The sequence below is a fragment of the Ptychodera flava genome, chromosome 16 (assembly GCF_041260155.1).
Source record: "Ptychodera flava strain L36383 chromosome 16, AS_Pfla_20210202, whole genome shotgun sequence".
In the NCBI taxonomy this organism is placed as follows: domain Eukaryota; kingdom Metazoa; phylum Hemichordata; class Enteropneusta; family Ptychoderidae; genus Ptychodera; species Ptychodera flava.
In genome coordinates this window covers 27,114,759-27,228,391 of record NC_091943.1, presented here as the reverse complement: position 1 = coordinate 27,228,391, position 113,633 = coordinate 27,114,759, and the positions used below count along the sequence as shown (strand labels likewise).

Genomic DNA, 113,633 nt, shown 5'->3' with positions numbered 1-113,633 from the left:
TTGTTTACATTCCGCAATCGTCCGTGTATCTCCGAATTTTCCCTCGTTTTTGCAGTTTTTTAACCGTCGGAATATTTTCTGTGCGAGGAGGTGCTCCATGATTCGGTAAAGTATGTATGTTAACTACTGAAATGTTGTTGTTTGAAAACTGTGAACGGCCAAATTCACGAGGACAGCGTCCAGCTTGTGTAAATGCATGTCTACCTTACCGCTTCTGACTCCATCAACCGATGGAGAGTCCCGATTTATCGCGAAGTTTCTCCTGACAGCGAAAGTCAGTGTTACAAATGTATTTTTAGTACTTTGCGGATGTAAACATGTATAGCTTATCCAAACTTTGGTGTTTCTTTAGGCTAAAACAGTACCAAAATGTTAGAGGTCGTGTATTTGAGCTCCGATGGAGTAGTCATTTTTGTGTTCCCTGATTTTCGTCAAATGTTGCGTGACAGATGAAATAAAGGTCAGATTTTCGTTTCGCAGGACTGGGGAAGTGTAAACCTGTCTAACTTATAAATGTTTGTTGTTATCGGAGATTTGATGGTAGGGAATGTAAACTTATATTGTCGATATCTAGCAAGAGTTTTCTGTAGCGTCTATGGCTAAATGTACACTGTTTTTATCGTCTGGTTTTTTCCCGTTGGCTTCGGCTTGAATCCAAAATGTGATCTCCATCGTTACCAGAACATTCACCATGACTAGCATAAAAAAACCCCTCAAATTCTCTGTGTCATTACTCGGAACATGCCATGCAAGAGCAAAGTGTACATATTCAGAACGTCAGTTTGATCGTTAATGAGATTCAGTGTTAAGTACGAAGTATTGTTGTCGGGGACCGCTTGGCAAATAAACTTTAATGTATTCCAAGATAGATCGCACAAAGAAACCTCAGCAGTTGCCTGTCCCGTTTTTTCTCAAGAGTCTATGGTTTGCCATGTCTGTGTACAAATAAATTATTTTGCACCTTCCATGATTGTGACAATAATGACTGGGCCTCTGTATGTATACCATCACAAGCTTGTATAGAGGAGAACCGTTTCAGTTTTGTTTATGGTTTGCTGTCCCATCTGTGTATATGAGTAGGGTTCCAATGCCTTATACTTTGCTGTCAACTAGGCCTGGCGAAAGAATGGTCCACCTGCAGCATCATCGATAAATCACTGATTTTGCAAGCCTGGCCAACATTTTGGTCAAAATACCATTGTGAATAACACGTACGTCTCATAAAGTTATTCTGATGCATATATAAAGGGGGAGAAAGACCATTTGAATCAGCCATGTAATACTTAAGCAATGAAGCACACCCAGCGATAGTATATCACAAGATTTTGACTAGTTCACGACATATATGCACGAGCATAGCGAGTGCATATATGAAGTGGACTGGCCAAAATCGAGTGGTATACCGTCGCTGGGTGTGATTTATTGCTACTATATCATAACAGTATATTGAAATTCTGGCGTGTAACATCGAAAGACGGATTTTTGCTCAAGCTAAGAGCTCGCATGTAATTACCAGCTGTGGTATATCGCCAATATACCACGGTTCGTTTCGCGTCTCGACCAATCAGATCGCTGTATTTGCACCATCAATATACTGGTATGATATAATTTTAAATAGTGCACCTATTATCATGAGTTTCGCCACTCCAGCTCTACCCTTTCTTTCCGTCGTTCCCTCAAGACTTATCTCTTTAAACAGTAGTTTACCTTTTTTCGTTTACCTTGTCTCCAGTCCCGGTGGTTCATTCATTTCCCCTGTTATATTTTATTTTGTTACTATTGCGCCTAGAGCTCTGTTTAGAGATTAGGCGCATTACAAATTTACTTTATTATTATTAGTGGTTGGCTAACTAATAGCTGAACATCAACAACACTACTTCACTGGCCATGACAAAATGTATCTGTACGTGACTCCAGTCCAAATCTCTTTAATTTGTTTCTTCCAGATCTGGGAACAATTGAAGGACTTGCCTTTGACTGGGTTGGCAAGCAGTTGTATGTGACAACTGCCAAACCAGGGCAGGTGTTGGTGGCAATCTTAGATGGTACTCGTAAAGTTCTCATCAACTCTGATATAGATGAACCAAGAGCTATTGTGTTAGATCCCAAGCATGGGTAAGGAATTGGTCATTTAATTATAAAGATTCCTGTCAATCATTGATTTATTCTATTCTTTCATTTACTTGTTCATTGGTTATTCATTTCATTGATTTATTACTCTCATTGATTCATTCATTCATATACAACACTCATTGATGTCTCCATTCATTCATTCATTCATTCATTTATTCCTTTCATTCATACATTGATGTAATTCAATTAGTTATTTATTTATTCATTCATTTATTGATTCTTTTCATTTTTTGAAGAGGATCAACAGCAAGCAAATTTGATGTGAAGGCACTAAGTATATCATAAAACAATAACAAAGCAAAACAGACACAAAAGGAAAGATTTTATGGAAAGCCAATGGCATAAAAAATGGAAAATTACAAACCTGTAAAAGATTAACTAAAAATCTACACTTTGATAGGATAAGTAAAATCATACTGCAGTCACTTGATTTTTTCATGAATGGTGATTTATTGTAGATACATGTATTGGACTGACTGGGGCTTAATACCAAAGATTGAAAAAGCTGGAATGGATGGGAGCAGAAGAGAGATCTTAATCAGGAAGGAAATTCATTGGCCCAATGGACTCACAATTGATTATTCAACCAGTAGACTCTTTTGGATTGATGGCAACATACAGGTTGGATGTGTCAATAGTTTTTGTCTTGCAGTGTTTCAGCTGAAAGCACTGTCATAGTACACACATTTCCCTGTTTGATAAAAAAGTTTATTTCAAAGTTTTCTATAATATCTTGGCCATTTGCTACAATAATATTTTTCTGGCTTAATACTATTCTTTGCAAAGTTTCAAAGTTTTTGATAATATTTTAGCAGTTTTCAATAGTATTTTTCTGGTTGGCTATATTGCCCTTTTTTGTATTTTTTTGCTTTTATCAAGATTTGTCACCTGAAAACAATGGAGAAGTGTTTTTTCATGCAGATTTTCAGATCACATATTGAACTTTCCTATTTTTATTTGGGAGTATAGATTAAAGCATTGACATATGTTCATAAAGGTGTATGTCTGTGGAAGCAGTTCATCTCTATATTTTAAAATTACTCTGTTCATTTTAACATGATTTTAACAAAGTCTCAGTTTTTTTATGGTGGGAAGTGGATATACAATTTACTATTCCTTACTGAACACGCATCGGCTCAGTGCTTTTAATTCTTCTTCCATCAAACCTAATTCTATACATCGCCCTCTATTGACAATTTTTCATTCTTTTAACTTAATCTGTATGCTGACAGGTGATTGACTCATGTGACCTGTCTGGCAATGACCGCCGGAGAGTGAGAGACGCTGAAATGGGTCATCCGTTTGCTGTGACTGTCTTTGAAGATTCCCTGTACTGGACTGATTTGCAATCCCACAGCATTCACTCTGCTAATAAATTCACTGGTATGAATGATGAGACACTGGTAACATCCTGGTTGCCAACTGATGTGAAGGTCTTCCATCCAATGAGACAACCTCCCATGGAAGGTATATATAGTATGTGCCTCGGGGACAGATATTCAGGCATACAATTTTTTTTATACTGTTCTGGACTACCCCTTGTAGGAGTTCATTTTAGAGCCCTTTTCGGTGTGCTTTTTGAAATCAGGTTGATGCAATATCATGTAAGTGTGTGATAGCAATAGTTTCAGTTTGTAAATCTTTATGGAAATTTGATGAAAAGATTAAACTGCTTCATTTGTAAATCTGTGCTCTGCACACAACTTGATAGATAAAACAAAATGAACTTCATCATGGACAAGCAGGTACTACAGAAGCAAGCAGTTTTAGGTTTGAATGTACTGTTTCCCAAATTCTATGTAAATTTTAAAAAACATACATAGCAAGGTTTGTAGGCATTACAAAGAAACTGGTTTTGTTTTTCTTCAGATGTATGTTACAAAGGTGGAGCAGCTATGTGCAGTCATTTCTGTCTTCTATCACCATTGGTCAGCAGAGGTCATGTGTGCTCCTGCCCAGACGATCAGTACTTGAATTCAGATGGTGCAACTTGCACAGGTGAATTTGGATGGATTTTGAATGTTGTTTCTCGTCCAGGATGATTTTTGTGGCGTCAATGCGGCTATAGTGTCAAGTGTGTATGTCAGGCTGTGGCAGTGATGGTAATGAATCACACTCTTCAAATGGAAAGTGATTTTCTCATTGTTAGGGCTTGCATTACGGGAAAGCTCCATTAACTTAGGAATACCCGACTTCCCTAGAGGATCAATATCACAGACCTGCCTTTCCTACAATGGCACTACAATGGCACCAGCTGGATTAGATAAACATAACAATGGAACATTCACACCTTGGGGATTAAAAGTCTTCTGTTTGTCACCCGAGTTGGTCAGGCAAGGACTCTGGTTTCAGGTACCATGCAAGTTAATGCAGCCTTACGGACTCAAAGTACGACCCTCTTCATCAAATCGAATAATGTAAATTTACAATTGTGAACAGCAGTGAAATATAAATCAGTGTATATGTATACTCTTTTTAATGGTAATGTGTTGGTAAAGTTTCCATGTGGTAACACCATGAGTAATCTGTAGGGCTCATAAAAGATTTTATTCTATGAGCACATGTTCTATTTGTCTGTGGTTACCCTGTTTATACTTAAAAGCCCATCAAATTCCAATACCTATTAAAATACCCTAGAAGCAGTATTTAGAACATTCTGTTGTATTTTGATATTGAACCATACTAAATTGCAATCTGTAAATCCAAAAGGTACAACAATTAAATGGTGAATTAAATGGTTCAGGAAAAATACTCATTTCTGGTAACTTAATTTGCCCAATCCTTTCCAAACCAAGCCCAAACTTTGTTTTTGCAAAATCCTGTAAAATTTTCTGAAGGTCAGCATTGCGTTGAAGACCTGAAAAATTAAACTGAAACTCTCAATATACTGGCTTATGTCTAAAATCTATGTCATAAGAAACAGTATATACATTTTTCTCACACTGTTTTGACAATGTTTTTCTTTTTACATGAATGTCCATCAGGTTTGTCTGTCATATATGCAAATCGTTCATCGTTTTACACATTGGAAATGTCAACGGGTCAGCGACAAGAATTAGAAGTTGACATTGGCCTCTCCAAAATAATGTCCCTGGATATTGACTGGCAAAGAGGATTGTTGTACTGGATTGACCTTGGAACAGGTAATGGATAAAAAAAATACTTTATTACAGTCCAACAAGTGTAAGATTGCTATGAGCATCCAATTTGACATCCTATGAAACAGCCATATTCGATCATTTTGCATACTACCTTGTCTATCTTGTTACTGTAAAATCTACTTTTATCCTTTGAGTGCTGTAATTTTCTCCCGCCAAAGTTTTAGTGCAAAATTTTACCAATTTTTATGAATTTTTTCTGTAAGTTTTTGATAATTTTGGACCAAATGGACATCACATTTCATTTGCTACAGTTTTGTCTCAAAATTTTGGTAAAAATCTGAGTAAAATTGCCTGGGGATTATGTTTTTTAAAAGGGACAAAAATAGACTTTGGCACTCAAAGCGTTAAAACAATATTTTTCCAACTCTTACCTGATAAGTTTCCTTCAAAAAAAATAAAAATGTTTTGTGTTGTTCATCATGCAGTTGACCTTGATTCACCAAATATTCCATCAGGATAATTTAAATTCGTGTTTACATAGAAACATGCAGTAGATTTTACAGTTTCATGGACACTTTGATGGACGTTAAAGTCATTCATACTAATCACAGAAGTGCATGTCAAGCTCAAGGTCAGTGTTTGTGTGTGTGTACCAATTAACTGTCGCCTTATTCTGTATGAAAAGTAGCTGCACGTTTTGAGCTACCAGTGAGTCAATATTCACCAGCCTCAGAAGTTTTGTCATTCATACTTTTTCCACCAGGTCACCTGGAGTGCAGTGCCCTCAATGGCACACACCTACGCACCTTGGTGCAGGGTGAGTTGACTTCGGCAGAAACTGTGAGAGTTGACCAGAGCACGGGTCTCATCTACTGGACAGATCTTGGCAGAAGGGTCATTGAAGTTATCAGTGGTGATGGCAGTGTTAGGAGAACATTGGTCAAAGATGAAGTAGAAATGCCCAGAGGATTGGCTTTGTTTCCTGAAGAAGGGTAAATAATCTTAAAAAAGAATTTCAGAATCCTACTTTTAACCCTTTCACCACCATGGTTTGTCCCAAATCCATTGTTTTCTATGGTAAAGTTGGACCTCTACACAGGGAACTGGGGGTGAAAGGGTTAAGGTAGAATGCATCTCGGGGACAGACAATCGGACTCAAATTTCTACAATTCTTTTCTGATCTACCACTTGTGGGGGCTCATTTTAAAGCTCTTGGACAAAGAAAAACTTTCACCATCTTAGTTTTTTGAAGCTCCAAAATTTAACCCTTTCACCCCCAGTTCCCTGTATACAGGTCCAAGATCACCATTGATAACAATGGTTTGGGTGGAACCATGGTGGTGAAAGGGTTAATTAATCCCATAGAGTTAACACTGGGATGGCGGCCATTTTGAAATTGCAAAATGTTGGGCAATTTGTTTCGCTAGTTCTGAACTTTGCACGGTGACCCCCAATTTTTTATTGTTGATTTGGCAAGAGAATGGTTGAAAGTTTCGTTTAAGAAAGTTGGAGCAAAAGTTTAAGTCTTTTACTTTCGAGGTGCATAACAGACTGTTATCATTTGCATAGTTGCCAGTTACAGGCTCTCCTGCATTCCTGGCAAGTCCTTGAAATTCTTTGAATTTTAAAACCTCCTGGAAAGTCTTGGAAAAGTACTTAAAAATGAAATTGAGTCGTGGAAAGTCTTTGAAAATTGATAATCCATCCATAGTTTCAAAAAAGATGGCGAGACAATCAGTAGTAATATCGTAAAAGTTATTACTGAAATTGTATAAAAAGTGATGTGTTGTAAAAATGAGCTCTTGAAATGGTATTTTGGACCTCAAAATGTTCTTAAAAATTGCTAGAAGTCCTGGAAAATCCTTGAACTTTAAGTAACAATTATCCATTTTTATAATCCTTACATGACCTAACTGGCTGGTAATTATGTTTGTATAGAATCCAACAGTGTGATATTCAGTAAATTTTGTACTGAATTGCACAGTTGTAACCTACAGAGATTGTGTATTTTTTAGGGAAAAGGTAGCATTTGTCTTCAAGTAAAATGTTGAATTTTGAATTCTGCATAACACCAGAAGTATCAGGATGTAAGGTCCTGTAGCGACAGGTGTATGAAACAAATTGCAAAATACTGACAGAATGTTGTAGCCCTTGGATTTGAATTCAAGTAAAATAGTTTGTAAAGGAACAGATTGGGTGGAGGGGGGGGGGGTATATTTCACAAAGAATCATACTTATGCAGAATAACAATTGATAAAGTACCTTAAAATTACAACTGGCTTACAAAACTGAAAACATGACTGCCGAGAAAGAAGAACAAATTCCACATAACGGAACTTGAACATTTCTAAATACACTCAAACTAATATTGCCTGCATCACAGATTGATGTTCTGGACTGACTGGGGTACGAAATCTAAGATAGAGAGGGCTGCAATGGATGGCTCTGAAAGAACGGTCATTTTAGACTCTGACCTTGGCTGGCCAAATCACATCGCACTTGACAAGAAGACGAGACGTCTGGTTTGGACCGATGCAAAGCTACATACTTTAGAAATGGCAGGCATTGATGGGAGCCAAAGGTATAAACTTGGTGATATGTCATCCAAGCATGGAAAATCATGTACACATACTAAAAACAAAATAGGTTTTACAATATTTTGTCATTCTTTGTATTACTATGAATGGAATTTCCTATGATAACAGAGCATTGTGAGGTTATTTGGCCTGGTTGTTTTGTCCCAAATTTCATTCATGGATTGACCTGATGGGATTCATTTGTCTCTTCTAATGAAATACAGAATGCATTTTGTTGACTCAATTTAACACCTAGCTCTTTTAAAAGTCGAAAGTTGTCTGACAGTACAGGACAAAGCTCTGCAATGTAACATTTGCTGTCCTTGGATAGATCATACACATCAAACACAAATCAGTGCGGTGCGTTGTCCATCAACACCCCTGTCTATGTTTCAGATCTGGAGTAAAACTAGCTAAGTAATGATTGAATTGAGTATTTCACAAATGAAGGAAAAGGAGGCATCACTGTACATGTACATCACCCCGACTTTTTTCTTCATCAGGGAAGTTCATTTCCAAGTGGCCGGTAGTTTGATATAACTTTGGATGAAGGAAAAATAATTCAAACAAGGTAGAAAGCGAAATTTTCTTTTAGATTGAATATTCCTCCGTCTCTTAAGTGGTATGTATTTCTATGGTTTGTCTGAGGAGCCTGGTAGAAGGAGGAATATGCTGGTATAGTCTGTCAGAATCAACTGAAAGAAACTTTTACTTGTAGTGAGATATTTGTCAACTTTCCTTGGCAGGTACACATTGACTGAAAGTCTGACCAATCCGTTTGGAGTCGCAGTCTATGAGAACACTGTCATCTGGACGGACAGCGCCCTCAGTCAACTCTACAGTCTGAAAGAATCGGAGTTCTTTGGCAACCAGGAGAACATGGTTAAAGTTGATGTGAATGGGGCGTATGATGTCAGGGTATTTATGGAGCCAGTTGTGAAAGGTAGTGCTTCTGACAGATAAATTGCCAAAGCTTTGCTGGTCTTCTCAGCTGCAAATTCCTATTTTATTGTGTTCAGGTCCAGCCACCCTGTCAAATTTGGGCTGAACCGAAATATTGAAATTTTAAGAGGTAGAGTGTAAATATTTGTTAGCAAGCGTGAGGAGTTGAATGTAAAACATAAATGTAATAATCTCAAGTTTGCAGTAACAGCATGAAAACTCCATACAGCAGTCTTCTCTTGACACCCCGCAATTACCTCTAAACGGGTCAACACTCCTTAACAATAACCATAGGTTTGGGCCAAACCATTGTGTAAAAGGGTTGATAGTTGAAAACATCCAACTTTGATTGTTCCACATGAAGACTTACACAGTTTCTAGCATTTCAGAATACATCATAATGTCAATGTTGCATATTTTCACAATTTCTTTCCAGTGTCATAATTGTTGTCGATGTGTTGATTGAAGAATACATGGGACATTAATTTTATGATCTTGTCAGTGATACTTTTAAATAGTAGAATATTAATTTTCATGTCAACCATTTTGTCCCTCACAGAGACTAGTGCCTGCAGCAGAGAAGATGACTTCAGTAAGTCCTGCCATGGTGGCATGTGCCTTCCAACAACAAGTGGACCAGTTTGCGGATGTCCAACAGGGTTTCACTACAAGGAAAACAGGTGTACAGGTGAGAAGTGTGCCAATGTACAGTTGAGAATAATAATTCTTATATCAACAAAACCCAACCGCTGAATGCACAAAGGGTCTATGCTTCACTGCTCAAAACACTACTTGTTATTAAGGTAGAATGCACCTCGGGGACAGATATTCGAACTCTCAAACTTTTACAATTCTTTTCTGATCTACCACTTGTAGGGGTTCATTTAACCCTTTCACCCCAGTTCCCCGTATACAGGTCCAACTTTACCATAGAAAACAATGGATTTGGGACAAACATAGTGGTGAAAGGGTTAAAGCTCTTGGTGCAAGAAACTTTCCACCGGCTTAATTTTCGAAAATCAAAAATTTTATTTTTCTTTTAGAGTTAACAGTGATGGTGGCCATTTTGAATTTTAAATATTGGTAAATATTTGGTTATTTGTTTCTCTAGGACCAAATTTGCACAGTGTGACCCCCAATTTTTATTCTTGATTTAGTAAGAGAAGGGCTGAAAGGAAAGTTTGAGCAAAAGTTTAAGTCTTTCACTTTCGATGTGCATACTACCTGAAGGCTTTTTTGACCAAATTCCTCGTCAGTGCTGTTTTCAATCTTCCCAACAGTAGTGTTCACAAATATGTTACACATATAGCATATTGTTGTTGTATTACACAGAGGAGAAGACGTGCATGGATGGTGAATTCCACTGCAGAAATGGTCAGTGCATTCCCAAAGACTGGAAATGTGATGCCATGGAGGACTGCCATGATGGCTCCGATGAAGAAATGTGCCGTAAGTTCCAACTACTCCAGCTGACAAACACATCAATCAGAGATTAGTCATGGTGAACAGTGGCAATAATCACAGTCACCCCCCAATTATAGCTTGTCACAAATCATTAAGTATACCCTAGGTATCAAGCATGAAAGTTATTGTGAAAAATGATGCATCATGATTAGTGTTCAAGTTCTTGTATCTGTGCATTAGTCAGCCTATGTAATAATGATATTGATGTATATAAAAAAATCCAGTGATTAAAGGTGTGTTCTTCAGTAAAATTCTTTCAATTTGGGATGTGATCAGCAATTTTAGATCCAGTGTTCAGAAATTTTCTTTGAGAAATGTGTGAGATGAAATTAGTCCCATCATATTTTTTTAACAGGCAGTAGCTGTGCTTCGAATGCTTTCCACTGCAAGACTGGCAAATGCATTCCTGAAAACTGGGTTTGTGATCAGGATGATGACTGTGGTGATGGCTCTGATGAAGAAACATGTAAGTGTTGTAATTATGCCAAGAAAAATGACTTTGCATAAGCACAGGATGGTACTTTAAAACTCACATTGTTCCTTGGGCTTTTATTGGCAAAGCTGTAGAGGGGTGAGTGAAATTTTCTGTTTAAATTGATTGTGAACTGGAAAAACTTCCCATTTATTCATTGTTATTAATGACTTGGTGTCAAGATTTTACAAACAGTCCACAATAATAGAAGTATTATATCATATATAAGCAGTGTTGATGGAACTTATTCTGAGCATTTCCTAATGTTTGCAGAAGAAAACAAACTTCTCCTTCAGCACTAAAATCAGAAGTATATATTTTGCAGCAGTTTCATAAAAGTTTCCAAATTGGCTAGAGTAGAAGCTGTGATTCCGAGGAAGAGTTTAATTATTCTTCCTGGTCTTGGTGTCAACTAATTGAATAACTGTTGAATAATACCAGTGCTGTATACCTTGCCTGTATCATACTCTGTCTTCAGGTAATATTACTTGCTCTCCACGAGAATTCCAGTGTGATGGTGGGCCTTGCATTTCTGTAAGATGGAAATGTGATGGTGATCCAGATTGCCACGATGGATCTGATGAAGTAGATTGTGGTAAGCTGTGGTAACTTTCATCCTGCCAGACCCGTCACTTCCCCATCTGCCAAGTCGGTAAAAAAAGGTGGTGTTGACCTTAACCCTTTTCCTGCCAAGTTCACGTTTATTTCTCCCTCAGGTCAAGTTTTTTGAAAACCAGTGAAGCACAGTATACGTCCCATTGGGTGCATTATTACAAAAATTTGAACATTTGAAGGCCTCTGAAATCACAGATACTGGAAATACGATTTGTATGGACTTAGAGCTGTTGGAACAGACCAAGCCAAATGGGTGGAAATATGTATGGTTTTGGCTCAATACCGCTTTTCATTGAGTTGGTTATGGGGAAGTGATACTGTCTGGCAGGAAAAGGGTCAAACTTTTATGTCTACAAAGTTTCAGCTACTTGGCAGCAGGTTTATTAGTCAATAAATTCATGTCTGCATGGGCCTGCAAATGTTCAGGTCTTTGTTAAAATACAGCATATATAGGACATGTCATGCTTCATTAATTTTACCCAACTTGACCCGATGATGACCTGTGAACTCTGTAGAATAAGGGTTAACATTCAAGATGCTTTTTTGTTTTTTTTGAAGAAGGAATATTTCCATGATCCCATCTACATATGTATCCCATAAGATCTATCGAGTGAACTGCTGTCTCATTATTGAGAAAAAAAAAGCTTTTCCCTTCAGATGCATGTGCACATTATAAGACAGGTTACTGAAATTTCAATATGATGAGTTCTCTTTTTAACCCTTTCACCACCATGATTTGTCCCAAATCCATTGTTTTCTATGGTAAAGTTGGACCTGTATACAGGGAACTGGGGGTGAAAGGGTTAAGGTAGAATGCATCTCGGGGACAGATATTTTGACTTCTTAACTTTAAAAATAATCTATTTGCCTGCCACTTGTGGCCCGCTCATTTCGGAGCTCTTGTTGTAAATAAAGTTTTCACTAGCTTAGTTTTGTAAAAATTGTGAATTTTATTTCCCCATACAGAGATAACACAGGCATAGCGGCCATTTTGAATTTCAAATATTGGGTCATTTGTTTCTCTACCACCAAAATTTGTGCTGAGACCTCAAATTTTATTCTTGATTTTGAAAGAGAATTGGTTGAAAGTTTGCTTGAGGAAAGTTTGAGCAAAAGTTTAGGTCTTTCATTTTCGAGGTGCGTTAGGGACCGTCTCAGATTGTCGCAGAAGTTCAAAAAGCGAAATTTATTCGTTTAGGGGGGAGGGGGTTTGACCTCCATTCAATTAGTGAACTTCACTTTCGCACTTTTATTTTGTGATCACAAGTTTTCGTGTGTTTATTTTAAATTAAAGAAAAACTGCACACTCGTGCCAACAAATTTGTAACTGTTTCCATCTCGTTTGTGCCCCAAACACAATTTACCGATAGGAACATTGTATCCTAAACATTTCATTCATCAAATTATACAAAGACAAAAAGTATCATTTTTTTAAAAATGTGCTATTTATAAGCGTCTGCTCTAACCACTAGATGTCTTTATTCTCACTTGTTATGCACCTGGTCATAGTCGTTTTAATATGATTGAACATGCCTGGGCCCCCTTGTCAAAGTTTTTCGCATATTTACCGCCCCTACCAAGTACAAATTGCGTGTTCACAAAGACAAAGAACAGCACAAGAGATGCAAAAAGGGAAAGTAAAATAAAATGAAACTTTTATGCGGTAAAATGCCCTGTTAGTACTCAAATCTGATCGTTTACTTTAATTGTAATGTGGCAAGGGGAATACGTCTTTAGTAGCTATAGCAAAATGCAACATTGTACTCTCAGGCAGACATGAACATTTCGCACTTTTGAAGTTTCGTTAAGGGGAGGGGGTTTTGATCTAAACGAAGAAATTTTGTTTCTTGAACTTCTGCGACAATCTGAGACGGTCCCTTACCTACCCTTAAATAAGTTTGATGATATCTTGACACTGCCAGGAGGTGAGAGTGGCTGTGTGAATGCCCACTGGTTTCAATGTACCAATGGCAAATGCATCATGAACACCTGGGTGTGTGATCATGAACCTGACTGTGATGATGGAGAGGACGAAGCAAACTGTGGTAAGCAACACTTGAACTTGACATTTGACATCCTACTTCAGGGCTCCTAGTACAGAAGGGACAAGTTTTGGGGTCAGGAAGTATGGTGTGGGTCAAAGGTCGCCAGGAAGCCAAATTGACACAATATCTTTGACAGAAGCAAGTTCACTATATGTCTTGGAAATTTGAATTTTTGCACCGACTGGGTTACCGAAAAGAAAGTTACAGAAATTCATTAATTTACTCAAAAGACTTCTGAACTGTAATTTTTTTCTTTTTTCTTTTGCTTTTTATCTGCCAGAGAAGAAATTTCTTGCAAATCTAACAAGTATTTTGTGATATAAAATGAATGATTCATTCACAAGATGCTCAAGATTAAAAGTTGCCTCTTTTTGTGTGAAGCTGTGATGGCAGAAAATTTTGTCAAGCACCTGACATTGCTAATAAAAAATTAACGCGACATTTCTACAACTGCCAAATTTAGATGAATTCTCATCAGACAAGATGAATTCTCCTACATGAATGTAATAGCTGTGTGCATTCTGTACTCCAAATCACAACTTCAATCATTCTTGCCCTTTCCCTGTCGTACAGGAGTGCAAACTTGATGAGACAGAATCACTTTTTAATTGATCAAGCTCTGTTGGACCCCAAGATTTAGGAGAGCTCTCCGGATGGTTAGTTGGTTAAAAGAGTCATGTAGGGTGACATAATGGTATCTATAACTGTTGAGGCAACTACAGAGACTACCATGTCTTATTGTGCATGCAAGATACCGGTTGGTCAATCAGAAAATGTTTTTCAATTTCACTATTTTAATTGTTCTTTTCAGAAACTGACAACTGCTCACCAGAACAGTTCACATGTGGGAATGGCATGTGTATTCCCATGACGTGGCAGTGCGACAGAGACAATGACTGTGGAGATCATACTGATGAATTTGGATGTGGTAAGTCAATGTCATTACCACTTAGCTGACAGTAATGTTGTACTTAAGCAATGATAGTCGCAGAGTCTGTAAAGCCAATTTATTGTCAGTTCAAAATATAATGTAACTCCATTGAAATGACTGCCTACTCTTTTTTGCTTCACAAATTAACCTAAAATTAAGAAAATTAAGTTAGAATGCACCTCGGGGACAGATAGTCGGACTCTCAAATTTCTACAATTCTTTTCTGATATACCACTTGTGGGGGCTCATTTTAAAGCTCGTGGAGAAAGAAAAACTGTCACCCTTTTAGTTTTTTGAAAATCCAAAATTTCAATTTTCCTCCACAGAGTTGACACAGGAATGGCAGCCATTTTGAATTTCAGAAATCACAAATGTTGGGCAATTTGTTTCGCTAGTTCCAAACTTTGCACGGTGACCCCAAAATTTATTGTTGCTTTGGTAAGAGAATTGTTGAAAGAGTCATTCAGGAAAGTCTGTCCAAAAATCTTTCACTTTCGAGGCACATACTACCTTTAAGATGGCTGTCACTTTACATATGCGTTGAAAAATTTTAGGTTTACTTGTTTGATTATGAAGTAATAGCCTGGAAATAAACAGTATTTCTTGATTGGACTTTACTACTGTCCGTTCATTTCGACACAGACCTTTTTCCTGTAATTAGCCAAACCCGCCAAATCTAATGAGCCAAACCCACCAAAGCTAGGCACCTTTACCACAGCTAGACTGAATTCCTTTTACCAAGATAAACTTTATGGCAACTGTGCATGCGGCCTCCACATTCACGAAGTATCTGCAGTTGAATGGAATGAAAAACTGTATTGCTTTCAAGATGAAGTAACTCACTGATAACAAAGTGAATACACTATACATGTATGGCTTACTATATAGCTGTGTAATTTACTTTTAAAGTGTCTGATTTCTGGGAACCTGTGCTGTAATGATGTTGTTTGCTTAACCTGTAAATGTGGAAGTATCTTTTATGAAAAAAAACAACAACAAAAATTCAATACTCATGTCGACAACCATTGGTAACTGTACCACGAAAGTCATTGAAACATTAGCAGTGCTGTGGTACTAATTTAGGAACACATAATGAATTTAGCAAACCCAACACTGGGGTAAAGTGACAGTGAGACCATCCACTTGATTCCCAGCGTTCAAGGTTCAAATTTCTTCTCCCCTCAGATTTGCCGCCAGAAGTGCCCATCTGTGAAGATCCTCAGTTTCTGTGTAACTCCTCTGGAGTGTGTGTACCAAAGGAATGGATGTGTGACGGTGAATCAGACTGCCCTCTGGCAGAAGATGAACCAGAGACTTGTGGTAAGCAGCAATTTGGATATACCAATTTAGTCTCTGCATCACTGACATTGGAGATTTTCATAAACCCTTTCATAACCAAAATATTGGTATAATATTGGTAAAATATTGGAAAGACAGACTTTATAATGCACAAATGGGGATAGTAGCCTTAGACTTAAAGGTATACAGTCACCTGTAATCTAAATATGCCCATATATGGTCAAAGGGGTGTTCCTTCAAATCCTTGGTATTCAAAATACCCACGTTAGGGCGTTGTTTTTAAAAAGCGGCCATCCGCTAAAAATTTGTAATTAGTTCCAGAGACCAGCTCTGGAACTGTTAGTTTTTGCTCACTTTCCTTCTTTCTTTCTTTCTTTCTTTCTTTCTTTCTTTCTCTATTTCCGGTATTACTACCATAGAACATGCTACACACAAATTTTACCTTAATTACCCAGAATGCATTGCGACACGCTTATGACGTCATCGCTCAGCTCGGACGGGTTTTACGGGCATTTCTTGTTTGTTTATTTATTTATTTTTCATTTGGCATTGCTCAACTATCATATTGCGTTCAGTTATTAATAATTCTAGCTTTCTTTCGCTTTGTTTTTTGTTGCTTTTTGATTTTCTTTTTCTCTAAATACTCGCCGTACGTGGCGCTATACTGTTTCGCCCGAATGCTAATGAATATCAATGGCGGCGGTACGATCGCTTCGCTCGCACAGAGAGAGAAAAGTAGGGTTTCCGCACGTTTACAAGCGCGGCTGGGCACATCGTGTACCTAGGCGAGGTGGGTGTGCTCGAAAACGATGATCAATGCAAAATTTGGACTCAAAATCGGCTGTTTTGGCGGAGAAACTGCCCGCCGTATTTCCGAGGAGCCATCAGCGGTTTTTCCTATATCAGTCTGCGGGGCTGAGGTGGGAGGCCGTTTAACGCCGGTAACACACAGCCCTGCCATGCAGAGCTAGGCATTCATAGTGAACGTACTGTCTGTCACGCACCGGCATGCGTTGGCTGCACGTAAAAGCAACTCAACTTTCCAAGATCAAACGGTCAATATCTTGTGAAAACAGCGACATAGCAATGAAAATTGTTTTAGTCTGTGCTTTTAATCAAATGAAAATGCATGTGGCTCAATTTCAACGGCCTAGGTCCGATGTTTCCTCTCATCTGATCATCGTCGTAATTGCACGCCTCTTTACGGCAACAACTCAGCGCTACCCGTCAAGCGATTGATTTTTGCGTAGGTCAGCGGAGCGAAAATTATTGCAGCTCTGTCTCGCGAGAATGTCGTCTGATAAACAATTCCGTGCGTTGTCGCCCCCGTATGTATCTGTTGCGTTTTTACCGTACATGTAGGCATTTGTAATCTGTGTACTGTAATTCCCCGGACTGCCTTGCTTTTAGTTGTACATGTATTATGGTGTTTACTGCTATGAGCCCTGAATAGTAAAATCCAAAGCACTCTTTCATTTCTGCACCTATCTTTGTCACACATTCTCTTGTTTCTTCCGCTGCTCTGGTCTCTGGAACTTCGCTTTTGCTTGCAAATGCTTTGTAATTGGTTAGATTTTCTCTTTCCATGGTAACTGCCAAAATTGGAACAGGTGACAGTATACCTTTAATTATTTCTCTCTTATTTATGACGTATATGTATGTCATATTTTGATGTATACCCATTTTCAGGTTATATTTCCGTGGTAGAAATTGTACCTTAATATGTACCACAATGTGCTCACCATGGTCACTACCAGTAATCTCTATTAGACAGATTATATTGGAGTATAATTTTTTAGTGTAATGTTATATTAGATATTTTTTTAATTCTAAAAAAAAATTTCCGTCTTTGTCTCATTTTTGTCAGAAAAGCGGTGTCATCCATAATGGAGGGGTGGATTGGCACAGGGGATTGTATAATTGTTAAGACCCAACAGAATATTTTTGACTGGAATGTCCAAGCTCCTTGATGTCAAGTACCTGGCAGATCCAGTTAAAATTGGCACAGAGTGTGGTATATATAGTTTAGTATAATCTGTGTTTTGTAGCGGTCTCAAAACACATATTATGTTGATTAAGAAATTGAATTTCAACGATTTTTAATGAAAAAGGAATGTCCTTTTTCCCCGGTGACTGAGATTGTTTTTTTTATTTGATTTGTAGAGCCGGTCAATTGCACAGGCATGTTTCTGTGCCCAGGCAGTCACTGCATTCCACTCGACTGGGTATGTGATAGTATCAGGGACTGCCCCGATGGTGATGACGAACATGGCTGTGGTGAGTCTGTTTCTAAATCGCTATCCATTGCCTTAATCTGCTGAAACAATGATTCATCAGTGACTCATCTGAAACTTTTTCTCGATGAAATCGAACATTTCAGTTGTATCATTTATAAGTTTTTTTAGTTTACCTTCACAAAGAGTCAGAAAACACTATATGATTGTTAAAATGTGTGAAGCACCTGATAAGCTGACAGGGTGCGCGTTGCCTTGGAGTTGGTTATTGATGACGTTACGTAAGCTGTAGCGTCCATTTCAAGCTAGGTCAAGAAGGGCTAGTGGTGCTTGCATATCTTTGAACACACAAGACCTATATGTGGACCAAAGAAAATATTTTGACGACAGCGAACTCCTTTTGTTCAGTTAGTAAATGACCTGACTCCATATTGAAACTATGGGAAGAAACAAAACATTCTGAGTGTAAAGGTCATTAGGGGAAGGCTGCATTAACTTGCATGGTACCTGAAACCCGAGTCCTTGCCTGACCAACTCGGGTGACAAACACATAACTTTTAATCCCCAAGGTGTGATTGTCCCATTGTTATGTTTATCTAATCCAGCTGGTGCCATCGTAGTGCCATTGTAGGAAAGGCAGGTCTGTGAAATTGATCCTCATAGGGAAGTACCGGTAGGGTATTCCTAAGTTAATGGAGCCTTCCCGTAATGTGAACAAGCAAGGCAGTGTCCAGCTCTGATATAAAGTTACAATTGTGCAATGTTGTTTTCTTTTTTTTTTTGAATTTTTTCAATGTAAAGTAGAGCCCGCTGAGTGTAACGGCTTCCAGTGTATTGATGGCAGTGATTGCATAGATATGTCAATGCTCTGTGATGGCAACTACGACTGTGTGGACAGATCTGATGAAGCCAATCTCTGTGGTTTGTAATGCTACACTTACTAATTTGCATATCCCGAAATGAAAACTCCAGTACTTCGGAATTACAAGAAACTTTCTTATTGATAGAAATAATTCCTAGAATAAAGTTGCAGCTGAAACTGCCTTTTTTGATTGTGTTGTATTTGATTCAGCAATTAATATGCACATGAGCAATTGCATGGTACAATTTGACATCCATCTGGTCTTCTGGACAGCATGGTCTATTTTGTTGTGCTCTACGCACCATTAATTTTGTTGTTGTCAATACCATTGAAATTTTTCTTAACTATATTTGATAGTTGATAGCTCAGTATTCACATGGCCCGAGAAATAAAGCCAATATTGAATGGCCATGCAATGCAAGCCAAGATTTCAAAACAATCTTTTCAGAGTACAGATTTGTATTTCATTTCCTTGAAACGTTCAGAGAATACTCAACTCTATAGTACAGACATCAAAATTAGTGAAATATACTGCCAGTATATAGAAATGTTTTAAACTTGTGTCAAAAGAAGCAGGAGTGATTTTTTTGAAGCTTTCGCAAGTCTTGTCATGAAGAGTAACTCCATGTACATGTATTTTCACTGCAATGGCTCCCGACAGATTTTGATTTGTGTGAAGAGAAGGACTGCGGTGAAAACTGTCAGATGACTCCGTCTGGAGCAATTTGTCTGTGTCAGCATGGTCACAGACTAATGCCAGATAACAGAACTTGTGAAGGTGAGTGCAATTTTCAGTCTGTGTACATGCAAGTACACAGAGTGGTTCAGATTGCTGGTAATTTGATGAAGACGTCCGTTTACAAAGTGTTCAAGTGTCCTTTTGGAAGAATGCACCCCCGGGGTGATTGAGGGAATGTGAGAAAATTGAGTGTGTTAACACTTTTCATAAATTTTTGACAAAAGTTCTGACAAACATTCCATGTTTAGCAAGTTGTCTGTGTCTTGTGTTTGTGTTATAGTCTGTTATGTATCAGCCTATCTATGCATTGCCTGTATACTGGATACACATACATAGGGTAATACATACATTTGTTGTTGTTTATATACTTCTAGATCTGATTCTTATTTACTGAGTAGTTTATACCCATTCACGCCCATGGTTTGGCTCAAACTTATTGTTCTACCTGGTGATTTGGTCAAGTTCACAGGGAATAGGGGTGAACAGATATCAGTTGCAAGTTTCTTTTGTTGTTTGATTTCAGATATCAACGAATGCTTAGAGGTTGTCGGTTTGTGCAGTCAGCGCTGTGATAACACAAAGGAATCCTACAAGTGTTCCTGTGTGGATGGCTACTCACTAGAACCTGATGGTCGCAGGTGCAAAGCTGAAGGTTGGTTGATCTGTCTACCTTGTGAAAATGGTTTTCATTGGAGAGAAATCAGAATTTAATGTCATGAAATAGCCATGTGAAGACAAATTTACCACAAATATTACCTTTTACTTAGTGTCTGGATTTCCATGACAATATGACAACCTGAAGAAAGACATTTTTATTCTTGACTTTGAGGGCGCTATTTCCCATTTCTGACCGGAAAAGGTACATATTTTCAAAAAAAATTCACATTTATATATCGTGAAGTAACTAAAACTGCACAGCAACTTTGGAGAAAGAGAATATCATTCTTGACTTTGAGGGCGCTATTGAGAATTGCAAATACCCGTAGTTCTATGAATGAAGCGCAGTCAGGGAAGCCCTGTTATCATAACAAAATACAGCTACAGTGTACATGTAGTCATAACAAATTTTGATGTTTATGTTTCACCTTAGCACATGAGAATCTTTTGTCATATTATTGTTTACAATAATATAGCTTACAAGAAACCAATCCTATTTGTTCCAGATGGAGAACCACTATTAATAGTTGCAACACGCAGTGACATCCGTGCGGCAAATTTTCACCACAATGAGTACTACCCAATACAAAGTCACCTGGAAAATGTTGTTGCTCTGAGTTTTTACGCAAACTCTGAACAAATATTCTGGACTGATGTGAACGAGGAAGTCATCAGGTCATGTCAGGTGGATGGTAGCAATGTGGAAACTGTCATTTCAGTCGGTAAGTAGGTCTGTCATCCCCATGTACCTTTGTACAGGCCCTACTTTGCATTAGGAAATGAGAGGGCCATGCTAAACTTGATAATAAAAGGATTAGGATGAAACAAATGGTACATTTCAGTGTCACAACTGTAAAATATTGAACTATCATATAAATTGTTTCTAAATTATTAAAGACATTTTGATGTGAGCAGGACTATACCTACATGAAGAGTCATTCATTTAAAGGGAGATTAGCTGTAACTGTTGACTAATTTTTCACTACTCTGTTTCAATGTATCAACCACAGAATTTTACAATAATCCGATCATCATGACCAATGCCTGGTGTTCTGCTTGCCAACACAGCCTGTACATGTGAAATGACCATTTTTATTGCTAATAAATGTATTCTAGTCCGGACCTGAATACAAAATTTAAACAATGACAATCCAGATTATACTCATATAGGGTATATTTATGAGCCAAATATTAGGAATTTCTCCATAGTTCAGGGATTCAAACCAGAAACTGCAGATGATAAACAGAAACAAACAAAATGAAAAAAATGACCAAAGTTACAGCTAATGGATCTTTAAAAAGTTCACTGGACTTTCACACAGATAAATTGCAGTCAGAAGCCTAGGGTTCAAGGTCATCACATCCATACATGTACAAGAGAGAGTGAACTTCTGTTCTATGAAAGGAATGCATGCACTTTAATCCTCAAGGAAAATGGTTACAGCCCATGGATAATATTTTTGCAAAGTTTTTAAAAACATGAGAAAAACTGCATGTTTTACATGGTCAACTATGGACATTTCACAATTTTGTATCCACTCCAAAGTACTGGGAATATCCTATGATTCATTATGATTTGTACAGTCGGAGATTCCTTGGGGAAATCTACCATGTGTCCCATGTGTAGACAAATTGATCAACCAGTTGTAAAATTTCTGTCAACATGCTTTTCAGTGCACCATTCTTCTCGATTCCAATTTTAAATGACTTGGAAGATTATTCTTGCCTGAGAGAGAGGATAATTATTTCCAACTTTGATACCTCCTAATCAGGATTTATAACATATCTGGGCAAAAATTCCTCGACCTTGTTAAGGATGGCTTTCATGTACATCAATTACATTTGATACACAGGTTTTACTCAGATGACAGTATTTGCTTCTCAGCATTCAACTTGAACCTGTGTGACTCTTTCAACTGCTGGAATTCCAAAATTTGTGATTGTACCTATAGCTCACAGACAGTGCAATCGAATACGTCTGTGATGTTCAGATGGAACTAAAATGACAATAAACTTTGCCATTGTCAGGCAGCAAGTTGTTGAATTTCAACAGTTGGGAGTTTGAAGCTTATTAGGTTCAAGTGGAACGCTCAATGCAGGCACACTGGACTATGGGTAAAATTAGTCTCCGTAAAGCAAATATTTTCTGTTTTTATGAAAGGACTTGACACACCTGATGGCTTGGCAGTGGACTGGATCAATGAGAAGCTATACTGGACAGATGCTGTTTTTAAGCACATTGCTGTCGGCACAATGGACGGCGACATGATGGCTGTAATCATAGATGCAGACACCGATGAACTGAGATCGATTGTCCTTGATCCTCATAAAGGGCAAGTCTACATTTCATAGTATTCCTTTTCAAACTTTAGCTAGTACTGCCTTAACTGTGGCTTTTGCCAGTGGACAGCATTCTTAAGATTTCAAATTTTCTCTGGTTGTGTTCGGAACCCTGTGACCTTTTACTGCTAATGAAAGTTTAGAGAATCTTCTGTTATGGTATTCAAAATCTTTGATAGAAACTAGATATGTATTTGCATTCGATGTCCATCAACTCATTCCTTTCTCAAACCCCTTTCTCAAAATAAGCTTTTTCTATACATCAGACACTTTCACGTACAAAACACCTACTGACGTCATTTTTCAAAGCCAATAAAAACTCCTTGTTGTTAAAACTCAACTGTACTCTTGACTGTAATGAGATCTATTATATATTCTCCAAATCATTTCAGAGACAACATATGATGTATGTCCCTTGGTCACAAATAGTAAAGGCCTAATATATGTGATTCGTATGTTACATTATGTTTATGCTCTCAGTTTGCAATTATTGCTGTTTTTTATATGTTCTCTACTCAAAATGATTTTCATCTGTTACTACAGAAGCGCATGGACCTCAGAAATTTTTTACTTTTGTTCCCCAGTCTTGATACTAGGCTTCCCTGTAGTACATCGATGAAATCCTTGTAGACAACAAAAATTTTACAGGTTTCTCCGCCATGTACCAGTATTCCCAAAGCAACAATACCAAAGTTTGGAAAAAAAGTCATTTTTTGAGAGCAGACGGTTGTATTGTGACATTGTTTGCTCTCTTGAAATACTTACGGTAGTATGCACCTCCAAAATGAAAGTCTTGAACTTTTGCTCAAACTTTCCTAAATGAAACTTTCAACCATTCTCTTACCAAATCAAAAATAAAAATCGTGGGTCACCGTGCAAAATTTTGGTACTGGAGAAACAAATTTCCTTATATTTATCAATATTTGAAATTCAAAATGGCTGCAATCGTGGTGTTAATTCCTACGGGGAAAAGTAAAATTTTTGATTTTTAGAGTGGTAGATCAGAAAAGAATTGTAAAAAATTGAGAGTCTGAATATCTGTCCCTGAGTCACATTTCACCAGAAACAAAACATAACAATAAAACCAAATGAACAGGAAAGAAGATTCATTGACCCCCCTCAAGAAAGCAGACAATTGTAGCTTGCAATCACGTAAACCACAGGCGACCCAATAAGTATTACTGAGTTTTTCACTGTCTTTTCTCTATCATTTTCTCTTCTTTCTTCATGCTCTGAATGATCGGAATAAATAAAATAAATGGTTTGTATAACCTAACCTAACCTCTGTGACTCTTTATTTATTTTACACTCCATTACAAGGACGTATATCTCTCATACACACATGCTGTAATTAATTAGTCAACACAACTAATTATGCTAATCCGTGGACTTATCAGGGATTTTACGGGTTGGTCAACATCGCGAAAGATAGGAATGGTTACTAAAATGTCATTAACATCACTATCTTTCCGATGTTGACCAACCTCTGATAAGTCCACGGATTAGCATAATTAGTTGTGTTGACTAATCAATTACAGCATGTGTGCATGAGAGATATACGTCCTTGTAATGGAGTGTAAAATGAATAAAGAGTCAAGAGGCTATAGGTTAGGCTATATAGTCATTTATTTTATTTACTACCATCAGTCAGAGCATGAAGAAAAGGAGAGGGACAGACAGTGACAGAGAAAACTGAGAAAAACTCAATAATAAGATTATCAATATGTATGGGCCGCCTATGCATAAACTTGTGACGAGTGTTTTATCACAATTTAATTCATGGACTGTTTTTCACTATGTAGCTACATGTATTGGAGTGACTGGGGCCAGAGACCAAGGATAGAGAAGGCTGGCATGGATGGAACCAGCCGCCATGTGCTCGTTGAGGATAACATCGGTTGGCCCAATGGTCTCACCCTGGACAGCACTACAAACATGCTGTATTGGGCTGACGCCAAGTTGGATAAAATTTTTATGATGGATGCGGATGGAGAAAACATCCAGGCAAGGAACTATTTTCAACTTTGATTTGTAACAGAAAGGTTGAACGGCCAGGAATGATCGGATCAGTAAATTTTTTTTAAATATTTGTTGCCATCCTCTGTCTGCTTTAATTCAGATGTTGTGAAAAATACGAGTGTTGTCTCATTTAAAGTATATGGATATTGCAAACATGTTCTGGTTGTCAAAATTCACCCCTTCATACCAAAAAGTGACCACTAGCCCCATTCCAGATAATATATACACACTTTAAGGTAGAATGTGCCTTTGAGACAGATCTTCAGACTCTCAAACTTTTACACCTTTTTGGTCCACCTCTCATGAGGGCTCATTCTGAAACTCATGAAGTAAATAAAGTTTCTGCCAGCTTATTTTTTTGAAGAGCAAAATTTTTTATTTTTCCTCATAGAGTTAATACAGTGATGGCAGCCATTTTGAATTTCAAGTGTCCTGTAAATATATGATGATTTGTTTCTCTTGTACCAAATTTTGCCAGGGGGACCCAGATTTTTATTCTTGATTTCAAAAAGGAATGATGTAAAGTTTCCGTACAGAAAGTTGTAGCAAAAGTGTAAGTCTTTCACTTTGAAGCGCATTCTACCTTAGATATTGTCGGTTTCATTGTTTCTTTTGTTTAACAGACTTTCACGTCCGGATTATTCTGTTAACCCAATGTCCACACTGGTTTTCATGACTGGAATCTTAGAAATAGAAATCATACATTGTAAAAATTAGCATTTGGGACGAAATCTCTTTCCTGAACTCTTATTAGTCCCCACGGACACCGTCCGGGGGGACTTATAGGTTTGGTCATGTCCGTGCGTGTGTGCGTGCGTGCGTCCGTGTGTGCGTGCGTGCGTGCGTGCGTGCGTCCGTCCGTCCGTCCGTTCACGCAGATATCTCAGAGATGCCTGAAGCGAATTCATTCACACTTGGTACAAGGATTACTTCATATGTCATACAGATGCACGTTGATTTGTTTTGTGATACGATCCAATATGGCTGCCAGGCGGCCATTTTGTTACGATTTTTTCATGTACAGAGCCATAATTCAGGCATGTTTCAACTGATTTTATTCAAAGTTGGTACAAGGACATTGACCAATGTCATAGATATGCACGTCAATTTTTTTTGTGATACGATCCAATATGGCCGCCGTGCGGCCATTTTGTTACGATTTTTTCATGTACAGAGCCATAACTCAGGCATATCTCAACCGATTTTATTCAAAGTTGGTACAAGGACATTGACCTATGTCATACATATGCAGTCAATTTTGTTGTGATACGATCCAATATTGCTGCCAGGCGGCCATTTTATTACGATTTTTTCATATACAGAGCCATTACTCAGGCATGTTTCTACAGATTTTATTCAAAGTTGGTACAAGGACATTGACCAATGTCATAGCTATGCACATCAATTTGTTTTGTGATACGATCCAATATGGCCGCCGTGCGGCCATTTTGTTACGATTTTTTCATGTACAGAGCCATAACTCAGGCATATCTCAACCAATTTTATTCAAACTTGGTACAAGGACATCGACCTATGTCATACACATGCACATTGACTTGTTATGTGATACAATCCAATATGGCCGCCGTGTGGCCATTTTATTACGTTTTATCATGTCCAGAACCATAACTCAGACATTTATCAAGCAAGTTTATTCAAAGTTCGTACAAGGAGATTGACCAATGTCATACATATGCATGTTAATTTGTTTTGTGATACGATCCAATATGGCTGCTGTGCGGCCATTTTGTTATGATTTTTTCATGTACAAAGCCATAACTCAGGCATATTTCAACCGATTTTAATCAAAGTTGGTACAAGGACATATGTCATACATATGCACATTGATTTGTTTTGTGATTCGATCCAATATGGCCACCATGTGGCCATTTTATTACAATTTTTTCATGTCCTGAACTACAACTCAGACATGTATCAAGCGAATTTATTCAAAAGTATTTTTATCACAGACCTAATGAAGAGGACTCTATCCTCTCTGAGGACCTGTAATCAAAGCACCCATTAACAAGTGGGGACTGTGTCATCAACGATGACTTGTTTATAAAAAAAATAATGTTTTCTTTCTATGATATGAATCAGCTCCTTTGGAAGTCAACTGCCTTTGAATTTACTTGTGTTGTCGTAATTTTTTCCAGGAAATAGTCACGGACAGGATCTTCCACCCATTTGGTCTTGCCGTATTTGAGGATACTTTGTACTGGACAGACTGGGATCTGCAGTCAGTGGAAAAGGCGGAGAAATTCACTGGCAAGAACCACAGCTCATTGTTCACTGAGATGGAGGCACCTATGGGTGTCATAGTGTACCACCCTGCACTCCAACCGCCAGGTGGGCACAGTCTGTTACAAACATAGGCAGTGGTATTCCCATTTCCCCGCCCCTTCAACCAAGTCTGGTTTGTGGTGTGTAAGGAAGCAAATTACAGCAAAGTTAGAAAAAAAAATGTTCAGGTACCTCGGTGTAAGGTCAGCTGAATCCTATACCTTGCTGAGTCACGTATCACTTCCATGAGAGCAGTTATCCCGAAAAGAAATAAATTTGGTACCACAGGAATTACCGCAATTGACCATGTAGATACAAATTTTTTATTCACTTCATGAGATTCAAAATGAGCCTCCTCGAGTGATAGATCAAAGAAGTATTGTAAAAGTTTGTTAGTCTGAGTTTCTGTCCCTGAAGTGAATTCTTTCTTGACCTGTAGCACTTTGTTATAATGAAATTTCAACATGATATATATCAAAGGTTACAAGGGGTTCTTGGGTCAAAGGGTTAAGTCATAGGTACATAGAATGTGAGCAAATCTAATTTATTAAAGTCCAGGCCTTAACAATTTTTGCAATTCCACTTATCAAGTAGATCTGTCTATACAGATTGCTTTATGTGATATAAAAAGTCATGTAGGTTTGGCAAAATAGTTAATGTGATATGAAAGGCATGTAGGTCTGGCAAAATAGTTAACAGGGTTACCTGACTTGCACAGACACTTGTCCTCGGACAACCAAGCACTGAATGGATTATTGACTACTACCAGCATGGGTATGACTTTTTCCTGTCTGCTATCTCTTCCAGGTGTGAATCCCTGCCATGGAAGTCGGTGCAGTCATCTTTGCCTGCTTGCTCCCAATGATGGCCACACGTGTGTCTGTGCTGAAGGCTATGATGAACTATTGTCAGATGGCGTATCCTGTGAAAGTAGGTGTTAATCTCTCATTTCCGTTTTTTTTGTTTACTTTCTTGCAGCATACATGTAGAATATCGGCACATCCACCTTGTATAATAAGTGTTTAGGTGCCTTTCAAATAAATAAGTAAATAAACAAATAAAAAAAAAATATATATATATACATATTTAGATAAATTTAATAAATAATAATTTCTAAATTGAATACAAAACAAACAAAATAAACAAACAAACTTTTAAATAGATAAATCAGTAAATAATTAAAAACAAATCCTGTGTGGTCTTCTTGAATTGTAATATTGCATAATGTGATCCCAGGATTCCAGATTATAGACATGACCAGCTTTCATAACAACTGCCTTGTGAATTATTCTGCTCAACTGAACTGTTAATCCCCACAAACATCGACCATATATAAAGCTTTATCAATCACTCAAATAAATTTCTTTTCCTCTCTCAGGAAGTCTTACAGATTCATTGGCGTTGCTGTTCACAACCAGGAAAGAAATCAAGAGACTGTACGTTGATGGCAGTAGCAGCCATGACACTGTGCCTCACACCGTCCTTGGTAACCTGTACAATGTGATCGCCATTGATTATCACCCATCGACAGAAACGGTATACTACAGTGATGTGTCCAGGGACACAATCAGCAAAGCCAACATCAACAAGAATCAAAGGTAATATTAAGTTTAGCCTTTTTTTTTTATTTTGGGGAAAGGGTCTAAAATGAACTGAAACAACTCCAATTATAGTCAATTATGTGACTTGATTGGCTTGTGCACTTGTGGTTTACCTGAAGACAGGTGTTTCAAATCCTTACTATGTTTGCATATTGACCATTTTAGGCTGCCAATTCTATGTGTATCATAGACTGTCTTGGGGTGCAATGTTCATGTCATAATAAATCTAGTACTGTCCATAGGCTTAACACAGTTAGAGTGAACCTTGAATTTCTTTGGTGCTTAATCGTACATGATTTAATTAATTGATTAATTGTCCTAATCATTCAGTCTTAACACTGTTCTCTTCCTCATTGGAGATCTTTATTCAGTCTATGAAAGTCGTGTATGTATTGTGAGTATTACCTATGGTAGCTGCCAGCTCTTGTCAACGTAACAACATCATAATTTGAATCCATCTCACTAGAACTCTATTTGCCTGAGAGAAAAATGCATGAGACTGAGAAGGTTAAAGTTTGTCTTGATAGTGTAGTGAGCACCTTATATTAAAGAATTAAAAACTCTTAAAGTAAAGCAGGTATCTTTTTCATAAATTTTAATATCCTAAAATTTTTTTTCAGTGAAATTGTGATTCAGGACGGACTGGACACTGTTGATGACATTGCCATAGATCCGATTGCTGGAAACCTCTACTGGACTGACTCCGGCACTGTCAAGATAGAAGTGGCCACACTTGATGGATTTTCCAGGATGACACTGATTGAAGATGAGCTTGAAAAGCCAAGAGCCATTGCTCTCTATCCCTCCAAGGGGTACGGAGGGTTTTCCTTCCTCAATCAGTGATTCCTCAGCTGTTATTACCAGCAGTTGGTTTAGTTGTGAGCAAATGAAAGTGTGCTCAAGATTTCTGTTGTTAAGGTAGAATGCGCCTCGAGGACAGAAATTCAGACTCTCAAACTTTTGTAATATTCTTTTGAAGTTCCACTTGTGAAGGCTTATTTTGATGCTTGTGGAGTAAATAAAGTTTATAGTAGCTTAGTTTTGCAAAAATCAGGAACTTTATTTTCCTGTTTAGAGATAAAACAGGGATGAGGGCCATTTTGAATGTCAAATAATTGTAGATATTAGGTTATTTGTTTCTCTAGTACCAAAATTGGCACGGTGACACCTGATCTTTATTCATGATTGTGAAAGAGAATGGTTGAAAACTTTTCTTGAGAAAAGTTTTAGCAAATTTGAAGTTAAGTCTTTCATTTTGAGGTACAACTAGATTATACTGGTATATCAAAGCTAGAGTATATATGTTAGTATAAATTGTGATGTTTTCCTGGGTTGATGTGTCAGAGGGAATACAGGAAAAGTGAGTGCTAAATCAGAAACTCTTTGCTGAGCTTCGTAGCCTGAACAAAATCATTAGCATGTCGCATAAAACTGGAAAAGATGAGATGAAATTATTTTTAAAATTTGAATAATCTCACTGACTTCATTTAAACGCATTATTTCATTACAGTCATTCAAAGAAAAATGTTGATCTACGAATATTTCTTACAATTGTTGTCCATTGTCTTCTGCCACAGGCTTCTATTTTTCACTGACTGGGGAAGCAAACCAAAAATTGAGAAGGTTTGGATGGATGGAAGTCACAGACACATATTGGTTGACTCGGATATTGGTTCACCTAATGGTCTTTGTGTGGATTATACAGAAAACAGACTGTACTGGGCTGATGCTTTCACAGATTCTATTGGTGAGGCATGAATATTCATTAGCAAACATGAATATGTATGCAATTTATGTATTTAGGTCATTAATATTCACAGTGCTTTCATGAAAAATAGGCAACATTGATTCATGCATTGCACTACAAAGGAGTAGAAGGAAATCTTGATTGATCGGCTACGATGTTGTAAAAAGTTTTTGAACTGTAACTTCTGATGTATATTTTCAGGTCTTTTGTTCTTTTCGTGTAATACAATTTGGTCTGCTCTAAAAATTACATCAAAATCCCTACTGTTTAACTGGTCAGCATAGCCTGTATGTGTTCCAATATGATTGTTGGCAACTTAATTTTAGTCTGAACGTCAATTTATTTATCAACAATGACATGGCACAATTTACTGTATAAGCAAGGTTGTACAATTTACTGTATTAGCAAGGTTGTACTTGCTATGTCAAGATATGTATACTTAAGGGCAAAGAATTTAAAAAGTAGTTTTAGAGAACAAAAATAATACAAATTTGAATTGGATACTACAGCAATGGGCTCTTTAATTGTCACTTACGTTAAAGGCCCAATAGCTGTATCTTTTAGCATTATTTTTGTGATTTTACTTCCAAACTAAAACAAGTTCGTGGGAATTTACTCATTGAGGGGTGTTTATGCAAGTATAATAAACTGTCGACAGTCTGCATGTGCAATTTTGAGCAAGATGAATAATAAATGTTTGCCCAAACGTAAAATTGGGCCCTCATGGAAATAAAGCAAAAACACTGTACGTTGTGCATAAATGCATTGGAATCTTCACAGTAACATCAAGTAGTCAAATATAATGTATAGTGCTGAATGTTTTCCACTGGGACATCCTATGCTTTGTTTTCTACCAGTTTTTAAAAATGACGGGAAATCAAAATAACAAAATATCAAAAAAATTTAAATTTAATTGTCCAATTTTTCAATATATCCTTTAAATTTGTAGAATTTAAAACCAGGGAAAATAGAACGCGTCACAGCTACAGGGCCTTTAATATGGTTTGCAATGAGGGAGTTTTTCTGTCATGTTCTAGAAACTGTTAACCTGGATGGTGAAGACCGTCAACTGATTGTGTCTGGTCTCCAACACCCTTTTTCACTTGTCGTTGTCAGAAACAAACTCTACTGGTCTGACTGGAGCACTGGTAAGATGATGCAGAATTTGATTATTGTCAAATACAATAATATTCAGAGATTCTTTTCTAAAGGCAGCCATCTTGCCCATCTCCACAGATATAGAGTGCATGATTCCCTAGAACAGGCACATTCTCTATTGATCTTGAATCATTATCAATCTATATTTGCATACCTAACTGCAAGTATTGGCAAGCCTTTGCATTAATGTATCATTACACTTGAAGCATTAGATTGTTTGGAATAGAGTTTGTGCCTTCAACGTAATTTTTTCCTATTTTGATTAACTTTTTAAAGTTAGGGGATACTATGTGCAGAAATATGATGCAAGATCAAAAACAAATTGTGTCAGCTGATGCTTATACACTGCATGTGTTGAGCTCAAAAAGTTCATTTTCAGTAGTGCATTACATAAGTTTTCAACCATCTTCTGAAAGTGTGCTTGATTTGTGAATCAAATGGCCGTATACTGGGGATTGGCAACTGAATGCCATTATATGAATATTCAACATATGTAATAAGTTACTATTAATAGATTATATAAATACACTTCATTAGTATACTTTAAACAAAAGACATTTGTTATTGTTTGCTATTTAAACAAAAGATGTTTGTTACATGTGTGTTGCCATGTATTGAGAACACAATAACGTGAATTCTGGAAAATGCTATTCTGAAAGTCTCGAAACTGATTTTCTTAGGGAACATCCACAAGGCTGACAAAACAACTGGCGAAAACGAGCAAACCGTGTTGGATTCTTTCATGAATGATGTATTGGACATATGTGTGATTGATCCAATGGCATTTCAAATCGCTCAATCAGGTGAGACGGTGGCTTTAAGCTATAAGTTTTTAACCCCAAATTCTGTATCGAAAGGTCAAATATCACTGTTGATATTAAACAATAGTTGTTGCCAAACCTCATGCTTGTAAAAATTTGGAGTATCATTGCTGTGTTATTGTTGCATCCATTTAGGGACCATGAATAATCATCAGATGAGCACTACAAACCAAACTTATTGCGTTTGACCTCAAACCCCCTACCCTCTCCCCCTCCCCTGAGCAAAATTTAGAAGTGCAAAAACCCATTTATGAATTCATGATTGGAATTCACAAACCAGTTTTAATCACCCATGGCTCTTTATTCATTGAAAATGGATTTGATGAAACCTGCAATCAGATACTTTTTTGATGAGTCCATCACCTGCCCACTTCTGACAAGAGAAATTAACCCTCATGTACACAGCAATTTGACAGTAGCACAAAATGTATTTACCCTGAGGAGTTTTTGCGAAAGCACTACATGTATTTCATGGCTAATAAAGAAATATTAATATGCTCAGTTTTTATATCAGCTGATTTTAAAACTATGCAGTGGTCAAAAGATCTCAACAAATTCTCGACTGCACCCTTTAGAATTCATGATTATAGTCAAGTTCCTTCCAACCCCCCCCCATGCTCCATATACCCTAAAATGTTTTGCTGCATACAAAATATTTATTGAACTGTTTATATCTCACTATAAGCTGAAAGGGGGGCTTAAAGTGTTCAATATCATTACAGGTCAGAATGGCTGTGAGGATTCAAATGGTGGGTGCAGTCATTTCTGTCTAGCCAATCCAAATGGGTACACATGTGCCTGTCCCAATGACATGGCACTATCAAAGGAAGACCACGCCACATGCAAAGGTAAGGCTGTGTAATGCACTGTTTACTTTATCGTCGTGCCATCAAAACTTGAATTAAATCTGAATGTATTTTCCAGATTTGGAAGCCACAGAGACTCAATTCAAGGGATGCACAAAATAGATACAGTGTACTGTGACTTTTTGTCAAGCAATTTAAAAATTTAGAGAGTGAACATTTTAAAGTTTGCGTAAATTCATTTGGTTTTGTTTCCAGCATTGTCTTCCTGTGCCTCTGACATGTTCCACTGTGACAATGGCCAGTGTCTGTCAATGTACTGGGTCTGTGATGGACAGAACGACTGTGGAGATAACTCTGATGAAACTGACTGTGGTATGTAAGACTTAGACACTAGAATGCATCGCAGGAACCGATATGCGGGCTGTCAAATTTTTCCAATATATTTTGGTCTGCTATTTGTTGGGGCTCACTTTGAAGCTCTTTGTGTAAGAAAAATTTTCACCTTTTTGAAATAGTTTATTTAAAATCAAAAATTCTGTTTTCCCCATACAGTTAAACACAGGGGTGGTGGCCATTTGAATTTTAAATATAGGTAAATGTTGGATGATTTGTTTCTCTAGTGCCAAAATTGGTAAGGAATCCCTGATATTTATTCTTCATTTGGTAAGAGTATGGTGGAAAGTTTCATTTGGGAAAGCTTGAGCAAATTTTTTAAAGTTTGAATCTTTCACTTTTGAGGCGCAGACTACCTTAAAAGACTACAAATAGGTACCGAGGGGATTTAGTGGTTTTTTTAGCAAAGAGCACCATGGCTAAATTTTTAACATTGTGTTCCTTGAAACCTACAAGAAGTATACTGTTCAAAAACCAAATAAACATGCATAAAAAAATAAAGAAAGAAAGCAAAAATGCCACAGAAATAGAAATAAGTGCAGTGTTTTCCTAACAGTATATTCTATTGCAGGTGGACATACATGTCTGGCGCGAGATTTCATCTGTGATAATGGTAGATGCATACACACATCCTGGGTGTGTGATGGTGGCCAGGACTGTGGTGATGGCTCTGATGAAACAGACTGTGGTGAGCATAATGACATAATATTGTAATTTTTAGCTCACATTTGATATATGTATATATAACTAAAGAGCTTATATGGTAGGTCAGCGGCGTCTGTTTGTATGTATGTATGTTAGTATGTGCAGATGTATGTTGTCTACATCAAAAACTCCTAAACCGCAGCACCTACATTCTCAGTATTTGGTGTACTGGTGCACTGAAGGGTGGAGATGTGAATTTGTTCAAATGAACATGTGGGTGTCAAAAATATGCAAATGAGATAAAGGTGAAAATCCTGCAATTGCTAAAACTCTGTAACCACAGGCCAGATTTGTATAGAACTTGGTATGCAGGTTCTCTATGGTGACTTTTGTTAAATTTTCTTCAAATTGTGGTTAAATTTTGATAGTTGTATTTTTGGTGCAATTTTACCTGTTTTTGGTAAAAAAATCTTTTTCTCTGAAAGCGCTTGTCCCATTGCCTTGAAATTTGGTATGCACTATCCTAGGGTTGGCCTCTGTCAGATTTGTTCAAATTGGGTGAAATTTTCACATTTATATTTTTTGGGGTAATTTTTGCATTTTTTTGTCAAAAAATCATTTTCTTCCAAAGCATTTGTTGGATTGCTTTTAAACTTGATACTCATAATCCTAGGGTTGTTTTCTGTTGGATGTGTGAAAATTGTGGTGAAATTTTTTGTATTTGTGTTTTGGGGGCAATTTTTTGCATTTGTGGTCAAAAAATCATCTTCTCTGAATTAACTATTCTGATTGCATTGAAACTTGGTATGCATGTACCTAGAGGCATACTTAAATGAATGTCTTCAAATTGTGGTGAAATTTTCATACTTGTATTTTTGGGTAATTTTCCCCATTTTGGTCAGAAAAACATTTTCTCTGAAATCGCTTGTCCTATTTCTTTTAAAGTTGGTATGTGTGTTCAAAGGGGTAAACTTAGTTAAGCATACTCACTCTAGCCTGCAACATCAAAACAAATGTAAGCCCCCAGTGTCATTGACATTATTTTTTAAAAATATTTTGGCACAAGGCGACCTTGGGTCATTTGAGTGAACCAACTAGATTGTATTTTAGTTTTTGCAAAAATATCACATTGTTATCTTTCAAGGAAGTACTACATCAAAAGAGTAGTCAGAGTGACCAAACTGGCATAAATTATTCAATCCCCTGTATTTATAGTACTTAATTGTAGATTTTCACTTTGTGCTGCAAGTAAAGGTGCTTATATCTCAAAAAGTAAACAATGCTAAATGCATTTTTTAATCACACATGGAGAAAATGGAAACTTGCAGGCATTAAGCACCCGTAACATCAAAAATCTTGATCATCCTTGGCCAATAGGCAACTATTTTGAGATACTGCCCAGTTAGTAAAAATGTTTATTTCCTCCACAGAGGCCAGAACTTGTACACCAGGTGATTTCCTATGCGATGCATACAAGTGCATTACCACTACCTGGGTGTGTGATGGCTCAGAAGACTGTATTGATGGCTCTGATGAAGACAAAACATACTGCCGTGAGTATGGTCATACTTTACTCCCCAGTATTATGAACAATGTTAACTTTAAGGTAGAATGTGCCTTGGGGACAGATTTTCAGACTCTCAAACTTTTACAATATTCTTTTGGCTTACCACTTGTGGGGGCTCATTTTGAAGCTTATGGAGTAAATAAAGTTTGCACTGGCCTTATTTTGTGAAAAGCGGGTAATTTTTTTACTCACAGAGATAACACAGGAATGACAGCCATTTTGAATTTCCAAATATGGTAAATCGGGTAATTTGGGTCTCTAGAACTGAAATTTGCACGATAACATACCGTAGCTGAGTTGTTTTGACATTGCAGTCTAAACCACTCAGTTAAATCCCCACCCTTAAAACAGAGCGGTTCAATAAATAGGTTGTTACCATTTTCTGACTGCAAACCCACCACACGCCTTAAAGTTCATAAAGCATTCACACACTCATACTCACTATCATATACATCGGATACTGTCATTTACTCTTGGTTTTAGAAAACACAGACTGTGACGAAGCCACTCATCTCAGATGTTCATCAGGACGATGTATTCCATTGTTATGGAAGTGCGATTTTGAGCCGGACTGCACGGATGGCGGAGATGAAGTAAATTGCGGTAGGCTTTTCATTTATATTGTAATGGTGGTCATCAAAATGTACCTCTATTTAAATTAACTCATTTTGGCTGAAATCCCTAGCCTGCACAAATCTGAATCTAAAAATATCATCAGGATATACAAAGTTGAAAGCAACCGTGTTAAATGTGGAAAAATAACATATACAGTGCGATATGTTATAGTTGGGATATTGGAATATGTAGCTGCGGAACATGTATTTTGCAGTATTTTATTGTCAGCAAACATCTAATGCTAGATTTCCAAAATAAATGATTTCATTTATGCAAAGCACCTCGAGAAGATATTCAGACTCACACTTTTATCATACTTTCTGGTCTATCACTTAAGGGGCTAATTTTGAAGCTCATTGAATAACTGAACAGTTCACTGACATTATTTAGTTAAAATTAAATGTTTAATTTTTTGCCATGGGGTTATTACATTTATTGAGGCCTTTTTGAATTTGAAATATTGTTAAATTTAAGGTACTTTGTTTCCATAGTAGCAAAATATGCAGAGTGACCCCTGATTTTTATTTTTGATTTTGAAAGATGATGGTTGAAAGTTTCATTGAAGAAGATTTGAGCAAAAGTTAACTTTTGAAATGCATATGCTACCTCAATCAACATTGTTCAAATATGCAAATCACATGGTATGGCTCATTATCAACGGAGTATTTGTTAACCTATGCTTGCGAAGCTTGAATCTACAAGTCCCATGAAACGTTCAAATGTTACTATATATTGCTAGTATCAAATTGTGATAATTTTTAACTGCTTTTTTGAACTAGATAATCAGACCTGTCCAGATGGTTATTTCCATTGTGCCAATGGTGAATGCATAACAGGGTTTTGGCAGTGTGATTATGATGACGACTGCGGTGACAGAAGTGATGAAAGTGGATGTGGTAAGATAATGAATTGCTGCACTTTGCAATGTAGTGCATTGGTCTCAGTTTCTAAATAAGTTTCTCATTTTTGCCAATATTAGCTTTAAGTTTTTTAAATTAACCAATCCTTGTAGTAAGACTATCCCTCCAAAGTGTTTTAAAATCATGTTGCTGTATATTTGACTTAGCTTTGACATTTCATAAAAAAACCCATTTTTATATGTATATATATTCAAAATACCAAGTATAGCATTTTGTTCCACAGAAGAAATCTAGTACATGTTATGTGCATCAATAGTCATTTCTCTTTAAGTTATCAGGACATGTTCAGAACAATTGTAGTTGTGGCAGTACTAAATTCTGTCAATCATGAATTTTTCATTTGTGCTTGTGCTTTGTAATTGTGCTTGGGGAAGAAGCCTTCATCTCAAACCTTTCTGCTGTATACCATCTCTTACACCTATTAGTCCGGGGTCACTTGTCATGATTTTGGCTTCCGTGTGCATTTCGTGAAGACTCTTGTCAACATATATCATTTTGTTCCTTAATATCTGGAGAGTCCAAAAAACATTGTTGGCATTTTTTCTTTCCACTTTGTCAAGGTCAAATTCAAGGTCATTCGTTACTCCACAAATTCCATTGATTAAGCATTGTAGTGCGTACAAAATGGCTATACTCATTGACCAAATTACTTTATAATACCTTCAGTGGTGGAAGGGAACTTCACAGCTCATAAAAGATTTTAAAAACCTTATTGTTTTTGTTTTTTACCATTTTATATGGATTTATATGCAATTACAAGGATTTGCTTGTATTGCAGTTGTACATCTTTTTCCATGCACTGTGTTAAATAATGACACAGATCGGTTTTTGACATGCACTGTGCTTGACAACTACATCATAAATTTCCCTGCATCTCAACGTAAGCCATCCGCAGTATTACCAACTCTGGTAGGTTGTAAATTCCAGACCTCTGTGCAAAATTTCACTAGTGTAGACAGGATTGCTGTGCAGCTAGCAGTGTGTACTCTCTGCTTGTAGTGAGAGTAAGTCATCCCTTTTCCTCGCATTTCTCTCCAAGTCATATAAAACGATTTGTATTTTTTCCTAACAATAGCAGGGATTAGAGACTTGTTGCTAATCATAGGCTACATGCAGAAGCAATTTATCAAAACTAAGCCTCTGCGCTGAGAAATATAGGCTATTACCTGTGGCTTTTGAAAATCAACTCCAGTACGCACAATGTTGTACTAACCAAGACACCCATTGTTAAAATATTGATACTGAGTACGAAAAATGATTCATTAACAATGGGTTGAACCTTTATTGTGAGACACTGGAAGTCCGTAGATTATTTAGGGTTAAAAACGACGAGATTAGTCATATACGGTGTTAGTAGTTTCTCAGAAACCGTTATCCAAAGGCTATTTACTCGATATTTTATTGTCACGGAATCTTGACATTTAGTGGTTGCATTTCACATATACATTATATTTCACATAACTGACATTGCATGCAAATAACTTCGTCAAAACTTTCAGTAAAAGAGCATTTCATTCCTCCGAAAAGAGGACGTTATGCCTGATATATAAGGAAGCAAGTGGTGAGCTTGTGTCAATGTTAAAGACTCAAGGATGATGATTCGTCTTTCCTTCGAGATTGTGGTGCTTGCTATGCAAATACTTGCCACAAAGGTCTACTCCAGTGAGCAAAATTGGGCTATGAAAAAGTGTTAGAGCAAGGTGATAGCTCTGTATTGATAGGTTTAGCTAGTGGACGACCCTAGGCCCTGTACATCAACTTTACTCTCATCGACCATGTAAAGTGCTGGTTCATCTGAACCTAAAGTTGCTTTCAATAGATCATCAGCTAGTACATAAGACAAAAGCATATGTTTAATAAGACAAAAGCATATGTTTTTTCTGTCAACAATATATTTCCTTGGGTCCTCTCCATGAGGATTCTTCATTCAATGCTGGGGAAAAACTACAGAGAGCAGTAAACCAAGGAAAATCAGACTTGTTAAAAGTCAGACTCAGTGGTGCAAAAGATCCAAAGGATGCTAGAGCCATTTACATTAAATATCACAAAAGATGTTGGACCAAAAACATTGAAAATGTATTGCGAAATTTAAACACAAATGCAGACCCATTGTGTGAGACTGGATCTGCAAATGTCGGTAATGATAAACAACACCATGCTTGCTGCAGATATCAATGTTTCCTTGTTGGAAAATTCTTTAGCTGAAGGTTCAGTTTTAAACCTGGGTGAAGTACATGACTCATATTTGGCAATACGTAAGGAACATGGAATTGTGAACCCATCAATTGGAAATAGGAAATTAAAGAAATTATATCTGATCACATAAAAGATTGGAATCTGCACGACCCAGTGAACCAGAATTGGCTTTGCTAAATGCTACTAAAGATGCAGCAATACAGGGAGTTGCTGAGGAAAGTACAGAGGAAAATGTAAGAGTACTGTTCAAAGCTGCCAAAATTTTGAGAAAAGCAATATCATTTTCAAGAAGTACACCAAGCAAAGGCAGTCTTGGAAAATGATATCATTGCCTAACCCGACTTGCCACCTCCAGCAAACTAACAATGGAAGCTGGAGGAAAACACATTCATACCCATAGTAAGCATGCTTCCTCCTTTCCCTGAAGCTGTTGTGCATTTGATCAGATATTCTTGTAAACAAAATATATACAAAACAAATATCTGCTCTTGCAAGACGAATGCAATGACATCACATGTACGGAAATGTGTCACTGTGAGGCTGATGAAAATTATTGTCCGAACTGTTCACCTCCTATAAGTGACACTTTTGTTGATGATTTTGATAATGATTAACAACTTAAGCATGAAAATCTTCTGTTTTTTGAAAGTCACTAATGCAGAGTTATCAAATTTTGAAGTTGCTGTGTGATCGTATTACTTTTATGACAAAACTTTATTCAGATTAGAGATTATGACATTAAAAGTCATTGACCTTTGACAGGAAATGTTAGACATCTGACTTCCTGAGAATGTTGTATAAGTGATCGTATTACTTTTAAAACAAAACTTATTCAGATTAGAGATTATGACATTAAAAGTCATTGACCTTTGACAGGAAATGTTAGACATCTGACTTCCTGAGAATGTTGTATAAGTTTTATGAATCTGAAATTGTATACAAGATAATCATTTTGATGTTTTAAGGTTTAAGGTATGGAAGGCATTTCTACGAAAATTAGAAGGAATTTCATATTGACCTTCAATTGACCTTTGGTAAAGTAGTTCTATATATTTTTAATACAATAACCTTTTTTTTTCAAAAAACCTCAATGTTAATGATTGTAAGGAATAATTCACATCAAATGCATGTTTCCAAAGGTAATATGATTGCAAACTGGCCATAAAATCTTTTATTGGCTAAGAAAAAACGATTTTTGTCGATTTTAAGGAAATGACCTTGAAATGACCTTCAGAGTTGTCAGAAAAATGCCAAAAATTTTTTTTGAAAAACTTGGCCATTAAGTAAATCGATGAGCTAGGTTGGCAAAAATCTTCACTCAAAACACACATTATGACAATTGAAGCCCGGACTATATATAGGAGTTATCAAAAATCATTGAGTTTACGATCACCATAATGGTGATCGATTTTTTAAACATTCATTATTCAAAAGATAAAGATCCTGTTTTCAAAGGATACAAGCTGAAATGCAGTGTCTGTGTAAATGCAAGGTCATGTAACTGACTTTTTTAAATTTTGAACTCTCCTTTTAAACTTTAATAATTAGGGTTTCGAGACCATGGGTCCGAAACCCTCTAGTAATCGTTCTGTTTTTTATTATTATTATTATTATTATCATTATTCTTTTTCTTCTTCTTCCATCCTCTAAATACGACTGCCACGCAAACACCGTTGCACCTAGAGACTTAAAATTTGGCACATAGATTAAACTCCTCATAAGTAATTTTGTGATCACATGACCATAACAATGAGTTACGTGACCTGGCGGCCATATTGAAAACAAACTTTCAAATAGACTTTATTTGCATAAAAAAATATCAATCAAAATTCTGTCCAAAATTTTTGTAGACCATAGGCCTGGGCTCCTTCATGCCAAATTTCAAGGTCATAGGCCTGGCCGATTTTGAGAAAAAGATTTTTAAAGTATTATTTTTCACATTTTCAGTGACCTTTGACCTCCCCTACAGATTTACAAATGCCCATTACAGGCTAGCCAATAGAGCTAGGAGTCTGGTTCTTTTTCGACATAGACCATCATTAGTTCTTAATGTTCACCGAAATATTTTGGGTCAAGTCATGTGACCTTGACCTCATTCATTATGCACATATCTAATTCTAGGCTAACCAATAGGGCTAGAGAGCCGAATTTTGGTACACAGGAAGTAGTATTGGATAGAAATCTATTGTCAATATGTCACATGACCAGACCTTATTAATTATGCGCATATCTTATTCTAGGCTAACCAATAGGGCCAGAGAGCCGAATTTTGTACACAGGGAGTACTATAGGATAGAAATCTATTGTCAATATGTCATGTGACCAGACCTCATTAATTATGCACATATCTAATTCTAGGCTAACCAATTGGGCTAGAGAGCCGAATTTTGGTACACAGGGTGTACTATGGGGTAGAAATCTATTGTCAATATGTCACATGACAAGACCTCATTAATTATGCACATATCTAATTCTAGGCTAACCAATAGGGCTAGAGAGCCGAATTTTGGTGAATAGGGAGTACTGTGAGATTGAAATCTATTGTCAATATGTTACGTTACCAGACCTCATTAATTATGCACATATCTAATTCTAGGCTAACCAATAGGGCTAGAGAGCCAAATTTTGGTACACAGGGAGTACTATGGGATAGAAATCTATTGTCAATATGTCACATGACAAGACCTCATTAATTATGCGCATATCTTATTCTAGGCTAACTAACAGGTCCAGAGAGCACAATTTTGGTACACAGGGTGTACTATGGGATAGAAATCTATTGTCAATATGTCAAATGACGATACCTAATTAATTATTTGCATATCTAATTCTGAGCAAGCCAATATAGGTAGAGGTCTGATTTTGGTCTACAGGGATAACTATAGGAAGAAATTTTTATGACAAAATGTCATGTGACCTCGATGACCTTTGACCTTATATATACATATTTGTCCATAACTCAGTAACCACAGTTGCTACATCTTTCAAATTTGGTATGATGGGAGACCTTATTACGGCACATCCTTAACCTCATTATTATGCACATATCTAATTCTTGGCAAGCCAAAGAGCTAGAGATCTGATTTTTGGTAGATAGGGAAAACTATGGGAGCAAAGTTTTTGGACAAAATGTCACGTGACATGGATGACCTTTGACCTAAATTTCACAAATATGTGATCTATTTCTCTTATTGCCCCTGTGCACTGAGATGTCTCGAAACCCGGTTATTGCTGCTTTGCAGCTATATTTGCAGTTGATTTTTTTCTTTATTTAAGTTAATTAATCACACTTAAGTTATGAGTATTTTTGCACAATTCTGTGTTACATTCAACTCAAACTGTTTCGGTCAAAATATAGTGGAAATCAAAAAAATACATTTTCTATAAAATCATCAAAGGAACGTCATGTGCAGTGTCAGTGAAAGGGTAAGATATAAGACTATCTGAATCAATGACCTCTTTTTTCCAATAGAATACGAGAATACATGTAATGGTAAGGAGTTTCGTTGTGAAAATGGAGAGTGCTTACTGACTGAATGGCATTGTGACAATGAAAAAGACTGTTTTGATGGGTCGGATGAACTAGACTGTGGTATGTATAGTTTGCCAAAATACTGCACAGCTAGAAAAACTAGTCTTCCTTAGATATTGTTCTGTTCATGCAAAGGTGTTAAGGATTGAGTATCTGATTAAAAGTGGAATTCTCAAAATTTGTAAATGTTCAGTGAAAATAATGCAAGTGCATCCATTGACCGTTTTCACCCCTGATGCTTTGTAAACTGGTCCACACTCACCATTGATAACAATGAGTTTTTTGGCCAAATCATAGTGATGGAAGGGTTAGGCCACATTGACTTGGAGTGCACACGTAACAAGATGCACAACTGACAAGAATAACAGGAGTTAGGGACAAAATAGGGCAGCTGTATTTACTACACTAAGATAGGGAAAACTGTTCTGCTTCACTAAGCCAATTCTCCTGAAACTACAATGTGTGAATAAAAGCAGCTTCGATGTACACAACAAACATGATGTTGTGTTAGTGTGTGCCACGAATAAGCATATGAAAGGCATATTCAGGCAAATATCATAAGGTTTGCAGACTTAAGTTAGTATGCGCCTCGAAAGTGTAAACCTTTGATCAAACTTTGCTTAAAGAATATTTCAACCATTCTCTTTCAAAATCAAGAATAAAATTGGGGTCACTGTGCAAATTTTGGTACTAGAGAAATTACCCAAGATTTACCAATGTTTGAAATAATCAAAATGGCTGCTGTCCCTGTGTAAACTCTACGGAGAGCTTTAAAACAAATGGTAGATCAAAAAAGGATTGTAAAAGTTTGAGAGTCTGAATATCTGTCCCCAAGGCGCATTTTACCTTAAGATGATCTAAAGCAAAACACAACCACTCATAGATAAAGATTGTGTATATAATGGTCTTAAAACAGAACACAGGATAGCCTTCAAAGACAGTCTACTTGCTGAAAGCTCTGTTAGACTTAGAAAACTTGGAACTTTATTTCCAATGGATTAATCTGAAGTAGCAGCTGATTGGTGAAAGCAATATACCCTATGATTGGTTGGAACAATGCCACCCACTCTGTGCACTTTGTCTTGAGGTAAGACGCACCTCGAGGACAGATAGGTGGACTATCAATTTTCTACAGTTCTCTTCTGATCTACCACTTTGTGGGGGGGGGGGGGCTCATTTTAAAGCTCTTGGAGAAAGAAACACTTTCACCGGCTTAGTTTAGGAAAATTCAAAATTTAATTTTCCCCCCATAGAGTTAACACAGGAATGGCGGCCATTTTGAATTTTAAATATCACATAATGTTGGGTAATTTGTTCCAAACTTTGCATGGCGACCCGTAACTTTTATTGTTGATTTGGTAAGAGAATGGTTGAAAGTTTCATTCAGGAAAGTCTGAGTAAATGTTTGAGTCTTTCACTTTTGAGGCGCAATTAAACTACCTTAAACATAGCGTGTGCATGTACAGAGATACTCCTTTGTAATGTAACATCATCATTCAAGTGTGTGCATTGTCTCACAACAATCCTAATTTTGCTTTGACTGTGGAGCAGGGCCCCCTACATGCTCATCTAAAGAGTTCACGTGCCGTGAGAGTTTGGTCTGCCTTCCAAGAAGATGGCGGTGTGATGGTGACAAGGATTGTTCAGATGGATCGGATGAAGAACACTGCCCTGCAGGTAGAGTACTTTCCATACACTGGCACAGTTATTAATAATAAAGAATTGTGTTGAAGTGCTGAATGTGAGAAAATGTCAATGCGTTGTGAACATTTATCTGCCAGTTACTTTAAGTGTGCATTTTACTCTTAACCTTTAATTATCATCCCTTTTTCACTTCAGTGGTCAAACCATACCAAGGATAATGATATTATAAACTCAAGTGTGGTATGCATTGTTGAACAGGGGTGAATTTTGTTCATTTAGACTTCAAATCCCAGGACCTGGTGGTAAATTTGCTGCAGCCCAGTCTGATGGTTGTTTGTTTTCTCTAGCACTGACTGCAGTCATAAGTATTTCAGACTAAGTAAAGAACAGAATCACAAATCAAGTCAAACCTTAAAAGTGTTTTTTTTTAGCCTTAGACTTTTAGCCTGATGAATTTGCAAAAAAGACTACAGTTTGCAGCCATTTTTTGTGCTAATTCCTTTTTTCCAATAACTGTAAAACATGAACTCTGATATTTTGTGCACAGTGAGTACAACTGTCACTATTGTCACTGAAAAAGATGGACTGAAAGAAATGTGCGGAGACAGCGAGTATCACTGTGACATTGGATCTTGTGTGACACTTGATGTGGTCTGTAACGGCTACGATGATTGTCCAGATAGCTCAGACGAAGGCGGACACTGTGGTCAGTATAAACAGACATCTATCTTGCTTCATCTATGAATATATTTTTAGGTACTTGTTATTGGTTTTACAGTGTAATTCAAGGAAGCATTAATGCTATGGTATATACCAACATTTCCACAGCTGAATAAATCAAGGTTTAAGCTGCTTTGGTTCAACAGAATAAGAAGTAATGCAATATGGTACTGCCATGAAAGATGGTGTACACAGTTCTATCATGATCTCTATCTATGTATGCTGTATCTATAAGCAGTGGCTATATTGTTACAGTATGACACTTGAAAATTCAATTTTAATTTGGTCCATGAAGATACACTCTTGAATCTATACAAGTGAGTATTCTGAGCAAGAAACAGGGTGATAACATCGTGATGTGGATGGTGATTTCTGTGTTTCTGGGGGAACATTTTTTCATTTTTCACTGTACATTCTAATTTCAGACTCATCCTGCCTCTATTCCAATGGAGACTGTGTTCACAAGTGTATCCCAACTCCACGAGGAGCTGCCTGTTTTTGTGATGAGGGCTATGCGTTGGCATCAGATGGCAAGACTTGTGATGGTATGTTTTAACTAAATTTGCCCTTCTAGTGTAACATTTCAAGTTTATTTGTAGGCTGTGGAGGTAAATGTGCCAAGGGGATTTTTATGACTTTAAAATTTTTACAGCACGGTACTACTTTACTGCTGGTGTAGACTCATTTTCATGTAGAGAAGTTTTCATTTTCTCGCTGTTGTGAAAGTCAAAAATTTAATTTTTCTCCATAGAGTTAACACAGGGAACAGCTGCAAATTTGGATTTTTAGATATCGATAAATTTTGGAAAATCTTTATATCTTATCCAAATCTACATAGTGATCCCTACTTTTTTGATTACGAAAGCAAATTGATTAAGTTCCTTTAGAAATGTTTCAGTAACATTTTAAATATATGAATTTGAGATACTAGTATTTTCACTGCTTCGATAAAGTTTGTGTGCGATGTTTGATAGCGAGTATGTAAGTGCGAGTGCTTCATGAACTCTACAGCAGTGTTGAGTTGTGGCAGTCAGAAAACTGTAACAACTTAGCTCCATTATTGAACCCTGTTTTTTGAGAGTGGGGATTTGGCCAAGTGGTTCTGTCTGTTGCTTTTCTGCCAGGTGACTGGCTGCCGTACGTTGTGAGTTCGAACCCGATTGAAAACACCATATTTCACTTACCTCATACTATGATATATTTTTATGCTCATTGTGTGGGAACACTAAATTATTTCTGTCTTTCATCGCCATCCGACCTTTTGGACAGAATAGCATGTGGCAGAACAGGAAATATTCTGAATATTACAGAGTAGATAAATACACTATCAAGGGACACATTGATTTAAAATGAGATTTTTTCAGAGTCAGTATATTCTATAAATTGCAGATTGTATCAATGTTAATTGTTAAACTCTGGTATTGATGTTGAATTTCATACAGTGCTATGGATAAGCTGAACAATCCCCCAACTTATGTATTTCAGATGTCAATGAGTGTGCAGTCTTTCCACCGTTATGTAGCCAGGTCTGTGAGAATACAAAGGGGAGTTACAGATGCCATTGCTTTGCCGGCTACGCACTTGATGTTGACCATCACAGATGTAAAGTTGCAGGTCTGTATATGAATGCATTTTGGCTGGTTGTATCTCAAGGTGTCCAGGCGTGCAATTAATAAACATGATTAAACTGTTTTATTCAGAATAAATATCTACAAAAGAAAACTGTATCTATCAACCAAATGTTTTTATTCGGCTGTACAGTTACAGTTTAAGTTTTTTTTATTTTTGTTCAAATGCCTGATTTTAGAAGATTTCTAATAACTTTGAAGAGTAGAATAAGAAGCTACCCAAATAGCCATTGTGAATGTTGTAAATTTGCATCCGAGAAGTGTGTAAACTAATCGTAAAATTGTACTCTGTTGACAAAATCAGGTGCACATACATATATTGTACTGAACAAAGCAGTCAAATCAGTACACTAGTACAGAAATTTGCAAGAATTTGCAAGAAATGGACACTTTCTCCCTTTTTTTGCGAGAAGTAAGCGAGAATACATACTTTCTCGCAATAAATTAGCAAGAATTTAATTTTCTCGCAATCAGCTGGTGAGAACTGTGTTTTCTTGCTTAGCATCTACAAGAAACTGAATTCTCACAATCGATCAGTGAGAAATTTGTTTTCTTGCTCTGCATCTGCGAGAAATTGTATTCTTCTGTGTAAGCATTTCACAAAAATTCACAATTTCTCGCAGATGCAGAGCGAGAAAACATAGTTCTCGCTGATTGATTGCGAGAATTCAATTTCTCGCAGATGCTGGCGAGAAAGCACAGTTCTCGCAGCTTGATAGCAAGAAAGTATGTATTCTCGCTTACTTCTCACAATAAAGCGAGAAAGTGTCCATTTCTCGCAAATTTCTCGCAAATTTCTGTACTAGTGACGTAGTACCAGGGATGTTCATGTGCGAGACCACTACACATGTCACCAAGAAGAGATCACAGAGCTTTTGAAACTATTGAGCACAACCTGCTTCAGCAGTAGCATTGTCTTAACTGCATATATGAAACCGTGAACACTAATAAGAAATGATCAATTTGTAGGAGAGAGACACACATGATAACTGGACTTCATTCTGTAGCACATGTACTTTCGTACCCACTATGTAACTTTCTCTCTTCCATCAGATGTTGAACCTGTCCTCCTGTTTGCGGTCACCAAAGAGATACACATGTTCAGTTTAGCTGGAGGGCATGACCACAAGCCATTGTTCAGCCGTGCTGATAATTACATAGCTTCAATAGACGTTGACTCGGTGGAAGGAAATGTGTACTGGAGTGTGCTAGTAAAGGTGGGAATTATCCATGTGACTTTTTTAAGGTGGTTTGTGCCTCTAAATTGAAATAATTTGCTGAAACTTTATTCAAGAAAACTTTAAATTGTGTTGACTCTAGTGGGACCATCAAATTTTTGATTTTCACGAAAAGAAGACTTAGAATGAAATAAGTTGATAGACCAAGAAAGTATTGTAAAAATTTTGAAAGTTCAAATGTCTGTCCCATTTAACTTTAAGCTGGAAAGCTGTGTGTATCGCATGGTGTTTATACCTAAGTGGTGTAAATAGTTTGAATGTGCACATGGCCAGACAGTCAGCGGGAAAACCCTTATTTGCACATATAAATTTTGGTGACACATTCCTGATCAATAAATATTGTACAGGTAGACTAACCACACCATTGAACATGTTACTTCATGTATTATGACTTTGAGGGTTAGAAATGTGCTATATGTTGTGTGTCAGCAGAAAACATTGACAAAGACTGAACTCAATGAATGCCATGATCTGAAAAGACAAGATCTCAATGAGGGCCTTTCTATTCATTGACCAGGGCTTATATCGGAAGTATCGTATTCTAATCATTGATATTCAAAAATTATTTCATATGTATTTTTTGAAATTTAAGACAATTACCTGTCTCCTAAATTTAAGTAATTAATACAAAAAAACTACATTGCACTTGCATACATTTTTGCTTAAAAGCAAGTTATTGAAATCTTTAATCACCATCTGACCCTCTGGACAGGATAGCGTGTACCCAAACTATGGATATTTTTTGAAAAGGGTATATCATGTTCAGTGATCGGACCATGAGCTGCAACAATGTATGGCAAACTTGAGCAACAATCTAATATAACTTGAGCAACAATCTAATATAATGAAAACAATGGAGTTTTCTCAGTAGGGAACTGGCCTTTGGAAACAACTGGACTGCTAAGATGAAATTTATGTAAATTTGTTCAGTGAGGGCACAGACTTGTTCAGTCTTGCCCAATGAACACACTGGCAGAAAATCAACGGAATTTGTCTTAATTTTGTCTCAGCAGAAGCCAATGCTGTGCTCTTTGTACTATATTTAGAAATAAACCTGAAATCATTATCAATTCAATTTTTACAAGGAACAGATAAGTTTTACTTACTTTGTGTCTAGGTGTAAACATACCTCAAACTATCTTTATACAAGTGTTTATAGGATAAAGGCTTGCTAAGGTAGAACGCATCTCAAGGAAAGATATTTGAGCTCTCAAATTTTATCAGTTCTATTCTGATCTACCACTAGGGGGCTCATTTAAAGCTCTTGGTGTAAGAAAAGTTTTCACTGTCTAAGTTTTTTGAAAATCAAAAATTTTATTTTTCCCCCAAAGAGTTAACATAGAGAGGCGGCCATTTTGAATTTCAAATATCAGAAAATAGTTAGGTAACTTTTCTCTCTAGTATCAAATTTTGCACAGTTACCCCTTACTTTTATTCTTTGGCAAGAGAAAGGTTGAAGGTTGAGAGTTTGAGCAAAATATTGTCTTTCACTTTCAAGGGACATACTACCTTAAAAGAATTAACATTATCGATCAGAATAGAATAGATTAAATTTGAGCTACGTTTTTGTAATTGCTTGGATACACTATGGCTTTTACCACTATAATACATGTTCAAGTCAAGATACCTTCACTGTCCTGACAGGGCACCATTGAGAGGGCAGGCAAATCATCCGAGGAGATAAGAGTCCTGTTGAAGAGAGTAGAAATTGTTGAAGGCTTGGCTGTGGACTGGATCGGCAGGAACTTGTACTATACCAACACTGGTATCGATATGATTGGTGTCTGTACTTTGTCGGGACTTCACCAAAGTAAAATAATAGATCAGGATTTGGATGAACCAAGGGGTATTGCGCTTGACCCCAACAGTGGGTAAGCTAATATTGTGTACTTGCTCTCACTTGAACATTTTTCATTTGAATACTGATTCAAAACATCTTGAGATGATGTGAACGTAATTTTGTTCCATAATCAAGTTCTGTTCTGTATTTCTTACTATAAATTGAATAGGTTTTATTAGTCCAATTATGATTTGTTTTAACCCTTTGAGTGCTGTTATTATTCCCACCAAAATTTAGACCAACATTTTTACCAATTTTTATGAATTTTTCTGTCATTGGTTTATAATTTTGGACCAAATGGACATCAAATTTCATTTGCTACAGTTTGTTATCAAAATTATGACAAAAATTGACTGGAGTATATTTCTAAAAGGTGACAAAAAAGGGTTAAATTAAATAACATAGTCATGTCATGGACTCATGTGCAGTAAAGGTAAAATGAAATTAAAGCTGCAAGCAGCGTTGGCGGGGCCCAAGCGGTTAACATGGTTCAAAAATCTTGCACTAATGATATTATGTGCAAAATTCGAGCTTGAAAAAGTAGGATTTTGATCATCATCTAATAGTTACTGTACATTTCACTTGGAATTTAATATTTGACGGAAAATCCAATATGGCGGCCAAACCACGTGACCGATCAAAACGCCTTTCGCAAACTTGAAAGAGATCACACCTAAGATGTTACATGTTAAATTTCAGTCGAATCAGTGTGTTGGTTCTGGAGAAGAAGATTTTTAAAGATTAATTCACGAATTTCGCAAAAATCCAATATGGCGGCCAGACCACGTGACCGCTCAAAACGCGTTTCGCAAACTTGAAATGTTAAGATGTTATATGTCAAATTTCAGTGGAATCGGTGTGTTGGTTCTGGAGGAGAAGATTTTTGATGATTAAATCACGATTTAATCAAAATCCAATATGGCGGCCAAACCACGTGACCGATCAAAACGCCTTTCGCAAACTTGAAAGAGATCACACTTAAGATGTTACATGTCAAATTAATGTTGAATCGGTGTGTTGGTTCTGGAGAAGAAGATTTTTAAAGATTAAATCACGATTTTTGCAAAAATCCAATATGGCGGCCAAAGCACGTGACTGATCGAAACGCATCGCAAACTTGAAAGAGATCATACTTAAGATGTTACATGTCAAATTTCAGTGGAATCGGTGTGTTGATTCTGGAGAAGAAGATTTTTGAAGATTAAATCACGATTTTCTCAAAATCCAATATGGCGGCCAAACCACGAGACCGATCAAAACGCCTTTCGCAAACTTGAAAGAGATCACACTTAAGATGTTACATATGAAATCTCAGTCGAATCGGTGTTTTGGTTCTGGAGAAGAAGATTTTTAAAGATTAAATTGGTATTTTTCAAAAATCCAATATGGCGGCCAAGGTCACGTGACCGCATGCGATTTTATTTGCAAATTCTTAAGACCTTAGGCCATACTTGCTATACAAAAAATTTCAAATCAACTAGACCCCTGGGTATTCAGGAGAAGCCATTTTTAGTTTTTGGAAAATCCAATATGGCCGCCAGGTCACGTGACCAATCGAAATTTGTATACCCAGGTGCACGAGATCTCATAGGTACCTATTAGCCCTGCAAGTTTCAGAAGTTTGCGGTAAGTGGTGTTTGAGTTCTAGGTCGACAAAAAAAGAGCGGAAGAAGAAGAAGAAGAATTAAAGCTGCAAGCAGCGTTGGCGGGGCCCAAGCGGATAACATGGTTGAAAGATCTTGCACTAATGATATTATGTGCAAAATTCGATCTTGGAAAAGTATGATTTTGAACATCATCTCATAGTTACTGTACGTGTCAGTGGGAATTGCATATTCTACGTAAAATCCAATATGGCGGCGAAATATGAAGGATGTAGCACTTGTGGTTACTGAGTTATGGACATATACTCATATTTAAGGGCAAAGGTCATCGAGGTCACGTGACATTTTGTCAAAAAAATTGTAAAGCTTAGTTATCCCTATATACCAAAAATCAGACCTCTAGCTCTATTGGCTAGCTCAGAATTAGATATGCGCATAATTAATGAGGTACAGGATGTGGTGTCATAAGGTCTCCCATCATACCAAATATGAAGGGTGTAGCACTTGTGGTTACTGAGTTATGGACATATACGTATTTTCAAGGTCAAAGGTCATCGAGGTCATGTGACATTTTGTCAAAAAAAATTGTATTGCTAAGTTATCCCTATATACCAAAATCAGACCTTTAGCTCTATTGGCTGGCTCAGAATTAGATATGCGCATAATTAATGAGGTACAGGATGTGGTGTCATAAGGTCTCCCATCATACCAAATATGAAGGGTGTAGCACTTGTGGTTACTGAGTTATGGACATATACGTATTTTCAAGGTCAAAGGTCATCGAGGTCATGTGACATTTTGTCAAAAAAATTGTAATGCTAAGTTATGCCTATATACCAAAAATCAGACCTCTAGCTCTATTGGCTGGCTCAGAATTAGATATGCACATAATTAATGAGGTACAGGATGTGGTGTCATAAGGTCTCCCATCATACCAAATATGAAGGCTGTAGCACTTGTGGTTACTGAGTTATTGATTTATACGTATATTCAAGGTCAAAGGTTATCGAGGTCATGTGACATTATGTCAAAAAAAATTGTCTTGCTAAGTTATCCCTATATACCAAAAATCAGACCTCTAGCTCTATTGGCTGGCTCAGAATTAGATATGCGCATAATAATGAGGTACAGGATGTGGTGTCATAAGGTCTCCCATCATACCAAATATGAAGGGTGTAGCACTTGTGGTTACTGAGTTATGGACATATACGTATTTTCAAGGTCAAAGGTCATCGAGGTCATGTGACATTTTGTCAAAAAAATTGTATTGCTAAGTTATCCCTATATACCAAAAATCAGACCTTTAGCTCTATTGGCTGGCTGAGAATTAGATATGCGCATAATTAATGAGGTACAGGATGTGGTGTCATAAGGTCTCCCATCATACCAAATATGAAGGGTGTAGCACTTGTGGTTACTGAGTTATGGACATATACGTATTTTCAAGGTCAAGGTTATCGAGGTCACGTGACATTTTGTCAAAAAAATTGTAATGCTAAGTTATGCCTATATACCAAAAATCAGACCTCTAGCTCTATTGGCTGGCTCAGAATTAGATATGCGCATAATTAATGAGGTACAGGATGTGGTGTCATAAGGTCTCCCATCATACCAAATATGAAGGGTGTAGCACTTGTGGTTACTGAGTTATGGACATATACGTATATTCAAGGTCAAAGGTCATTGAGGTCACGTGACATTTTGTCAAAAAAATTGTATTGCTAAGTTATCCCTATATACCAAAAATCAGAACTTTAGCTCTATTGGCTGGCTCAGAATTAGATATGCGCATAAAATCCAAGATGGCGGCCAAATCATGTGACCAATCCAAATGTCTTTCGCAAACTTAAAAGAGATCACTCTGAGGATGAGATGAGTAAAATTTCAGTTAAATCGGTGTGTTTGTTCTGGAGAAGAAGATTTTAAATTAAAGCTGCAAGCAGCGTTTGCGGGGCCCAAGCGGATAACATGGTTGAAAGATCTTGCACTAATGATATTATGTGCAAAATTCGATCTTGGAAAAGTATGATTTTGAACATCATCTCATAGTTACTGTACTTGTCAGTGGGAATTGCATGTTTTACGTAAAATCCAATATGGCGGCGAAATATGAAGGATGTAGCACTTGTGGTTACTGAGTTATGGACATATACTCATATTCAAGGTCAAAGGTCATCGAGGTCACACGACATTTTGTCAAAAAAATTGTAAAGCTTAGTTATCCCTATATACCAAAAATCAGACCTCTAGCTCTATTGGCTGGCTCAGAATTAGATATGCGCATAATTAATGAGGTACACAATGTGGTGTCATAAGGTCTCCCATCATACCAAATATGAAGGCTGTAGCACTTGTGGGTACTGAGTTATTGACATATACGTATATTCAAGGTCAAAGGTCATCGAGGTCACGTGATATTTTGTCAAAAAAATTGTATTGCTAAGTTATCCCTATATACCAAAAATTAGACTTTAGCTCTATTGGCTGGTTCAGAATAAAATATGCGCATAATTAATGAGGTACAGGATGTGGTGTCATAAGGTCTTCCATCATACCAAATATGAAGGGTGTAGCACTTGTGGTTACTGAGTTATGGACATATACGTATATTCAAGGTCAAAAAGGTCATCGAGGTCACGTGATATTTTGTCAAAAAAATTTTATTGCTAAGTTATCAATATATACCAAAAATCAGACCTCTAGCTCTATTGCTGGCTAAGAATTAGATATGCGCATAATTAATGAGGTACAGGATATGGTGTCATAAGGTCTCCCATCATACCAAATATGAAGGCTGTAGCACTGTGGTTACTGAGTTATTGACATATACGTATATTCAAGGTCAAAGGTCATCGAGGTCACGTGACATTATGTCAAAAAAATTGTATTGCTAAGTTATCCCTATATACCAAAAATCAGACCTCTAGCTCTATTGGCTGGCTCAGAATTAGATATGCGCATAATTAATGAGGTACAGGATATGGTGTCATAAGGTCTCCCATCATACCAAATATGAAGGCTGTAGCACTTGTGGTTACTGAGTTATGGACATATACGTACATTCAAGGTCAAAGGTCATCGAGGTCACGTGACATTATGTCAAAAAAATTGTATTGCTAAGTTATCCCCATATACCAAAAATCAGACCTTTAGCTCTATTGGCTGGCTGAGAATTAGATATGCGCATAATTAATGAGGTACAGGATGTGGTGTCATAAGGTCTCCCATCATACCAAATATGAAGGCTGTAGCACTTGTGGTTACTGAGTTATGGACATATACGTTTATTCAAGGTCAAAGGTCATCGGGGTCACGTGATATTTTGTCAAAAAAATTGTATTGCTAAGTTATCCCTATATACCAAAAATAAGACCTCTAGCTCTATTGGCTGGCTCAGAATTAGATATGCGCATAATTAATGAGGTACAGTATTTGTTGTCATAAGGTCTCCCATCATACCAAATATGAAGTGTGTAGCACTTGTGGTTACTTCGTTATGAACATATACCTATATTTAAGGTCAAAGGTCATTGAGGTCACATGACAATTAGTCAAATAAATTGTATTGCTAAGTTATGCCTATATACCAAAAATCGGACCTCTAGCTTTATTGGCTTGCCAAAAATTAGATATGTGCATATTTAATGAGGTACCGGATATGGCACCATGAGGTCTCCCATCCTACCAAATATGAAGGATGTAGCACTTGTGGTTCCAAAGTTATGGACGTATATGTATATTTTAGGTCAAATGTCATCTAAGTCATGTGACATTTTGTTAAAAAAATTGTTTTTCGTAGTTATCCCTATATACCAAAAATCTGACCTCTTGCTCTATTAGATTGCCCAGAATTAGATATGACTCTTACATAGGCCAGAATAAGCCATTTGTATAGCTTAGCTGCAGAGGTATAGGGGAGGTCAAAGGTCATTGAAAAATCAGAAAAATAATACTTTAAAAATTTTCTTCTCAAAAACTGCCTGGTTAATTTCCTTGAAATTTATTATATAGCATCTAGTAGTGTGGCCTATAAAGTTTGCGAAAAGATTTTGGTGTTAGTTCTGGAGAAGAAGTTTTTGAATGATTAAATTGCGATTTTTCGAAAATCCAATGTGGCGGCCAAATCATGTGACCGATCCAAATGTCTTTCGCAAACTTAAAAGAGATCACTCTAAGGATGACATGAGTAAAATTTCAGTTAAATCTGTGTGTTTGTTCTGGAGAAGAAGATTTTTAATGATTAAATTGCGATTTTCGTAAAATCCAAGATGGCGGCCAAATCATGTGACCGATCAATACGTCTTTCGCAAACTTGAAAGAGATCACTCTAAGGACGACATGAGCAAAATTTCAGTTAAATCAGTGTTTTGGTTCTGGAGAAGAAGATTTTTAATGATTAAATTGCGATTTTCGTAAAATCCAAGATGGCGGCCAAATCACGTGACCGATCCAAACGTCTTTCGCAAACTTGAAAGAGATCACTGTAAGGATGACATGAGTAAAATTTCAGTTTAATCGGTGTGTTCGTTCTGGAGAAGAAGATTTTTAATGATTAAATTGCGATTTTCGTAAAATCCAAGATGGCGGCCAAATCACGTGACCGATCTAAACGTCTTTTGCAAACTTGAAACAGATCACTGTAAGGATGACATGAGTAAAATTTCAGTTAAATCTGTGTGTTTGTTCTGGAGAAGAAGATTTTTAATGATTAAATTGCGATTTTCGTAAAATCCAAGATGGCGGCCAAATCACGTGACCGATCAAACATCTTTCGCAAACTTGAAAGAGATCACTCTAAGGATGACATGATTAAAATTTCAGTTAAATCGGTGTGTTCGTTCTGGAGAAGAAGATTTTTAATGATTAAATTGCGATTTTCGTAAAATCCAAGATGGCGGCCAAATCACGTGACCGATCCAAACGTCTTTCGCAAACTTGAAAGAGATCACTCTAAGGATGACATGAGTAAAACTTCAGTTTAATCGGTGTGTTGGTTCTGGAGAAGAAGATTTTTAATGATTAAATTGCGATTTTCGTAAAATCCAAGATGGCGGCCAAATCACGTGACCGATCCAAACGTCTTTCGCAAACTTGAAAGAGATCACTCTAAGGATGACATGAGTAAAATTTCAGTTAAATCGGTGTGTTGGTTCTGGAGAAGAAGATTTTTAATGATTAAATTGCGATTTTCGTAAAATCCAAGATGGCGGCCAAATCACGTGACCGATCCAAACGTCTTTCGCAAACTTGAAAGAGATCACTCTAAGGATGACATGAGTAAAATTTCAGCTAAATCTGTATGTTGGTTCTGGAGAAGAAGATTTTTAAAATTAAGTCGGTATTTTTCGCAAATCCAATATGGCCGCCAGGTCGCGCGACTATTCGAAATTTCTATACCCAGGTGCACGAGATCTCATAGGTACCTATTAGCCCTGCAAGTTTCAGAAGTTTGCGGTAAGCGGTGATTGAGTTCTAGGTCGACAAAAAAAGAGCGGAAGAAGAAGAAGAAGAAGAAGAAGAAGAAGAATATTGAACTCCTATAAAACCAATAGGGGCCCAGCCGGTAGGCTTGGGCCCCTAAATATTGAACTCCTATAAAACCAATAGGGGCCCAGCCGGTAGGCTTGGGCCCCTAATTAAAGCTGCAAGCAGCGTTGGCGGGGCCCAAGCGGTTAACATGGTTGAAAAATCTTGCACTAATGATATTATGTGCAAAATTCGAGCTTCAAAAAGTAGGATTTTGAACATCATCGAATAGTTACTGTATGTTTCACTTGGAATTTAATTTTAGGGAAAGTCAAATATGGCGGCCAAACCACGTGACTGATCAAAACGCATTTTGCAAACTTGAAACACATCACACTTAAGATGGTATATGCAAAATTTCAGTCAAATCGGTGTTTGTTAAGGAGAAGAAGATTTTAAAGATTAAATCACAATTTTCGAAAAATCCAATATGGCGGCCAAACCACGAGACCGATCAAAATGCCTTTGGCAAACTTGAAAGAGATCACACTTAAGATGTTACATGTCAAATTTCAGTCGAATCGGTGTGTTGGTTCTGGAGAAGAAGATTTTTAGAGATTAAATCACAATTTTCTCAAATCCAATATGGCGGCCAGACCACGTGACCGATCTAAACGCCTTTCGCAAATTTGAAAGAGATCACACTTTAGATATTACATGTCAAATTTCAGTCGATTGTGTTTGTTGGTTCTGGAGGTGAAAATTTTTAAAGATTAAATCACGATTTTAGCAAAATCCAATATGGCGGCCAAACCACGTGACCGATCAAAACGCCTTTCGCAAACTTGAAAGAGATCACACTTAAGATGTTACATGTCAAATTTCAGTCGAATCAGTGTGTTGGTTCTAGAGAAGAAGATTTTTAAAGATTAAATCACGATTTTCGCAAAAATCCAATATGGCGGCCAGACCACGTGACCGATCAAAATGCCTTTCGCAAACTTGAAAGAGATCACACTTAAGATGTTACGTGTCAAATTTCAGTCGAATCGGTGTGTTGGTTCTAGAGAAGAAGATTTTTGAAGATTAAATCACGATTTTCTCAAAATCCAATATGGCGGCCAAACCATGTGACCGATCAAAACGCCTTTCGCAAACTTGAAAGAGATCACACTTAAGATGTTACATGTGAAATTTCAGTCGAATCGGTGTTTTGGTTCTGGAGAAGAAGATTTTTAAAGATTAAATGGGTATTTTTCAAAATCCAATATGGCGGCCAAGGTCACGTGACCGCATGCGATTTTATTGGCAAATTCTCAAGACCTTAGGCCATGCTTGCTATACAAAAAATTTCAAATCGACTAGACCCCTGGGTATTCTGGAGAAGCCATTTCTAGGTTTTTGGAAAATCCAATATGGCCGCCAGGTCACGTGACCAATGAAAATTTCAAGGGTCAGGTGCACGAGTACTAATTGATACCAATAAGTCCTGCAAGTTTGAGAAGTTTTCGTTCAGCCGTTTAAGAGATCTAGGTTGACAAAGAAACGGCAGAAGAAGAAGAAGAAGAGGAAGAAGAAATAGTAGAACTCGAGCAATAACAATAGGGGCCCAGCCGGTCGGCTTGGGCCCCTAAATAGTAGAACTCGAGCAATAACAATAGGGGCCCAGCCGGTCGGCTTGGGCCCCTAAGTAGAAGAAAGTTGAATTCCTATAAAACCAATAGGGGCCCAGCCGGTTGGCTTGGGCCCCTAAAAAACATGGATGTTGGTAATGAGAAGTTATTAAAAAACTAGGACACAAATTTCTTCAAAAAGACTTTAGCTGAATTTTGTCTGTATATAGATTAATTCTTACTTTACCCTGCTATGTATGTACATGCATACTGTATTGTTTGGTTGTATTTTGTAAGGTATATGTACTGGACAGACTGGGGTAATCTACCAAAGATAGAGAGAGCCTGGATGGATGGCACACACAGGGAAGCCATTGTCACTGAAAAGCTGGTGTTTCCCAATGGAATCACCATTGACTATGTCATGCAGAAACTCTACTGGGTAGATGCCAGCCACGATGTGATTGAGTACTCCAATATGGACGGCTCTGACCGGTAAGGCAATATCCTTAGTTTGGAATTTCCTGTGCTTGCATGACCATTTTGTATTTGTTCTTGTCATTTCAAACTCCATGATTACCACTGTTCTCTATATGTTAAATTAAATTGTGACTTACAAGCCTATTGGAATAGACAACTCATGGAGTTTGCAAGTCACAATAATAAACAGCTACTACTACTACTACTACTACTACTATCACCGTCACACCGTCGCAAAAAAGTCATTCAATTCTGCGCTTATATGTAGGTATTGAAAATACTCCAGGAGATGCCATCAGGAAATTTGGATAAGGTTTCAGTGTGGTATATGTGTATGCTTCTGATGATGCATTACACATCCAATAATATTTTTTATAATAATTTTTCATTGATATTCACAATTTTATTTTTACTTTTTGAAGCAATCAGAGGCATGAGATCTATATTTAGTAAGAACAATTTTGTATTAATTATTTCTCTTGATCTCTAGTATGTATTTTAACTCTTTGTTTGAGTGTTTCAATAGTGCCTGCCAAAATTTAAGTGCATTATTTTACCAATTTTTATGAACTTTTCTGTAAGTTTTTAGAAATTTGACCACATTGACGTCACTTTTCATAGGCAACAGTTTTTGATCAAAAATTTTGGCAAAAGTCTAAAAAAATTATCTGGATCTTGAAAACATTGGCTTGATTATGTTTTATGAGGAGACAAATATTGACTTTGGCATTCAAAGGGTTTAAAACTGACCTGCCTTTGTTTGTTACCTGTTTGTTTTTTAGCGACTATAGTCTATAGAAGCTATTGGGATGGGTATCTGTCTGGCGTCCGTCGTCAGTCAGTCTGTATGTATGTATGTATGTATGTATGTCCGTTTGTGAGGCATCCGTCCACTCAAATATCTTGAGAACCGCAGTACTTACTGATTTGATATTTGTTGTGTAGATGAAAAATATGATTTTGAGAAACTATTTTTTTTGATTTTTTGATATTGTTGAAAATAGGCAAATTAATGCCAAAAAAGGTGTTTTGGTAAAAAATCTTCTTCTCATAACCGCTGGTCAGACAGCTTTGTTATTTGGTATACAGGTCCCTAAGGATAACCCAACTTAGATTTGTTCAAATTGTGATGAAATATGCAAATGTGTATTTTTAAGGAATTTTTTTGTCATTTTTGGTCAAAGTTTGATTTACATTGTATGTAATTCTTGTACTGTATAAACCCTATCAATTCACCCAGAAAAAAATAATTAATATGATTTTAAATAATTCAATTAATTAGGAAATCATCAAAGCCAAAATAATTTTAGTGTGGAGTTATCAAAAAGTTCAACTTTTTTTGAGAGTTCATAGTGAATCGAGGATTAAAACATGTAAAGGCAACTTTCCTGAATCCCAACTTTGATATATTCTGAACCACCATTTATGTTATCTAAAAGAAATTGCTCATAATAGTTTGTCATGATAGGGTGGTCAAATAAATAGAGACAGAGAAAGTTCTAATTTCCATTTATGGTTGACTTGGTAAGGATAGAATAAGATTACTTTTTTAGGAAAACAGAGTGGTCAATTAAAAGAGTGGTCAAAGTGATAGGGTTTTTATGGTAAAGCTGGGCTGTAAGATTCCTAATGTGCTATTTATAGCAATTATGCAATCTGTGTAAACAGTGCAATGAAAGTGTAACATGATTCCTTATGATGCTTTTGATGACCTTGAACTTCTTAAGTTTCAAACATTTGTCTCTTCAGTGTGCTTTCTCTGAGTACGTACAGTCTCAACTTATTCAACAGAACTTACTTACAATGTTAATTTGAAAGTTAAAATGTGCTTGGTTAATAGAATGAAAATACTGATATTAAAAGATAACCAGCTCAAGATTCTTAATAACCTGACAGATATGCTGTTTTTTTATGACGTAAATCTTGATTTAAGCAAGTCTTGTTTACTTTAATTAGAATGTAATTAACTCTCGTTTATTTGCTATTATAGACTAATATACCGTAGTCTGATGAAATATGCAAATCTGTATTTTTACGGAATTTTTTCCATTTTTGGTCAGGTCATCCTGAAATGAGCTATCAAAGATATCCACCTTCTTCATCAATACATGTGTCACAAAAGGTTATTCTCTACATAACACAGCAGAGCTCTGTCAACTGTTGAGTCGCTTGTTTTTTCAAAACCACTGGTCAGACAGCTTTAATATTTGGTTTACAGGTCCCTAGGATGACCTTAGTGAGATAATTTCATAGAGTCAGGAAATACTTAATTTTGTATCCATGTCTATAGTAGCTTCAGGGACTTTGGCCCTATGTTACTGACTTGTGGTATTGCAGGACCACTCTGAAGCACGCAACAGTCCACCATCCCTTTGCAATAGATGTGTTTGAGGACAGAGTGTATTGGTCAGACTGGACAACCAAATCTATCGAGTCGGCCAACAAATGGACTGGTAAAGATCAACAGGTGGTTCGAAGTGGTCTCTTAAATCCTATGGATATTGTGGTCATGCATCCTGTTCGACAGAAACCTGGTGAGTGTTGTGTTCCGCAAGGACAAAAGTCTCAATTAACAATGGTAACCCTTGTTGGTGTCATCCTCTCATTCCCTAAGGGGGTGAAAGGTCAAAACTGCCAGGTGAATCAAGTTTAAAGTCAGGCAACTGGCTAGGGAATTTTTAGAAAATATTTAATTGGGATATGAATATGCATAGAAAAGATACAAGGAGCTTAAACAACAAGCAGAAATTGCAAAGCAATGAAAAAAAGGGAAAAGCATAAAGACCAGGAAACGGCCAAGCACAGAGACACAACAAAGCTAAAAAATTCACATTTCCAATTGGATGCTTCTCATGTGGTCCATGTCACTGCAACTATTGTATTTAGACTCTATGACCACGTTGAATAACGCTCATATCATAAGAAATCTCTAAAATAGTTGTGAAAGTGTTGTAGATTACAAGGTAAGGAATTTGCATTATAACCATGGACAACAATGTTACTGCCTTTTAATTCAACATCATCCAGTCAACGCCCATCAAAATTACACTTTTATACATACTGCATGTATCACAAAATCCCAGATGTCGAGAACAAGGACCAAGATCACGATGAACAAATGTTGGAAGAGCAGTTATCAAATTCCATCCAACTTCAATATCTTTCATAATGTTGTAAATTTTCTTTTCTTTATATTTATACGGTATGTCATGAAGGAAGCTTCTAATTTTTTGCTGTAACTTTTGAATGACATGTGTTTAGTTTTAAAACTTACATCAGCCCAGTTGCTGTCTGTATTGTGTACTGGCATAAAGCAGTTTCCTTGTGCCTTCTTTCTTATAGGCTACAACCACTGTTTAGCTAGTCCCTGCAGCCATCTGTGTGTTCTAATTCCAGAGGGATTCAGTTGTGTCTGCCCAATGGGATATGAATCTGTTGCTAACTCTACAACACAGTGCCAAGGTATGGAATGAAGAATGTCATGTTTAATGACAGAGATTGTCATCATTTGTGATTTGATTGATTGCAGATTCGTGAAATTTCATCTGATGAAAAGTCAGATGTGCCTTTCCGTTTCACATTGGGATTTCTTTAATGTTTGATGGGTAACATTTATGGATGAGCTGCAGATAGTAGTCCTACTATCAGAGTGGATGCACCACTTACTGTGTCACGAATGAACACATCCATTTATAATAGCTTGTGATTTCTAGACTAGTATCAAACCACGCCTCAGTCTTGAAACTTACTCTAATTGTAAATTACTATAGAATCCGTTAGTCCCCTGAATTTTGCCAACTATACAAGCCAAGATTTTGGTAGACCTGGAATGCTGTTATCTGTATTTGCCTCACCCTTTGACAACTGACTTTATATCGTTGTGTGAATTTTATCATGAAAATAACATTTATCAAATCAAGTCTGAAATTGCCAATTAATTGTTCAACTAGGATTGGCATAAGAAAAAAACTTGTATTAACGATGGAAAGACAATGTCACTTTCAAGAGCTAAATATTATTCTCGCTACAGAAAATCCTACAAAGACATTCTCTGAAAGTGACATGCAGACAACAGCCAAATACATGCAAGGGGAATCTCTCACAACTTTTCCCGCCACAGATCAAGGGCGAGTGTCAGTGACCCACAGGGTCGTCAGCCAAAACACAAAGGACACCGACACAGTGACCCTGCCAACACACCGCCCAGATACCACAACAGAAATGAAGAACAGAATATCTGATCTGTTGATGGGTGTGTGCAATGGTTTCTGTCAAAATGACGGTGTGTGCTCTTTGGCAAATGGACAACCAAAATGCAAGTAAGTGCATTATTTATATGTGCACTGTTGGAGAAAATTGAGTATTTGGACAGATTATTGTAGTATAATTCAAGAAATACTCTCAGCTTAAATAATTAACAAAACGTATGTGTTTGTAATTGACAAATGTCCATGAATCATGCTAACAAAAGAATTGCTTCAGTTTTGTCTTTTGTTTACCATAATGAAGTTGTAAATCCTACACAGTTTATAAATTCTGATGTTAAGTATTTTTCAACATTAATGTAGTTTTGCAGTGACAGTTAATCAACAGAACCTTAATTTTCATCAGCAGAACAGATTGGTTTTACACTTTGTTTGAGGGGAGGATAAAAATGTGGTCTGCAAATATTTTGCAAATCAAATTTCTTTTGTAGAGTTGTAACATTTCATCTGATCTGTAATATTGTATGAAAACCAGTGCTTCTATGATATAAATCTGAATAAATGACTGATTATTCCACTTGCCACTTACGAACTTCATGACTTCTTCACCTGTCACAGGTGTGGTGAAGAGTATTTTGGACTGCAGTGTACAAATAAACTAGTCAGCAAGGATAAATCAAAGGACCATGGATGTAAGTTTGAAACGGTTGCTAAGCAAGACTTTTGTTACTATTGAAAAGTGAAAACTATTTCATGGACAGATATTCGAACAAAAACTTTTACAATTCTTTTCTGGCCTGTCACTCATTGGTGCTCATTTAACCGTTTTCCTGCCAAGTCCATATTTCACCACCAGGTCAAGATGGTTAAAATTAATGAAACACAACGTATTCCATATGATGTATCTTAACATAATACTGTACATTTGAAGGCTGTTGAAAACATAATACTGTAAAGTTGATTTTTTTTGGACAAAAGATGCTGTAACAGACCAAGCCAAGTGGGTGAAAATACGTCATTTTTTGGCTCAATACCGCTTCTATACTGACTTGGCTGATGGGGAAGTGATACAGTTATTACTGTTATTACTGTCTAGCAGGAAAAGGGTTAAAAGTTACCAGAGTAACTCAACTTTTACTGGCTTATTTTTGTGAAAATTGGAAAGTTTATTTTCTCCCAATAGATAGATTTAGGGGCCATGGATAACGAATACATGCGCACAGTAAATGCAACTTCTGTGTTTAGGAGGGAGGGGGTTTGGCTGTCCTTCGAATACCGTGCACAAAAATTGCACTACAAATTTCCTTGTCACAACATATCGCTACACGCTTTTCTGTATCTCAAAATATCATGCTACATAGTTTGGCTTGTAACAGGCCAGTAAGGCACTGGCGCTACACCAATAATCTTTTTACATACATGTGAATCAGTGCTCGAGTAAAATAACATTACAATCATTTTGGATACACATTTCATTCTATTGGTTGCGTCATTGTTGAATTGATTTTAGAGAGGGGATGAGGGGGTCACTAGCCCATGGGTGATTTCATAGCAACGTAATCACCGATTGTTGGATGCAGATGCAGAATTAGGCTTGGTTTGATTTTTGCACTTCCAAATTTTCGTTTTTGGGGAGGGGGTTTAGGACAAACGCACTTAGTTTCATTTACCGTGCGCCTATTTTAATTATCTACAGTCCCTTAAGACAGGGGTGGCAGTCATTCCGAATGTCAAGCTTTGGTAATTATCGAGTAATTTATTTCACTAGCAATAAACCTGCATGATGACCCCTGATTTTTTATTCTTGATTGATTGATTGATTGAGTAAGAGAATGGTTGAAAGTTTCATCAAGGAAAGTTTGAGCAAAAGTTTACTTTTTGCATTTCAAGTTGCAAACTACCTTAAAAGCCATGTACGGCTCAATTTGTCTTGTTCTCACAAGTACTCTTTTGACTGAATATGTCCCTGTCCCCACTCTCCTATCCTTTTATGTCATTCAAAGATTTCAGACTACTGAATAATAACACCTGCGTTCAGGGTCACTTCCGGTGCATTATTCATATCACAAATAATTATCATGGCTACACATTGAATCAGGAATGTGAGATAATGCGACAAGAAATATGGCAGAAGAAAATAAATCTTTTGGTAATTTTATCGTTGTATATTGAATTATTCTTTTTTATTTTTAGATGTTGGATGGTTGATAGCCGTCATCTTTGCAGTCCTTATTGTATTGCTCTTGTCTGGTGTGGCAATAAAACTTGTCAAAAACCGCAGGTAAGTTTTCCTCCAATGCAGAGATTGTCGTCTTGTCAATCTCTTAAAATAAAGTCGGGCAAATACCACAAAAAAAGAGAGAACAGAGTGGTTTTTATTTATTACTGTTAGTAAGCTTTTTAAAAACCTTTTGTCTTGGTTGAGATGTTGCCAAAGTGGCGTTTGGCGACTAGGTTGGCAATTAGCCAAATGACTAGTATGTGTGATTCTCTAATCTTTCCTTTGGACTGAGGTAAACAGTTGTACATCATCTGGCAGCGAACAATGCTGATCTCTTTTTAGTCAATGTAGAAATATCTGAATTGTCTTTTTGCATCAGCCCAATACCAGTACTTGTAATATGTCAAATGTTCATCAGTGCATCACAGAGGACTTGAAGACTGGCGCACATGAATAAGTGTAGCAGGTGCAGTGCCTGCAGCCTGATACAACTTTCAATATCATTTCAGGCGTTTCCAGTCTTTGGCTCAGCGAAGTCCTCGTGCATTGTACACAAGTCCCAGTTACATTTCTCATACTGACCTTGATGCAGGTACCACCAATGAACTGTTTGAGGTAAATGTACTAGATGTTATTTTCAATACATGTATCCAAAAACAAACATAGAAAGTGCTAGCATGAGTGCTTGAGGACAGCTCTTGGTTCTTGAATATTACAAAGCTGTGAAAAAAGTCAAACCTCTTAAATAATGCGGTTGCTCATACATTCACATTCAAAATCTTTGCTGTGTAACCTTTTTTTTCTTTTCCATCGTTTTGGTTGCAATTACATAACAGAGTTCATTACTCTATTCTGAAGTCACGTCTGTACGTCTAGTCATCCACTTTTCAACACAGCGTGTGTGTACCAATGTGATGTTCACTGAAACTGTTGACAACTGAATTCTAGTCTTGCATAGCATTTGTCAAAAATTACATCGTACAGAAGTGGACATTTTACAAAACTCTGAATACTACTTGGCATTTTTGAAGTAAATCAGTAGTTTTCAAAATTTTAAAAGTGAAAGCAGGCAGCAGACATTTGCAAGTAAAACAGAAAATACTGAATTTCTTCATCAAGCAATGATTCTTCTTTAACACTATGTATCATGTCAAAGTTGACTTTCTAAACATTTCTTTGTGATTTCAGGAGGAGAATGCCAATGAACCCAAACTGAAATTGGAATACGGAGTTTATCAACCGATCCAGTTAGACGGAATCTCTGTATCAAGTGATGACTCGGCCTTCAGTAGCGTCTCGTATCCCGATAGAGAATTTGGAATACCTGTTTAAAATCTGCATTCAATGACAAAAATTTCTGTGGCAAGCATTGCTTGCCTGCAAAAGAATATGCACGTGTGTTGACATATTACATACGCAAAGATAATTTCTTTAGACTGAGTACTGTTCCAATTAGAAAGTGTCAACAATGTTTATGGACAGAGACAATGAGGTACAATGTATTGTCATTTTCAAGCTCAAATGAAGGAGTTATATTTTACTATATGAAAAAAAAAAGAAAATTTGCAAAAGTTGACAAAAAAGGTAAGCATTACTTGCCCTGAAGTATTTTTTTGCTATCTGAGGTCACCTCTAAAACTGTCAGTCAAAGTGTGGGCTAGGTTACAGTATAAGGTGAACCTTACCATGATGGCAACCACTGTATTTTAACTAAATATGATGTTAGAAAATACAAGTACGTACAAACACTACACAAAGAAAAGAATTTAATCTTTGGTGCTAATAAAATAATTTGATCTTTGTATTTATGATAGAGCCAATCCTTGGAAAATATAATGTGCCACCGAAACTCTTCAGTATTGCTACTGATGTTTCATTGGTCACAGTTGCTGGCATGACTTTTACCATATATGAATTTACGCAAATTTGAATGCATGCAAATTTGAATATATATACAAATTTGAATATATGCAAATCGAACAAGTTTATGATAATAATACTGACATTTTTGTTCAGAAATTAACAAAGATGTACATTTCTCTTTGCAAGATTAGAGACTCTGATCGTTTATTGCCTTCATCAAAATTCATAGATTTTGATCATTAGTTTCATAGATTGTACATTAGGTTGTCCAACGACATTAATGCAAAACTCCTTTTATTACTGTCCAAAATACATATTATATGTATAGGGAATTTCACATGAGCTCGACAGTTACATATGGGGTACATTATTTTCAATTTTCATGTTGTTGAAACTGTTTTGCAGATGAAGGTTATGAAAAAAGGGCCAACTCGCTTTGGTGTTTTGATGTAAACACAACAGTATTACTGTTTGACCTGTTGACCTACGATTCCCTCCACACACTGGTCCGCACTCACTGTCAGTAACATTGAGTGTGGACCAAACTCTGTTTGCGAAACGGTTAGACAACACTGTGGGTAGACAAAGGGAAGCCAAAACAACCACAAATACTGGTCAACTGTATCACTGTGTATCAATTGATTTCACCGCATTTGTTGACCATGTGTATGTACAAAGTTTACCTGTATCATCGTTTGTCTAGACAGCGCGCAACACCTCTGTTACTTTTAGGTTGCTATTATCAGTATGAACAACGTTTCTTATCAACAGAATGTCTCATCTGCAAAACTTTTGTGCATTAAACCTAAAATATGAACATAAGTGTAGCTGTCAAACTTGTGTAGTATTCCCTGAAATGAAATGAAAAGAAATGCTCACCAGTGCACATAATGTAATAACTTTGTACATGCATACATACATTGGAAAAGAGAACATAGACCTGTGCTGCCAGTAATTCTGTTATTTTCAATTTTTGCAGAATTGTTAAAATGAAATGTGTAAGTTCGTCTCTCAGAGCCAAAGACAGCTAAATTATGAACCATTTGTTAGTCTCCAGACGGACAAAATGTGATGTAGGTATATCAGAGAACATGCATGCAATGGGAAACAGCCTTTTATTGCTTGTATATAGTTCCTGACAACAAAACCCAGCTTGCATGGAAAGAAGGCATATAAGATATCGATCCAAAGTGGATATTGTAGGATAGTTTGACTTTCTTGCTAAGAATTGAACAAACCGCTGTAAATTATTTAGGATTCATGGAAATCTCAATATGGGCAAACTTTCTGAAAGGAGCTATTCTTTAAAATATTTGAGAAGCTTGCATATTTATTTTTTTTAATTTATTTTTATTTGTTTAGTACTGTGCATGTGCATTAAACACAACAAACCTGTAAATATCATGTTCTTATAAAAATGGCATTCAAGTTGAATTCAACAAGTAACCCTTTTTTGAAAAAAAAAAAAAATTTGAAAACGTGAAAAATGTTGCAAATTTTCATCAAACTTGTAATCCATATCAGTAACTAAGTAACTGGATGTCTGTCTGATATGATTTCCCCTCATAAATCTTAATTAATAAAGAGACAATGAGCATTGTCTAGGTATGCAAATCAAATGATAATGATTTATTTATTTATTAATGGTGAATATTCGTAAGCCAAAAATTGTGCATTGTATGGCCATCCTTGAAGTGCTATTGTAGCTGACATGAATGACTTCACACCAGTGGAAATGAAGGCCTGAAACTGTTGTTTGCCGTCAATATGAATGTCAAGATTGTAATCCAGAATGTCGGAATGCTGAAAAATTTGCAGCACACTGGTGTTGACGAGCATTTAAAAAGACTGCTATGGCAGTTCTGGATTGACAAAATTTTATTTAAAATGTTTCCTATATTACTGTTCCATATCTGATATCTGTCTATTCAAAAGTTAAATTAGACCTTACAACAGTTGCAGTTATGCAAGTTTATGTACGCATATGGCCAGAAATATTTTGTTTCTCATCCTGGTGTACATCAATCTGGATAAGCTGTGTCTGGCTTTTTTTTCATGTTCATGTGGAGAACTTGTATGGAAAAATGGCCGTTTGTTACTCATGGCACAAAAAATGGCACAAATGTAACAGATGTTGTCTGTAAGATCTCACGGTCACAATGTAGATTATAAACAGTAAAGTTACTGTCAACACCAAGATGTCAGAATTAACATTGCTTGTAAACATTCCCAGTTTTGCTTTTTCTCATGTCAATAGTTGGATCTTTATAGCTCTTGGAAAACCCCAACAACGGAAGTGAAATAGTAAACCATACTGCAGTATCGTTTTTGTAAGAGACAAAGGATGAGAGAGAAACCTGTTTTTTGTTTTAGTTTGATACATGACCATTTTAGTGTAACATTTGAAGTTAATTCCGGAGATTAAAATCGTATGTACGGGCACAGTCCCTCTATCCACAGGGACTGTGGTACGGGAAATCGTAGAAAACAGAATTGCTAATGAAAATTACGACTGTCTGGTGTTTGTTATTATTTATTTGTATGAACACTCCAGAATGCATTAAACAGAAGTAATCTACTGAGATCAAACTTTTTATTCGTCCATGGTGTGTACATGCATTTTTCTGCACCGACAGCTTCCAAATGCACCACTCGCATGACATGGCAACCAGTGGTGGCGCTCTGTAAACCTCATCTAGGGCGCCGCGACAGCTTTTAAGTGTTCTGCCTTCGATGTGTCAATCTCTGGCTCGTTCAAAGCAGTGCTGCATTTCCTACCTGTGATGGCACTGCACTTCATAGGTACTTAGAAATAAAAAACCCTCACATTTGCATCTGCTTTGGCATAGTTTTTTTTCAGAGATTTCAAAGTATTGTACAAAAGCGAGAAATAAGCTCAACTCTTGATATCACAAGATTGAACTCAAAGACTCTAAACTACACCTTTGGCAGGGCAAAGATTTTGATGTCGTACGCACTTAGTCTCTTCCCTCTGGAAACTGTACTATATCTATCAACTCACTAAAAATGACATAAACAGCCGGAGGTTTTAGAAACCATCACTCGGAGCTCATGACCATCGTATTCACCGACTTTAGATCGCCAACTGTCAACACTGCACGAGGCAATTTTAATATATATATATATATATATATATATATATATATATATATATATATATATATATATATATATATATATATATATATATATATATATATATATATATATATATATATATATATATATACACGAATTTGAAAATTGTTAAAGTTCCTGGCCCCGATTCTATTGTAAGAAAATAAAAACCGTCATGTTGGTCAAGGGAGACTGTATGATTATGTTCTCAAGTTCCTGATAAGCTTGTGCTGATTGTAGAAATAACTATGCATAAGTATGAAAATGGAAGATTGTAAACGTATATTTCATTGTTTTTCTTAATTTACTGTCTTACTGTTCTAAGGGGATCATTTTCTCGAACCTGTTTTTCTTTTCCAGTTTCCACTTAAGGTAGTACATATAGGCCTATGCGCCTCGAAAATGAAAGACTTAAGCTTAAACTTTTGCTCAAACTTTTCTCAAAGATCTTTCAACTATCCTCTTTCAAAAGCACGAATAGAAATTGGGGTTACAGTGCAAAATTTGGTTCTGGAGAAACAAATTACCCAAGAGATACGGATATTTGAAATTCAAAATGGCCACCATCCCTGCGTTCACTCTATAAATGGAGAAAAATAAAATTTTCGATTTTCGAAAAGCGAAGGCTTCGAAAAGATTTTTAACGCCAAGTTGGTAGATCGGAAAAGAATTGTAGAATTCGGAGTCCGAATGTGTCCCCGAGGGCCCATTCCATCTTAACTGATTGTTTGTGTTGTCATGGTTGATTCAGAAGTGAAAGTTTGCAAAAGTATGAGAGCATTTAGATGACCCTTCGAATTCAAATGTTTAACATTGCCGGTTTTCTACTTGGTGTCACAGAGGCCCTATCTGAGCTACACGACACGCGTCACATGCTGACGTCCTGGGTTCCGTTTGTCGCCAGTAATACAGCGAATTTTATAGTATTAGTTCATATCTGTAAATTTGAAGTACTCATATCGGTTACGCGTTATGACATATTTGGCTTGTATAATATAATCGTTAGGTTAAGTGTTATGACATATTTGGTTAGGGTTTCAAATAGGATAAAAGTGTTATCACAAAATTTGTTGATTATTACGTCTTGGGGCAATACATGCGCATGCCAATACAGAGTGGACACACTGTGCTGTACGCCTTGATTGGAATTCCAAAGTGGCATCTAGTCCCTGATAGGACAGTATAGATGTCGCCTGTCCTAACTGAAAACATTTATGATCTGTTGAATCAAAGCAATACAGGTGTCTTAACCGGTATGGCACAGTTTTCTATGTAGGAACCTGCATCAATATTTTTTACTGCGACAAACGTATCATGTCATTTGACAAATTCCATTTTCAAAGGCATAGCTACTCAAATTCCGCTAAACATAACTTAAAACTTGTTTATAATGTATTGCCATATTGTTGTAAGGGATCAAAACAAAAAACTTGAATTTAACATTTCGGAAGTTGTCTTTTAAATTTGTACAAAAGCAGCATCTTTTATTTTAAGAAAGTGACAAAATAGATCAAGAAAAGTAAACCACGGTTCTGACATTGTGATAGGATCGTGTTTAAATCTTCGATTGTAAGATATAAGGAGAAACGATAAGGATGATAAAAGGAGACCGTATCGTTTTCTATCTTTGATTTCTGCAAAAAGTGCAAAGCTTGTGGACAATCGACACCGTACGCGTGTGGGTGTTGAGCTCACGCCTATCACTGTTGCCAGTATTGATCCTCTCTGTACCGAGCTCCACTATAATGACCCATCGACCGACACAGGTCATCGACTCATAATGGCGTGGTGAATTCATTTCTTGTCCCATTGCTAAACCATTTCCACTCAAAGTTACATTCCATACACAGCATATTGTTTGCGTTGAGACGAGTGTACTAATCATATTATAGACCCAACGTTGGGATTATTTGCCTCGCAGCAGGAGACAACTTTTACGTCGGGCTATTGGTCAGCTGCATAAATATGGCAATGACGTCATTACAACAAATCCTACAGAATTTTTCTCTTTCACCTTAACTTTTAAATGATTTTTTTTATTTAATGTTTATTTCTGATCTAAGAAGTTTAGGCTTCTTGAATGAAGATAAGGGGTAAGCCAGGTTATCACAAACATACTTCATTTTTTTGTTCTGTGTACGGTTACTGTAAACAGAGCTTTGTGCCAGTTTGCGATGTGTCGAGATGTCCGACTCGTGTGTGAGCATGTCAGAGCATGAGCATACAAAGTTAATACGGGTTCATGTCGCAACGGACGTAAACGACACCATTATACTGCATTACTAGTTTGTGGTAACTGCATATATTGGCAAAGACGATCATGCTGATTGTCAAGATGTCGTATTTAGATGACCTTCTAGCCTGGAGAGGCCTGGATACACGTCTTAAGCCGGACCTGATCACCGAAAAAGATAAACTTGACAGTCATTGATAAATATTAAAGGTATACTGTCACCTGTTCCAATTTTGCCACAGTTACCATGGAAAGAGAAAATCTAACCAATCACAGATTTTAAGCGGGTGGCCGCTTTTTAAAAAGAGCGCCCTCACATGGGCATTTTGAATACCAAGGAACGCCCCTTTGACCATATATGGGCATATTTAGATTACAGGTGACTGTATACCTTTAATCAACTTGTGATTTTTTGATTCGTAATATCTTTCTCGGTCTGTCATTTTTCTGAAGACAGTATTTATTTTTTCATTTTCATTAAAACTTTAATTTCATTACCAGTTGTGCGCTATGGGGTAACAGTTCCCCCCCCTCCCTTACCCCATGACCCACCATACCCAATCTAATTTCCGCAGGTACAGCCACAGTACTAGTGACAAAGCAGTCATTGAAAAGGAATTAATATTGGCCTCAAGGACAGATATTCAGACTCTCAAACTTTTACATTTCTTTTCTAATCTACCACTTGTGGGGGTTCATTTGAAAGCTCTTGGTGTAAGAAAACTTTTCACCGCCTTAGTTTTTCAAAATTAAAAAAAAAAATTCTTCTCCATAGAGTTGACACAGGGGTGGCGGTCATTTTGAATTTCAAATATCGGTAAATCTCGGATAATTTGTCTCTCGTACAAAATTTGCACGGTGACTCCCGATTTTTATTCTTGATTTTGAAAGAGAATGGCTGAAATATCCCTTGAGGAAAGTTTGTGTAAAAGTTTGTCTTCCAATTTTCGAAACGCATAAGCATTCGAAACACATTATGAGGTGCCCGATATAGAATTTGCCTCGTGGACAGATATTCAGACTCTAAAACTTTCACAGTGTGTTTTGATCTACCACTTATGGGGGCTTATTTGGAAGTTCATGGACTAAATTAAATGTTCACTGGCTTATTTTTGTAAAAATCGAAAATTGTATCTTTCCTCCATAGAGCTAACACAAGAATGGCGGCCATTTTTAACTTCACGTGTCGGCAAATTGAAATATTTGGTAACTTGTTTCCTCTAGCACTAAACTTTACATGGTGACCCCTAATTTTATTCTTTGATTTGAAAGGGAATAATTTAGAAAATTCCTTCACAGAAAGTTAAGGCAAAAGTTTTAAATCTTTCAATTTGAAGGCGCGTACAACCTTAAACGAGCGATGATTGTTAATTTTGATATGTTCTTTTCTCCAAACGTATGTTAAACTGCAAAGATCTGGCTATGCTAACACAACACATCGTACATGACATGCAGTGCTATAATCGTTCACCGTATAAATAACGATGACATTACAAACATACCACAATGGCGAGTTGAACGGTGGGCCTTTTGACCTGTTCCAATATAGACAGTTGAGCGGAACACTGTCCATATGGTTTCAACACTAGATATTTTGAGAAGACATGCTTTTTTGAGTAGGACAAGAAACAATTTTTGACGAGCAGGACAAAAATACTGGGAGTTACATTAGTTACTGAACTTTACGTGTTCAGCGTGAATGGCCATGACAGAGTCAAGGAAAACGATTGCAAAGTACAAAGGATGAAACTGCTCATAGCGATTCTACATTAAAAATCGTAGGAATGTGTCATCATAAAAATGCGTAAAAGTGAAAAAAAAATGCGTGCGAAATACTACATATGTGAAATCACCGTGGCAGACGCGCGATGTGTACGATGTCGATTCATCGTGTGAGAAGGGCCACACCTTTACCAAAACCACTGGTCGCTATGTGATAACAGTAACAAAAGTGTCACACGGTTTAACAAAGCACTGGTCGCTATGTCTCATCGCGACAAAACCGTCCTCCGAGAACACAATTTAGAAGGTAAACGCGCTTTACAAGCTCAAGACATTTCGGTTCGCAGAAAGCACAGGCCGGTAAAGGTTTACAGGTTGGATCACCACCTGTATGTGTATTCAGGCGTTCAATCGGGAATTGTCATGCAAAAACTGGTCATCTCTCTCTCTCTCTCTCTCTCTCTCTCTCTCTCTCTCTCTCTCTCTCTCTCTCTCTCTTCTCTCTCTCTCTCTCTCTCTCTCTCTCTCCTGTTGACAGTATTATTTGGCGAAAATGTGATTGATTCCATGCACGCACAGTCTTTCTGGCCCTATGTTGGATAGTCGTTTCATATGTAGCGTAGGCGTGAATGGCCCTCAAAATTAATCAACTGGTCAGTAATGTATCGAGTTTGCACTATTAAACTTTCAGTATAGTTCTTGAGGATGAAAGATAAGCGTTTTGACAATTTCTTTTTGAATTATTAGGGGGAGGAATTCTTTACTTTTGTTTACGCATAGATTCCTGTGCCTGCACCCAAGAGGTACAATACTGTATAAGGCTCACTTTTTCAGATATGGGTACTTGACGATCTGGCACTACTAGCATATTTTGATAAAAATCAATGACAGGGGTGCATTTGTTTGCTCAAGATTTTATTACTTTCGCCGTATTGTTTGCCTTATCAATAATTCATTGTGCCCGATTTAAGATTCGCTTAAGATGAAACTGTGTTACAATGGGATGGCGTGACTTTTTAACACTGGTTGTACTTTCCGAGGGTGAAAGGCGGTTGCAAACGATTCGTCACGTCCGAAATTGGTGTAACTTCTGTTTTCACATACCATGCACTCGCGATATATTCGTTTGGGAGATTTCTCGTATTAATTGCAAGGCTAAACGACAGACAGTATAATTTAGTATTTCTATTCTTAATAGTTTTTATAGTCAAGTTTGAGAGTCTTTAAGGAATTCTGGGTCTTTACGAAACATACGTCACATTTCACATTTCACCACTGTGATGGATACCAGCAATTGCGCGTGCGCGAATATGCCAAGCATTTAAGCCCTCCGGGACTTGAGATTTTGAGTTTTTCTAGTCTCTTTCGACGATAGTATTTTGTGGGGACTCTATATGTATCGCACTAACTTCGACAGGAAACTTTCTAACATTCGAAAACAATCTAAATGGTTGTTGTTTAATTATCTGTAACAGAATTAGAGCTATTCCTGACCTCTTAATTAATATAGAACTTCTGACATGCGTCGTCACGAAGTCACGAAGGTCAAGCAAGTCATTTTAGTCGACATTTGCAAGTAGAAATAACCTTAAAGGCCGACAGTCAGTTTGAAATAAAAATTTAGCTCAGTTAAAAGCAATCACAGCTATCAAGAAATAACAGCGTCGTTCTCTGTCAAATTGACTGAGTATAAATATTATTTTATCAAACAAATCTTGAAACACATTTTTGGCGATAAACATAATTCGCTGAAAATTTTGTTTAAAAAAAGAAGGGTGGTTTCGCTATTTGGACGCAATCGTAACACACGTTCCTATAAATTCGTAGAATTAGAAAATATGACAGATTTTATTGAAAATCAGATGAAAATACCAATGAAAGGAAACAATACCACGAAATCGTTCCGTAAAAACGGTACCAAGGGCAACTATACAAACTTTTTCTTTTGAATGCAGTCGCTAAACAAAGACTGCGTTTACTCTCAATGTTGTGTTGGCAGATTTAGTGGTCTAAGGAGTTCAGAAAACATAAACCAACGTTTTAACCTAACATGAGCCCACTCCGATGCCACGAGTGCGCGGCACGAGTACCGTTGCTTGTCAATTGCCGTTAAGTTGTCACTTGAGCGGAATGTCGGTATTGGGCAGCGAACGCTAAGACATGAAGAAAGTTCGAATTTCGGAAAACCTCTCCCGACACACTGAAAATGTGTGATTTCTGTGGACGATAAAGTCCCATTCGAGTGCATGTTGGTACTGGCGGCTCGGTTGCTACTACAAACCCGACAGGCGTTTGTTCTGCAGCCCTTATCTCAAAATCAGTTTTGTCAGGAAAGTTGATTTTCAAGTATGATAAATCTGTTGTAAGGGCACTTAGCGGAGATCGATCGGCAACGCACCGACGCTTGTCTGTCAAGATAAATTTCGAAAGTTGTCAAGTTGGCAAAACAAATATCCAGATTCTACGGAATCTGTGTCGTTGTACGTCCGGCCCGGGTCAACTTCCCTCCTGCAGGACGCGGATACATGAAAATCATTTTAAAATCGGTTTTGATTGCGAAAACCTCAGCAATCATGAATTCTCACTAATGTCTGTATCTGTTGAAGAGTCTCTTTCTATAGTTTGTGATACGCTTGACATTTTAAATCACATCTGGTGTTTTTGTGTAGATTTTTATTAGATAAACGTCCAACGGCAATCAGATTGGCCCTACAGTCGGTTTAAAATCGCCATCAAATATCACTTGATTCTTATTTTTATACCATTATTACAACTCCTAAATACCTATAGCCATAGCATGAGGTTGAAAGCACTTTAATTTGATAGGTCACGTGATATTTTACGGGATCCAATGAACCGTTTGATTTATATGTTTCGTAGCATTATCTTTCCCCCGTCATTAGCACATCTTTTCTATGTCCGATGGAATGTTCTGTTCAGAAAAAAAAATGTTGATATTTTGAGGGGATTAGTTGGAGCCGGGTGATTTAAAAGAAAGACGATGAGAGTAAAAAGCATGAAGGAATATAGCAGCCTTACTGAAATTACAGAGAACATACGAGCATTCACATAAGATCGAACTTAATGTTTGACCTTACAAGGTCAAATTATTCAGTAATCTTTGCATCGTGATGACGTAGGCAGAGGTTACCAACAAACAATGCACATATGCAGTGTGACGAAAGTGGCTGTCAGTCAAGTTGACACTCACAAAAAATAAACAAACTAAAAGTTCTGATAATCACACTTCAGGAATGGACCATTAGATTATTGGAAGGGATGTTCAGAATGAGAACTTGCAAATTATTTTTAACGTACAAAGATTTGAGGGATTTTCCCCAACTGGAACGCATTGCATGCATATCTATCCTGAGAATATGAAACTGTTCTGTTTGCTGTTATATGAATACTTTTTGCGAAAGCGAGGCTGAAAATTTTCCTTCACGCTCTTTGCCCTGTAATATTTATTTTCACTTTGACCACACCTTCGAAGTTTTTAACAATCCATTCTTTCGGCTCAAGCTAGGCACTCCCCTCTCCAACGAATGCAGAATGGTACGTTCCATGTTATAAACTCGAGCGCGGAAGGGGTAACACTTTATTCCCACCTGTCTCCACTCGACACGGGCTCAAGATGGATCTACGTCTGGCCTGCCTGCTTTTCCTGAGCGTTTTAATCGTTCAAGTCACGCTTGCCAAGCGAAATGGGGTAAATAGCTTTTTGCCATCCTAAAACGATATGTGTTTTGCTTCTCTTTTGCGATTTATCTCGAGTAATTGTCAACGTTTGGCGTTCAAACAACCAAATATTAACCTCAAGCTGTCGATCACGCCGACATTGCCCGAAATGTTTCGTACATTTATGTATTTTTATTCAGAAATAAGCCATGAAGGAAGTACAGCAAATATCTCAATAATTTATTATAATAATATTGTGATGTTGATAGCTTCTAACGCCGCTTTCCTTTCTATATTTATTTTCAGAATGGAAACAAGTCCGGTGAAGGTAAGTGTAGTTTTAGTTGTCAAGTCGGTACAGCTGTCACCAGCTGGTTACGGTAGGGCGTTTCGGAACTTAATCCGTATAGGTTGAGACACGGTGTCCTGAACGGGGCGTATCATTTTTGCTTCCAATAGCCTTTTCCGGTAGGTACGGCTAAATTGTGCTATAAACTTGAGTGACAGTTTTGAACTTCTCGGCCTCCGCCACGATTTCAATATTTTGAAAATGAGTTAAACTATTACATTGTTCAGGTTGGCAGGTTTAGTAGGAATTTCACATCAAAATCAGTGAACAATTTGTTCTCTGTATTAAGGTAGTATGCACCTCGAAAGTGAAAGACTTAAACTTTTGCTCTAGCTTTCCTCAAGGGATCTTTCAATCATTCTCTTTCAAAATCAAGAATAAAAATAGGGGGTCAACGTGCAAATTTTTGTACTAGAGAAACAAATTACCCAAGATTTACCGATATTAGAAATTCAAAATGGCCGCCATCCCTGTGTTAACTCTATGGAGAAAAATAAAAAATTTCGAATTTCGAAAAACTAAGCCGGTGAAAAGTTTTCTTTCACCAAGAGCTTTAAAATGAACCCCCACATGTGGTATATCAGAAGAGAATTGTAAAAGTTTGAGAGTCCGAATGTCTGTCCCCGAGGTGCGTTCTACCTTAAAGACAAAACTATCCTCTCCCCTCAAAAAAAACAACAAAAACAAAACAAAAAACAAAGCCCCAAAGCAACCCGATTCTATAAATGTAATCAGAAAGATACTTTCACGTTTGTTTGCTTGTTTGCTGTAGCTTTGCATCATAAATAGTCTTCTATTTTCCGAAAGCTTGAATTTTAATAGTCCGATAAGAAAAACGCTGAGAAAGCATTTTTCATAATGACGTCATACTACCCACTGACTTCCAAATCAAATCAAACACCGAGAATACGAAGAAAGGCCAACTATTTTGAAAGCGAATTTCATACAATTGCGAGCTTTAGTCTTTGTTCAATGGTAACAATAGCTCTTCCTAGATCGTTCTATGTATATTCCGTTTTCGTCACGTGCATTTCTTTCGGCCAAAACTGAAGTTCACCGTTAATATGCACAAAGAAATTTCATTGAATGCAAAAATTATAGTGCCTTGTTTCGTGATTTGTTATGGGTTTATATCTATTATTCCTTCAAACAGACAACTATTAAAAGAAAGGCTTCATTCTTTTGCTCAACATCAAGGCGGTACTTGGTAACAACCACTTGACTTTAACCAAAAATCCAATTCTGAATGAAAGACATGAACTGCGCATTCAAAGTTAGATGTGGAACGGTTCCTTTGACCAAAGTAATAAAGAATCATTTCTTGTGTCAAAACCAGACATTTTTGTCCACTGTCTGTAGTACATTATCTCCCCTGTTCATGGCCAGTTTTTTTTTTTCAAAATTAGAACAATTTTTAAAGTACGCAGTTGTTCAAAGTTCAATATCCTTCAAGTCTACTGAGTGCAACTTAAGAGTTTTGCAAGCACATTCGTCGACGTGCGCAATATCACATGAGGCTGCATATTTTTAGAAACTCGGCCCTGACATCTTGGGTTTGTCACCGTGATAGCCACCTGCCAAGTAAGGTATTGAAAGTAATTGGAGCATAAATCGATAAATTGTCCAAATTGCGGAAAGTGGACCCTATTAACAAACAAAAGCCAGGCGTTCAGCCAATCGCACGATAAGCATAATATCATTATCGTCAGCAATCTCCTCTATTGGCAAAAATTCGTCATTTCATGGCCTTCAAGCGAATGCTTGCCACACCAAAACACTCATTCGTTGCTAGGTGAAAGGTAGAAAGTTCAAAACATTTGTCAGCTCTTAAAATCATGGGATGACGTAAATGTCACACGCCCTCTACTGGCCATCCATCCAAGGTTGAGAGAATTTAAAAGAGGCGTCACTCTTGTCACGGAAAATTCTGTAAATTTTCTTATGTCCGTATGATTCTGAAAGCATAGCTGTGTGATTTTCCGAGTACCAACAAATAAAAAAGCGCTCGTAAGCGACTTAAATGAGACTATTAAATAGTTTCAAGATACAGAAATGAAGACGACAGAACCACATCATACCGAGTCATAATTGTTTTGTCCCTAGTTCTAGTCACTAGAAAGGAGAACAGAAAAAATGTGACTCTCTTTCTGTGGGTTTGTTTCCGCAATGAAATACTTGAAGAATGTACTAAACCATTTTTATTTCTTGCCACGGTCTCTAAGAGTAACTGACCGATCGTGAGTCCGAGTACGACCGCGTGTTTTGTCACGGTGACGTTTTCAGGACTTCTTTCGCTGAGACCAAAGTCTCAACGATATTTTCGAAGCGTGAAGTACAATTTAATCCCGTTCTTTCCACCGTCTCACACGGGCGAACGATGAATTCTGCCGATGCAACATGTATAGTACCGACAAAGCTGACACTGAAGCACATAGCCACAGATGAAACACATCAAATATCACCTCACTTTCGAAATACTGTTCTGCCCTGGTACCTTTTCAAATGTGGTTCTCTGTCGAAGCACTTACATAACTACACGCCGCCAACGTCTTGAAAGCTAACAGGGTCAATCCGGTGAAGTTCTTAATAGCAGTTTCAATGACAAGACATGCTTTCTTCAAACATTTGATGCTGATATTACGCATATATTAAGAATTTCACAATCGGTTGCAGTTTATTCTGATGAATTCTTTCTAGAAAACTTGCAGACGACAATATATGCAATTTATATCATTTTCGCCCTGACAGATAAGCAACTAGAAAAGGAGATTGCGAAAGCACGTAAGTAAAATTTCGGTAATAGATTTCCGAACGCTTTGACAAACACTGTCATTGAGGAGCTCTGGTGACATGCGCAGAATGAATTTATCGACTGTCGTAATGTAAAGTGACGTCATCAAACAATGATCATACAAAAACAGAGAGAGAGAGAGAGAGAGAGAGAGAGAGAGAGAGAGAGAGAGAGAGTTAAAAAATGTGGCTATATTCGTAAAGTATCACTGATTCCTACATCAGTATATTTTGTTTAAACACATATCAAGCCTCACTTTCTAGAAGAATCGTTGTTGAATCCAAGAATCAATGTTTCTGAGTTTTAAAAAGAGGCAGAAGCGAAAGCTCATATATATTTTCTGGCTTGAAAAATACATTTGATGAAAACATGTTTTTTCTCGAGCAGTACAGGATGGTATTTCGGCCAACATCATTGCTAATCACTTTGCTGGAGTGGCAGAAGACGTTAATGGTGTAAAACTGACGGTTGCAGAGTTAGAGGCTAAAATAAAGGACATAGAAGGTAAGCCAGACATCGTGCGTTTGCTTCCAGGAAGGTCGGCGCCGACTCGCTATGCTCCCAACCTCCGTGCTCAACGCCTGGACTGACAGTGCCATGCCATGATCACTATAAGAAAAAAATTGTGAGACTGGAGCAAGAAAGTGACGATTTCTCGCCATTGGTGAGAATCTCTTTCTATTCTCACCGCTGTCAGTGAGACATTTTGAATTCTCACTGGTGAGCAGTGAGAAATGCACTCCTTGGTGAGAATCAAGGATGGCAACAGATTCTCACCGGTGAGAATGGAAATTCTCACCATGCACAGTCACAATGGTAATTTTCTCTGTGAGAATGTATCATACTCATCATAGAGAATCTACCAGCTAGACTCGTTATTCACTGATGAAAATTAATCAGATTGATTCTCACCATGTGGCAACAAGTCTGGCTGATTCTCACCAGTGAATGATGAGTATGATATATCCTCACCGTAAAAATAACCAGTCTAAATATTGCTGAGAATTTCTGGCGTCCCTCACCGGTGAGAATTGTTATTATACTTGACTCTCACCATGGAGAGCATTTCTTACTGCTCACCACAGATTATTAAAAATTCTCACAGATAGCAGTGAAAATAGCAAGTTATTCACAATTGCAAGAAAGCATCACTTTTTCTCTCTCAAGTCTTGCAATTTTTTCGTATATTGAATGGTGGAATGATTGGTTGCTCTGTATATCTTCCTTTTTATTGCGTATATGAGAGAGAGAGAGAGAGAGAGAGAGAGAGAGAGAGAGAATTAAACTGTATAAACTTGGTAATAAGTGAAAAAAAATAAATTGAACGCATCATTGTTGATGGTACTCAACTTCTAAATTTGGCGATTTTCAAAGCGACCAATGTCCTCAGATAACTTGCCTGGGCATGGTCCTTGTCATGGCTTTTTAGGGAATCCACGATACATATATGTAGTTGTTATCTTGTTTGAGTTGAAGAAATCCTCTCAGAATTCCTGACCTGAGTGAAAACGTTTCTTCCCATTACACTGTGTTCCAATTTTTTTCACCAGAGAAACCCAATAATAACGTAAACGGTCCAATCGATGCCAAGGTGTACAGACTGCCTGACTTCATCGTGAAGAAACACGATGCAGCCGTAGAAGCCAGAGACAACCCGCAAGATATCGACTTGACACAGCAAGAATTGCCAGTCGGTAAGTTAGTACAAGTCAGTTTCTCTTTCTGCCTCACAGTCCGTTTCCTTTGTCTTTCTGTCTGTCTGTCTGTCTGTCTGTCTGTCTGTCTGTCTGTCTGTCTGTCTGCTGACTATAGGCCTATATGCATGCATGCATGCATATATACATACATACATGCATGCATGCATGCATGTATGTATGTATGGATGGATGGATGGATGGATGGATGTATGGATGTATGTATGTATGTATGTATGTATGTATGATATGATATGATATGATATAATATGACACAAGTGTAGATTGGATTTCGTTTCACTGCATAAACTTCGCACCTTCACAGTCTTTTTTCCCTCTAAGTGAAAAAGTACACTTTGTTGGAACAGCTCGAATTCTGATTGAAGCTTTGAGCTCAACTAAATACGTACACGCATTTCAGGAGTGTATGGGAATAGAGAAGGGGAGCCAAAGGCGGATTTGACAGCCAATATCCAGAAAGATTCCAGTCCAAACCCGCACGTTGACATTCGCGGTATATACAGCTTCGTTCGGCAGGACATATTCGACAACCACATGGAGGCTCTTGAGAAGAAACAGACGTCGACCAGACGTCGAAGGAGCGTAGAAAACTCAAGTGAGATTCTACTCTCTTGTTTTAAATAAAATTTCGATGACGAGTTACGGGACTTTCGCATAAGCAGTTGCGGCAGGCAGGCAAGCTGATCAGTAAAATTCTTCGTATACTCGTAGGGGACAGATATTCGGACTCTCAAACTTTTACAATTCCTTTCTCATATACCACTTGTGGGGGTTCATTTGAAAGCTCCTGGTGTAAGCAAACTTTTCTCTGGCTTAGTTTTTCGAAATTCGAAACTTTTTATTTTTCTCCATAGAGTTAACACAGGGATGGCGGCTATTTTGAATTTTAAATATCCGTTAATCTTGGGTTATTTGTTTCTCTAGTACCAAAATTTGAACAGTGATCCCGATTTTATTCTTGATTTTTGAAAGAGAATGGTTGAAAGCTTCCTTAAGGAAAGTTTGAGAAAAAGTTTAAGGCTATCACTTTCGGGGCGCATACTACCTAAAAATATGTTGAAATTCGAACATGGTGTAAGATGTATATCTTTTGTTGCAATGCGAAGTTTGATGAAAATGACAACGGTAGAAGTGGACTTTTCGCAAATCTCAGTTAAACTTCATGGGATGGAATAACTTTGATGATCTTGTGGCACGCGTACATTCTGGAAAATAATACAGCAGTATTGTTTCCTACAACTTGACAGTCGACGATCCTCCTGCGCAAAAGTCGAAGGACGTCAAGGCAAGCTGCGACGAATACATCGATGCCGACTACGCCGAAATATACAGTCCGAACTACCCGAACGAATACGAGCCGAACAGCGACTGTTCGTTTTACATCAACGTACCACAGCACCAGCAGTTGACCATCGAGTTCACCTCCTTCAACGTCGAGTTCTGCGTGGACTGCGCCTGCGACGGCCTCTACGTCAAGGATGAAGCATACTGCGGAACTAAACCACCTGGACAAAATGGCCTTGGTAAGTTTTATACGTGGCACCGATAGTCAGTGTCTAATGGAGAAGGGTGGGGGTGGGAGTTAATGTAAAGCATGGCTCCAGAAGAGTAAAGTGCTTCAGTAAAGATACTTGTTGCAACTTTCTGTGACACCGAAAATGGTACATTTAGGCGTTAGGCCAGGAAGAAAAATAAATTGTTCATCGGAATCGCCGCTTCTACTTTGGCGTATTTGGAATTTTTTTTTTTTTTGATCACGGCAAATTTTACTTCCGCATTACAAATATTTTTAGTACTGCCGCTGGTGGCGCCCTACACTTTGTCGGGTTTTCGCGGGCACGGGATTTTGAATGAGACTTCCGACGTAGTTGACCGCCAACACGTTGTTGTGACGTCTGAATTTGGCGAATCACGACGCAAAGTGGGTCGATTTGGCCAGAAATTTCCTCGTTTTGTAAAGGTTAGTACATGTCACATCGTGAGTATTAATTTGATCGCCAACATTCGACGTGATGGCCAACAGTTAGTTCCAAAGACGCTATTCAGTGTTTGTCCTGATATTACGTTTGGCGATTTATTCAACAAGATCGTGACAGCAGATGGACGGTGCGTCCGATTGAATGAAAATTGCATCGAAAGTATAAAAATTTACGGCAATGACAAAACACATGGTTGCGTCGATGTTAAAGTACGATCTGAAAGATGACTATATAACTTCACTCCGATCACAGTACAGTGTTGTTAGACCATCGTGTAAAATGTGTAGAGACAGTGGTAAAGAGGCCAAAACATGGGGCCAAAGTAAAATGAAAAAACTCAGATGCTAGGTCCCACCAGGACAATATTAAAGGACAATACTGAATTGTTGGATTTCAGTGATTTGCTGTACATTTCAGTTTTATTCAGAGAGAATGTTGAAATTCTTGACCGCGGAGTGACGTCACTTTCACCTATTGCTAGCGAGTGAGGTGAATTGGGATTTGACTATACAGGACAGTGAACAATGCAGAAATTATGTGACAAAGGACAGAACTTAGTGTTTATCATTGACATAATGTTGAAACTTTGAATACTGGTGTAAAGGTTCACACTTCAATATTTTGTTCTCACGGCAGTGTGACGCAAAAATGACGTAAAAAACCGCAAGTTCCCGGATGTCCGCGGTCAAGAATACTCAGAATATGTTGTGCAAACACTAACTGTGAATGTAATGGCCTATGTTATTGTTGGGAAATATAGTATTGAATTCAGTTACCAGTATCAGTGTTTCTTGTCTGAGATTTTCTGGTAAAAAGGGAAACAATTATCTTGCCTTGTCTGCATCTGTGCAAAAATGCCAAAGGACCGCGTTTACCTTCGGCCTAAAAAAAAAAAAAAAAAAAAAAAAAAAAAAAATTTCGCTCGCCGCTCCAGGGACTTGGTCCAAAAAATCCGATGAACAAGATTTTTTTTTCTCTGGCCTTATTGTTGAAAATGCGCAAAATAGCTTGGTTTGGTGGTGAAGGCCTAAAACACAGAGAGGTGGGGAACACAATAGTGATTGCTAAGTGATAACATCATGATATATTCCAGCTTTATCTCTATCTCCCTGGCAGCGTGAAAAAGCGTCGACATATCCTGATAAACATGAATCACCTCTCAAGACGACAAACGCACAAGTCACCAGTCCAGTCGTAGTGAATGTAGGCCTACATGGTAACATTGCCATTTTAGCTCATTTTCAGGGGGAGTAATAAATTTCACATTGTTTCCAATCTCAAAATAGGGTTCAAAGTGAAGTTATCACAGAGTAACCTGGCGCCCTCACTTTTACGTCAACATAAAACATGCATTTCGAATTTGTTTCAGTTTCATACGTCTCTGAAGGTGTTCACCGAGTGAGATTTGTCACCGACGGCAACACCCAACTCAGCGGGTTCTTTGCCATCGTCAGAAGGCAAAATGTAGAAGGTAAGTAACGGCGCGAGACTCGTCCCTGTAACCTCCAGAATAGAGGTCAATATAGGGCAGTAAGCATACTGTATATATTCGTATACGTTCTTGGCGGAGACTTTTTATGGAAAAGAAAGCCAAGCTGGCGGGTATAGATTTAGACTGGGTCCCAGTCGCTCAGCTTCTCTCGGGCATACCCACTGCAGCAGTTATTCATCCCACAGACTGCTAAGTATATCGCTTCAATTTTGCGTTAGTCCCCGAGTCCCCGATGTTTGAGAAAAGTTCTGTGGTAAGTATTTAGGCATACGTTGCATTTGAAAAACATGCTCGTCTCAAATTTTTATATCGTTATATTTTAGATTGTCATACGAGAAAACTGTTGGCTATAGCTGTTTGATAAAATGCCATTTTGATTGTGCAAGCTCTTACTGGTACAGTGCCGTGACTCTATAAAAAGCAAACAAAAAATTCAAACTTCCCAAAATAAAGTCATGCAGTTTGTCCTTGGTATGTCAGCAAGAACACACCCTGAATCTGTTCACTTCAAACAAATGGGATGGCTACCTGTTAGCCACAGAGTCGCACATATAAAACTCATTCGAGTTCATAGAGTTAAATTAGGATTAGCACCGAAATATTTGGCAGATAATTTTTTTTAAAGGTCATGTACATAGTACGAGCTCCGGACCGTATTCTATTTTTATTCCAGGTGGGACTCGGTTTTATCAGAATAGTTTTGTATATACAGCTAGTGTTGAATGGAACAAAGTTCCAAGAAATATACAGAGTATTACTTCAAATTCTCTGTTTAAAAGAAAGTTAAAGAAGTTTTTTATGAAGCAATGAATCTACGGACGTGAGAAAAATGATTTTGTTTTTTATTAAATTGTTGTCGTGCCGATTTGCTTGTGAATTTATTTTTCGTGGGACCACAGTAAAAATAAGTTTTTAACTTTTCTGTTTTATCCCAACTTTTTCGTGTTTGTCTTTGTCCTTGTTTGTATTGTATGTTTTTTTAAGTGCTAAATAAATCAAAATCAAATCAAATAAAAAAAATCGTATCGAGAAAAAGAATGCAAAACATAAACAGCTGATGGGGCTATAAGAGGAACACAAGCATTCGAGTGAAATTCGCCCACTGATGACCAAAAGTATTTAATTGGATATATATCTTTCACAATCATGTATATACTTTCAATTTCTTTAGTTGCTGTCAAGGCGATTTTAATATTCTACTAGAAGCACCACGGACAGTAAAACGTCAACCTCGTTTTCAAAATTTGTCATTTTGAATTCCATACAGTGACCCCCTCTCCGCATTTCTGCGACTTCGACACCGATATGTGCAGCTACGTCGAAGACGTCAACGACCATTTTGATTGGACGAGACACACTGGAGCGACGGAAAGCGGTGATACCGGACCCAGTGGAGATCATACAACTGGATCTGGTATGGAACGTTATGACGTCATTAATGCGGGTTGTTTTGTTTAATTCTGCCGAGACGGTAGAAATTTCATGAAATGTTTATATAAGTAGGCCTATATAAGTATACTGTCAAATGATACATACTGAGTTGCACTTCAGTCTTGGCTGAGTGTGACCATTCCTCTAATTCTCATCTTCATATCGCCTCACATCCATCAGGACATAAATGTGGGCTATAATCAGAAAAAAATTATCCAGTCGGCAATGAAGTTATCTGACAGTGAGAATGCGTTCAAACTCTGTACACACAGACTCTGCTTGAACCTAAATACCAGGTGTATTGAAGTAGTGAACAACAACAAGCCATTATGGCGATAAGTTTAATAGAATAACAAGTCTCTTTACTAGCTCGTCTTGTTGTCACAATTTCGTAAAACAGCGCCATCATCACGCGTATGAGGTCCATCCACTAAGCATATTTATTTATTTATTTATTTATTTATTTATTTATAATTCAGGTCATTACCTATACATAGAAGGTTCGGGTCGTAACGAGGGCGATGAAGCTCGACTCGGTACCGCCATCTACAACACCACCACCGGCAGGGGCTGTGTTCGCTTCTGGTATCACATGTACGGTGTAGACATGGGCACACTGAATGTCTACGTGAACGACGACGACACACTTCCATCAGGCACGATCTTCACCTTGAGCGGTAACCAAGGCAACGCCTGGCATTTCGCAGAGGTGGACTTCCTGGCCACCAGCAGGCACGCAGTGGTGTTTGAGGGCGTCCGTGGGACTGGTTTCCGATCTGATCTCGCTATCGACGATATTGAAGTTACCAACCGTGCCTGCCACCCCGTCGTGAGTAAGTATCTCCGCAGTCTTCCAGCCAGGCGCTTTTTCGTTGAGAACAGGTAACAGATAGGGTTTCCTCTTTTCGGATTCCTGGCAGTCTTGATGGCGGACCGATCTGATGGAAATCAGATTGACAGGTGGCAGCGTTCATCTTTCTTGTACGTTGCTAGTCGCCTCACCGAGGCTCTATATTTGATTTCAAACCTCATTTTAATTTAATCATATATTGGGGGTGCCCCTGTGGCCAGACTGAAAGATCCGTCGCTCGAGATGGGGGAACGTAGAGAGCGCCCTCGAGCGACGGATCTTCCAGTCTAGCCTGCAGCAGAAATGTTAAAATGAAGTCACGATCCAATATCCGGGGTGTAATTATTTAATTCATTTTATATGATTTGTTCCGGTAAAATTAAATTTATACTAGTTTGTCAAAGCACTTATTTTCAGGTAGGACCAGTCCACAACAATGAATTCACAATGAAAATTGTGGTGCAATATCGGTGGATGACGAGATAAAGAAAATTTAAAAAGAAGGTTAAAGCTATATTGGCTTCACATGTTTGGATGCCCATAGTGAAATCACGGTGTAAGGTCTTCAACCATAAGAAACCCATAAGTTTTTGCATCCTGCTCGCGCGTTAATGAATCAGCCATCGAGCTAGTATTTCCATTAACAATTACTTTACTCTCCCATCAGACGTAACAAATGTTATTGTTCCCCAAGATACACACTAAGGAAGACGTTTGCAACCCCTTGGTCCAAACACTGATCACTGAAACTGCCAGAGACATTATAGATTTAAAACTATCACAGCAAAATAAGTCGACGAGATGGACGGGTCGACTGACGCTGGGGTCAACCTTTGTTGTGAGAACAAATTTGGATTTTTAGGAGTCCTATCGTAGCTTTGCAAAGCAACTGGACCCCCTAAGGCTATTGTGAGCTGTAAAATTGTCCAATGAAAGCCAAGTAGTTTTCAGCCTTGCCGAATGGCGTTGATGAAGGAAAGACGAATGTAAATGGTTGGATTACGTCAGAAAATGCGACTCAAAAAAATAAATTAATGAATTTAATAGCATACAATAGTGCACATTTATCAATGGGTGAAAAAAGTACACAGAGTCGATAGTGGATCTAAAAAATGTATGTTGATTGAAAATACACCATAATGCAGTGTTGAAGGCGAGGGAACATGTGAAAAACCGCACGGGTCAATAAGAAATAAACGGCTTTTGCGGCTGACGATTCATAGGAAAAGCCAGGACTTTCATGACCTGATATGATTTGCTCACCAGCTACTGAGGCGCCAACGACCGCACACGATATATCGACCAGGATGCCTTGTGATCCAGCCACACAGTTCACATGCAACGACGGTACCTGCATTCCACTTTGGTGGGTGTGTGACGACATCGTAGACTGCAGTGAAGGCGAAGACGAAGACGACTGCGGAACCAGCACGCGTAAGTACTTTACACGTCTTCTTGAAAATTTCCTGTCTAACTGCGCTCGATATCGTACTATCGTCGATTGCGTGATCTGAGTTTCACCTGAGAAACCCCTCAGCAAATCCGAGCACTTGTGCTTTAATAGATAGAATCGATTTTACTTGGGCACACAAAGAGTGCGCACCAAAGGGTGATGTACGGCTGTGGACGATCCATGAGAAAACAGGTTTATATTGATAAGTGTTAATTTGCGATGAACCTATTCTATATTAACACTTCAATATAGAAACTACGTACACTAGAATAATAAGCTTACAATTATCATCAAAAGAAGATTAAATACGAATGCAGTTACACCCACACCCGAAACTAACGATCGATAACCTGTACCCTCGTCAATATCATCATAGATGCACAGATTATATTCATATTTGTCCATAAATGAAGGTTTTCCATGACTTTTGGGCAAGGCTAGACTGTCGGAAAGAGCCATTGCTCGAGGGCGCCCTCTACGAGGGAGCGTAGAGAGCGCCCCGAGCGACGGATCTTTCAGTCCGGGCAGGGTTACACTTGTTTAAATTATTTTGAAGCGTATGCTATACGCAAAATTTCGAGTATTTTTTTATCAACAAGCCATTGAACGAAAGGTTGCTATCGGAAAGAAATTACTCAAGTATTGGTTTTTTTTTACTTCACCATTAGCGACACCCGAACCACTTTGCGATATCAGCTGCAATGGCAACTTCACATGCAGTTCGGGTTACATCTCAAGTCCCAACTACCCGAACAACTACCCGAACAATGCCGACTGCACCTACGTCATCCACATTCCCGACGGCCACTATGCTTACCTGCTGTTCCAGGAGGTGGAAATCGAGGTGTGCGGCGTTGGCGAATGCGTCTGTGACGCCCTGATCATCGATGGCATCCGATTCTGCGGCCAGACCTTCTTCGCATCCGGTGAGTGCGAACGTAAATCGAAAGGGGAGTGGGGAGGGGGCTTATCTTCTGTTAATTGAAATTTCGGTAAAAAGTCTGTTATAACCACAACAGTTCTTGTTGTAGTTGTTTTGTTTTTCACCAGCAGCAGCCAATTACTCTATAATTCAAACGTTTTTATTGTTCAGGAGAGAAGGCAGCCCTACACACTGAGTCAATATTGTGAACCACTTTAGGTTATGTGTTAGTGGTGGATTGGGGAGCTATTATTAATGTTTCTTTTTGGAACATAAAAAAGGGAAAAATGGACATGGTATAGATTTGAAGCGATAACCAGAAAAAAGTCTAATACAAAGTCTAATACAAAAAAAGCATGTCTAATTCCTCTTGCGCCCTTTATCGTCCTTGACCTCCTCATGAGATTGCATTGGGATACAGTGCTGTTGTAAGAACCGTTATTTTCTTTATCTTATCTTCTTAACAGTTTACCTCTTGCCAAACAACTATGGAGTTAACGAAATCCTCTTCCAGAGCGATTTTTCCATCACTTACAAAGGTTTTTATGCCTCCGTCGAGATTCTGCCTGGATTGCCAGGTAAGTCCGCCAGCAAAGACACATTTCTCTCTCGAACAGTGATCGTCGATGTCGAACCATTTTTTCCCCATATTTACTAAGAGATCGATTTCAGAAGCTGTGCGAACTTGAAAGAGATGTCCAACGTTTGATATTTACTTTAGATTTTCTCTTTCTTTATTTTTGTTTTCATATGCAATTTCTATCTGCGTTCGTTAAAAGCCTCCGCACATCAAGTATGGTGAAAGTAAATTTTCCTCGCGATGTAAATGTCTTTACATGGGTGCCTGTCAACAGAAAGACAATCATAATTATAACGTCTCATTTAAAGACTGCCTGGCTACACACGCCACTTTTCTGTATTTCAAAACGCTACAAGTTTCTGCATTTTTCCCTAAAAAGTGCTGATCTGTATTTCAGCTGTCGATCTGCCAAACTACTGTTCCTTCGAATCCCTCAACACTTGCGGCTACATGCAGAGCGAGGAGGATTATTTTGACTGGACTAAAGGGTCCAGTAGAACCCCCAGCGCCAACACCGGACCCGTTTTCGATCACACTTTCGGTGATCTCAGTACGTATGTTTTTTTGTTTGTTTGGTTTTTTTGTTTTTTTTTGTTTTTTTTTTTTTTTTTTGGTTTTTTTTTTGGGGGGGGGGTCATCGTATCATTGAGACTGTGTATAGGAATGTGTCAAAATTTTCGAGCTAACATATTCACTGCTCAGTATTTTTTTTGACGAAGCAGAGGGCTTATTGAATATAACAGTATGGTTCAGAATGAAACACATGATAAGCAATGAAAAATAAACCTTCACGCTTTTACAAAAAGCCATGCGTCTACATGCTAATATCGAAACATAAAGTAGTGCATCTACCTATATATAGCCCCGGGCTTCAGTTTCTGTCCTTAACTTTTCTGTTGAACATATATTCCTTTGGCGTTTGTCCATGAAACGTCCTGTTATGTAGAGCACTTTCTAACAGAAACACCCGCTCCCTTGAGAAAGAGCTTTTAGCAGTTTCGTATGTGATCATTTCCATTGCCACATTTGAAAAAAAAAAATTTCCCTTTCTTTGACGAATTCGTCATTCTCAGATGGAAACTACATGTTTATTGAGACCTCGTTTCCGAGAATATTCGGAGAGAGAGCCCGTATACTGACCCCGATATTCCGGGCACCTACCGACGGGGTGGCCTGTGTCTCGTTCTGGTACCACATGTTCGGTGCTAACATCAACACGTTTACCGTGAACCTGGTGAAGGTCTTCGGCTCACAGCCGAACGACACCGAGAGCACACGACTCTGGCTCAGGCAGTTCGACCAAGGGAACCAGTGGCTTCACCACGAGCTAGAAGTCAATATCGACACTTACTTCCAGATCGCCTTCGACGGAATCTGCGGAAGCGGCTATCTCGGTGATATAGCCATCGACGATGTCGACATAACAATCGGTCGATGCCCAACTTCAGGTAAGTCAACGGACATCTTCATGTCTGCCACTGTAACTGAGACCCTTAAGGAAGAATGTGTCTCGGGACAGATATTTAGTATTTCTACTTTTTACAACACTTTTGTGTTTCTGCTCTGCCAGATGAATGGGGCTCATTTCAAAGCGTTTGGTGTAAAAATAATTTTCACCGTCTTAGTTTTTCGAAAGTAGAACATTCCATTTTTCCCCGCAGAGTTAACACAGGGATGGTGGCCATTTTGAATTTCAAACATCGGTAAATGTGTGATAGGTACCAAACTTTGCTTTGATCGGAACCCCTGATTTTATTCTTGCTTTGGTAAGAAAACTGTCGACGGTTTCATTTAGGAAAGTCTGAGCAAAAGTTTGTTTCATTGAGGAAAGTCTGAGCAAAAGTTTAAGTATTTCACTTTCGAGGTGCAGACTACCTTAAGAGTAAAGAGAGGGATAAATGTTCAAAAACACTGCATATCACGTGATCACTCATTCCAAGTACGTTCATTGCCCAGTGTGGCTCGCCTACGCGGAGTGATCTAAACTTGGGCGGTAGATTTGTGGGTCTAATTTTCACAGGATTGTATTTTGATCTGCATCCACTTTAGAAGTAGGCTAGCCTACTACTTGCTCTGAAGCTGAAACATTTATTTTTTTCCAAATTATCCCCAAGGAAAGTTTTTTCAATTATTTCTTAATCAGTACACAAAAGCGGGGATCACCGACCACATTTGGAACATTTTGAGAACTTGAGCTCAACAAGCTTCAAAATGAATCAACAGTCAGCAGACCGGCAAAGGATTGTAAACATTTTAGAGTCCAAAAATCTGCGCAAAATGCCCGTGCCACCTTAAAATAGTTGACGCCTTCAACTGAAAGACTTAAACCGTTGATCAAACTCTCCTCCAAGTAAGCAATCACATTTCAAAATAAGGCCGTTTTAAAGAATATTCTTTGTTTGACGTCCTTGGATTTTTGAAAAAACGTAACAGCCAGCCATGGCCAGTGAAAAAACAAACATAGGCAAAAAACACAAGCGTATTAATATATGCTCAATTTTATTTGATTTCTTTTGGAAAATTATATTTTTGTTTGTAATAGTGTTAACATTGTGTTTGTTTCTTAATTTTCTCTGAAAAACTACCAGCAGGCGGACGGTAAACAAAGATTTTTTAATGTCTAAAGCTTATAAATTTTTAAAATCACGATCACCATGCAAAGTTTGATATGGTAGAAACAAATCATTCAAATTTACCGACATATGAGGATGAAATCCAACATGGCCGCTATCAAGCTATTGTCCACTTAGCTCTGTAGGGAAAATAACAGTATCGATTTTCACAGAAACAGGACGGTGAAACTTTCATTCGCTCCACAAGTTTAAAATTGGTGCCCACAAGACCGGCGAAGTATTCTAATAATTTTAGAGTGCTTAAATCTACCCGTAAGGCCGCGGCGCAAGTTTTACCTGAAGTGAAGGGATAAAGTTGGTGCGTTAAGGTCATTATATTTTGTGTCGCACTTGTTAAGACGACGAGAGAAGCTGGTTCTGTCGGTCAGAACCTGTGAACTATTGAAACTTGCCAGCAAAACAGCTCTTCACCCCCCCCACGCCAGAGAGACCAGTACCAGTGCCCTTCTAGTGGCGTTTTTATTTTCAACAAAAACCTGAACGCCATGCATTGATAAACACTATATTTTAGTTCAAGATTGAGTCTGAGAAAGTTTTTCAATACATAATTCGACAAAAAAACTGCGACTCTATTCCTTTGGTAATTCAGAGGTTGGCTTATTTTGTAAACAATAGCACATTTTGTCAAATCGTTTGCTGTTTCCCGCCAAAAAGTTACTTAGAACACGATTGGAACTAATTTTGGATAATGGGATGATGAAGTAATGTCGATTTCGTCTACAAATGTAATTTCATCTGCTTTTCTTTTTACGTTAAACACTTGTTTTTATGAGTGATTTGCAATATTGCAACATTCAGCTATACGGCACCTAACATTTTTGAAAAATTTGAAGAATATGAAAATCCAATTATCCCAAATTAGTTCCAATCGTGTTTTCGGAACCAAACGCGTGGAACGCTGAGATGATTATTCTCGTACCCTCTTATGAAACTGTAGGAAGTGGTGAGATTATTAAAATTGTAAACTGCAGAGACCACAATTCTTTCTTCCCCCTCACAGGGACGGTAGACACCCCGACTACAGTGGCACCAACACCACAAGATGAATGCAACCGACATATCTACGAGAACTTCACCCAGTTCAACAGCCCCAACTATCCCAACAACTACGACAACAACCTGCACTGCAACTATACATTCTACGTCCCGCCCAACCAGTACGCGGCAATCTACTTCACAGACATTGAAATCGAGTCGTGTGGGAACGACTGCGGGTGTGACGCCCTCATCATCGAGGACATACGCTTTTGCGGCACGACCAAGCCAGGAGTCAACGGAACGAGTAAGAACGCTTTTGGTTACGATACACGTATACGATTTCACTGAAAGGCTAACACACGTTGGTACGACTGATAAGTATGTGCACAGACCCACAAACAACGTCACAGTCTTAATTAAACCCCCCAACACACAGCAGAGTTTTGAGGGATAAACTAACATAATTTATGAAAACCCTAGGAACAAATGTATGTAAGTGTATAGGGTACGACTCACATGCATCACAATCGACTTCGGAAGGTTGCTCAACAAGTTGAATCCAATCTAGCAGGGCGACACTTTTAAAGTTTGTTGAAATGGTTAAAAACGTACAGATATCCCGCAAGTCAAAGTTTTAATAGCTCCGTCTGTTTTTAAGATAGTAGTAACCGATCTGCCCCGTGGATGCACTAACACAGAGACTCATATATAAGCACTCTTACCCTCCTAACACACACACAAACCCACAGAAACGGGGACACTATACACAGACACACAGAGAAACGGGGACACACGGAGACCCATATGACCGAGGATCTAACTTTCTTTCTACTTATGTCGTCTCAACCAGTATACTTCCCACTGGACCGAGAGATCACAATGTCATTTGTCACCGACTTCAGCGTTACCTACCGTGGCTTCCATGCCTTCGCCGTCCTCTTCAACAAGATAGGTAAGTACGTTTGGATTATGATCACCAATGCCACGAATTTGTCTCTTACGACTAAAGCTGGTATTTCAACATATATATATATATATACACACACACACACATATATATATATATATATATATATATATATATATATATATATATATATATATATATATATATATGTTATGTTATGTTATGTTATGTATGTTTTATATATATATATATATATAAAACATACATAAATACGTACATACTACATACATACATACATACATACATACATACATACTACATACATACATACATACGAACATACATACATGCGTGCATGCATGTATAATGAATATCTTGTTCTGAAACACGAATTATTGCAGGTGTACCACTCCATTCGATTGTTACTTCGAGCTCACTGACAGATGTGGCTTTGTACAATACCTACGTGATGATTTCGAATGGACGTTGTACTCCGGATCAACTCCTAGTATCGGAACTGGACCAACTGGAGATCGCACGACTGGCTCTGGTGGGTTAATGATGCGTTGTTTCATCCCTGCATGGCTTTGTCCGTGTTGACAGATAGCGCTCCACGAATAGTTCGAGTTTTGAACATTGGTCGACACTTTTGATATAGCATACAGGTTTTGGTAGGAGAAAAGAAAGTGAATATAAAATTTATCTATCTTCCATAATTCTAGTATTTTTACGCCTTTTCTATCTCTCCAGTACCCTCGCCCTCTTTATGCCTCTGCCTCTCTCTCACCTTTAATGTCTCTGAATTTCTGTCCCTATCTAAGCATGTATGTCCTTGTCAATCTGTCTCTCTGTCTCCCGAGTTCTTGCACCTCCTGTCACTATCTGTCTGTCACTGTCTCTGTTTCTATGTCTGTCTGCTTATTTCTCCCTCGCTCCTCTCTATCTCCGTCAGTCGACAGACCGCCTCTCATTTTAACAATATACATCTGGGTTATCGCTTTCACAATTTGTGTTTCACATTTTCTTTGCATATCTGAAGTACGCGCGCAGCGCCGACGATATAAGTTGCACATACTTTTAAAACCTTTACCATGTAAGTTAGTAGTTTTAAATTTCCACAAGACAATTAACGAATATTGTCGGAATCTTTGTGTGGCGTTAAGTACAACGACGTGGTATTTGTGTCAAGCGTAAAACGCGGGTACGTCCATGCATAGACTGAAAGGTGGCCTTTCCATTTGGAAATTCATATGCATGCCACCCCAATATTTTTTGCACACGACACATTTTGTTGTTGCACAGGAAGCTACTTTACATCGAGTCATCTGCGCCACGCATCCCCGGTGAACAAGCCAGGCTCTTCTCGCCGATATTCTACCCACCCAGAGGCGAAGTGTGTCTCGGGTTCTGGTACCACATGTTCGGAGCCGGCATGGGAACCCTGGAAGTCCTCTACCTCTCCGAGAACACGTCCACGTTCAGTGCGCCCATTTTCTCCAAGAGCGGAGACCAGGGCGACACGTGGCACTTCGAGGAAATCACCATCTACTCTGACGAGTTCTTCCGAGTGATCTTCGACGGTTATGTCGGCCCCAGTTACACCAGCGACATGGCCATTGATGACATCACCGTGAAGGACGGCGCATGTAAGTGCCTTTGTGTATCTGAGCCATTCATAATTCATAATTATAAACACACGTCAAACAAATGGATGTCAAACCTTTCCCCACCCCCCAAATACTGAAGTTTTGAAGTAGTAAAACGAGTTTATGATTAAGCCAAATACAGTATAAAGTTGCTTTTAAGGGCCACTAACTCTAACTTTTGATGAATTGTCATTATTTTTGTTTATTATGTCAGTTGCAAGTTCTTGTTTCATCACCAAAACCATGTCGAATCATCCACTATTTAGCTTGTCAATGTAGCCTCTGTACATGTAAAGTGTGGGCCAGAATTTCCTCATCGACAATGACAATGCAGAGTCTGTACATATGCAGGCTGAGTTGACAAGCTGAGTACTGTGTATTTCAACATACTTTGGGGAGTAGAACAAGAAGTTATGATTGACATTAAAAGGAAGAAAAATAGTCAAAAAATCACCAAAAGTTAACTAAAAATTCTGGCAGCAACAAACGTAAGTGAACATTTGAAGGTCAGCATTGGAATGGCTCCTAACACGCTCTGAACAGACACAATTTTGAACCACTGCGACAATCCAGCTCAGACGGTCCCTAACTGTGCAAAAGTTTCAGCTCTGTGGGTTCGGGCTGGGAAGAGAGGGGGATCTGCCCCTGAATGACAAGTTTTCGAAATAAATGGGAAGTGACTAGACTGAACTGAAGATCCGTCGCTCGAGGACGCTCCCCACGCTCCCCTCCTCTTACGACTGTAAGAGGGGAGAGCGAAGAGAACGCCCTCGAGCGACGGCTCTTCCAATCTAGGAAGTGGTTGTTATGAAACTAGCATGGAAATGTTTCTTGCTGTTCCCCTTTTGCCAGGTGCTCCCAATTTGCCGACGTGTGCCCCTTATCAATACCAGTGCAATGACGGATCTTGCATACCAGACTATTGGGAGTGTGACGGAATCCCTGACTGTCCAGACAACGAAGACGAATTAGGATGCGGTGGGTATCTTTGGCTTTATGCAATAAAAGTTAAATAATCTCTGTAAAATCTTTCTTTTGGTGTCGCACATTCACATGTACCAACTTCTAGAAGGGCGAAGATATCATCATGTTCACCTAAAATCTTGTATAAAATATTTTTTCCTTTCATGACAGACTTTGGCACGTGTGCACCTGGTCAATGGCAGTGTAACAATGGTTGGTGTATTCCCGATCATTGGGTGTGTGACAATATTCAGGACTGCCCTGGGAACGAGGACGAAGACTGCAGTAAGTAGTTGTGCATAGTAGTAGCTTAAACTAGTATATTAAACATACCATGAACAGATACATTTCTGTCAGAAATAATATCGTTTGCCTTTAAGATCAGAAAATTTTTGCCAATGGACTTTTCGCGCGCGTTCATGCATTTGTTATGGAGCTAATAAATATCACAGTGACAGTGAATGTTGGTCTATTTGCATGCAAACGATATGACGTCAAACACTGAAAGGCCCAATATATAAATGTTGCTATGCCATGCTAGGTTTACATAGTCTAGCAGTCTTTTGGACGGTAAAGTGCCACGGACCCGTATCGCGACGTTGAATTCGGGCCTCGTTTACGTTTTCCTCTCTCTTTCTTTCAGGTACCACAGTGAAACCGTAGAGACGTGCTATAGCACTGAAGCAGACTGTAGTAACTCGAAAATCCACGAAATGCACAATTTTTTGCACAATCACGTTCTTCTGTACAATTCTCCTCATTTACTGAACATTTTAACATACAAGTTTGATAGACAATATTTTACTTCAATCAATCAGATGCTCAACAGCTCAGCATTCTAGAGTTTTATAATACTGCAAACGAAAAAATTAATCTCCAGTTAGCCTTTCAAACTTGCGTCATGGCTAAAATGAGAAACAATACAATACATAATTTCAACGGAAACCTCATACTGGTGAGGACATGTGACAACACGTGAATTGTTCTCGACTTTTACTTGTGATTAAATAAATCAAATGCTTTTGCAATTTTGAAAGTATTGATACGTACAAGCTGTCTTCATTTTCCCGCCATGTTTATTTTATACTGTTACCAAATCGCAGACGACAGAGCCTCGCCCAACGCATGAAATCAGTACAATAAAAAATTGTCCAGTGTTTTTATATGGTTAGTTTACGGAGGAGAAACAGCGAAAACATAATTTTGAACAGAAAGAGACCAGATGGCCAGAAATTATTCACTGCGTATACATGACATCAGTTCATTGCGTTTTAAAAAAATTAGTCTCTTGAAAAAAGGATAGGAGGCTACAAATTACGATAAAACAAGTGAGGAACTAGTCCGCTAGAGGGCGTATAGTACACTTGGGATTCATGTAACACAGGTATAATACAACTGCTTTTCTGTTATATTGTCCGTTAAAGGTACGTACGTCAGTAGTCGCCTTTCAACTCTTTTGAAGGTATGTATCATGACACTATGCAGCTTTTGCTGTATAATTAATTATATGCCACTCATCTCAAGAAATAGCAGTCAGTTCCATTATTTACAGTTAAACTTTCAGGAGGTTTTGGGAAAGCATATTGCCTCAAGAATCCCCGATCTACGAGCCTTGGAATAATCACTTTAAGGTATTGGGACATTGGCCTTGCGCCTGCCCACAATCGAGGAAATAAAGGTCAATGAAGCACACGTATTCTTTTTCGCAACCCCAAAGAATCGGCTATCGGCGTGCCAAAGCTCAAATGAAAGCAAAGTAAAAAACTATCTTCGACTAATCAATTTCGACCATTATGATTACTTCAAAATCTTGTGACAGGCACTTTAACACTTCTTTCAGGAAGAGTTCCATGTCTATCAATACTAAGTGTTGCCCAATTTTAATTTTCTCATATATATATATATATATATATATATATATATATATATATATATATATATATATATATATATATATATACATATATATGTGTATGTGTATATACATACACATACACACATATATATATATATATATATATATATATATATATATATATATATATATATATATATATATATTTCTTTTAGTTTTTATTAGTTGTGCAAAGTAGCAGCCTTGAATAGGACGTTTACAAATAACTTGAACCAGCTTGGACTCAAGTAAGCACTTAGTATTTCAGTCGATGTAAACCAAACGTCTTTAACACGAATTTCAAAACAGAGAATGAAACAGCGAAAATGCTGTCGTCACCTTCACTTTAGTTTTGATCAGGCGATGTCTTCATTGAGAAAGAAAATTGTGCAAATTATTTAGCTAAATCGATAATACCAGGACCACTACGTCACTTTGTTAGCAGCAGTTTGCATGCTTTTTATAAGGTAAATATATTAAATTTCATACGCTGAAAAGTGGTCTACCGCTAAAGATATAAAGAATAATCTGTACCAAGGCCATGGAATGTAATCTACCCCAACATAAAATACACTTTTGCACAGATAGTGGAGCAAATCCAGCCAAATTTTGTTTCGAAGTCACACGCGATCTCAGTGATGCTCTTAACACTGGATCTTTCACGATCTTGGCAAGCGTGTTCTCTGCGATGCAGTGTACAGCCCCTTCAAAGTCTACGGCTTTTCAGCGTCGCGGAGAGGTTCTGTCTGGACGATCTACAACGAGCAAAAATACAATCAGCTTCCCCGAAAAATGCTGAGCGTTCACAACAAAAAGGACCTAAAACAAATTTGGAGAATACATTACAGGCATGATGACCTCCATCTTTTATTTTAAATATTTGATTATTCTAATAAACCAGAATTCAAAAATCCCAGATAGTTTTCAAGTCTCCTGGTCTTCCATGTGTTGCTCTCTGGTCTGATCAAGTGTACAAGGATATTCACTGTCATTAGCGTCACATAACCCGAACTCTTCTTCAGCTACTTCATAGTCAGATCTATCTCTGTCACTGCCAGTATGCAGTGACGGTGACACTACCCCTTGGCAGTTGCACGGCAGCTGTATGTATTCAGCTTGTCAACACAGCCTGAGACTGTACCCCGCATTATTATCATTGACAAATGACTTTCAGTCTGGACTCTAATTCAATCATCACCCAATATTCTTATACGCAGGCTTTTGTCGACAAACTGAATATATTCAGCATACCGTAGGGAGACAGCAAGAAACTGTATTTCATACATTATTGCATAGAAATATTGAAAAAATTATCAACAGTGCAGTTTCTACCCAAATACTAAGCCTATACTTGATTGTTTTTTCCGAAAATTTATACACTTTTAGATTGTTTCCAGACGAAAGTAATGAAATGCGACAAAATGGCTCTAGACCTTTTTTAATTATTACGACCTTTAGAACAATTGTGTGACATTAATGTTATTAAAGTTTCATTGAATTACCCATCAAACCATGGAATCGTAAAAAGGTAACACCAAAATTGTCAGATCCCCCTACAAGCACAGCAAAACTTTCGTCTGTCTGTCTTTCTGACTGTCTGTCGGTCTGTCTATATGTATGTATGTATGTATGTATGTATGTATGTATGTATGTATGTATGTATGTATGTATGTATGTATGTATGTATGTATGTATGTATGTATGTATGTATGTATGTATGTATGTATGTATGTATGTATGTATGTATGTATGTATGTATGTATGTATGTGTGTATGTGTGTATGTATGTATGTATGTATGTATGTATGTGTGTGATGTGTGTGTGTGTATGTATGTATGTATGTATGTATGTATGTATGTATGTATGTATGTATGTATGTATGTATGTATGTATGTATGTATGTATGTATGTATGTATGTATGTATGTATGTATGTATGTATGTATGTATGTATGTATGTATGTATGTATGTATGTATGCATGTATCTATGTATCTATGTATTCAACATCTATAAATGAATACCCTATATGCATATGTATATGTATACATACATATGTATGGCCAATGTATATGTGTGTTGTATGTGCGTGTATATATATATATATATATATATATATATATATATATATATATATATATATATATATATATATATATATTTTATATATAATCCCATGGTATTTTTCTCTGTTTGACGTCATCGTATACGAGTGTTTTTCGCGGAGCCGTACAACTTCGAGCCGAAGGCGAGAAGTTGTGCGGCTCCGCGAAAAACACGAGTATACGATGACGTCAAACAGAGAAAAATTCCATGGGATTATATATTTATCACATGAACAGTCTTCTTATTTTTCTTTGATGTGGATGGATCAAAATTATTTTAACAAATTGCATGATTTTTATCGCGATTTTGTGTTTTATTTACGCGGATTACTTTCATTTAACGAGTAAAGCGGCCCGTCACCCAGGAGATGTGCAAATGTTTACAGGTATACTTTCATTCATAATCCGATTAAGCTGAAATTTCGCTACAGCGAAAGGTATCTCCACCAATCAGACATCCGGATTCGGTCACGTGCGCGTGTCAATCATTGTCTCGCGCTGGAGCGATGCCAAGGCAAGTCTGCCATCATAGCTTTCACCGTACCGTGCTACCGACGGATAGGCATAGTATTTTGAGTTATTTAGAATATTTACAATTACATTTATGAAGTTAATACAATGGCACTATCGAAACAGTAGTTATCATACTTAGATATGCTGTGGCTTTTAAAATATCACAAGTTTACGACCTTATAGCGAGCCCGAAAGATTCAGATCGATGACACACAGAGTGTACGCTTGTTTTGTTGGCACTGCCGTATACGTCACCGGTCTCCGCCGCGCCGGTGGCCATCTCAGTCGTCAATCAATGTTTTCGTTTTATGGACTTTGATGTTTGCTGTGACACGTATCGCCCGTAGGTGCATCTCATTTTGTTACTTGATGGGAACTCTGTTCTGTTGTACAGTGAGTGTTGTCCGAGTCAACTTTCAAAATAAATCGGATTCTACAGCGCTGCACTGCAGAGTGTATATGTCTTCACTACAGCCTTCCGCTGCAGGTTTGATCTCGATCGAGAAACGACGGAATACTTTGTGTGATGAAGGAAATTTATCGTTGTTCGTCGAATGACTTTATGCTTGTGCCTTCTATGTCGCTTTCCCGAAGATTATACGGTACTCATTTATTAAGTTGAACTTTCGTTGAGGTGTATCTTTAGGGTTTATCGCCAACCGGGATCGCCAGGTACGACGTCGCTTGGCGATCGCCAGGTACGACGGTGTCCACAATGAGCCTTACGACTGGAGCAGTGACGTTACTGAGCCAAATGATCGATGATATGCTCATTCGATTCTTGCTGTTAGGTATATTCGTCCAAAATTCTTGGGAATAGCTAAAGCTTTAGCGACTTGGAATTTCGTTGGACATGCCTTCTATGTTTCCATATCTGGATTTATCGCGCCGGGTCACCTTTTTGTCAAATTCTGTGTTTCAGGAAAAAAGTTCCGGTTAATGACGTACAACAGGGGTAATATGATTTCTTATCTGTGCTGGTGTACGTCACACAGGTGGAGATACGGGCCAGTTCATGTGATAAATATATATATACTGGTATATATATATATATATATATATATATATATATATATATATATATATATATATATATATATATATATATATATATATATATATATCAAAAATTCCTCTCTATATACATTACCTGGCTGTTCCATCTCTGCAATAAGGTGCTAGTTTAAATTAATTTTTTTACATTTGGCGCCTCGTATTACGTTGTCGCTTTCACAATTTCTATTCCACATTTTCTTTGCATTTATGTAGTAAAACACGCGCTCAGCGCCGACGATCTAAGTTGCACATACCTTGAAGGTAGAACGCACCTCGGGGACAGACATTCGGAATTTCAAACTTTTATGATTCTCTTCTGATATACCACATGTGGGGGTTCATTTTAAAGCTCTTTGTGAAAGAAAACTTTTTACCGGCTTAGTTTTTCGAAATTCGAAATTTTTTATTTTTCTCCATAGAGTTAACACAGGGATGGCGGCCATTTTGAATTTCTAATATCGGTAAATCTTAGGTAATTTGTTTCTCTAGTACCAAAATTTGCACGGTGACCCCTATTTTATTTTTGATTTTGAAAGAGAATGATTGAAAGATTCCTTGAGGAAAGTTAGAGCAAAAGTTTAAGTCTTTCACTTTCGAGGTGCATATTACCTTAAAACATATAGGCCTACCATGTAAGTTAGTAGTTTTAAATTTCCACAAGCTAATTAACGAATATTACCTAAATCTTTTTGTATAGACTGAAAGGTAGCCTTTCCATTTTGGAAATTCATATGCATGCCATCCCAATATTTTTTTCACACGATACATTTTGTTCTTGCACAGGAAGCTACTTTACATCGAGTCATCTGCGCCACGCATCCCCGGTGAACAAGCCAGGCTCTTCTCGCCGATATTCTACCCACCGAGAGGCGAAGTGTGTCTCGGGTTCTGGTACCACATGTTCGGAGCCGGCATGGGAACCCTGGAAGTCCTCTACCTCTCCGAGAACACGTCCACGTTCAGTGCGCCGATTTTCTCCAAGAGCGGAGACCAGGGCGACACGTGGCACTTCGAGGAAATCACCATCTACTCTGACGAGTTCTTCCGAGTGATCTTCGACGGTTATGTCGGCCCCAGTTACACCAGCGACATGGCCATTGATGACATCACCGTGAAGGACGGCGCATGTAAGTGCCTTTGTGTATCTGAGGGACCATGCATAATTCATATAAACACATGTCAAACGAATGGATGTCAAACCTCATCCCCCAAATACGGAAGTTTTGAAGTAGTAAAATCAGACGAATTTCATCCCCTCCCCAAAAACGGAAGTTTTGAAGTGTTGAAATCAGACGAGTTTATGATTAAGCCAAATACAGTAAGTTGCTTTCAGGGCCTCTAACTCTAACTTTTGATGAATTTTCATTATTTATGTTTTAGTATATCATTTGCAAGTTCTTGTTTCATCACCAAAACCATGTCGAATCAACCACTATTTAGCTTGTCAACGTTGCCTCTGTACGTGTAAAGTGTGGGCCAGAATTTCCTCATCGACAATAACAATACAGAGTCTGCACATATGCAGACTGAATTGACAAGCTGAGTACTGTGTATTTCAACATGCTTCGGGGAGTAGAACAAGAAGTTATGATTGGCATTAAAAGTATAAATAGTGAAAAAAAAAATCACCAAAAGTTAACTAAAAAATTCTGGCAGCAACAAACGTAAGTGAACATTTGAAGGTCAGCATTGGAACACGCTCTGAACAGACACAATTTTGAACCACTGCGACAATCTAGCCCAGACGGTCCCTAACTGAGCAAAAGTTTCAGCTGTAGGGGTGGGCTGGGAAGAGGGGGAGGGGGGGTGATCTGCCCCTGAATGACAACTTTTCGAAATAAATGGGAAGTGACTAGACTGAAAGATCCGTCGCTCGAGGACGCTCCCCACGCTCCCCTCCGGGGCTCCCCTCCTCTTATGACTGTAAGAGGGAGCGAAGAGAGCGCCCTCGAGCGACAGATCTTCCAATCTAGGAAGTGGTTATTACGAAACTAGCATGGAAATGTTTCTTGCTGTTCCCCTTTTTGCCAGGTACTCCCAATGTGCCCCCGTGTTCCGCTGGAGAATACCAGTGCAATGACGGATCTTGCATACCAGACTATTGGGAGTGTGACGGAATCCCAGACTGTCCAGACAACGAAGACGAATTAGGATGCGGTGGGTATCTTTAGCTTGATGCAAAAAAGTTAAAAGTAATATCTGTAAAATCTTTCTTTTGGCGTCGCACATTCACATGTACCAACTTCTAGAAGGGCGAAGATATCATCATATTCACCTAAAATCTTGTATAAAAATTCGGTTTTTTTTCTTTTATGACAGCTTGGCCCCCGTGTGACCCTGGTCAATGGCAGTGTAACAATGGTTGGTGTATTCCCGATCATTGGTTGTGTGACAATATTCAGGACTGTCCTGGGAACGAGGACGAAGACTGCAGTAAGTAGTATAGTAGTATTAAACATGCCATGAACAGACACATTTCTACCAGAAATAATATCGTTTGCGTTTAAGATCAGAACATTTTTGCCAATGGACGTTTCGCGCGCGTTTATGCATTTGTTACGGGGCTAATAAATATCACAGTGAGTGTTGGTCTATTTGCATGCAGACGATATGATGTCATACGCTGAAAGGCACAAATTATAAATGTTCCATGCCATGCTGGGTGTATAGCATCTACCAGTATTTATGGCGGTAAAGTGCCACGAACCTGTTTTGCGTCGTTGATATGGGGCCTCGTTAAAGGTATACTGTCACCTGTTCCAATTTTGCCGCAGTTACCATGGAAAGAGAAAATCTAATCAATCACAGATTATAAGCCGGTGGCCGCTTTTTAAAAACAGCCCCCTCAATGGGCATTTTGAATACCAAGGAACGCCCCTTTGACCATATATGGGCATATTTAGATTACAGGTGACTGTATAACGTTTTCCTCTCTCTTTCTTTCAGGTACCACCGTGAAACCGTAGAGACGTGCGATAGCACTGAAGCAGACAGAATCGTGAACTTTATTTAGAATGCAGTAACTCGGATATCCACGAAATGCACAATTTGTACAAAATCACGTTCTTCTGTACAATTCTCCTCATTTACTTAACATTTTAACATACAAGTTTGATAGACAATATTTTACTTCGATCAATCGGATGCTCAACAGCTCAGCCTTCTAGAATTAATACGGCAAACGAAACAACGAAATCTTCAGTTAGCCTTTCAAACTTGCGTCATGGCTAAAATGAGAAACAATACAATACATAATTTCAACGGAAACCTCGTACTGGTGAGGACATATTGTGACAACACGTGAATTGTTCTCGACTTTTACTTGTGATTAAATAAATCAAATGCTTTTTTTGTTTTTTGCAATTTTGAAAGTATTGATACTTACAAGCTGTCTTCATTTTCCCGCCATGTTTATTCTATACTGTTGCCAAATCGCAGACGACAGAGCCTCGGCCAAATCATGAAATCAGTACGATCCAAAATTGTCCAGTGTTTTTATATGGTTAGTTGACGGAAGAGACACAGAGAGATAATTACGAACAGAAGGAAACCAGATGACCAGGAATTATCCACTGTTATGTATTGCGTCATTTTATTGCGTTTTGAAAGAAACAATCTCAGAAAAAAGGGTTTTAGAAGCTACAAATTACGATAAAACAAGTGAGGAACTTGTCCGCTAGAGGGCGTATTGTACACTTGGGAATCAGAGTAACACAGGTACAACTGCTTTTCCGTTATAATGTCCGTTGGTTTGTACGTCAGTTGTCAATTGTTAAGCTATTTTTAAGGTATTTATCATGACACTATGCAGCTTTTTCTGTATAATTATTTATATGCCACTCGTCTCAAGAAATAGCGATCCGTTTCATTAATTTCAGTTAAAATTTCAGGGGTTTGAAAAAACATATTGCACGCGACAACAATATGTACGCCTCAAGAATACCCGATCTACGAGCCTTGGAGTACTCAATTTAAGGCAGTGGGACATTGGCCTTGCGCAAGCCCACAATCGGGAAATAAAGGACAATGAAGCACACGTATTCTGTTTCACAGCCCCAAAGAATCTGCTATCGGCGTGCCAAAGCTCCAATGAAAGCAAAGAAAAAAACTATCTTCGACTAATCACTTTCGGCCATTCTGATTACTTCAAATCTTGTGACAGGCACTTGAAAACTTCTTTCGGGAACTTAAGAGTTACATGTCTATCAATATTAAGTGTTGCCCAATCTTAATTTTCAATATATATATATATATATATATATATATATATATATATATATATATATATATATATATATATATATATATATATATAAGCTTATACATATATATTTGTATGTATGTATGTGTGTATATGTGTGTGTGTGTGTGTATATATACATATACGTACATACACACATGTATACGAATTTATTTATTTGTAGTAGCAGTAGGCCTAGTAGTTATTTTGTAGTCCCGCATGGGTCACTTTTCATTTCATTTACTACAAAATAAACAAAATTCCGTATAGTGGGGTGAGTCAAAATTTCAAACCCAAAAATTACATTTCTCTGGCTTTGCATCATTCGTATGACTGATCCTCATTACCAAAAAAGTCAATTCCTAAGTTGGTGACTTCTGTGCGAGTCCCTGTTGAATCCATAGGATCCTTAGGCAGAAAGATTAGGTAATGAGTTTAGCCAAAACTCACTATACACGCACATGAAATGAAGAGCCCCATCTAAGTGACAGGACCGACCACAGTAATTCCGACTGATCCATTAGCTCAGTTGGTAGAGCATCCGAAATGTATTCGGAGGATGTGGGTTCGAGTCCCGCATGGGTCACTTTTCATTTCATTTACTACAAAATATATATTGCTTTTATTTGGTTTTTGTTGGTTGTGCAAAGGAGCAGCCTTGAATAGGACGTTTACAAACAACTTGAACCACTTGGATTCAAGTGAAGTATTTCAGTTGTAATCGATGTAAACAAAAACGTCTTTAACACGAATTTCAAAAGAGAGAATGAAGCGGCGAAAATGCTGTCGCCACCTTCACTTTAGTTGTGATCAGGCGATGTCTTTATTGAAAAAGAAAATGTGCAAATTTTTTAGCTAAATCGATAATGACAGGACCATTATGTCACTTTGTTAGCAGCAGTTTGGATGCTTTTTATAAGGTAAATATATATCAAATTTCATACGCTGAAAAGTGGTCTACCGCTACAGATATAAAGAATAATCTGTACCAAGGCCATGGAATGTAATCTACCCCAACATAACATACACTTTCGCACAGGTAGTCGAGCAAATCCGGCCAAATTTTGTTTCGAAGTCACACGCGATCTCAATGATGCTATTAAAACTGGTAGCTTTCATGATCTTGGCAAGCGTGTTCTCTGCGATGCAGTACAGCCCCTTCAAAGTCTCCGGGCTTTCAGCGTCGCGGAGAGGCTCTGTCTAGACTATCTACAACAAGCAAAAATACAATCAGCTCCCCCGAAAAATGCTGAGCTTTCACAACAACAAAGAACCTAAAACAAATTTGGAGAATACATTATAGGCATGGTGACCTCCATCTTTTTTTTGTAAATATTTGATTATTCTAATGAACCAGAATTCAAAAATCCCAGATAGTTTTCAAGTCTCCTGGTCTTCCATGTGTTGCTCTCTGGTGTGATCATGTGTACAAGGATATTTCACTGTCATGAGTGTCACATGACCCGAACTCTTCTTCAGCTACTTCATAGTCAGAGCTATCTCTGTCACTGCCGGTATGCAGTGACGGTGACACTGCCCCTAGGCAGTAGCAGGGCAGCTGTCTAGTATTCAGCTTGTCAACACAGCCTGTGAATATGTACCCCGCATTTGTATCATTGACAAATGAATTTCAGTCTGGACTCTAATTTAATCATCACCTAATATTCATATACGCAGGCTTTTGTCGACAAACTGAATATATTCAGCATGTTGTAGGGAGACAGCAAGAAACTGTATTTCATACATTGTTGCATAGAAATATTGTAAAGTTATCAACAGTTGCAGCTTCTGCCCAAATACTAAGCCTACTTGATTTTTTCCGGACGAAAGTAATGAAATGCGACAAAATGGTTCTAGACCTTTTTTAATCATTGCGAACTTTAGAACAATTGGATGACATTGAAATGTTATTAAAGTTTCATTGAATTAGCCATCAAACCTTGGAATCGTAAAAAGGTCGCCCCCAAATTTTCAGACCCTCCCATAGGCAGAGAAAAACCTTCTAGTTCCCCCCAATATTTTCGAATCCTCCAAAATTGACACCCCCTCACTGTTTTTGTGAACGTAGTCCTTCCTATCTATCTATCTATCTATCTATCTATCTATCTATCTATCTATCTATCTATCTATCTATCTATCTATCTATCTATCTATCTATCTATCTATCTATCTGTCTGTCTGTCTGTCTGTCTGTCTGTCTGTTTGTCTGTTTGTCTGTCTATCTACCTATTGATCTATCTATCTCCTGTAATATGTGTATGTCTATGAGTCTGTTCGTCGGTTCGTCTGTCTTTCTGACTGTCTGTCGGTCTGTCTATGTGTATGTATGTATGTATGTATGTATGTATGTATGTATGTATGTATGTATGTATGTATGTATGTATGTATGTATGTATGTATGTATGTATGTATGTATGTATGTATGTATGTATGTATGTATGTATATTTGTATGTGTTTCTGTGTATGTATTTGTAACCTTTGCCTAACTGACCGCGTGACAACAGACGGTCGCCGTGACGAGAAAGCGCATAAACTAACATTTATGTTTAAAAGTCAACACCGTGGAATAAAAAGGACAAATAGATCGTTAGCCACAGATGTCTGTATTACTATCGTTCTAATGAACAAAGTAAACAGAAGCAAAATTAGCTGGGAGCACAATCATCTATAATTTGCTAGGGAGCATATGAATATCTTCCATAGTTTTCGAAAATCGAAAGTTTTATTTTCCCCATAGAGTCCTAGTTAACAAAGGGATGGCGGCCATATTGAATTACAAATATCGGTAAATAATAAGTAATCTGTTCTCTAGTACCAAACTTTGCCCGGTGATCCCTGATTTTTGTTCTTGACTTTGGGGGGTAATATAGTTAAATGTTTCGTTGAGGAAAGGTTGAGAAAAATTTTAAGTCTTTCACTTTCGAGGCGCATACTTCTTTAACCCTTTGAGCGCCACAGTCAACTTTTGTCACCTTTATAAAATGTACCTCAGTCAAATGTTTACAGATTTTTGCCAAAGTTTTGATGAAAACCTGTAGCTAATGTCCGTTTGGTTTAAAATAATAAAAAAAATACAGAAAAATTCGTAACAATTGTTAAAATGTTGCACTAAAATTTTGGTCGGAAAAATTACAGCACTCAAAGAGTTAAAGGGGCATATATTTCTTGACTCAGTAAACTTGGTGTTCTCGAGCTGTACCAATCTAATTCGCACGTTAAAAACCTTTGTTTTGCATTGCCATATTTTAAAACCTGATACATACGATGACATCATGTTTTACAACACGTCATGTAGTACACAGAATTTAAACTGTGGAATAAATATTTGCAGGGCTAAAGCCGATGGTATCACGCCAACAAGAGTCATACAAGCTTGATGACTCTGGTTTTGATGGGACAAGATTAAACAAGAAGCACAAATGATGCCAAATACAGAAGTGCTGTGCCACATCTGTCAACATGCAGTGGAAACACAAGCTGTGTATAATCTTCCAAAGAAGACAACATCAACAAGATAGATCCATCAATTTCCTACAGAAGGACCGTGTAATAAACCTGACCAAACTTGAGAAAATCCGTAGCCATCGTCGCCCACCGGCACAGCATATGGCGCGATATGATTTGATGGGAACAATAGACCTGAATTTGGGATTTTTATATCAATGGCATGGAAACAGGCGCCGTAAATATTTGATGTGGCTGATACGAACAACAAACTATCACTTATTGTAATAGCATATGACACATCCTTAAGCTTTTGGCACATCATCCCGACAATAGTGACTGAATCATGAAATAACAAATTACAAACTGTCGTCGCCCACTTTACGTGAACTTTACGTGAATAGTTTTTTAATGCATATTTTATTTGCATAATCTCAATGCAGGTCCAAATACGGGAATGCGCTTACTTCTATCCAAAGTGGGCTAATGTGCAACATATTTTGGAAGCTATTATCCACTTGGTTGGCTGAGTCTGACCGTTATAAATGAACGATACAAATATACTCCCTAAGTTGCTGTGAATAGTGACAATCGACCAATCAGATATAACCTTCCAAGCACGCTGCACACCAGCAGCCCAAAGTTGGCCGCCATGAGAGACATATTTAATATAGCAAAAACATTGATCAACCGTTACTGAGTCGTTTCTTCGGTTCCCATGCGAGCAGGATAGCAGAGATCAACGATGTGACCTGGAGATGGCTAAAATGAGATACTGCAGTAGCCGCTGGCATTATATCACCATCAAGTTGATCAAAGCGCTGAATCTGAAGACCCGTGCTCGATCACTGTTTATGAATTCTTAAATTTGATAACACACTGTACAGAAGTGCCTCTTGATGATGAAAAGTCCATTTTTCAAAGTTACAATTCCACCATTATAATAGCTTATCTACTTGTACAATCGTATTATAGTTATCTATCTGTATGGTATCGCACCACAACAATCATCCTATTACTTAAGATCAAGGATTTCATCCGCTCATAGACCTCAAAACATATCTTACTGTGTCTCATACGGTACAATTTACACGAGTATCACAACAATTAGCGGTGGTACCGTTATTAACATCTCAAAACACGCTCTTATGATACAAATACCAGTTATGCATAATTAATTACTTTCGAAATGAAAACAATTTATTAGAATCATCGAACCTTACAGATGTTCAATAGAAATCAACAAGTGTTGTGTTTGGACACACGCGCATTGCACTGTCTGGACTGTATTCTAGGATGGCGCGTCAATTTGGTGCCTGACTGTATGCAGATTAGTTTTTTTTTATTTTACTCTGGTATTTTAATTACCAACTTTCTATTGCCTAATATAATACAACCATATGTTGTTTGTACATTTTCCAGTTTAACATTATTGACTGAGGGTGTTTGAACTGTGCATTCAATGTCGAAGTTTGTGTCGTCAATATGGAGTCATCGACCGTAGTGACTCCAGTACAAACTTTTTCAGTACTTTTTAGTCTACCTCTTCTTTGGGGTGGGGGTCATTTTGAAGCTAAATGAGCAAATAAAGTTTGTGCCGTCTTATTCTTGCGAAAAAGGAAATTTTCACCCATATAGTTATCAAGGATGGCAGGTATTTTGAATTTCTAGTGTCAATAAATATTA

The 113,633-nt window shown here is 37.7% G+C and overlaps 4 protein-coding genes and 1 non-coding gene across 6 annotated transcripts; all 5 read left to right on the top strand.

Moving 5' to 3' along the window:
- The first annotated feature begins 1,946 nt into the window (after nt 1-1,946).
- LOC139114451 (low-density lipoprotein receptor-related protein 4-like) lies at nt 1,947-69,824 on the top strand. Its single transcript, XM_070676199.1, has 50 exons — nt 1,947-2,115; nt 2,592-2,754; nt 3,366-3,600; nt 4,003-4,131; nt 5,118-5,276; nt 5,998-6,226; nt 7,618-7,815; nt 8,557-8,753; nt 9,312-9,440; nt 10,085-10,201; nt 10,572-10,682; nt 11,167-11,283; nt 13,226-13,348; nt 14,160-14,276; nt 15,465-15,599; nt 17,742-17,855; nt 18,617-18,733; nt 19,336-19,452; nt 19,937-20,065; nt 20,577-20,792; nt 22,232-22,403; nt 24,213-24,414; nt 26,586-26,778; nt 27,520-27,642; nt 28,091-28,310; nt 28,934-29,125; nt 29,891-30,060; nt 31,098-31,208; nt 31,899-32,021; nt 32,762-32,887; nt 33,101-33,217; nt 33,810-33,926; nt 35,314-35,436; nt 35,943-36,053; nt 36,845-36,961; nt 42,654-42,773; nt 44,265-44,390; nt 44,905-45,063; nt 45,503-45,622; nt 46,563-46,691; nt 47,759-47,922; nt 49,588-49,814; nt 58,764-58,961; nt 61,284-61,480; nt 62,289-62,408; nt 63,067-63,265; nt 63,770-63,843; nt 65,345-65,432; nt 65,882-65,987; nt 66,561-69,824. Exons 2-50 carry the CDS (start codon nt 2,596-2,598, stop codon nt 66,702-66,704), a joined length of 7,236 nt encoding a protein of 2,411 aa, XP_070532300.1. The 5' UTR covers nt 1,947-2,115; nt 2,592-2,595; the 3' UTR covers nt 66,705-69,824.
- Nucleotides 69,825-77,905: 8,081 nt separating this feature from the next.
- On the top strand, nt 77,906-96,645 carry LOC139113963 (MAM and LDL-receptor class A domain-containing protein 1-like). Its single transcript, XM_070675436.1, has 18 exons — nt 77,906-78,037; nt 78,313-78,334; nt 81,104-81,136; nt 81,534-81,650; nt 82,697-82,840; nt 83,262-83,456; nt 84,109-84,384; nt 86,210-86,311; nt 87,600-87,746; nt 88,243-88,596; nt 89,880-90,047; nt 90,735-90,992; nt 91,456-91,566; nt 91,966-92,118; nt 92,642-93,016; nt 95,202-95,483; nt 96,030-96,191; nt 96,488-96,645. The coding sequence occupies exons 1-18, from the start codon at nt 77,963-77,965 to the stop codon at nt 96,643-96,645; spliced, it is 3,132 nt and encodes a 1,043-aa protein (XP_070531537.1). The 5' UTR covers nt 77,906-77,962.
- Nucleotides 96,488-107,636, top strand: LOC139114449 (low-density lipoprotein receptor-like). Of its 2 annotated transcripts, none has more exons than XM_070676195.1 (5): nt 96,488-96,636; nt 97,389-97,732; nt 98,585-98,710; nt 98,867-98,980; nt 107,209-107,636. In XM_070676195.1, the coding sequence occupies exons 2-5, from the start codon at nt 97,504-97,506 to the stop codon at nt 107,226-107,228; spliced, it is 489 nt and encodes a 162-aa protein (XP_070532296.1). In that variant the 5' UTR covers nt 96,488-96,636; nt 97,389-97,503; the 3' UTR covers nt 107,229-107,636. The 2 variants fall into 2 exon arrangements, with proteins under 2 accessions (XP_070532296.1, XP_070532295.1); XM_070676194.1 differs by lacking the exon at nt 107,209-107,636 and adding an exon at nt 99,339-99,458.
- LOC139114450 (MAM domain-containing glycosylphosphatidylinositol anchor protein 2-like) lies at nt 105,033-106,448 on the top strand. Its single transcript, XM_070676198.1, has 2 exons — nt 105,033-105,389; nt 106,294-106,448. The coding sequence occupies exons 1-2, from the start codon at nt 105,161-105,163 to the stop codon at nt 106,431-106,433; spliced, it is 369 nt and encodes a 122-aa protein (XP_070532299.1). The 5' UTR covers nt 105,033-105,160; the 3' UTR covers nt 106,434-106,448.
- Nucleotides 107,637-109,016: 1,380 nt separating the features above from the next.
- Nucleotides 109,017-109,088, top strand: Trnat-ugu (transfer RNA threonine (anticodon UGU)). Its single transcript has one exon. It is a non-coding gene; the product is annotated as a tRNA-Thr (tRNA).
- Nucleotides 109,089-113,633: the final 4,545 nt, after the last annotated feature.

What these genes read in the sequence shown, in the direction of transcription:
- LOC139114450 (XM_070676198.1), top strand. Translation starts at nt 105,161, where the DNA reads ATGTTCGGAGCCGGCATGGGAACCCTGGAAGTCCTCTACCTCTCCGAG. An exon ending in CACCGTGAAGGACGGCGCAT is followed by an intron (nt 105,390 to 106,293) that starts GTAAGTGCCTTT and finishes CCTTTTTGCCAG; the next exon opens with GTACTCCCAATGTGCCCCCG.
- LOC139114451 (XM_070676199.1), top strand. Translation starts at nt 2,596, where the DNA reads ATGTATTGGACTGACTGGGGCTTAATACCAAAGATTGAAAAAGCTGGA. An exon ending in AGATAACAGAACTTGTGAAG is followed by an intron (nt 19,453 to 19,936) that starts GTGAGTGCAATT and finishes GTTTGATTTCAG; the next exon opens with ATATCAACGAATGCTTAGAG. An exon ending in GGAAACTGTCATTTCAGTCG is followed by an intron (nt 20,793 to 22,231) that starts GTAAGTAGGTCT and finishes TTTTTATGAAAG; the next exon opens with GACTTGACACACCTGATGGC.
- LOC139113963 (XM_070675436.1), top strand. Translation starts at nt 77,963, where the DNA reads ATGGATCTACGTCTGGCCTGCCTGCTTTTCCTGAGCGTTTTAATCGTT. An exon ending in AGATCATACAACTGGATCTG is followed by an intron (nt 87,747 to 88,242) that starts GTATGGAACGTT and finishes TTTATAATTCAG; the next exon opens with GTCATTACCTATACATAGAA. An exon ending in CGACTGCGGAACCAGCACGC is followed by an intron (nt 90,048 to 90,734) that starts GTAAGTACTTTA and finishes CTTCACCATTAG; the next exon opens with CGACACCCGAACCACTTTGC.
- LOC139114449 (XM_070676195.1), top strand. Translation starts at nt 97,504, where the DNA reads ATGTTCGGAGCCGGCATGGGAACCCTGGAAGTCCTCTACCTCTCCGAG. An exon ending in CACCGTGAAGGACGGCGCAT is followed by an intron (nt 97,733 to 98,584) that starts GTAAGTGCCTTT and finishes CCCTTTTGCCAG; the next exon opens with GTGCTCCCAATTTGCCGACG. An exon ending in CGAAGACGAATTAGGATGCG is followed by an intron (nt 98,711 to 98,866) that starts GTGGGTATCTTT and finishes CTTTCATGACAG; the next exon opens with ACTTTGGCACGTGTGCACCT.